At 42.6% G+C, this 144179-nt stretch overlaps 1 protein-coding gene across 2 annotated transcripts; it reads left to right on the top strand.

Annotated features, from left to right (window-relative positions):
• The first annotated feature begins 44946 nt into the window (after positions 1 to 44946).
• PIK3R1 (phosphoinositide-3-kinase regulatory subunit 1) lies at positions 44947 to 100501 on the top strand. Of its 2 annotated transcripts, XM_056847903.1 has the most exons (15): positions 44947 to 45332; positions 74191 to 74283; positions 77452 to 77526; positions 79462 to 79593; positions 80664 to 80865; positions 80964 to 81043; positions 93860 to 93962; positions 94480 to 94578; positions 94682 to 94862; positions 95439 to 95564; positions 96893 to 97035; positions 97162 to 97338; positions 97430 to 97498; positions 98985 to 99155; positions 100289 to 100501. In XM_056847903.1, exons 1-15 carry the CDS (start codon positions 44999 to 45001, stop codon positions 100476 to 100478), a joined length of 2175 nt encoding a protein of 724 aa, XP_056703881.1. In that variant the 5' UTR covers positions 44947 to 44998; the 3' UTR covers positions 100479 to 100501. The 2 variants fall into 2 exon arrangements, with proteins under 2 accessions (XP_056703881.1, XP_056703882.1); XM_056847904.1 differs by lacking the exons at positions 44947 to 45332; positions 74191 to 74283; positions 77452 to 77526; ... (1 more) ...; positions 80664 to 80865; positions 80964 to 81043 and adding an exon at positions 92375 to 92540.
• Positions 100502 to 144179: the final 43678 nt, after the last annotated feature.

The raw sequence follows: 144179 nt of genomic DNA, 5'->3' as shown, positions 1-144179 counted from the left end.
GTCCAATTGCCAAAGTGGCCATTTCCTCTAGGAACTGATCTCTATTGGCTGGAGATCAGTTGTAATAGCAGGAGATCTCCAGCCACCACCTGGAGCTTGGCAACCCTACAGATATACATGAGCAGAATCCACTGTGGAAAGTGCCAGGGTTGTTAGGTGGGTGGTTTTGGTGGACATTTGCCCGCCGATCCACCTGAACTGGCTATTCCATAGCAGATTTCACATGCACATGTGGCCGTGTGCACGCAATTACATCACTTCCGGGTTTACCCTCAGAAGCACCGCATCACTGCAGCTGCTTTAGCACTCGAACCCTGGGGGGTTTGAGTGCTAAAGTAGCCGCGATGATGTGGCGCTTCTAGGGATAAACCCAGAAGTGGCGTAATCTTGCGCGCGCAGCCCTGCACACAAGTGATCGCCCCAGGCCCGCCCCCTAAAACCTCCTGCCGATTGAGAGGGGGGACCTGGCAACCCCAATAAAGACCTAGTGCTCCAAGGAGATCACATCTATGCCTCCAATGTGCTAGCTGTGCAAAACCAGGGAGATATTTATATGACTGAGCTTTCAAACAAGAAGCCTCCAAAGTATATTGAAGATAGTACACACTGTGCCTGTCTCGGTGTTTGAATTAGCTTCTTCTCAGGCTTTCTATGTTGGCTGAATGCCTGAGGCCTCCATTTCTGGATCCAATTTAGAATCCTCTAGGGCTTAGTACTTGCCATGTCTTTAAGACACACCACCAGTTTCTATAATCCATGATAGTGAGGTTGCAGTTTGTCCAGATATCCCATGGCTTGTTATGTTTAATGTAAGTGCTAAGTGATTTGGGCTATTTTTTTTTTTTTTACAAAAAACAAACACACACACACACACACAAAACACCACAGTTGAATAAAAATAAGCATTTCATGTTTTGGCTTCATTAGGAAAATATACACACCAGTGGAATTCTGAATTCAGCCACATGACATTTTGATTAATGTTGGGTGTCTTAAATTTCCAAGACGGAACATTTCAGTTTATTGAATATATGATGAAAAGTACAAAATTAATCAGATGAACTCATAGGCAGAAAAATGACATTTAGATGTTTGACCAACAATAGCACAATTTTGGGAACAGTTGAGGGAAAGAGCCGTTTATAATTCGAGATTTTGTACAAGCAGAAGAGAAAACATTTCACCAGGAAACCTTTCCCTGAACAGCAGGTGTTACATCAATCAACATAGCCCTTTTTAAAGTGTTTCTCTGCAACCCATCCCTGGTTCCCAGGCCCAAGATCTGTTTGCCGGGCTGCAGCTTTCATCAGCTGATACCACAGTCTTATGCACACAGACCTGGGTGTAAGCCTCACTGAATATAGTGAGACTTATTTCTGAGTAGACATGTAAATAGAGTTGCCAACCTCCAGGTAGCAGCTGGAGATCGGCTGCTATTACAACTGATCTCCACCCAGTAGAGATCAGTTCACCTGGAGAAAATGGCTGCTTTGGCAATTGGACTCTATGGCATTGAAGTCCCTCCCCTCCCCAAACCCTGCCCTCCTCAGGCTCCTCCCCAAAACCTCCCGCTGGTGGTGAAGAGGGACCTGGCAAGAACCCTACATGTAGAAGAGTGGCAGTGTAACTTTACAGTCATGTATACTATATACAGAATTGAAACGAAAACTTTATCCGATTAAAATTTCTCCCTCCTGATTAATCAGTGAAGGGGAAATTTAGTTGGTGTAGCTGTGGGTTAAAGAAAAACATGGTTGTTTTTTAGGCCACTTTTGCGTCTGGTGGGCTATAAAATGTACAGGCAAATCTTCTAGCTACAGCTGGTAGCTTTATTCCATTGTAATTTATACTTCCTTCACTGCTCCCCCCAAGACACAGCTATTAAGTGTGTGATTATACAAAGTTTGCTTAAAGGTAATTCATAAGTTATTTCAAAGCTGGTGTAGAATGAAGTCAGAAGTTATTGTAGTGGTTCTTACCCTTAAGGGCCGAAGTGGCTTGGGGCAGGGCACCTGAAGGAAAGCTTTCGCTCCTGTTGTCCAGCCTGCAAATGAAGGTCTGCTCTGTGCGCTCCTGCCTTCAAATGTGAGGCTGGCGGCAATCAGACACAGGGCTTTTTCAGTGGTGGCATCTTGTCTTTGGAATGCCCTGCCCCTTGAGGCTCATCCCATGCCTTCCTCTTTACCACACTTCTTAATTGAAAGGGTATCCTGTCCTTTTTAATTGTTGTTTGCTTATCCTGTCTCCAGCTGAAACAGCTATTTTATGACTGCTAAATTGTTTTATTGCTGTGCTATACTGCTGGCTACTACTTTTATGCTCCTGGTGGATTGTTTGCCTAATTTTTTAATTTTTGAAAGGATTTTATTATTTATTTTCCCTTTATGAGTGGGTCCCTGGAGATCTGGCCTAATTTCCCCCCTAAATAATCAATAATGAAATCTTATATTCTAACAGGCAAATGTTCTCCAATCTGTGGATACCTAAATCCAGAGATTGGGGCCTTTTACACAGAAATAATTTTTTTCTACCAACTTGGAGGAACCCCAGGATTGCAGAAAAATCTAAAGACTTTAAAAAATGGAGATGTGTTTAAATCTCCCTCCCCAAAAAACGAGAGTGTTGTCTGTGCATGTGCAGAGAAAGCTCTAATACACTGGTGGGGGTCGTTGCTGTCATTGTTGAGCTGGGAGGGCAGCCAAGTCACTGTCATGTGCGAGGAGGAGGAGGAGGGCAGGAGAAGGAGCAGGAGCCATTGCTCTCTGCCTCCCCTCACCACTGAGGCCGGGGAGGGTGGCATGGGAATCATCATTGCTCCCTACCACCAAGCTGGTAAAGCTGAAGGTGGTGGGGGGAGGAAGTCATCACTGCCCCCCCAAGTTAGCAACATCGGGGTGGCGGGGGCGTGTGGGAGTCATTGCTACCCCCTGCCATTAGGATGAGGAGGATTTGAAGGGGGGCAAGCATTTTGGGACTAGCTGTGCAATAAAAGGTGGGGTTCTCCCTAAGATGGAAGGGTGTGGGGTGCCAGAGAAGGGGTGAGGGAAAGGGGAGGAAGTTAAGGAAGGGGAAATGAGATGCCCTTCCCCACAAGTTCCTCGTAGATCCCTGCTTGTGAATATATAAAGCACTGAAAGACCACCAATAGCCCTTCCTTCATATTCCCGGGGATTAATTGAACATTTTTATAAACTGATGGGGAGGGCAAATGAGGAAAACTCATGCTTGGTAACTCATTTAATCACATCACAAAAGAGCACTAATGGCTTACAAGAATTCTACTGTTTTATTATTTTCCCTTTCGTAGCTCTTTTTTTACATTATAGTCCATTTTAAATGCATTGCAGAAAGCTGATGCATAAATGAATACATAACAAATAAATGAAGATTTTAAGTCCAAACTTTCCAGATCCAAGGACTTTATCCCATTATTCTGACAGATTTAGGCACTAATTAGGCAATCTCTAAATCCAGAGCGTGACATTTCATATCATTTTCCATGTAAAGGGATCTGAGTCGAGGATAAGTGTTGAGGAACAGATGTCAGTCCTTTTTTGAATCTCACCAAGTGTGAACCTGCATTGAAGAACAGGTATATATAAAAAAGCAGGCAAGCATTCTGGATGATTTACAGGTCGCATGGTTGTCACCGCATACTCAGGAACCTGAAGTCCCACTTGAGGTCTCCTGCCATCTTTTATACTGCCAAGGGAGGAGATATTGCTGCAAACCAGCAGGTGCCTTTCATGCAGAGAGCAGTTATTCCACATGTGAATATAGGGTACAGGAAAAAGAAAGGGGAAAGGAGAAGGGGGAGAAAAAGGGGGGAATTCACCCTACCCAATGATACCCCGATAGAAAAAATAAATGTTACTACATTTTGAAATAGAGGATACTTTTTGAAAGGAAGTCACAAAAGGTTTCGATTTTTCAGAAGAATGTTTCATGAAATCAGTAGCTCTGTTGCTTCTTTTGTTCAAAGCCTGATATCCTTCAAAGGAAAGATTCTCCAAAGATTTATCATAAATGGAAGAAAAAGGGGGAAAAATACTAATGAGAATTGTGTATGATGAGAATTTTAACATGATTAGACTTGGGCAACCAAACAGATGAAAAGTCGGGCTTGTCCTTTCCAGAGAAGCATCAAGTTTCTTTGTTGTAACCACTATAAAGTTTACATCAGGGGTGTCAAACTCAATTACAACAAGGGCCAGATATGACATAAATCTCACTTGGTCGGGCCGGGCCATGCCTCACCAGCCCAGATCAAGACTGTGTGTGTGGGATGGGGGGTTGGCTGGCTCACAGGCCGGATAAGAACTCTCAAGGGGCCGGATCCAGCCTGCAGGCCTTATGTTTGACACCCCTGGTTTATGTGATAAATAAGGAGGGACAAACTTTGTCTATTGTGATCCAATGTTAGTTCTGATTTCCAGAATTATTTTAATACATTTGTTGGCTGTCTGTCTACTTTGACCATTTTGTTATTCTGGGGATCTTTGTTCATTTTGGTCTGCCCAGAAACCTGTAGTGCCTGGAGCATGCCATTTTGGTCTGAAACCTGGCTGGATGTGGTCACCCTGACACAGTACACACCATCTGGGTATAAAGTCCTTCACCAACCTCAAACAAGAAGATGGGGGTTGAGTCAGGTTGCATTTCTTTTCTATGAGCATTTCTCCATCACTAGGTTTGTGGTGCAGACAGAACCTGGCTTTGATTGTATGTACCTTGTGTTGGGCACCAGGGGCAGATTAAGGATTCTACTGGTGTACCATCTGCCTGGTTTACCAAAGGGATCTCTGGCTGAGCTGACAGAATGTGTCAGACTTGGTGCTGAGAACCCATAGGATTATTATCCTTGGGGATTTCAACATACATGTGGAGGCTGCCTTGTCAGGTCAGGCCCAGGACTTCATGGCCATCATGACAACCATGGACGAAAGTCTGGTGTTCTATCTCAGATTGTAATGGGACCAACACATGAAAAGGACATACACTGGATCTTCTTTTCTGCACTGAGCAATTTGCAAAGCATGGTTTGGGACCTCCTGCCCATGAATAACTCTGTCCTTTGGCAAAATGGGTGATCATAAAATCTGAATGCAGTTAGAACCTGTTGCAAAATGTGATAAGTTTCCTGAAAATTCCATGGTGGGATTTAACGTCTGTGCTTGCCCCCTCTCCTTTTGGAACTTGACAGCATTTGTATAAATATTATCCTATGGATACGTTTTATACAAACTAGAAGGACACTGAAATTAACCAGGCACTCTTGAGTGTTCACAGATCCCATAAATCAAGAAGTAAAATCTCTCATGAAAATCCTCTACATGAACATCTGAGTATAGCCTAACAGGACTTAATTGGCAGCAGAACATGTAGTTCATAACACAGGTACTCAGTAATTAGTTCTTCTTCATTTGTATGTAAATATAGAATTGATTTCCAGCTGCCTTTCTGCCCAAAGAAAAGATCTGTGAAATCTAAATGCTCTCACTCTCATCAGCTAGTATTAATCTAATAAAGGGTTTCACCTAACCTTTGTTGTGCTTTTCATATTTAATATGGTAATTGATATTGGCCACCTGCCTAGGCTTATCATACCACACACACCCCACATCTGTCGCGTTTGACCAATGCATGAGATGAGAATAGAGAAAAGATTTTGGCCATAAAATCCGAAACCCCATAAGAATAAAAGACCATTAGCAAAGGCTTAGGAAAGATGCAGCCACATTTCATGTATAATGAAGTTAGGCTCCATATTCTACACTGACTGTTTTTTTTTTTTTTTAAATATAACAGCAAAAGTTCGAGCTTTCTTATATTGCTAGGTTACCACTTAGGGGGTGACAGGTGGGGATGGTAAACCTGGCTTGTAGAGAGAAGGCTGACAAAGAGGGATGGAATCATGTGACTGCTGACTCTTCTTAACTCAATCATGAATATGAGTGCAGTGGCAAAACAGGGCCCTATCCTTGATGAACATATCTAGTTGCTGAGTCTGGCCAATATTTTACTGCCTTGGCCACAATTACTTCCTTCTCTCTATTTGCTAAATAAGATATATATCGTCGAAGGCTTTCACGGTCAGAGTTCATTGGTTCTTGTAGGTTATCCGGGTTGTGTAACCGTGGTCTTGGTATTTTCTTTCCTGACGTTTCGCCAGCAGCTGTGGCAGGCATCTTCAGAGGAGTAACACTCAGTGTTACCCCTCTGAAGATGCCTGCCACAGCTGCTGGCGAAACGACAGGAAAGAAAATACCAAGACCACGGTTACACAACCCGGATAACCTACAAGAACCAAAGATATATATCCTTTATAGGATGATTATGCAGTTTATTGTTTTTATTTTCATCCTGCTTTTCTCCCCAGTGGGGACCCAAAGTAGGATTGCAGGGTCCCCCTGGCCACTCGCGGGGGCAGGGGGTAGGGTTGCCAGATCCAGGTTGGGTAACTCCTGGAGATTTGGGGATGGACAGGGACCTCAGTGGGGTACAGTGCCATAGAGTCCACCCTTAGGGTTGCCAACCTCCAGGTACTAGCTGGAATTCTGCTATTACTACTGATCTCCAGCTGATAGAGATCAGTTCCCCTGGAGAAAATGCCCGCTTTGGCAATTTGACTCTATGGCATTGAAGTCCCTCCCCTCCCCAAACCCTCCCCTCCTCAGGCTCTGCCCCAAAAATCTCCAGGTATTTCCCAACCCGGAGCTGGCAACCATATTCACCCTCCAAAGCATCCATTTTCTCCGGGGCAATTGATCCCTGTAGTCTGGAGATAAACTGGAATTCTGGGGGACCCCAGAGCCCACCTGGAGGCTGGCATCCCTAACCCAAAGTCGCTTCTCACAGCATTCTCCCTTCCTCCTCTCTACCCCCACTGTAACATACCTGTGAGGTAGGTTAGGCTGAAAGTGTATGACAGGCCCACGGTCACCCATCACGTTTCTATGGCAGAGATCTGAACTTAGGGTTGCCATCCAGGTCCTGCCTTGCAACCGGTGGGAGATTTAGGGAGGCGGGTTTGGGGGTGGCACCAGCATCATCTATGTGATGACGTTACTTACAGTGACCCCTCCTGTTCCTATCTTAAGTTTCCCTAGCCGCTTTTCCCTGCTACTCACGAGAAACCGCGGGGAAAAGCCAAACAGCTGAGTGGTGGTAGAGCAGGGAGAGCAAAACCGGCTGGTTGGAAACCTACAGTGTAACTGGAACTGCCGGCGAGGCTTTCCCTGCCTCCTCCTATTCCTATTTTAAGTTTCCAACCAGCCGGTTTTTCTCCCCCCACCCTACCAGCAGTCAGCTGTTTGTCGGGGGTTCCGGCTTTCATTTTTGCTTTGCCTCCGCGGCTTCCCTGGCTCCCAGTGCGAGCTTTCTTTGCCTCACTCTGCCCTGTGTCCCAGGTTTCTCAGGCAGCTTTCCTCACCGCAGTTTCTCGCAAGTAGCACTACTCGCAAGAAACTGCAAGGAAAAGTAGCGGGGGAGGAAAGCTGCCTGAGAAACCTGGGACACCGGGGAGAGCACAGCAAAGAAAGCTCGAATACTGGGGCGCCAGGGAAGCCGCGGAGATGCTGCAGAGCAAAAAAGAAAGCCCGCACCCCCGCCAAACAGCTGAGTGGCGGTAGGGTGGAGGGAGCTAAAGGGGCTGGTTGGAAACTTAAGATAGGAACAGGAGGAGGCAGGGAAAGCCTCATGCCAGCAGTTCCAGTTACACTGTAAGTGACGTCATAGTGTAGATGACGCTGGTCACTCCCCCTCTCTTCCCCCACCTACTTCTGCCCGCCAACCAGCTGAGAGTCAGTGGGCAACAGCAGTAATGGGTGGTAGATTGCCCACCATAAGTGGGCAGTTGGCAACCCTATCAGAACTGGATTGTCCCATGTCCTAATTTGACACACTAGCTACTATGCATACTGGCTCTCTGTTTTTAAAAGTTACTTTTGGCAGTAGCATGCACACAAGCTCAGATGCTGTTTTAGCCAGAATCTGGAAAATGAGGGCAAAATGCTCAGGGAGAGGAAGGTGACCTCTGATGGGCGAAAAAGGCCCGCATAATAAAAAAGAAGCCCTGAAGCAGTCGGCGGGGGTGACTGCGGGGAAATGTCCCTGCATAAAAGGCCTTAAAATATGTATACTGAATAAAAGCCCCTCCTGTATGAGTAACAAGCATGATGCCAGTACCAAAGTCATTCATGTACTTTCAGTATAGCCTTAACAGTGGGCAACAAAGCCTTGATCCTTGCATGACATATTCCTGGAAGATGAAGTCTGGCTTATCTTTTATACAAAGGGATAAAATGAATTATCTTCGCTCCAGCGTTTTCACACAAAAAATGTAAAGTCAAAGGCTATTTTTCTGAAATGGCCTCTCTCTGCTATAGAAAACCACTTCCTGCAAAGAAACCTCAAATCTGAACTGGCAACTAGTTCCTTCCTCAGTTATTTCTGTCTAGGAGGGCCTTACACAATATGCATTTGTTGGCCACAGTAGCTGAGTCTTTCCTTAGAGATAAAACATACGTACAGCCAAGATGTTCTCATAAAAGATTAAAATTCCATTCTGTATCAATAATAACAAAATAGTCATTCCTTTTCACACTCCTGTATTTTGGAATCAGAACAACATGAATTATTAACTGTTTTCGAACTGTAACATACAAAACCAATTTAGGTAAATGCACAGATATGAGTCTCACTTAAGGCCAAAATGGAGGGAATACTTTACATTTTAATAAATCAGAGCCCAAAGGGAACTGCAATTATCAAAGTGTAGTATTACTCATGAAAAGTTAGGAATTTTAGTACTGTTAAAAGTTCCTTTCTCATTTGGCCTAATTTAGAAGACAAAGCTCTAATGTTGTTGCTTCACTGGTTAGGATGGAAAAACTTTTGAAACAACATAACCTACAAACAGTGTTTAAACCCACCAAGAAAATACAACAGATGCTACGATCAGCAAAAGACAAAAGAGACCCCCTCACCTCTGCAGGAGTATATCGTATACCTTGCAGCTGTGGAGAAGTTTACATCGGGACCACACAATGCAGCATACAAACAAGGATAAAAGAACATGAAAGATACTGCAGACTTGGCCAACCTGAGAAATCAGCAGTGGCTGAACATGGACTGACCCAAACAGGACACAGGGTCTTATTCCAAGACACTGAAAGACTGGACAATTCTACCAACTATTTTGTCAGATTGCACAGAGAAGCCATTGAAATTCATAAACATCAGCACAACTTTAACAGAAAAGAAGAGAGTTTAAGAATGAATAAGGCTTGGCTTCCTGTCCTGAAAACCTCCACACTAACAAAGACTACAGCCCACAATAGCAATGCGGATTAGCTTTGGATTTCACACATTCACACTTCAGGATACAATGGTTCCACATTAACATACCACACCCTCATTAGCACATTATCTTGATACTTACAGGACAATGATTTGCACATTACCTTTAATACTTTGCAGGACAATGACTCAGCTCAAACCCAACCCCCTTCTGACTATATATTACTCTTCCTACACACTTGACACTGAGAGACACTGTCCTTCAAGTGTTACTCCTCTGAAGATGCCTGCCACACCTGCTGGCGAAACGTCAGGAAAGAAAATACCAAGACCACGGTTACACAGCCCGGATAACCTACAAGAACCAATGAACTCTGACCGTGAAAGCCTTCGACAATATTTTCACTGGTTAGCCTCTCAGAAGTCATCTTTTCCCCAAATTATGCTCCTCAATCCTGCTAAGAAATACTGTATCAAAGTATGTCAGCTACATGCAAAAAGCCTTTATTTTGGTTCACGTTTCTTCCCCGTCTTCCGTTTCTTCTCCACCAGCTCTTCTCTATATAAGGTTGCCAGCTCTGGGTTGGGAAATACCTGGCGATTTGTGGGGGCGGGGACGACATGGGGAGGGCAGAGTTTGGGGAGGGGAGGGACCTCAACAGGATATAATGCCATAGAATTGACCCTCCAAAGCAGCCATTTTCTCCAGGGGAAGTGATCTTGGTCACCTGGAGATCAGTTCTAACAGTGGGAGTATCCAGGTGCCACCTGGAGGTGGGCAACCCTATCTCTATATGCCACTTGGGGCTAATAACTAGGATTCTTGGCCACTTCCAAGGCAAAACAAAAAGCAGGACCTCGCCAACTCAATCATACCAACTAGGGATGTTCAAACACTCACTGGTTTTGATTCCGGTTCTTTTCACTGGTCACAAGGCAGGAGCTTGATTTTTCAGCACACCATTCAGTTGCTTGGGAACAGTTCAAGCCTGTTCATTGGGTTCCTTTTCATGCATTTTAAACAATGCAGCACAGTGCAGTCGGCCGTATTTCTTTTTCTTTGGGTCTGGCTTCCTACTATAGCTTTATTTTTAATTTTAAACATATGCACTCTCTGCAGCCTGAAGGGAAATGAAACTATCCCACAACAGCTGGTAAGTAGTTGCAAAGGCTTGGTTTATGAGTGATCATGGCTGTTGAACACAGAGCGTTTTCCCCCTGAACCTGTTTGGTAGGAAGTTTGCAGCATCCCTACTGCTAACTGAAGTTGAACAGGCTGTCTTGGGGGACACCCCCCTGCACCCAGTCGCTGGCCACTAGAATGTCAATCAAGGACTCTCAGTCTGCTTTAGCCACATAAAGAACCTTTCAGATTAGCATTTGTCAGGGGAAGGTTCTCTTTCTTCAGGCTTAGAAAAGAGCAAGAGTCCATTAGCACCTTAAAGACGTACAAAATTTCTGGCAGGGTATACATGAGTCACAGCTCACTTCTTCAGATACAGCTACAATGTGAATCCATCTGACCTTAAGTAGACAAGATTCAATTCATACAACCAATGATAATTTTATTGATTTGTTTAATTATATTTCTAACCCGCCCACTCTGGCCAAAGCCATACTCAGGGTGGGGAACAACAAGAGTATTAAAAAGACACATACATTTAACATCTTAATTAAAATAACAGTTCCAGATTATCTAATCAAGTTGAATCTCAAGTTGACTCCTTGGGTGTTTTTTAATTAGCTTTCCATAGCATGTAAATGTTAATACCAGGTGAATGACATTAGTAGGCATGATTGGATCAGGCTTAGATTACTTGAAATTTCCTGGCAAAGTCACACATCACCGATCAGCCCAATATGATCCCCATGCATGGCTCCTCTGTACCTGGATACCTCCTTGCTTTTACCTAATTAGAAATGTTCACAGGATCTAGAAGTTCTGGTCCTCCTCTAACCGGTGAAGTGACACACCTGGATGCTCATCTTGATCTCTCCTTTTTTCAAACCTCAGAATAACCTTTCTTTGGGGGGCGGGGCTGGCAGCTTGCCCTATAACTGGCACAGAATCTGACCCCATAGCTCAATTTCTACTGGCTCCAAACTATAATGTTTGCACAGATGCTAAACTCCCTGTCTATCATTTTCAGGTGCATTTTCCCCTTTTCATTCTGAATTATTTTGGATCCCCCTGCTTTGGGAAGTAAGCCTTTGCTTGGACCTGCCTAGCTAGGTAAATGTAGTCAGTGCTCTCTCTCTCTCTCTCTCTCTCTCTCTCTCTCTCTCACATGTCTTGGCCTCTCAAACTTTTCTTCTTGGATGGAGGGACTTGCACAGTGTTTGCATGCTTAGAGTTACTGACTCTCTTTGGAGCTTTTGAGGAGTGGGTTTTACAGTGAATGCTTGGTATTATTTAATCAGCGGGAGCTTGGTAATTCTTCAGATACTAGTATTATTCCCCTAAATAAACTTCACTTCTGATTCTATTCCTCAATGTTTCTTCTAAGCTTGTAGATGTACCTGCATGGCCACATTGTTAAAAAGATTCCTTACAACTGTTGTGGGGATTGTTGTTAGGAATAGGATCGCCAGGTCCCTCTTAGCCACCAGCAGTAGGTTTTGGGGGCAGAGCCTGAGGAGGGAGGGGTTCGGGGAGGGACTTCAGTGCCATAGAGTCCAATTGCCAAAGCGGCCATTTTCTCCAGGTGAACTGATCTCTATTGGCTGGAGATCAATTGTAACACCAGGAGAGCTCCAGCCACCATCTAGAGGTTGGCAACCCTAATCATTGTGCAGATTGGGATTGTCCCTTTAGGATGGGTGCAGAGCCTAAGGCAGCAGTTCCTTTGATGCAGGAGTGAGAGACAACAGGAGGAGGATTTTATTTTGTATGTTTAGGCTATTTAGGGTGAATCTGGGATCATAATGGAAACAGCAACATTCACGCTAACACATGCCTAGGATAAACATACGTTTTGCCCACATGTGGTAACACTGTATATGGAATACGGTTATATGCACCAATCTATTCCTACCCTTAATTTGCTCATTAGGAAAGAGAAACCTTCAGTAAACATGTAGGGCAGCCACCAAAGTGGCTGCGTTATTCAGTTGCAGAACATCTGTGTGCTATCAGAAAAATGAAAAAGGCTTGCCTGGATTTCTTGCATTTGGAGTAATTGCTACTGGATGCAAAGCAAGGGGACAAAACCCTTCCTGTCCCTTGGTATTTTTCTTCTTTAAAATTGCTGTCGACCTTCAGATAATTAGAAGGCTTTCATGTTAGGTTTCACTCCAGGACCTACCAGAAACTCTTGGATTCTCCTAGTTCTGTGCCAGTTTTCAGATCGATCCTCAGGACTTCCTCAGGTACCAGGATGATTTTAAGACATGAAAACTTTTCTTTACGTTTGTAGTTCTCACAGCCATGGTGAATCCCATACTGTGTTTATTTCCCCACACAGTGTCTTGCTATATCATATCATGTAAACGGAACACTGGTTACAAAATAATTTTACGAGCTAAAGATTTTACAAGACACTGTTATAGCAAAGCTGCTTTTATGAGTCAAGAAACTTCCACAGAAATAACTGTTCGATGCTCCCAAACTCTCTGTGATAGAGCCAGCGTGGTGTAGTGGTTAAGAGTGGTGGTTTGGAGTGGTGGACTCTGATCTGGAGAACCGGGTTTGATTCCCCACTCCTCCACATGAGCGGCGGACGCTAATCTGGTGAACCGGCTGGTTCCCCACTCCTACGCATGAAGCCAGCTGGGTGACCTTGAGCTAGTCACAGCTCTCTTAGAGCTCTCTCAGCCCCACCTGCCTCACAGGGTGTCTGTTATGGGGAGGGGAAGGGAAGGTGATTGTAAGCTAGTTTGATTCTGCCTTAAGTGGTAGAGAAAGTCGGCATATAAAAGCCAACTCTTTTTCTCATAGAACAATTCATCCATTACACCAGTCTACACAGATTGAAACATTATCTTTTTTTTAAAAAATTTTTTTTCCCCAAATTAAACACCCAAACATAAACATATTATTGCATTATATTGGAACTTACTTTAGTTAGAGTTCAACTATTACCTTCTGTGGCATACACTTTTCTTTTTTTTCTTTTCTTTTTAATTTTATTAGAAAAAACCCAATGACAATAACAACTAAAAAAAAGCAGAATTTCTGACAGTCTTCGTAATTTAAAATACAATATATTTATATACATAATAAAAAAAGATCAAGTCTCCCATGCTACAGCTTATTTCTATGTCTTCATATTTATCATTATGTCCTGACTGAGCGCAATGCATTCCTATTTCCCGCCCTTATTTATTAAATTCTCTATTTTACTTATTGTAAGTGACCATACCGCATCCAATCTTATTGTATCTCTGTTTTTCTGATATGCTGTTAGCTTAATTAAAACATACATTTATTTAACTTTAACCAGCCATTCCTCTATCTTTGGAGTTGATTTTTGTTTCCAGTGACTGGCAAAGGTTGTTCTAGCCACAGTTATCATATGTAACACCATACAAAGTTGATCTTTAGCTAGATTAGGTACCAGATTTAACAAGAATATCTCGGGCTTACATGGAATATCAACCTCCATTCCAACCGTTAGACATTTCACTATTTCAGACCAAAATGACATAGCTCTCTCACATTTCCACCACATGTGTATAAAATCTGCTTGTTTTCTATCACAGTACCAACAGCTGTCGTTTTCTGATTTATGGATTTTACTTAGTCTAAGTGGGGTTATATACCACATATATACCATCTTTATTAGATTTTCTCTCATTTGCATACTGACTGTAAAATCTAATCCCTTTGTGAAAATGTGTTCCCATTCTTCGTCACTTAACACTTAATTTCTTTTTTATCCATAATTTTACATAAAGGTTCTAAATTATTATTTCTAATCCAATAATTACATTCATTCTGTTTACTCTATGTGGTAATTGGAATTCTGGGTTCTCAGCTAAGATACTTCATAAAAAGGAAGACATTGGGGGGTGACATACACTTTTCTATATTCTAATTATATTTTGACATCTAACAATACATTTCTCACTTAAATTATTTTATTCTATTTCTATTATTAATTTTCAGCTATAGTTAAAGAATTTTTCATAGAATTCAGAGATTGATCTATTATGTACTAAAGCAGGGGTCGGCAAACTCATTAGTCAAAAGAGCCAAATATCAACAGTACAACGATTGAGATTTCTTTTGAGAGCCAAATTTCTTAAACTTAAACTATATAGGTAGGTACACTGTTTATTAACTTAATAAACTTTAATTAAAGTTTTAAGTCTTAATTAAACTATAGGTACACTGAATAAAACTTGATATCATACTTAATAGTGATCTTATTTATTGATAAAAATTAAATTGTAAGTCCCTGCCAATTTCCCCTCCCCATCCAGAGTCCTCGTCTGGAGGCCTGGTCTACCGCCATAAAAGCCTATTGGTAGACCTGGCCTCCGGCTGAGCCCCATTGGGAGGCGAGGTCTACCCATTGGCTTTCTTGGCAGTAGACCTGGCCTCCAGAGGCCCATAGAAGCCAATTGGTAGACCTGGCCTCTGAAGGGGGACTTTTCCCCCTCCTTGGAGTCCAGGTCTACCGCCAAGAAAGCCAGTGGGTAGACATGGCCTCCTAATAGGACTCAGCCGGAGGCCAGGTCTACCAAAGGAAGCCCGCACCGCCCAACAGTTGAGCGGGCGCAAGAGCAGGGGCTCCGAACCAAGTTCGGAGAGCCGCACTCAACGGGCCAAAGAGCCGCATGCAGCTCTGGAGCCGCAGTTTTGAGACCCCTGTACTAAAGACATTAATTTTGCCATGGTTGCATATTCTGTTAATTTATTTATCCATTCAGTTATGTCTGGGTTCTCCTAAACTTTATCCTTAACATTTTAGTGAGAAAATCTTTCAGTGCTTCCCCACTCCAAAAAGAAAAGAAGAGGACAGAAAACAAAGAAAAACTATGATGGGTAGAAAGAGGATTCAGCTACTTACGCTATGAAAACTGAAGAGCAGAATGAGTCTTACGATGATTGAGTAACACCCGCTCAACCGTGTGAGAGATCAGGGGGTTGGCATTACTTTGTTAAAATGCATCAGCTGTCAAAGAGCATGTGTGTGGGGGGGAGGTTGAAGGCACAGGAAATGCAAAGGTTACTGCAGAATTTACAGTACGCTGAGATTGTGCAAGGGTCTTATTTTCAGTCTGCATTTAGAAGGAGGGGGGAGAGCGATGCTAAGTGTTGCATCCAGACAGAGGCGGATCTACTGTGAAACTAATGAAGCTTAAGCTTCAGGGCCCCCAATCCTGGAGGGGCCCCCAAAGCAACTTTTTTTTAATGAGTGAATTTCTCTACAAAATCGATGGAGTTTTTTAGTGATAGAATCATAAGCCAAGGGGTTGAAGTACTTAATGTTGACTTTAGAATATGCTCTTTTCACATGGCCTCAAAATGTCCCTGTAATTGGTCAAATTTCAAAATTTTCTTGGGGGCTTGCAGCACTCGAACCCTCAGCTGTAAGGGCTCACTGAGCTCACCAGAATCTATTCATAGCCTACATTTTGGCAACTGGATCCTCAAATCCTTCGTTGGTGCATGGCTTAACAGTTCTATAGCTCAGCCCTTAGGCTAGAGCCAATCAGAACCATAAAAAGACATCTGAATTCTCAATTCAGGCTGCATTCGTCTCACTTGTGCATTTTAACACCAAAAGATCAGATTTTCACCTCTTTATCCTAATGTGCCCCCTCTGATGATCCCCTTCCTATTATTATTATTATTTATTAGTTAAATTTGTAGCCCACCCTCATTCCCGGTCAAAGCCAGGCTCAGGGTGGGTGTCGTGTTCCTAAGCCTCAAGTGCAGCCTACAGGCCCTAGGGAGGCCTATATTAAAGTAGTGACCAGGCCTATATCTCCCGGGTACCTTCTGGGCCTTGTGACTGGTGGAAGAGGATTTGGAGGGAAGGCTAGGGCCAATCGGGGGTAAGGGAGTGGTGCCTGGGGAGAAGGAATAAAAGGCCTTGCCTGAAAAGGGAGGGGATTCACTCCTAGGGAGCAGGGCTGGGGAGAGGTTGCTGCAGACAGAGGAATCCCTCATCCAAGAAGGGGTGAGTTAGCCTGAGGCTAGTGCCAGGAGATGGCTAGGGACAGTAAAGATAGATGTGTTAGGGTTTTTATTTGTTTGATTGCCTGCCTTTACTGGTTTTGTCGTCCTGTTGTGGCTTGAGTTATCATTATTATTAGACCTTTTAAATAAACTGTTTGTTACTCTGCCTGGGTCCTCACGCCTCATTTGGTCACCTAGAAAGTATACCCTGTTGGGAGAAGAAGCAGCCAGGGGCAGGGAGGGTGCTCTGGGCCTTCTTGTCTTAGGCTCACACCAGAGTGGTGGCAGCTACTGAAGATCCCCATTCCTCTCTCTTACCTGACAGCAGGTAAAAACAATCACAATAAAATCATATATATCTAAAATTCATAAGTAATCAATAAAATTCATAAAACCATTCAATACAGTTAACAAGATGGTACTCATATAATTACAGGGCCATTGGAGGCCCAGCCAAGCAGCCAAATCCTCATATCAGAAGCCCCGAGGGAGAGGAGAGGGAGGCCAGTAACAATGACAACCTGTGGTTGCCCTCAGTTGTAGGCCTGGTGGAAAAGCTCTGTTTTACAGGCCCTGCAGAACTTCTGAAGGTCCCATAAGGCCCTGATGTTACTTGGAAGAACATTCCATCAGGCTGGGGCCCGGGCCTTGTTGGATGTTGTCCTATTGTTGCTGGTTGTGAAGGGGGGCCCATAACAGTTCAAGCTTCAGGGCTTCAAAAATGTAGGTCCGCCACTGCCTCCAGACTTTCCAATCATGCTTGCACATGGATTAATGATAATATATCATTAGACCATTGCATGTTATCTTTGGAGGCCCTGCTTCGGTTAGTCCTGCCATCTGAGGCTAGACAGGTGGTAACCTGAGAAAGGACTTTCTAGGTTGTGGCACCAAAACTTTGAAACTCCCTTTGCAAGGTAAGGTTGCCAACCTCCAGGTACTAGCTGGAGATCTCCCACTATTACAACTGATCTCCAGCAAATAGAGATCAGAAAATGGCCACTTTGGCAACTGGACTCTATGGCATTGAAGTCCCTCCCCTCCCCAAACCCTGCCCTCCTCAGGCTCCGCCCCCAAAACCTCCCACCGGGGACTTGGCAACCCTACCCCAAGGAGATTCATCTGTCTCCCTCTATCGGTGTCTTTTGCCAGTGGGTGAAGACTTTTTTGTTTTGTTTGGCATACCCCAGTAACAGTTACTGGCTGTCCTCCCTGGTTCTGGTAATGTTCATGTGTTTTTATTGAATTGTTTTATAATTTTAAATGTTTTTAATTGTTCAGATGTTTTAATGTTTTATGTGGACTGTCTTGATGACCCGGATCAGGTGTAAAGGTGGCATAAAAATGGAAATAAAAATAACAGTAACAATAATAATCATACCTGTTTCTATTAAATGTTATTGAAACTACTGAAATGGGTTGCTCTCACAAAGGTTGTTCTATGGTAATTGATTATACTTCTATTGTGTATATCTCTATTTATATTTTACTAACTTACAGAATTGCTCTTTGGCCTTGGAATTCAACATTATAATGTCTTTCAACCCTAGTTATTACTCATCTGCCTGATTATATCCCCGCTGCCATAACAGAATGTCTAACCAATCATAGCCAGAAAGATTATGAGGCTCTATCTACACATTATAAAGTTCTCATGTTTGTGGTGGAACAACATGAGGACTTTGCATCATGTGTGACAGGAATTTTGTGCCTTCCAAGCGTACAACAGCTGTTTTCAGTTTGTGACCAAAGCAGGCAGAGAGAAGACTCTTCAGCCTCCCATCTGTTTTCACCTCTGCAGAGCATTCCCTGGAACAGCTATTGGCTCCATTGTAAAAATAATGTTACTTATGTGGCTACTCATAAGTTTCACAACAGAGCCAATAGCTGTTCCACAGGACAATTTGCAGACACAAAAACATGAGGCCTTTGTAATGTGTTCACACGGTATATTTGTATTTTACTAAGTAAAAAAATGGCTTAGAATTCTAAAATCTTCCAAGTGCCTATCTCATTCGCCCGCTTACATCCCCTATGTAATACCAAAATGGCTAACCAATTGCAGCCTGAAAGATTATTAGGCTCTTGATAACATAGGTCCTTTGTGATGAACCATTTGCTATTGGTCAGTATAGGCTGTGAGCTGTGAACACTCTAGTCTTTCATGAGAGGCAAAATGTTTTTTCTAATTCCTCAAACTATTTTGTAGCTGTCTGATGTGGCGGGTATTTACTGTTTTTTCATCTCAGAATGATGAGATGTGCCTGTATGTCCACACCCTGACTTTTAACTCTAACAGCAGATGGTTCTCCACCACTGTTTGTGAGTGGAAGGATGCTAATCATTTCCACTGACAGAAGGGGGTAGTTTTTACCAAGCCCCCCCATACTGTTCCTGGGAGGTCCCTTGACCCAAAAATCCTGTCAGGAGCAATTTGCAGAAGAATCCAAGCACATCTATTTTAATTGATAGAGTTCTGTAACCTAAGGATTCCTGTAAGGACACAATTAATCACTGCATTGAAAACGTGTTCTCACAACTGAATTTGCCAGGGAAATACACAGGTGGAACATCTGTAGAAGAAAACTGGCAGGTAGAAGGAGCAACCTTCCTGTACCCTTCCCATAAACCTGGGGTGGGGAACATCAGGCCCGGGGGCCGTTTAAGGCCCGCAAAACCATTTGGTCTGGCCCTTCGTGGGTCCTGGCAGATCTCTAGCTCAGAAGGATCTAAGACTGGTGATCCACCCCTTCCAGCAGACAGGAATAGCCTCTGTTCAAGGCAGATGTAAATTTGTTTTGCCGAGAAAAGGAACCTTCCCCCCTTTGCAGAAGAGTCCTTAGCTATGGAGCTGCTAGGACCGCCCAAGAAACTGTGTTAACCCTTTCCCACCCGGGCCATGGAGAAATGTATTCCCTCTGTACTACAAGAGGGCTGGGGGCAGAAGTGGCGACAATGGAGGGGTTAAAGGAGGCAGGGCCAGTATGCAAGGGGGGGTTCTTAGCCAGTGTGTCCTCATTTCATCCCTGCAGGCAGAGGTAGCAGGAGCTGGCTGTAGAATCCGGCCCTGACCATGCAAAGCAGGAGCAACACCGGCGTGTGGCTGGACGGCTACACCCAGCTGGTGCAACAGACCATCCTGTGCCACCAGGTGGGCGAGTGTGCCACTGGTTGGATGCCTGCTTGCCCACGTGCAAGGAGGGCTGTCATCTGGGGCAGCTGCCTGCTTGGGGCTTGGTCAGCTAATTTTTAAGTTGAAAATTTTGTATGGCCCGCGAATGATGTTATAAATATCCAAATGGCCCTTGGCGGAAAAAAGGTTCCCCACCCCTGCCATAAACCTTCTCAATCTCCTGTTCCTTCCCTTGTTGTATTTACTTCCAGTCTCAGCCCAACTAAAAAGTAGATTTAAATGTCTGGAGATATTGCAAGGAAGAATCAGTGGGCAGAAGACTCCCTTATCCCCCTTCTACCCAACAATTCTTCCCTGCAATTGCCTTCCCAGCCCCCACATTAGCGATGCAAGACAAACACAGAATGGGGAACCCAGAGTTTGTTTCATACCAAGTATTTCTTTCCGTGTCAGTGGCTCTCAAACTTCATCATTCATATTTTTCAAGGTGGATTACACGCTGCATGTGTGAACTAACTCCACTGAATCTGTAATAAGAACATTCTCTCCAGTGTGTTTAATTATTCACACATACAAGTCAGAAGCCGCTACTGTGCAAGAACAGATTGTACGTGAGAAGATTCTGGCTGGCTGCCGCATAATTTTGGGAATGGTCTCTGCACACCACTGTCCTAGTTCTCTGGGAACCTTTGCTGTATAAAACAACTACTGTATATTTAACATCAGAGATTGACAATGTAGGCTACAGTTTACTTCATATGCCATATACTAAATTGTGCAGAAGTCCTTATAGTCCAGTGAATATTTTCTTACAAACCTATGGAACACAGTTAAATTGAATGAGACGTAATATCAAAGGTAAAGGACAGAGTTTCAGCCTTATCTTTGAACTTCCATGCTTTTCCTTATTACTTTATTACAGTTTTTGTGGTCTAACAGATAAAAAAAGCAATTGGTAGGAAGTTGCTTGACTTGTCACGTAAGTTCAAAACATTAAATTAATTGGTTGCTCTGGACGTTGCTGATATAATAAAAATGACAACTGAATGGTGAGGATAATTTGGCTCTTATTTTATCATTAAACAAAGATTGTGGAGTGCGCCTCTATATATTGTTTTCATAACAAGACGTATGGATAGAGATGTAACACTTTCTTATGCTTGTCTAGCTAAACACTTTGTATCTTCACATGTTCTGTTTTACAATTTAATGTGATACCCAAATATACTTGTAACAAGAAAACTCTCTGTTGTGATGAGGATAGGTGGGTAAGTAAGACTAGTTCACCAGGAAGACTCAAGGAAGGAGGCAACTGGTTGGAGAAGACATCTGTTTAGCAGCAGTGAGATATGGGGTGTAGAAAATCAAACTAAGTGTGAGATCAAGGCTGAGAGGTGTTCTTTACTCAGAGAAGATCATTAGTGGGTTTCATGACCTCAAGAGAACTTCAGATCCAGCACTGCCTAAGGGTACTCCTTTCTAGTAATGATCCCCCAAAACAATCCAGATCCTTCCTGTGAGCAGAGATACAGAAAAACCAGGTGGCTAAAGACTAGTGCTTCCCTATCTGTGGACAAGGAGTAAAGTAAGAATAAAAGGCCTGTACAAACATATTATTTATTTATTTTATTTAATCCCAGAGTTGGAAGAGACCACCAGGGTCATCTAGTCCGACCTCTGCCAGAGCAGGAGCTAAAACTATAATATCCCTGACACATAAGTATCCAATCGATATTGTCGAAGGCTTTCACGGTCAGAGTTCATTGGTTCTTGTAGGTTATCCGGGCTGTGTAACCGTGGTCTTGGAATTTTCTTTCCTGACGTTTCGCCAGCAACTGTGGCAGGCATCTTCAGAGTAGTAACACTGAAGGACAGTGTCTCTCAGTGTCAAGGATGTAGAAAGAGTAATATATAGTCAGAAAGGGGTTGGGTTTGAGCTGAGTATTGTCCTGCAAAAGTATTGTCCTGTAAGTATCAAGATAATGTGCTAATGAGGGTATGGTATGTTAATATGGAACCATTGTATCCTGAAGTGATCTGTTAATGTGTGTAATCCAAAACTAATCTGTATGGCTATTGTTGAATGTTGTCTTTGTCTGGAGGTTTTTCAGGGCAGGAAGCCAAGCCTTATTCATTCTTAAACTCTCCTCTTTTCTGTTAAAGTTGTGCTGATGTTTGTGAATTTCAATGGCTTCTCTGTGCAATCTGACAAAATAGTTGGTAGAATTGTCCAGTCTTTCAGTGTCTTGGAATAAGACTCTGTGTCCTGTTTGTGTCAGTCCATGTTCAGCCACTGCTGATTTCTCAGGTTGGCCAAGTCTGCAGTATCTTTCATGTTCTTTTATCCTTGTTTGTATGCTGCGTTTTGTGGTCCCGATGTAAACTTCTCCACAGCTGCAAGGTATACGATATACTCCTGCAGAGGTGAGGGGGTCTCTTTTGTCTTTTGCTGATCGTAGCATTTGTTGTATTTTCTTGGTGGGTTTAAACACTGTTTGTAGGTTATGTTTTTTCAAAAGTTTCTCCATCCTATCAGTGACTCCTTTAATAAATGGCAAGAATACCTTTCCTATGGGAGACTGTTTTTCTTGAGTTTTCTGATTTTTGTTTGGTTCAATGGCCCTTCTGATTTCATTCTTGGAGTAGCCGTTTGCTAGCAGTGCGTGATTTAGATGGTTAGTTTCTTCCTTGAGAAACTGTGGTTCACAGATCCGTCTTGCACGGTCCATTAATGTTTTGATTATTCCTCTTTTCTGTCGGGGGTGGTGGTTGGAATTTTTGTGTAAGTAGCGATCTGTGTGAGTTGGTTTCCGGTAGACCAAATTCCAGTGGAAGACATCATTGCAAATGTAGAATCTGCCATTCGTAATCTACCTGAAGAAGATGCTGAGGAAATGAGAGGAGAGACAGCAAGAATTCTACGAAAAGCAAAGCCCCCTGCTAGCAATATAACACGCAAGGAGAGAAACGCCATCAAGACCCTCAATGCAGATCCAGAAATCATTATTCTGCCAGCTGACAAAGGCAATGCCACAGTGATCATGAAAACAGAAGAATACAAAAAGAAGATTGAGGAACTTCTGGACCCTGCCACATACAAAAAACTAAAACGAGATCCAACTTGCAAAATTACCAGGAAAACTAGCATTCTGATCAAGAATTCCACTCTTCATCCCGACACACACAGAAAACTATGCAAGACAGAAGCACAACCACCACGATTATATGGACTACCTAAAATTCATAAGGATTCCATTCCACTCCGACCCATCGTGAGTGCCATTGGTTCCCCAACATATGAATTAGCTAAATATTTGACCACCCTCCTACAGGACCACATTGGAAAAACCACTTCTTACATCAAAGATTCAACTCACTTCATCAACAAAATCAGTCCGTTAAGACTCAATCCAAAGGATATATTAATCAGTTTTGATGTTGTATCCCTCTTTACCAAGGTTCCAGTTAAAGACACAATCTCATTGATTAACCAGATTTTTCCAGAAGATATAACAGCCTTATTTCATCATTGTTTGACAACAAGTTATTTCCTATGGGATCAAGAATTTTATGAACAGATTGATGGAGTAGCTATGGGAAGTCCACTCAGTCCAGTAATAGCAAACTTTTACATGGAATATTTTGAAAAGACAGCATTAGAATCAGCACCTTACAAACCTACAGTCTGGTTCAGGTTCGTAGATGATACATTTACCATTTGGAGCCATGGTGAAGAAAAATTAATGGACTTTCTAAACCATCTTAATAATATCCATCCAAACATTCAGTTTACCATGGAAAAGGAAATTGAGGGTAAACTCCCATTTCTTGATACCCTTGTCATCCGTAAATCAAACCTTCAGTTAGGTCACAAGGTCTACCGGAAACCAACTCACACAGATCGCTACTTACACAAAAATTCCAACCACCACCCCCGACAGAAAAGAGGAATAATCAAAACATTAATGGACCGTGCAAGACGGATCTGTGAACCACAGTTTCTCAAGGAAGAAACTAACCATCTAAATCACGCACTGCTAGCAAACGGCTACTCCAAGAATGAAATCAGAAGGGCCATTGAACCAAACAAAAATCAGAAAACTCAAGAAAAACAGTCTCCCATAGGAAAGGTATTCTTGCCATTTATTAAAGGAGTCACTGATAGGATGGAGAAACTTTTGAAAAAACATAACCTACAAACAGTGTTTAAACCCACCAAGAAAATACAACAAATGCTACGATCAGCAAAAGACAAAAGAGACCCCCTCACCTCTGCAGGAGTATATCGTATACCTTGCAGCTGTGGAGAAGTTTACATCGGGACCACAAAACGCAGCATACAAACAAGGATAAAAGAACATGAAAGATACTGCAGACTTGGCCAACCTGAGAAATCAGCAGTGGCTGAACATGGACTGACACAAACAGGACACAGAGTCTTATTCCAAGACACTGAAAGACTGGACAATTCTACCAACTATTTTGTCAGATTGCACAGAGAAGCCATTGAAATTCACAAACATCAGCACAACTTTAACAGAAAAGAGGAGAGTTTAAGAATGAATAAGGCTTGGCTTCCTGCCCTGAAAAACCTCCAGACAAAGACAACATTCAACAATAGCCATACAGATTAGTTTTGGATTACACACATTAACAGATCACTTCAGGATACAATGGTTCCATATTAACATACCATACCCTCATTAGCACATTATCTTGATACTTACAGGACAATACGTTTGCAGGACAATACTCAGCTCAAACCCAACCCCTTTCTGACTATATATTACTCTTTCTACATCCTTGACACTGAGAGACACTGTCCTTCAGTGTTACTACTCTGAAGATGCCTGCCACAGTTGCTGGCGAAACGTCAGGAAAGAAAATTCCAAGACCACGGTTACACAGCCCGGATAACCTACAAGAACCAATCCAATCGATACTTTAAAACCTCCAACATAGAATAATCCACCTCACAAGGGACTGTTCCAGTATCGAACACACCTCACCATCAGGATGTGCTTTTTCAACTGTACTGAAACTATTAGAACTGGATGGTTGTTGACCTGCTTCTCCAACCACACAAGAAACCAGCAGAATACTCATCATACTATAAGCAATATATTTTTTAAATTGACCCTTCAAAAGCCTTTTAAGCTTTAGCTCCAAACTCCTTGTTCAGTCTTTTTTGAGAGAGAGAATGATCTACGGTTTTCTCTTTAATGTGTAATTGTGTAAAATATTGTTTTACTTGTCTTGAACGTTAAAGATAAAGCAAGTTACACATTGAACTAGTTCTTAATGCGTTTTTTAAATGATGGATTTTCAAATGATATAATAATTCTGTTAATCTGACATCTACTTAATCACTAAATAAATATCCTCATCCTTCCTTTATTGCCAACCCATTTATCTGCCAGTTTCATGACAAATAGAAGCATTTTCATCAATCCTTGCTAATATTTCATAGCAATGTCTTCCCCCTTAAACATCTGCTGCTCGATGTCAGGCCTGTATCTCAGTTACTTTGTTTTGCTTTCGTTTCTATCGCTGACCTGACTACTGACTAAGCTCAAGGACAAGCCTGCATACTGAAGCCTGTTTGAAGTCCTGGGAACAGCAGCTATGTTTGTGTTCTGTAATCACTTGCAAATATCATAGCCTTTATACTGCTGAGTGTTAGACAGCGAGCTCATTGCTGTCAGCTTTTCTTCATGCTCTGTACTCCTATTTAGACCAAGTAAAAACCAGCTTCTTTTGGACCTGGCTGTCTCGATGTGGTTTGTTTTGGTTCTGATTTAGGCCAAGGGCTCACATTCTGACAGCAATCCTTCATCACCCTTTTTATCAGTCAGGCTGGAGCCCAGGAGGGTTCGCCTGCCACTCGGATGGGAGCTAAGACAGAGCTCTCCGAGTGAGTTTACCGTGGCTGGAGCCCCATGTGGTTCACCCCCGGTCCCGGTGGATCTGTTCCCCGGGTAGCGGGTTCCTCGCCGGAGCCCTGGAAGGGTCTCATCCCTGATACCTTCCTTTTAGGACACCCTAGACAACGTTCAACGGGCAGAAGTGGAACGTAGCCGCCTGACTGGACTTGTATGGGCGCAGCACGGAGGCCAGCGCCAGCCATGACCTCCTGGCGTCAAATTGTCCAGTGGAGGATGCTTGACTGGCCCGGGTGTGCGGAGCCGGGCCAAACACACTGGCGTAACGGATGGTTGCACTCTTCCACGGAATGACCTCGACCACCACTTCAATGGACGGGATTGATAAGCTGTCAACCCCCGCCTCTGGTGTCAGCGCAGCAACCTTAGCGGTTCGGATCCAGCCACGACTGGATCTTCCGGATCAAACCGGACCTATTCCGGCATGGGAGCAGGAGGCTCTGCCACTAGTTACCATGGCCCTGACCACCAAACTCGAAGCAGACCAGGTTTTGGCGGATCGTAAGGGGGTCAAAGAGGACTTGCACTATGAGGACACTCTCTGGGCTGCAAACCTCCGAATCAGCCAGCCCTGTCGCTTAGGTGATGCGGGCGAGGATATGTTTTTGCTCCAAAAGCATAAGCGGGTACACGTAGACCAAGTGTCCCGCTTGCAGGATCAGATGAACTTTTGGCTTCACGACAACGACTGCTTGCAGCAGATACAAGTTGAACCGGATGACTCGGCCCCAGCTCCACAACCAGGGTCTCCTGATCAGGCTCAACCGCAGCAACCTGCGGCACCTCAGGGCGGAGCGCCCATGTTGGCAGTAACTCCAGCAGTGCCTGTGGCGCCAGGAGACTCCGGAGCTCCCGTCCTGCCACCGCCAGGAAGGCCAGGGGCCCCGTTCCTTGGATCTACACCAGCACCCGTAATACTTCAACGCAGAGGCACCGCGGCCACCCGCAGTACAGCACCGGGACGGCCCACACCCTCTGCACTTCCTACTTCTGCAGACCCCTCCGGGTTCTGGATTACAAGTGCCCCAGTGAGGGACAATTCCCAGTGGGGGAACGCATCGCCCCGAGCTCGGGGACGACTTCAACGCAGAGGCACCGCGGCCACCCGCAGTACAGCACCGGGACGGCCCACACCCTCTGCACTTCCTACTTCTGCAGACCCCTCCGGGTTCTGGATTACAAGTGCCCCAGTGAGGGACAATTCCCAGTGGGGGAACGCATCGCCCCGAGCTCGGGGACGACTTCAACGCAGAGGCACCGCGGCCACCCGCAGTACAGCACCGGGACGGCCCACACCCTCTGCACTTCCTACTTCTGCAGACCCCTCCGGGTCCTGGATTACAAGTGCCCCAGTGGGGGACAATTCTTCACCTTCGCACAGGGATCTTCCTGGGGATACCCCAGCGTTAACCCTGGACTCACCTCTTGACCTGTCACAAAACCGAGGAATGCCTCAACGCGAGGGCACCGCGGCCGCCCGCAGTACAACGCCGGGTCGGTTCACAGCCCCTGCATTTTATTTCAGAGACTCTCCCGGTCTTCCTACTTCTACAGACCCCTCCGGGTCTCGGATTACAAGTGCCCCAGTGGGGGACAATTCTCCATCTTCGGACGGAGATCACCTCTGGGATACCCCAGCGCTAAACCTGGACTCGCCTCTTGACCTGTGAAATAACCGGTCACAGCCAGCGGTGAATGGAACGTCCCCGCAGACCCCCGCAGTTTCTCCTGTACAACCTACGAAACCGACGAAGGTGAAAGAAGTAGAAAATACGATGTATGTGGACGCAGTGTTACAACGCTATAAAGGGGGTCCCCAACTGCCTGTCAGGGCACTTATTGACTCCGGCTGCGGTCGCACTTTAATTAGTGAAACCACATTCGCAGCTCTCAAAGTCAAGTCCGAGGCGCTACCAGCTCCCGTCCAATTTGCCCAGATGGATGGAAGCCATTTCAAGGGGGGCCCAGTTGATCATCGCACTAAAGGGGTGGCGATGGGTATTGGCTCTCATTGGGAGCAAATAGACTTTACCATAGCCCCTATCCGATTCGAGGTGGTCCTAGGAATTAATTGGATTAAGGGTCATAATCCCTATATAGATTGGGAGACGGACACTATCTCCTTTACCAGTTCCAAATCGAACAGCACCGGCAGCACGTCGCGCTGCTGGCTCCACCCGCTCCGGCATTGACCTCTGATATCCCATCGCCACCGTCCCTGCCCGATGTATACCAAGACCTTGCCGATGTCTTTGACATTAAAGAATGCGATGCCTTACCACCCCACCGTGCCACAGACTGTGCAATTGAAGTAGTAAAGGACTGCATACTGACCAAAAGCAAGATTTACCCTATGAGCGCTTCCGAGCGCACTGTGCTTCGGGACTTTTTGGATAAAAATCTTGCTCGAGGGTTCATCCGACCATCGAACGCTCCTAACTCTGCTCCTGTGTTCTTTGTCCGAAAAAAGGAGGGCGACCTGCGTCTATGCATTGACTTTCGAAAGCTCAACGCAGTCACCCAAGCCAACGCCTACCCCATACCATTGATTTCGGATATTTTGGGACAGTTACAAGAGGGATGTATATTCTCCAAATTGGACCTAGTAGAAGCTTACTACCGCGTCCGTATCCGCGAGGGGGACGAACCCCTCACTGCCTTCTCCAGCTGTTTTGGAATGTTTGAATTCCTCGTGATGCCCTTCGGGCTAAAAGGGGCCTCGGGGGTCTTCATGCAGCTCATCAACGAAATACTACATGATTTGCTGTACCGCGGGGTGGTGGTTTATTTGGATGACATCCTTATTTATTCGAAAACCATGGAGAAACATGTTGCTCTGGTCAGAGAAGTTTTACAACGACTCCGTAACCACCAGCTCTATGCAAAACTGTCCAAGTGCGAATTTCACCGAAAGCAGATAACTTTCTTGGGATACATAATCTCTCATCGTGGCCTTAGCATGGACCCCGCTAAAGTCCAATCGGTACTTGACTGGACTCCGCCCTCCACCCGCAAGCAAGTGCAGCAATTTCTGGGCTTTGCTAATTTCTACCGCGGTTTCATTCCCAACTTCGCTCAAGTGGCGTTGCCAATCACTGACCTCCTGAAAACAAAGGGTAAAGGGGTTTCTGCAACGTTGCCCTCTGCCAAAATACTATGGACTGATCAATGCCAATCCGCCTTTGTAGCCCTCAAACGGCTTTTCACTTCTGAACCGGTCCTTCAGCACCCAAATCCGAACCAAATGTTTATTGTACAGGTCGATGCGTCTGACGTAGCCATGGGGGGGGGCCCTACTCCAGAGAGGACCGGACGGTCTCCTTCACCCCTGTGCCTACTTCTCGAAGAGGTTTACACCTTCCCAATTAAACTGGCCCATTTGGGGAAAGGAAGCTTCAGCCGTCCACCATGCCCTTATGCTGTGGAGGCAATTCCTGGAGGGGTCCGGGATCCCCTTTGAAGTTTGGACCGATCACAAAAATCTAGCTGCCCTCACGGGGACCCATAAATTGTCCGCAAAACAACAGCGTTGGGCGGACTTCTTTGCTCAATTCCGTTTTGTTCTCAAACATGTACCTGGGAAACAGAACGTGCTTGCAGATGCCCTATCCCGGTTGCCTCAATACCCAGTAAAACTGGATCGGCCGACAGACTCGTTGTTTACTCCGGCGCAAAGGGAAGCCTTACCCCTACTGGTCGTGCAAACCCGGGCCCAAACCCGGCTCCAGCAGGGGAACCATACCGTAGCTGACAAGGTATCCAGCCCTAACCAGCAGGCTCCCTCGCCTGTCCCCCTTGCGCCAACTGTATCCAGCGCTTGTGCTTTCTATCTATAAACCATATCAGTACCATGGGTGGCCTCTAGTCATTCACATTTTAATCCAACTTTTCTACTTTAAAATTACTAGAAATTAAAAGAACAAATTACATTATGATTTCTGAGTTTGTGAAGCAAAGCTGTGCTTCCAGCACAGTTCATATACACTTAGGAAATATAACTGATACATTAGTAATACTGAGTCACTGACAGCGCAGTCCTAAACTGTGCAACACCCTTCCAGGCCCACTGACTTAGATGAATTTAGAAGCATATAGCTATGCTTCAGATTGCACTATGAGTAATCTAAGAGTGATCAGATATCCGTACCAATTCCAAGTTCACTGAGGCAACTTAACCCTCAGTTCTCAGATCTCTAGCCCAACAGAGAGGCCACAGAAAAGTGACAGTGATACCCCAGCTGAATTCTCAAAAGGAAAAAAGGTAGCCAGTGCCAGAGGGAATAATAGAATCATAGAGTTGGAAGGGAACACCAGGGTCATCTAGTCCAACCCCCGCACAATGCAAGAAATTCACAACTACCTCCCCCCCACACCCCCAGTGACCCCTACTCCATGTCAAGAAGATAGCCAAGATGCCCTCCCTCTCATGATCTGCCCAAGGTCATAGAATCAGCATTGCTGACAGATGGCCCTCTAACCTCTGCTAGGGAAGGAGAGCTTACCACCTCCTGAGGAAGCCTGTTCCACTGAGGAACCACTCTGTTAGAATATTCTTCCTAATGTCTAGACAGAAAGTCTTTTAGTTTCAACCCATTGGTTCTGGTCTGGCCTTCTGGGGTAACAGAAAACAACTCTGCACCATCCTCTATATGACAGCCCTTCAAGTACTTGAAGATGGTTAGGTTATCATATAACCTCTCTGTCTTCTCTTCGGGCTAAACATACCCAGCTCCTTCAACTTTGCCTAATAGGACTTGGTCTCCAGGCCCCTCATCATCATTGTTGCCCTCCTCTGGACATGTTCCAGCTTGTCTATATCCTTCTTAAATTGCAGTGCCCAAAACTGAACACAATACTCTGGGTGAGGTCTAACCACAGCAAAGTGATACCATCACTTTGCGTGACCTGGACACTGTACTTCTGTTGATACAGCCCAAGATCGCATTTGCCTTTTTAGCTTGTCATTAGCTGGCTGAGTCACCCAGAGCAGTATTCAGTACCTCCTTAGCCTTTCCAGGGATACATGTCCCTCACATACTGAAGCCTCTGATCAATAACAAGCAGAATCACTCATGGGCACTATCCTGGATACTGTTGAACAAAAAGATTACAGAGCAGCAACATCTGTCACCAATTGTTTGGTCCCATTAAATGGTGAAACTTTCTTATGCTGAGTGTTCTGGGGTTGGGCTTTGTCACATATGCTGACAGTAGTTCTTGCCGGGCTGCTACATCCCATTTGGTAGAAAGGAGCAGATCAAACTTGTACAGGTATGGATAATTTTCACCCAGTCACATACAAACCTAACTTTTGCTTTGTTAAAAAAAAAAGCTATTTGATAGATCACCTGGGCCCTTCTACTGACTTTTTTGTTTTAATCTTATATTATGGTATCAGTCTTAACAGCCTCAACCTTTATCATGTATCCCTTGACACTCCTGGTTTCTGTTGGGTATTCGCTAATCATATCACACACATCAAGATGTCAATAAGGTATTGAATAGATGTAGGCAATATCTAGGAAAGATACTGATATGATCTCCCATCTGTCACCAAGCAATATGAAAATTGTGCAAGCACTAGATGATTCTACAGTCCTTTCTGACCATGTGATTTACCTCCTATAAACTGCATGTTCCCTTAGGTCAGGGGTTTATAATTTCCTTGACTGATTTGCTAGAAGCTTGTGAAAATACTGCTTATGTCACAGCTATTCTCTAAACAGTAGACTTTTGTCTCCATGGCTATACAGACACTATTTGTCTACTGGGTAGTGTGGCTCATGTTTTTATTGCGACTTTGTTGGCAGTAAAAGCCTTACTCATATCTTAGAAAAAGTTAGATATGTGTTGTCATAGTTTTACAGAGCTGAAGAATAAACACAGATGTCACAATAACAGATAATGTTTGTAATCATTTCACTACTTACTTTCACTGACTCAGCAAGTAAAATTTCAGTTATCTAATAACCAGTACAGAAAATTCTGGAGAATAGAAGCCCTTGTGACAGCAATGTCACTTTCCCCAGTCTCTACAACATGAAAATGTTAGATTCATGTACTTGCATGACCACTGTGATAGTACTTTAATGTTTTGATAACTCAGTTGATTCCCATTCTAGATTATAAAACCACATTTTTCCAGCTTGTACACATGACCAAACCTATTCTTACATCGGCCAACTATATATACAATTCACATCATCTATACTTCAACAAGACTGTCAAAATAACCCACTTTTTAACCAGGCCGAAGCTGCTCACTTCACAGTTGTTTCTGGTGCAGTTTGATTTCTTTGACAAGTCCAAACATGTTTCTCTCATTGAGAACTTGGCAATGTGCTGGTGCTTAGAACTCACTGTTAGGGCTGTCGATTCGGTTCGGCCAGAACTGAAAAACAGCCGAATTTCCCCTGATTCAGTGGTTTTTAGTTCGGGACGAACCGAACTCAAAAATGGCGGGAAACCAGGGGAGCCGAATTCAGCGAGTTCGGGAGTTCACAAATAAATTCGGCAAATTCGGGGCGTCAGTAAGCAGCATAACCGTCAGTAAGCAACATTCTCCTCCCCCGGCCAATCGGTGGCCAAGATGGGTGGTCTTCTGGCCAATCAGTCAGGATTGAGTACTGGAGGAATCAGCTGCTGCGCGGCCAGGCTGGGGAGAGAGAGAGAGTGAGAGAAATCCTCGTGGGGGGGGGTGCTTGTGCACATTCGCTCCTTTCCGTGGCTGCAGGGGGCGCATTTTTGGGGGTAGAGACCCCAAATTTTCAGAGGAGCTTCAGACAAGCCTTCTTAAGAGACCCCCCAAGTTTTGTAAACATTGGGTCAGGGCCCCCCGAGATATGGGCTCCACCCCTTTTCCCTCCCCCCTTTTCCATTTCCATGGCTGCAGGGGGCACTTTTTTGGGGGTGCAGCCCCCAAACTTTCAGCATAGCTTCAGACGAGCCTTCTTAAGAGACCCCCCAAGTTTTGTAAAGATGGGTTCAGTGGGGGCAGAAATATGGGCTCCCCCCTTTTCTCTTTCCGTGGCTGCAGGGGGTGCATTTTGGGGGGTGCAGCCCCCAAACATTCAGCATATCTTCAGACAAGCCTTCTTAAGAGACCCTCCAAGTTTTGTAAACATTGGGTCAGGGGGTCCCGAGATATGGGCTTTCCCCTTTTCCCTATTGGGATGAATGGATCACCCGATCTTGTATGCATCTCCAGAGCAGCAAATCCAAGGCAAACCTCCCGTGCTTAAATAGAATCATATTGGATTACCCAGTCCTCCCAGCCCCTCCGGATGGAACAGAAGACAGCCACAGTAAGACCCCTTTGGGGGCTTTAATCTATAATTTTTCTCCTGTGTGTGTGTGAGGGGAGGGAGCAGTTTCTGTGGGTGGGGGGGAAGCCAAAGGGGGCTGCATTTGCCTGGTCCCGAGTCCCATGCAAAAGGAGAAATTCCACCCCCTCCTGCTCATTATGCATAGCTAGCTGCCTCTGTCCCTTTCCATGGTTTGCAAACTCCCAGGTGTCAGGTGTTGCTTTGCATGTTTGCAAAGGTGTTGCTTTGCAGTTGTGTTGCTTTGCAGTGTTGCTTTGCAGTTGTGTTGCTTTGCAAACTTCTTAGCACCTGCCCCGCCCTTTGCATGTTTGCAAAGGTGTTGCTTTGCAGTTGTGTTGCTTTGCAGTGTTGCTTTGCAGTTGTGTTGCTTTGCAAACTTCTTCGCACCTGCCCCGCCCTTTGCATGTTTGCAAAGGTGTTGCTTTGCAGTTGTGTTGCTTTGCAGTGTTGCTTTGCAGTTGTGTTGCTTTGCAAACTTCTTCGCACCTGCCCCGCCCTTTGCATGTTTGCAAAGGTGTTGCTTTGCAGTTGTGTTGCTTTGCAGTGTTGCTTTGCAGTTGTGTTGCTTTGCAAACTTCTTCGCACCTGCCCCACCCTTGCTCTCATCAGCTGTTTGTCGGGGCTGGGAGCTTTGTGCCTGGGCAGCAAGCTCTGCTCAGAGATGCACATTAAGGGTGGGGGGACCCCTTTCGGGGCCCATATCTCAGCCCCCGCTGACCCAATCTTTACAAAACTTGGGGGGTCTGGCAAGAAGGGTCCTTTGAAGCTCCTCTGAAAGTTTGGGACTTCTACCTTCAAAAATGCCCCCCCTGGAGCCACGGAAAGGCACGGTTGTGTTTTTAATGGCTTTATTTGGCCATTAATTTTTTTCCCCGAACTTTGAACTTGCGCCAAATTGCACAGACCCGAAGCGGGGGAGTTCGGACTTCAGCATATCCCAAATCCAGACGGGCCAAATTCGGCCGAATCCGAACTATACCGAATTTTTTTTTTCAACAGCCCTACTAACTGTCATACATTTCAGATTTGCACGAAAGGCCTTTATGATTAGACAATTCCACCAGCAAATTTTATGAAACAACAGTGGGAGTCCAACCCATTATCGCTCTCTTACAACAAATCCAAATGGGAATCTTGTGGCTGATATGAAAGACACAGAATAATAAATAAAATTTTACTTGATTTTACATTACCTTTACATTTTGCTGAGCCTATGGCAATTTTATCAGACACAATAAATGCATAGTATCTTGCATGCACAGCACAGTTTATACATAAGTGAGGCACACTTATTCTGTTCCATAAGTACTGAATCCTAAAGAAAGTAGCCTTCTTTGAATGTTATACATTTTCCCTGATTTTACTGCCAGACCGTACTCCATGCCCTCTGAAAACAGTTAACTATGAATTGCAAAGTCTTTGCATTATCTGGTTGTATTTGGTCCACAATCAATTTGCTAAAGGAAAAGCCTAAAGAAGGAAAACTTCTTCAAGAAAAATAGATCACTGCAGGAGGTTCTGCTGCTTAGAGTCAAACTACACATTATATTTTATAACAAGTTGGGTCAAGATTGCCTAGACCTGATTTGCTTTCCCTGTAGCCACCCAGCAATGGAACAGCTTTTAAAGGTGGGGCGTATTTGTCTTGGGACCATGGTGTGGGGAGAGGAGGGGCTCCTGCCTCCCCCCTGCACTGTTTTCTGAAGCCGAAATGGTCCTGGGGGGAGTTATTTGCCCCATTTTGGAGTAGCACATGCACAGAACAATGCAGGTTATTCAGAATAGGCACATGGATGCTATATAGGTGCTATTAAGAAATATATAATTCAGGCTAATGGAGGTAATAAGTAAGTCCGTATAATTCTGTTAGGTGGTTTCTATGCAACCAAGTGCTTCCTTTTTTCACCAGAATAAGAAGTATCACCTCAAGCACGTTCTCTGGAGAGGTAGTGGCTTGTGGTAGCCACTTTTAGGCTTTTGACACGTTGCTTCCTTTCTGCCACTGAAGGAGAACTGATCACATGGGACTGATCACATTAGATTACAGTAATTGATTTATGGAAGTCACTTCCACAGGAAGTAATGGCCACTAAATGGCTTTAAAAAATTCATACAGGATACATGATGCATCAATGGCTGTTAGTCATGAATGGTGCTGGTGCAGTTGTTTGGGGGCTTCCTAGAAGCACCTGGTTGGCCACTGTGTGAACAGACCGCTGGCCTTGATGGGCCTTGGTCTGATGTAGCATGGCCTTTCTTATGGGTAGGAACTCCGTCAGGAAGAAAAATTTCTCCTTTATGGGGTGGAGAGGTGGACACCTTCTTAACAGTTCGATAGTTAACAGAACTTGCAAAATTAAGCAGCAATAATAAATATGTGCCAAGGAAGTTTCTGCCCCTGTTTTGTATCAAGCCCCAGCTACGGCTGGGTGAAAAAGGTAGGCTGACCATATTTCCTTGAGACAAAAATGGGACATTGGGATGGCAAAAATGGGACAGGGGTTGTGTAACATTAGTGTATCCCAATCGGAGCACTTTTTCTATGAGAATTTACCCTGCCATGCCTGCATGCAGTATAAGAAATGTCAGAACTGAAGGAAACAAAAGTTGGAAGTGTAATGAGGTGCAAAGCGGGTCAAAATTGACATTTTAATTAAAAAGATGGGACTGCTGGGAATAGGGTTGTCAGGTCCCTCTTTGCCACCAGAGGGAGGTCTTTGGGGTGGAGCCAGAGGAGGGTGGGGTTTGGGGGGAGGGACTTCAATGCCATAGAGTCCAATTGCCAAAGTGGCCATTTTCTCCAGGTGAACTGATCTCTATCAGCTGGAGATCAGTTGTAATAGCAGGGGATCTCCAGCTAGCACCTGGAGGTTGGCAACTCTAGCTGGGAAATATGAGGAAAACAGGACCATCCCGTTCAAAACGGTACACACGGGGCGAAAACGCATGAGAGGGTTTTGCCTTTGTCAGGCTTCAGCAAATGCACGGCGTTTCAGGCAATAGAACTCAAATCCAGACAGAGCAGCGATTCAAGGATTTATTCCGAAAGTCAGTGATTTCAGTAAAGAGATGAGCAAGGCTGGAATACATGACTGGGGGAGTATGGATACATATATAGAGCTGATACAATAGGGTTACAGGAACAAAGAGACAATGTAGTCATTTCCTGCCGGTAACGACTTAAGTAAAACAGAAACAGTTGTGAGCAATCAGTGCAGGAGATGGCCGAGCTCTCGGCTTTGTGCGCGGGACCCGATATCAGATCGGAGATTTACACGGGCGGGTCCCAATACAATTGTAAATCCCTAGCCGGAGCTCGTGTGCAAAACGGGGGGGGGGAAGGAGTGTACGGAGAACTCCATCTTGTTCGCGGGGAACCCATCTTGTTTGGGAACGGAGCTGTCAGAAACCCTATCTGACAGCCTTGGAGTTGCCGCTCTCAAAACGCACATTTCCCCCAGCCATTCTCCAAACGCAACAATAAGCCCCCACACAGAGTTTTGAGCATTCAGATGGGGAAAATGTGCATCTCTGTGTGTAAAGTGCCTTCAAGTCGCAGCTGACTTATGGCAACCCCTTTTGGGGTTTCCAAGGCAAGAGACTAAGAGTGGTGGTTTTGCCAGGGCCTTCCTCTGCACAGCAACCCCGGTATTCCTTGGTGGTCTCCCATCCACAGACTAACCAGGGCTGACCCTGCTTAGCTTCCGAGCTCTGACGAGATCAGGCTAGCCTGGGCCATCCACGTCAGGGAAATGTGCATCTAAAAGGTAAAGGTCTCCTGTGCAAGCACCAGGTCATTCCTGACCCATGGGGTGACGTCACATCCCAACGTTTCCAAGGCAGACTTTTGTTTACGGGGTGGTTTGCTGGTGTGTGTGTGTGTGTTAAGTGCCGTCAAGTCGCTTCCGACTCATGGCGACCCTATGAATGAAAGTCCTCCAAAATGTCCTATCTTTGACAGCCTTGCTCAGATCTTGCAAATTGAAGGCTGTGGCTTCCTTTATTGAGTCAGTCCATCTCTTGTTGGGTCTTCCTCTTTTCCTGCTGCCCTCAACTTTTCCTAGCATGTCTGTCTTTTCCAGTGACTCTTGTCGTCTCATGACGTGACCAAAATACGACAGCTTCAGTTTAGTCATTTTAGCTTCTAGGGTCAGTTCAGGCCTGATTTGATCTATAACCCACTGATTTTTTTTTTTTTTTTTTTGGCAGTCCACGGTATCCGTAACACTCTCCTCCGGGCGAGAGGGGAAGGGAGGCGGCAGCAACCGCCGTGCCCTGAGGGGGAAGCCAGGGGCTGCCACCAGCCGCTCCGCCAGCGTGACAGGCCAGGAGGGGCGGGGCAGGCGCGGAGTGGGCGGCGCCCCGGCTCCTCAGGCCCGGCGCCGGTTGGCCGGGCCGCGGCGGAGGGGGCGGGGTGAGAGGGGAGGAGAGCCGGCCCTCGTTGCCGGGCTCGGGCTGCCTGGCTGAGGCGAGGGGGGCGGGGCGAGAGGGGAAGGGAGGCGGCAGCAACCGCCGAGCCCTGAGGGGGAAGCCAGGGGCTGCCACCAGCCGCTGCGCCAGAGTGACAGGCCAGGAGGGGCGGGGCAGGCGCGGAGTGGGCGGCGCCCCGGCTCCTCAGGCCCGGCGCGGGTTGGCCGGGCCGCGGCGGAGGGGGCGGGGCGAGAGGGGAAGGGAGGCGGCTGCAACCGCCGAGCCCTGAGGGGGAAGCCGGCGGTTGCGGCTGCCACCAGCGTGACAGGCCAGGGGGGGCGGGGCAGGCGCGGAGTGGGCGGCGCCGGGGCTCCTCAGGCCCGGCGCGGGTTGGCCGGGCCGCGGCGGAGGGGGCGGGGCGAGAGGGGAGGAGAGCCGGCCCTCGTTGCCGGGCTCGGGCTGCCTGGCTGAGGCGAGCGGAGCTGCAGAGCGGCCGCCCCTGGGGGAAGGAGCGACCGTCGCTGGTGGAGGCGCCGCCGCCGCGGGTTTCTCCTTCCGCCTCTCCAGAGACGCGAGGCCGGGGCCCGGCCGGGTGCGTGACGGACGGAGGTGAGAGGCCGTGGGGCTCTTTCTCTGCGCAGGCCTAGCGGAGGGGGGGGGAGTGGCCGCCTGTTGGGCCGCCGAGCCGCTTGGCCGGGCGACATCCTGTTGGGCGGCGAGAGGCCTCCTGCAGCCCGGGGGGGGGAGAGGGGGGGCGTCCGAGGCGGAGGCGCTGAATCCCCCCTCTGCTCGGCTCCTTCGCCGCCGCCTTCGTTTTCCTGATGGGCTCAGCGCCTGCAAGCTCCGCTTCGTTCATCTGCGGCCGCCGCTTACGTTTTTGCCTCGGATCCGCCGCTCTCTAGGTGCGCGTTTCTCCCCCCCCCCACCTGCAGGCCATTTATTCATGGAAGGTTTTGCATTGGATTGGACGCTCTCTAGATGCACATTTTCCCCATCTGAATTCTCAAAACTCTGCACGGCGGCTTATTGTTGAGTTTTGAGAATAAGGATGGGGGGAAAGTGCATCCAAAGAGTGGCAATGCAAAACCTTCCATGGCAGACTCAGAACTCTGCACGGGGGCTCGTTTTTGGCCATTTATGCTTGGATTTGCTGCTCTCTAGATGCACATTTCCCCCCCCATCCAAATGCTGAAAACTCTGCATGGGGGCTTACTTTTGAGTTTTGAGAATTTGGATGGGAAAAAATGGGCATCTAGAGAGCAGCAAACCCCCCCCCCATGCATAAATGGCCTTTGAGTTCTGAGGATTTGGCTGGGGGCCATGTGCGTCTAGAGAGTGGCAGATCCGGGGCGAAACCCTCTCGTGCACCAATGGCCTAACGCCCCCCACCCCGCATACGGGATGGAGGAAGTTTCAGCGCCGCGCCTGCCTGCATGGCTGCAACCCGCGCCGATTGCAGCCTTGATGCGAATTGTGTTTTAGAGGGGACCCCCCCTTTTCCTTCCCCCCCCCCCAGATCATTAGGTCGTTTAGGCATGTGAGGATTTGCCGCTCTGTAGATGCACGTTTTTTTTCCCCACCTGAGTTCTCAAAACTCCAAAATAAGCCCCCCATGCAGAGTTTTGAGAATCTGGATGGGGAAAATGTGCATATACGGAACTGCAAATCCGAGGCAAAACCTCCCGTGCATAGAGTCTCTATGGAAATGTAGTTGGGGGCTGCAGCACTGCTAACGTGGGTTGTGTTGATTGAAACTCCGGTGCGCCCGAGCGGGAAAGTGGAGGTGGTCTGCCTCGCAGGGGGCTGGAGGAGAAAAGGTGCAGGGGGTGACTGACCGCAAGAAACGTTTTCTTCTTCTTCTCCCCCTCCCTTCTGGTGGGGAGCGGCTGTCGGTCAGAGCGAGCTCTCCAGTGAGTTTGCGCCAAGGGCAGGCGGGTTTTTAATCGCCTTCTAAAGTAAAGAACCGCAACCGACCATTACAAAATAATCCGTTTGCTGACTGTAGAGTTCATATTCAAAACACATTTTCCTTCCCTTTCTTCTCTCCCCCCCCCCGTGCTTTCCGTGTACTTCCGTCTCCTCCGCAAGAATGTGCCAAGCTTATCGGATTTTTTTTTCTTTTAAAGCAAGCCAAAGGAGTGAATGCCCGCTCTGTAGTCTAGACGGTGTGCCATGGCATGAGTATGGCAAGGTGCTAGACTACTGGATGCTAAATAAAGCTTAATAAATATTGACACTAAAGTCCCATTCTCAGGATAAGTGAGCCATTCCCCAAGCTTAATTTGGAAAATTGCTTCACCCCGTTTTCTTGATAGGAGTTTTAATTGTGAGTCCAATGGCTTTCTTTTCTACTGTGCTCCTATAATTGTTCCTACTACTTATGCTGGATTTGCATACATTGGTAAACTTACTTGCCCTTGGCTCTGTAGAGGTTGTCTTCACATTCCTTTAAAACTTAATTTGTGCCGCCTCTTTGTGGATAGACTCTTAACCACCCCATCCTAGATACTGGATGTGTCTGGTAACAGCTCCATCATGCGTTTAAGCTTGAGGTGCAGTATGTTGAATTCAATGGGGTTGCTATTTGGTGAAGTGTTAGTGAAGTATAATAATTTTTAAACAAACTTCTTGTGAGCCTCACTTGGTGTATGTTTGGGGCTTCTTGATGGTATGCAAGAATAGCTTTTATTAAGTGTTTTGACTTTTTGGGGAATCTAAAGTGTTTTGTTCTGGAGGAATAGATGAAATAATTGGCTGAAAGAAGTTCAGTTCATGAGTGTGAGAAGAGAAGAAAATCTTCTGCTTTCTATTGCCAAATGGTTGCTTCCCAGCTTTGGAGGAATTGCATGTTTGGATTATTCTGGTGACTGGGAGGAACAGAAGTAGGGTATAAACTCTGGCCTGCAGCCTTTGAAATGCAGCTTCTCTCTCAGTTATTCTGGCCATTAATTGACCTTTGCCTGCATGTGTCCCAGCAGCATTCTGAAAGGACTACTTTTGGTGTGGTACATTCTTATTATATGGTGCAAGCTAAATATGCAAAATTAAAATGGTGTATATGCTTTTATCCTCACCTCAAGTTGCCTGCTGGTCTAGATAGCTGTAATGTTTGAAGGGATTTCTGATTTATTTATTCACTCATTTAATTTATAGCCTGCCTTCTTGCTGTGCACCACTGATTCAGATAATCTTTTGAACTATAGCACCCCCACCCCCAAAGGCTTAAACCTACCTTACATAGTTGTTGTAAAGATAAAATGAAATAGGAGAAAAACACACTGAACTCCTTTGAAGAAAGACAGAATAAAATGTAAGTAGGTAGATAACAAAGTCTTTACCCCAAGGGTACATCTTTAAATGGGGTAAAGAAAAGTCTTGTGCCAAAATTAAATGTAACTAGTAAATACCCTGTTGGAGCACTGGCATCCCATTTTACTATAGAAATAGAAGTGGGATGTAAATCTTTTTTATCTGAAGGTGTGTCATACTGATTTTACTCCCAAGTAAGTTGTTTTAAGGTTGGAGTGTAAGTTGTTAAGAGCAGTTTATGTGAGCCCAACAGTGAGAGCCTATGCAGAGTAGTTGTAGTCTAAGCTCACTGAAAGCAATGGGTTTAGACAAGTAATTCTGTATAGGGTTGCACTGTAAATCTGTCAACTGCTGGAACTTTGTTTACTGTTAATTCACTGTTTACTACGTTACATATGCATTGTGTGTTCATTGCTGTGAGAAGAAAGTTATCATTCTAGGTTGAGCTGGTTCAGGAAGCTTTTGTAAGCAACATCAGATGAAAATGTAGCTACAGTGATGCGATGAAGGGTGTAAGACTTGGGTTTGAAAGACAAAGGAATGTCGCACTATCCAGATAATGTGCAAAAAAAATTGTAAGTAATGATACAACACATTTAAGTAAGGGGTTCTGTGGACACATCCTGTGTGATCACTGAGAAATAAATTAATTCAAACATATGGCTTGTCTGTAGAGGGATTCTTGTGTGGGGAGAACTACTGGGGGGGCTGGGAGAAGACACTAGTAAAATATCAGAGGTGGAGAAGGTTTGGTGGGTCAGTAGAAATAAAGGCACTGATTCTCAGTCTTTTTCTGGAGTTGTAGGATTCTGAAGTGGCTTAGGGCATGATAACAAACTTTTACATTTGAATTTGTGGTGCCCAATGTTTACAGCTCAGTGGCTGAGTGTATGCTTTGTATGGGTAGGATCTCAGTTCAGTCCCTATCATCTCAGGTAGGGTTAGGAAAGACTTCCGTCTGAGAACCTGGAAATCATAATAGGCGGTGCTGGGTTAAGTGGACAGATGGCTTGGCAGTATAAAATAGCTCCTTGTATCCTTATGCAAGTCATGTGCAGGAAGAGTTCCATCTGTGTGGAGGGATGCAAGCGGATGCGCTCACTTCTCTGGATCCAAACCTGTCCTGTAAACTGCAAATAGATTAAATTTGGGGCGTATAAACTACTCTGTGGCACATCCAGTTCTGTTTTATTTTAAAGATTGTAATGCTACTGGTGTATAACATTTGGAGCATATTATAACTTATTGACTTACAAATTTTATAATTGCAGGACAGTCATGCAACTGTAGCTAGAGCCAACTTTAATTTTGCATTAAAGTACTTGGATTGGGTAATATGGTGCAAACAGTAAAGGCAGTGAATGAATAGCTCTTGGTCTTGTCTAATTTGTAAGGTTAGGAGAATGTATTTTGACAGATCTAACACCTCAATATGTCTCCAAAGATAGAAAATTCTTACTAACATGTCTTGGTCAGTAATAGTTGTCATGGGAAATTCTACCCTCTCCTTCCCCCGCTCAGACTGTAGACATGACAATGCTCTGTAGCCTATCATTATATGATATTCTTGGCTGTGGTCAGTGTGATGTTTGGGTTGCCTATTGGGGCACTGTTGCTAATAATGAAATGATCCTGATTTCCAAGCAGCCTGTGCTGAAAGATTATCGAGAAACCAAAATGGAATTATTTTGTTCAAAGAGTACATCACTAATTGTAAGGAAGTTCAGCACTTAACAGAGTAATATACTAGGCCTCTTCCCATGTGATATGCCATTAATCCTCATGCTTATGGGAATTGTTGCTGTACTTTTTTTCCTTATGGAAAAGTCTACATTTGAAACGTTCATGAGTGAGGAGGAAAGTGCCAATGATATCTCTCAATGGTTGGTGGGTTGGGGAAATTGATTAAGCTTGATAAATTTTTCTGTGATTAGACAAGAACTTTGTTTGGCAGTTTGTCAAAATGCTTGTGAACAAAATGAGTAGTCATCCTTGCACACTTGTTTTTTAAAAAACATCTCCAGTTTAAGATACTAAATATTTCAAGGAATTTGGAACTTGGGGGGCGGGAGTTCTGGTACATTTTCTGGTACATGCCGTGTGCCTATAGTTAGCTGTTGGCAGTGTTCTGGAATCCAAATCAAGGCGTGTTTAAGTGCATATACTTGTTTGTTGGAGGATTAGGGAAGAAAATCATCCACATAGAAGAGAGTAGTCTAATGATATGTCACCATCTTGTTTGTCAGTTCCTGTTCTGTTTCTGTAAAGAGGTGTGAAATTTCTAAATCAAGTAGCAGCAAACTTCCAGGTTAATACCAAAGCCTTAATTTCCTTGCTAGTGTATGTTAAGGTGTGTGGCCTTTAAACTAAGAGCTGCCCTCTGTCCCTTTTCAGAAGCTTCAATCTAATATAAAAGTATGTGGCCACAGGCACTGGAAATGCAGTGCTAAATTTTGGGTACTATATCTACAGGAAACGTTTTCTGTCTCTATGAGGGGCTTTCCTGAACACCTCATAGCTGAGATGCAGATATCTTTTATGCTGATTATTATTTTCCCAGAACTATTGCTACTTTCATGTCTTTCATAGACCATGGCACTCCCATTGTTTAGAAGAATAATTTTTCCCCTTCTGACCAAATCTACAAAGAAAGTACTGTTGACCCCATCAACACTAGGAAGTGTCATATTTTGACATACAATTTGCATGCTTTTATTTTCTAACCAAAACAGAGACTTTGGAGCACTGGAAAGAAGAGCTTGGGTAAGGAGGCTGAGATTTATCCATACAGATGGTTGATACCTCTGTACAGAGGTTAACAGCTCTGGAATGTAACTTCTGCTTTGGTAGGGGCTAGTCATGAAAAAAAACCAAGTTATTTCCACGTATTCTAAGCTTTTCCTTCCCTTTAGTAGTTTCCCTTTTTATTCACATTGATGGTACACTATTGGTAATACATGAGCTGTTATTCTGCATTATTGTATATATGGGAATGTTATTCTAGATCTAGGAGTTTTGATGCTGTGTGAAGAATAATTATCTTGTAAATAGTTCCATATGTTGGATTATATGATAGTCCCATTAAGAGCTCCATTCTTCCTTTAGAAGGAGTTCACTAGTGCAACAATTAGATTATGACTTGAACTTTGATTTTTCTATTGAAACAAAATGAATAACAGGTGAAATAATAAAACTTTATAAGGTACTTACTGCTTGGATTTCTCTAAGCTGGTGTTTATTATATATTTAAACTATTTTTTTCAGCACTGTATTACTTGGCAATCAAGCCAGCAGGACTGAAATGTCCAAGCCTTGTTTCAGGTATAATTTAAGTATTTACCACTTCCCCCCAACCCATCCAAATCCTGCTTCTTAGGTGGTCTAGGTGTGTCAGCTGAAGCATAATTACACAAAACTCTGGGAAGTCTGCAACAATGAATGAAAAAATAAGTGGAAGGCTTCCTAGAAAAACGGTAACTATACCTGTCTTATTATCTCCACCCACATGCGCACACACACTGGAAGGTCATTGGGTTTGGAACATTAGGTACTTAGCATAATAGTGCTCTTTCATCTTTTTATCTTGTTACGAGCCCCGACACGCATCTAGAGATTCAGAAGTTTCAAGGAACACATCATAAATACTCATCTGTTATACAAAGATGGCTTGAGTGTTACTGATAATCCTACGCACATTAATTAGGATGGTTTTCCTGTTCTGCCTGTAAAACAGCTTTGGTTTGACCTTTATTTTGCATGCACCAAAGGGATTAGTGTGCTGTACGTGTGTAGTTTAAGAAAAGAGTCATGCAAAAGCATCCTCAGTATTCCCAACGGATCCTCTTCTGAGCTAGTGGTCCTTCTAGAGTTCTCTGTGCTGTCATTTGTGTCAGGGTTTTCATCATGAGTTTTGCTTTCTATCAACACACTCCAGTGTTGGGGGGGGGGCGGAAATCCACAGAAGTTAGCATCCTATAGACTAGAGCTTTAAATGGTTTTTGGAATAATTGCACTAATCTTATGTCTGAATGTTCTTTCTCCATAGGTGAAGAATGCGCACAGAATTCAACAACCAAAGTTTTAAGACAAGTGAACAATTTATGGCAAGTACATCAGAAGGAGGTACAGCAAGGGATAATATCCAACCCACCTTGGAAGACTATACCTACAAGTGCCAAGCAAATCTGACAAGGATCTAGTTGGGAGACAGTACACAGATAGAAGAGAGTATTCTTTTGTATTTTCACTGTTTAAATATAAAGACAAAACTACGACATCAGCCATTCAACAGCAGATCCTGGTGCTTTCTACCATCTTTGTATTACAGTCTGTATAACTGATACATTACTTAACCTTGCTTAGAAATTCTCAAATTATATATACAATTTACTGAATAGAACTGTTCTGTTATTGTTCACTAAAATAACTGAATGTTAAAACATTTGCCAAAATGAGTGCAGAAGGATACCAGTACAGAGCTTTATATGATTACAAAAAAGAACGAGAAGAAGACATTGACTTGCACTTGGGAGATATTTTAACTGTGAATAAAGGTACTTTAGTTGCCCTTGGATTCAGTGAAGGGGAAGAAGCAAAACCTGAAGAAATTGGTTGGTTGAATGGCTTTAATGAAACTACTGGAGAAAGAGGGGACTTCCCAGGAACTTATGTAGAATATATTGGAAGAAAAAAAATTTCTCCCCCAACTCCAAAGCCTCGCCCTGTTCGACCCCTTCCAGTTGCACCAAGTCCTGCAAAAGTAGGAACAGACAATGATCAACCAGGTTAGTTGTGTCTGTCTTTTTAATTTATTTTATTACTAGTGGTTTCTTCCTCTCCATTCCACGTTCACATAGTCAGTCCCAACATGAGAATGCAACTGAATCCATACTATATTTGTGTATTGTATTTCCGTTGAAAGATTTCCACAGGTTACTCAAAACACTTTTAATAGTTTGGGAAGTACTCTTAACACAGTTTTCAGTCTGTATTCTGGAGAACTTGGAATGATTCAATGAAACTGCCGGGGCAGACAAACTTCCATGGGAAAATAGATTGTCCATATCATTACTCGTCTTCTCCTGCAGTGTTCAACTGCAGCAGAGGCATGCTGTGTGTCCAGCTAATGCTCAGAGTACCTTGCCTCAGAATCCTCTGTTATGTATATAGATACCATGGCAGATGTGCCACCATTGCCTACCAGGCAACATTGAGAAGATTTCCTGAAGGAGAGTCTGGAGACTTCAGTGCCATAACATGTCAAAGAAGGAAATGCTGACACTATTACTACTTGTGACTAAATAGCCCCTCCCCCATGTACACACACTGCTATTGGTCTATGTTTCCTGTAGACCTTGGTCAGTAGCCTGCATTTAAAATATGAAGAATAAATCCATGACTTTTTAAAATGTAAAATGCCTTTGAATTAAATTTTGCTTTTTGTAGTCAGAATTCATTAGTGATATATGTGTTAATGATTAAACTAGTAATGGGCCAGATTATTTAACATTAAACATTTGAAGCAGAGAGTGCATGTGTAATCAACTGTTAAAATATTGTAACCCTCCCAGCCTGAAATGAGGCTGTTCATTGTCCATGCACTGACACATGGAATCAGCAGTATTGAGGCAGTGTAAATGGTCAGTAAGGAGCCCTGTGGCACAGAGTGGTAAGAGTGCAATACTGCAGTCCAAGCTCTGCTCACGACCTGAGTTCGATCCTGACGGCAGTTGGTTTCAGGTAGCTGGCTCAAGGTTGGTAAAATGAGTACCCAGCTTGCTGGGGGAAAGGGAAGATGACTGGGGAAGGCACTGGCAGACCACCTCATAAACAAAGTCTGCCTAGTAAACGTCGGGATGTGACGTCACCCCATGGGTCAGGAATGACCCGGTGCTTGCACAGAGGACCTTTACCTTAAATGGTCAGTAGCTTGCTAAACCCCCCAGCCCCTTTGTAGAGTAAAATGGGTAATGTTCAGAATAATTTATTGTTTAGCAGAATGTTATTTATCCTCCTGCAAATTCTGCCCTATTTTGATCTATGCTGGTACTAAAACGAGGCAGTTTTATAACTTTTTTGAGTAATGCATCAACATTCATATAAACTTTGTCTCATGATGACTTCCAGTGTTGTCAGTTCTCTTCATGCTTTCTGATTATACACATTTTAAACAAAAGACCCAGCACAACTGCTAAATCATCTTATTATTTAAATCACTTAGCATGAATTCCTATTGCTCAAGCAACTATTCAGTAATGATGTTTGTTTTCTCCAGCTGCCACTGATAATCACCCTGTTTCCTCTGGTTGAACATAATAGCTGAATGGTAAAATGTCAGAGCATGATGCAGGAAAGTGATGGTTGATGGAAAGGAGGAATCAGCTAAGTGATAGAGGAGAATGGAAGCCAGTTGCAAGAGGGAGCTGTGACTGTATGGATTTGTGGATATGTATACGTCCATTTTCTCCAATGTGAAAGATGCTTTCAGATCTAGGAGGAGGTTCACTGGGCAGTAGGCCCTCAAAGTGGAAGAAAAAAGGGATATGTAGCATGCCCTTGTCTGCAACTCAGTATAAGTGTGTATCTTAACCACTTCTACTATTTGAAAGCTTTCATAGAGCATCCTCCAGTGTAGTACTGAAACCATGTGGACATGCCCAATAACATGGATCTATAACACCCAGTTATTGCCTGGCTAAAGGATACAAATGATCAGAATGGTTGGTATCACCCAAACACATACTGTAATGACATGGGATGTTAACATGGTAGGCTGTATCCTACCATCTGTGTGTGTAAGGCATGTAAAAATTTCCTCCATTCCTTTCTTTTCCAAAACTCTTTCTGACCCCTGGAATAATCATCCTTGGGGCTGCAGGAGCCATACAGCAGGCCAGTGAGTTGGAGCGAAGAGGAGCAAGGTGATGATATCAGATCAGTCCCTTTCCCCAGTGGAGCTGCGGGTACAGAAGAGGAAGGAGGAGCAATTTCCACTCTTTGTCCTCCTCTTTCTAGCCCTTCACTCCTGGCTGTTCTTCTGTGTGGTTCTGCAGCCCTGGGGATGATTTTTTAGGGGTTGAAAGAGGCTGCAAAAATAGAAACATAGGAAAATGACATCGAGTTCACGTGTGGCAGGATACTGTCCTGTGTTAGCTTGTGTGTGACTGAAGACTGCCTTGGGGAAAAAAATGAAACTAGGAGGAAGGGCATGGAAACCGCTGTTGCTCACAAATATATCAGTGTTCCAGAAAGTAATTGCACAATAGCTATCCTTCGCTAATTGTTGACTTTCTAATACACCATTGTGTATTTGACATGTGGTTCACTCTGACATTCTGGCACAAAATTTTTAAAACTCTTTAGATCTTGTGATGTGAGGAAAATATCTGGTGCCAGCACCAGTCGCTATATGCTCTTATAGTGGGTCTAAATGATTAAAAGTGGAAAAATTGGATTTTCTGCTCCCAAGAGAATGAAATGGTTACTCTTTTATATAATCCAGACGCAAGTGGGCATCGAGCCAACAGGAATCTTCCCAGGACAATAAACTATTGCTCTGAGTGCATTTTGAATTTGGAGACCTTGCTGTAAGATTTGCTTGACTGTATTTGGTCATGTTTATATTTTCTGGGCTTAACAGTTTGAAACTGTTCTTTATCAATACAAGGGAGAGAGGCCAGGGAAGTGATGTTTCTCACTGTACAATTTGGAGTCAGATTGAAAATGAAAACATAGTTGTGTTTGACTTGTATGGCCTGCAGATTAAGTTGTGGTTTCTCACTGATACGTTAACTTAGAATACCTATAAACTATTTTAAACATGAATGCTCATGTAAACAAAACAAGATTTTCTGGGGTTTTAACTTGTATTTATCAAAACTAAAGTAGCCCTATACCCAGTGCAGTTCTTAATTTTTAAAAAGTGTGTGGTCTTTGTTAATTTTTACAGTAATATTGAAACAGATCTGATTATATATCATAACTGTGTTTGGGTTAATGAAGCATTAATTAACCTAATTTCCTATCCTAACTTGAACTTGCATTCACAAAGCTGATAAAGTAGCTAAATCAAAATTTCATACAGTGTCTGGTGCAGGGGTGGGGTAACCTTGTTAAATATTATGTCCTCCCTAAAGGTAAAGGTAGTCCCCTGTGCAAGCGCCAGGTCATTACTGGCCGATGGGGGTGACATCACATCCCAACGTTTACTAGGCAGACTGTGATTATGGGGTGGTTTGCCATTGCCTTCTCCAGTCATCTACATTTTACCCCCAGCAAGCCAGGTACTATATTTACCGACCTCGGAAGGATGGAAGGCTGAGTCAACCTTGAGCCGGCTACCTGAAATTTACCACTCTGGACCACTAGGCTCCTTATCTCCTCTCTAGCACCATAGAAATTTCAGCAAATGGTGGTAGAATACTAACTATAGTCATCCTCAGCCTCATCACAGAAATTTAAAATGTATCTTTCTAGCTGTAAACAGAAACATTGATTGGGCACTTCAGGTTCTGATGATACCTGGCTGTGAAACTTCTGTTCGCGTATGTAAGTAAATTTTAGCAGCAAGACCCAGTTTATATGTAACTGGAGGGATGAGAGCTTTTTCTTTTTAATTGCTCTGCTTTTTGTTCTAGTGATATTTGGAAAGGAGGACTGTGGAATATGGGCAAATCATGTGATCCTGCTAGTGATGCTGTTGTGGTGGGCAACCATGTTATTTCTCTTAAGCATTACTGGAGCAGTGAGGGATTCAGCCATTAGCAGGTGGCAACATGCCGCTCTGATAATGTGTTTAATCTGGCCTAAGTCTGATGTAAGATAGCAGGACACTATAAGGACTACAACCAGGAACATTCCTTGTCATGGGCAAATAGATGTACATTCTGCCAGTTCAGAATGTGTTGTTTGTGTTCTCTCAGACTAACAAAGCAGTCGTGTTTAGCTGTTCTCTCATTCTAATGTTAGAGGTGTGTTTTAAAGTTAATAAGTGAAGTGCACTTTAAAATTTTTAAAATGCACCACTTTCACATCTCTGGTGAAATCAGCTAGTTGGTTGCAGCAAGGTCTCATCTGTGTCCTTTCCAGTGTGACTTGTGCTGTTGACTAGAGGATTGTAGGAAGGAAGGGAATGCAATTGGAGAACAATTAGTAGGATTATGCAAATAATTCCTTAAGAGGCTTCTTACACAAATCTCAAGAATGGTTGCTGCCAGTGAAGCACGGAAAAGGTGTGGTTCATCTTAATGAAACTGCAGCATATTCTACAGCATATCTTTCTTTTTTTACAAAAAAGACTAACACTTGGTAAACAAGTGATTTTTGTGCAAGAAGATTTGGTTTTTATATGCCGACTTTCTCTATCACTTAAGGAAGAATCAAACCAGTTTACAATCCCCTCCCCTGTGAGGTAGGTGGGGCTGAGAGAGCTCTAAGAGCTGTGACTAGCCCAAGGTCACCCAGCTGGGTTCATGTGTAGGAGTGGGGAAACCAATCCAGTTCAGCAGATTAGCCTCCGCCACTCATGTGGAGGAGTGGGGAATCAAACCCAGTTCTCCAGATCGGAGTCCACCGCTCTTAACTAGTACACCACGCTGGCTCTCTATAGAGATATAGAATTAAAAAAAAACAAGCCCAGTATTTTGACAATCGGAAAAAAAATCTTTTGAAAAGATATAAGTACCCACAGTTCAACATGAGGAGCTCTGATGCTGGTCTCGAGCTAGAAAGAAAACTGTCTTCAAACAGTTATTTCCTACTTTCGGACTGAAACACTCTGTGAATTCTTTTGGATATTTATAGTAATGCTACTTTTGTTGCAAATTTTTTCTGTAATCCAAAATATCAGAGAATCATTAACACTTCCATATTTATTAGTATGTCTGAGTACAGAGAACCATGAATGCTGCTGTTGGTTTACCCCCCATTGACCCTTGTTGTTCTCAACTTTACCCTGGGCTTTTGCAGAAGGTGCAAGAAGCCCTTCCCTGTTGTCAGCATCTGCAAAAGCCCTGTTAGAAGGATTCTGTGCCATTTTCTCTGCAGAGCAAAGAAAATGGTGGGTTTCCTCCCTTTACCAGAGGGCTGTTGCAGAATAGGGCAGCAGGAGGGAAGTGCTGTTTACAGGATAAAGTAAGTGATTCCTTTTGCACATGTATACAAGAAGGGAAGGGAGAGGACCTCGGTTTTTTTGTGCAGTTGCTGCTGGTACTTTGCCCAGCACTTTCTGCATGCTTTGGGGGACATGAGGAAAGGGGTGTAGAAGAGTTCCTCTCTGTTCCTTCCTTGAAGGAAGTGTATGGGCCAGGATCTAGTGTATAGGAGAGAAACCACCCAATCTCTTCTTTTTTGAGCAGAAAGAGCCAGCAGTCCCTCTCTGCTGCTACCACCTTGTGCTAAAGCTTGTTATTATTATTATAATTATTTAATTTTGTACCACACCCTCAATCCCCGGCCCAAAAGGGAAAGGAACCACCCCTTTCATCCGTCTGCAGAGATCTTTGGGGGAGGAAAGGAGGGGGGGGGTTCTGTCCCAGAGTAGGCTTTTTCAGGAAGTGCTCACATTCTGTTACAAACAGTAACATTTTGCCCTTATTTACATTTTAATGTTTCTATTGACCTCTGAACAAATAATTAAAATCTAGTAGCGATAAACTGAGAGATTGGTAGTCAACATCACTAGTTTATACCTCATAGAGCAATGGGGTATAATCCAAACAAGGATTATTCATGTACTTTTGGCCATTTATGCAGGGTCAATTTTGATGCTCGCTCAAAGCTCTTTTTTAAAATGCAACCTTTAAAATGCCTACTCAAGGTCCCGACACAAAAGGAGAAATTCCATCTCCCCCACTTGCCTGCTCCTTCGTTCCTTCCATTAGCAACCACCGTTTGTATAGCTAACATGCGGCTGTGATTTTGCATGCTTCCTTGAGGGGATTCTTCGAGGCGGGGGCGGAGCAAACACAAAAGGTTGCATTAAAGGGGCTCTTAAGAAATGCGAAGCAGGTATGCGCTGGCTTCGCAGTCACTTCCTAAATGACGATTCAGCATGGAAAAACTAAAAAAAAAATGCGGGGCACTTCAGCCTGGAACCACGCTGCTAATTACCAAGCATAAATGGCCTTTGTATATTTTTAGGTCACTATGTGCATGTTGTGAAATGATGCAGTTGTTGTGATTTTGTTCATATGTACAATTATCCCTGGTTGAAAGGGAAGTAAAAAAAAACCTGCTGAGCTAGAAACTGTTTCTTTTGTTCGTTCTCAACTCTTGTCCTGTGTTTGTGTAAACAATTTCACATGCTTCCAACACAAAAGAGAGATTTGAGTGGGTAAGCTACCCTTGGAGGATATCACATTTGTGTAATCAATCAACATCCTCTCTATTTTTGTTCCTGCAAATACTTATTTGTGCTAGATAGTGCCTGAAAACTTCTGAGGAACAATTAGTTTAAGATTCTTAACGAGTTTGTTGCAGAGGTGTCTGCAATCCATATGAGATGCAGCGGGATTCTGGAGGGGAGTTGTGGGACTGCCCCATGGGACTTTGGATTGTATTGCAAAGATTGTATGGTAGCTGAGGCATTCTGGAACAGAGGAGATGATCCATGGCATTGAAAGCTACTGAAACGGGGGGGGGGGGGCTGCAGCTTCACTGGGAAAACGACGTTTGGATGAAACATCTCTTGTCCTTTTTTCTGTTGTCGTTCCTCATAATGGTGCTGAACTTGAGTATTTACATAATCTCCTTTGTACTGTTGAGAAATGTGTCTATTTTCATGTACAATTTGGTAATGTAATTAAAGCCACAAGTTTAAAATGTCTGCCTGTGAAGTGTTTACCAGTTTTTGTTAAAAAAAATAGCTTAATGGCTGTGTTTGGGGCTGACACAGCTGTAAACAACGTGTCTACTTGTATGATTTAATAACACCTTTTATAACCTCATTGTCTTCATATTGGTACTTATGGTAATAATTTAGTGAGGTTTCTCTTAAAATTATGCTGAAGTTGAGAATTTCCAGCCTTTGTTTCATAAGTGTTACAAAATTGTTAATCGGATTTCTGTTTAAAAATGCATGGTACCTATTTTTCATCAATAGAACGACTTTCTGTTGCTTGACTCCACCTGCTGGTAAAAAACATCATAGTACAGGAAAGATTTGAGAAACAAAACTGCTGGATTGGAATGAAATAGAATGGCATCGACTCATGTTTTAATAGTGTGCATTGTGTTAGAGGAATGATTTAGTACCTAAACTTTAATGTTAACTCCTGCTGCAGTTTTGAAACAAAAGACCTCCATTTCTGTCTTGAAGTGACCAGTTGCATGCTGGAGCAGTTAACTATTTTTTTCCCCCAGTGAGCCCCAGTCACAACTGGCACACATTTTAATCCTGTGCTAGTATCTATTACCTGGCACTGTCTAGAATAGTTTAGTTGGCTTTTGGTGAGGGAGGGGGTATAATGGAGAGTGTATTCAACATATGGTTGTTTGCAACGGCTAAATTCTTGCTAGTGATAATTCTGTGGTACTAGTAAATTGCTATGCCCTCTTAAATCTTTAATGCCATTTATGTACACACAGTTCTTGTGAAAGAACACAGATGTCTGCAGTGCAGCTGGCCATAAAACGTTTCGCATGTGTATCTAACTTACAATCTGGTTCCATGATGGACTACCATGAAATCAATCTGAAGGCTGAAATCTGAGGAATTACCTTAATTTAATAGTTTGGAATGAAAAGGGCATTTGTGTTATAATTTTAAGTATTTAAGGATGGTTGTATGGGGAAGGCTTAAACATCCAGAGGCATTATTTTCACATTCTGAATGTGAAGAAGCAATTACATCATAATTAACAGTGAAAGAAATACACAGATCTATTCAGTTTAATTTTTTTATTTGAAAATGGAATGATGAATGACATTTTATACATCTTGTTTAAATGGTTGGCCCACACTGTCCCAGAGATTCTAGTAGCAATGAGTGCTAATACTGTATCTATAAAACCAAATTTTAAAAGCACATTAAAATCCACTCTGTGTTGGTGAAAAGCTGACCCCCACAAGCAACTCCAAACAAAGGTCTTACAGTGCTTCTAAGATGTGCTTAGCCTTTGGCAAGCCTCCAAGGGAAGGGGAGCTCCACAGCTGTGAGACAGCCACCAAGAACGCCTCTTTATGTGCCTTTTGTTGTCTGAATTTGGCACATAGATGGCTTTGTTAAGAGATTACTCATAATTGATCTTAGAATGTGAGGGAACATAAGGGAGAAGCCAGTTTCTTGGTGGTATCTAAGCTGTTTAGAGACTCGTCATAATAATGATAATAAACCATAGAACAGAAAATTCAGTGGTAATAGCATTTAGTTTGGGAATATTTCACATCCTGTTAATTCGTGCTTTATATTAACTGTTTCACATCAACATGTTCACCTGTACAATATCATTATAAACTTAATACTTCTGAAATCCGATTGTCAATTTGACAGGTAAACTTGGGCTTTTGATTTGCTGAGGCTGAGCAGTTAGCTATGTTGCCCAAGGGGAAAACTAAACATTGTGTTCCCCAATCCTGGCTCTCCTCCCCCCCCCCCATTCTAAGGGGCTGGGAGACCGTTTGCAGGGGAGAGTCAGGTCTAAACGAGATGTGACCAGTGGATGCTGACACACCTTTCAAGCAATTTAAAAATGCAGTGGGGTCCCAATCCTGACGGGGTCCACAGTGTGGGGGGTTGAGGTGCCCTTGTCGTCGTCCCCATCATGTTTTTTTCAAGTGCCAAAACAGCCACGGGGAGGGGGCGCAGCTGTTGCAGTACTTGAAAGAGCATGGTGTGGAACAAGAGTGCCTCAGCCTACCACGCTGTGAACCCAGTTGGGATCAAGGTGTTGAGGCACTTTTAAATCACAGGTCTCTAGTTGGACCCATGGATGCCGTCCTCTCTAGATTGCCCCCCCAACCAGTGAGACAGAACAAAGTGCTTGAAACCCGGTGCCAAACTACAGACTAGCAGTTCCTGTGTAGGAAGAAGCTAAGGCCGGATTTAGAGTAAGCACTTCCTCTGTCGGTGCTGTGCAATGTAGATTTGTTTGCAGCTTGATTAATAAGGCTGTGTGTATTAACTTTCCCTTGCATCCACCTCAAATAGTGTGTGTGGTCTACATTTAAACATAACAAACCATGGCTTGTTATTACAGAAACAATCTTTAGTCATCTTTGGGCTCACATGCTCCCTTCTATGCATGCAGCTCGGGAACTGACGTTTTCCACAATGCATTTATTGTTATGGCCATTGGCCAGCACAAAACAACACAGCAGAAGTTTTCCACATTCTATCCAAGCCATATTTTGTTGCTGTATTCAAACTGGACAAAATTGAAACAACCCATGGTTTGTATTCCTGGCTTCAGAACTGAATACTGTTTACATCTTGGAATTTACTCCAAATCTATGCTCACAAAGTGACTGGAGAATGAAAGATCAATATTTTAAGCCTATCAATTTGGCTTCAAATAATCCTATGAATCTGTGTAGGACAGAGTACTATTCTCATTTTATTTCTTCAAATCCAATCAGCAGTTCAAAATCTAGAATAACATAACTAGTAATTAGCCCGCTTAAGCATTTTTGTGAAAAGAACTGAGGGACTTTCCTGGCACAATCTGTTACTAAGGTTTAATTTCTCTCGGCTTCAGAATCTTGCCTGTTAGTAGGAAAAAAGTGTTAGAAATTCATATTCTACAGCACAGTGGCAAATAAAAACCAAGCTCTTGTTATCAGATATCTAGATTTAAAAGGCCTCTGTTCCTCCAGGAAGAGGCTGCCTCACGTTTTCTGGAGCTATGTATTGGTTTTCCCCGCTCCCCCAATTGTATTGTTAACTTCTGCCAGTTGTATATTTTTCTGATTTCCTCCTTGGGACAGAGTTTTGTGTTTTCAATAACTTGTTTTAGTATTTAACTAGACTAATTTGCAGCCCCAAATAAGTGCTAGGTGCTCATAACAATGCATGCTGGTGGGACATGCTTACCTTGGAATGTGCAGCCAGTGATTCATTAATATCTAGAGTATAGATATCATTGTTTGTTTATGCTTCTGTATATGTTTGGCTGTTAGCCGTATTTTTAATAAAGAGTGCACACTTTAGTACTTGGAATCCCATTCATTATCTATGGAAATTGTCTTTACTGTGAGATTTTTGCTCCAAGCTCAGAGAACATGCACCATCAACCTCAGTTCATGTCCTGTCAACTGATGTGCTGTCAGTGAAGACAGGGGTCCCCTAACCTTTTGGGCATGTTGGCACATTTGAAATTTTGAGAGGGGGTGGTGAGTGCCACTCCAAAGCGGCTGCCACAGAAGGTGGCAGCAAACCCCATACAGCTGCCACAAGAAGCAGAGCCCAGTGAAGTAACCCTATCCTCGCTTTGCAAAAGAGTTGCACGGCGACCATGCTGAACACATGAAGCTGCCTTCTCCAGAGTCTGGCCATTGCTGTATCAAGGTTAGTATTAGCTGTGCTTTGGTTGGCAACAGGGTCCAGCCATTGGGAGGACAGCAAGCCTGGAGAAGGAGTGGGTGGACTTTTACTCTTGGAACGCTTACCTCCCTGGACTCTTAAGACTAGAACAAAGCTTCCTTCTCGGCTTTGCAAAAGAAGCTCATGGCAACAGTTGGTCGAGCCTGCAGGGAGAATGGAATCAATCACCCGCTGACTAAGGAAAGTCTGGGTGCTTGCCCGTCCTGCTCCCCCAGTTAGCTGTGGGTGCTATTACTTCTTTTGAATGAAGGCAGTCGGCAAGAAGTCCCGCTTTACGCTGGTCACATCCACTTTCTGAAAAGCTCAGCAGATGCCAGGGAAAGTAGTTGCGCACACCGAGGTGGGGCACCCTGCTATTATAGCCTTTCATTTGTCAAACTGATTGGAAAAAATATATCTGGAGTTAACAGTACAATAGGGTAGTAAGCACTGTTGCTAACGCAAGATGATCAAGAAAAAGGAGAAAGCACCTCACTATAGTAACCAAAAGGAGACATCGGCACCATAGAAGTAGGTGATTGTAGACTGGCTAGCAGCCCCCACCTTGCATGGCACTGCGGGAGACACCTTCTTCTTCTCTGCTATCCCTTGATTACACTGTTGGTTCTTGGGAGTGAATGCCATCACTGGCTATTGTTGCAGCAGGCTTGTGATTAGCAACTCAATGATTTACTACAGCAGTTAAGAACTGCTTGGTGACCAGGCAGAGAAGAGGGTTTTTTTTGTTTTGGCAATTGGAATTTCTGTGTGTGTGTCATTCAAGCCAATGATGTGCATCATACATAGCTAATGTAGACATGTCATAAGCAAAGGCCAGTGATACCTGAATTCATGTGCTATAAATAAAGGCACTTTTGCATAGAAGTTTATAAAAGGTGAAAGTCCTCCGTTGTTTTGCAGCTTATCAAATCAGGCATTACTATGATCATCATTTCTAGGATAACATTTCTGTGAAGTTTCCGGTCTGGTTGCCAGGGAACAATTATTGCTTCAGGTGAAAAATATTTGACTTGAGATTTCAACTTTAAATGAAATTTACTTTTGTTTCTGTGAGACCAAGGATTACTTTTGTGTTTTTAGTAGTCTCTGCAAGAAGGCAGGCTGCTTAACCAAACAGGCTGAATTCTCTGATTTTTTTTTTTTATATCTTTGGATAGCATACCGCCAAGAACAGAAATAAAAACCAGGTCGCTTACATCTTGGGAATTTCTATACAAACAGACCCAAATTGATTGTGCAAATATCAGCAAAGCTTGAACACAAGCATCAAGCGAAGTTGGTCCAAATCACCCTACTAACATGCTCTGTGAAAAGAGGAAGACAGTTATATGCTGGTCTGGTTTTTTCTCCAGATGTTTCCTTCAAAACACACATGTAGAGATATTATGTTTAGGTAACAGAAGGAACCAAATTGATTACTTTTTTTTACTGTTCATCTGAAGTACAGAATATGAAACTGAGTATTTATACCAAGACAGCATTAAAAAGGACATGTTGCCATTTTTTTATTTGCCTCATCCAAAATAATATTTCCCCAAGGGTAAGTTTGTTGCTTTTTGTTCTTCAGTATCCCTTATTTGCTCAGTGTACTGCAGGAAAGAGCAAACTGTTGGCTTCATCTTTTGACCATTTGATGCCGTTCTATACCTTAATGATAAACACGCAAAAATATATTGGAGAGCTCTTGTTTAGATGTACCCTACTATTTCATCTGACTTTTCTTGAGTCTAAGGGCCAATTTTCATGTTATTCTTACTCAAGTACACAAGTAGGGGTTGGAGCACCTTTCCTTTGAGGAATGGCTGAAGAGTCTGGGACTGTACAGTTCAGAAAAGATATGACTAAGGGAAGACATGATAAAGGGTTGTAAAATTATGCATGGGGCAGATTTCGGGGGCATCCAGTGAAGATGATGGGCTGAAGTCAGAAGCAATTCAGGATGGACAAAAAAGAAATACATATTTACTCAATAGTGATTAAAATGTGGAATTCGCTGCCAGAGGATTTAGTCATGGCCACAGGCTTTAAAAGGGGATTAGGCAGATTCATGGGGGATAGGTCTATCAGTGGCTATTAGCCAAAGTGACTAAAGGGAACCTTCACATTCAGAGGTAGTAACCATCAAAAGAGACATCAGGGGAAGACCTTGGCTGCTGTTGCCCTTTTGTGGGCCCTCCAGAGTAAGTGGCTGGCTGCTGAGTGAAACAGGATGCTGGACTAGATGGACCACTAGTCTGATCCAGCAGGGCTTTTCTTATGTTCTTATTTGAGCATAGGGAAATAATAAGCATGTGAACATTGACTTCTAGAGTTAAGTTGGTAGCATATTGTTGCCATTTCCCACTAGCTTCTGTCTTATTTGCTTAGAGTCACTGAAGTGAGTCTCATGCAACCACGGACCCAGATGGGGAATACCATTATCAGCTTCATAGTCATTGGCTTCCACTCTCTCTCATAAAGAGTACCATGGCAAGGAGAAGAGCAGGCGGCCCCAAATATCAGCCAGGGAACTAACTGCAGAGTAAGCTCGCCTCTTATCACCAGCTCTGCCAGAAAGAACTCTGCTCCAACTGCCAGTCGCCCTCGGTCTGCAGATGTGAGAAGAAGGATGTTTATTCTACTGGATGGTATTTTATCGAAAGATGAAGTGTATTTCTTCAAAATAAAAAAAAAGTTTGTACAGAATTGTTTCTGACTTCTGCTGCTGTTGTTGATATGCTAGATTCAAGAGACCAACAAGATTTTCAGGGTATCTGATAAAGGGAGCTTAGACTCTCAACAGCTTATATCCCAAACTTCTTGTTGGTCTCTTAAGACCAGCACAGCTACCCTCTGAACCTACTGTTGATATGTATGCTCAAAAATAAACCTTAGCTACCCAAGCAATAGTGCAGTTGACTACAGACTGTAGCATAAGGATGCAAGGAGCCTAAATGTCTGTAAGGTGTAGTTTGAGGAGGGATTTCCTGCACTGAAATACTGTTAGTTCACATCATCCAGGTAACAGTGTTTGTCAATTGGAAAGGAAAATTGACTAAGGCATGCTAGGCACACTTAGCAAGGAAAAAAATGTAATGGTGAAAAATAAAATGTCCGCATATGTTATCAAGAAAGGCATAACAATTCTAAACTCCCCAGTCTGTGGCATGGTCCTGAACATGGAACAAACTCTGCCCCCAAACCTCTTATCTCTTTCATTTCAGAATGCTGCTAGAGCAACGTATTCCATAGTAGTGCTAAGTAGTCCCACTAAGAACTAGTGGCTGATGATTTGTTTCTGTGATGTGTATACATGTCCATGTGCAATCCACTGTGTAATGTCTGAGGCAGCCATCAGTGTAATGTTCCTTCTGTCTAGTACTGCCACCACTACAAATAGCCACAGGTTCATTATTGCAGCATTCCTGCTGACAAAGAACTAAGCCTCATTCTTAAAAAAAGAGGCTTGTTTCTTCGACTGTGGAAATGCTGCAGCAAATGAAACACAGGCTGCGCATGGGGTCTTTTCCTGCATTACCCTCCCCTCCCTCCACTTTTTGAAACCTGGTCTGTGTAAAGATTCTGAGTAGCTGCTGAACTTTAATGAGAGAGGGGAAAGGGGTGAGTGACAGAGGAGATAATGGATAAAGTGTAGTGATGCATTTTTTCTATGCCTAAGGTATATGAACACCCATTTACATAACAACTATTGCAGGAGCAATTTGCATTGGGCAGCGCAAGCTTCTGACATGTTACGGGCGAGTATATGCGTGAGTGTGTTTCATTATTAGATCGCCTTAGGAGACTGTTGTTTAAGTTGGCACGCTGACTTCGTAAAAGGAAAGCTTGTCTGCCGGCAAGATTACGGTATGCCAGGGAGGGGGAAAGCCCCATTGTTGAGGTACAGTGTGCTTATGGCGAAGGGAAATTTTTGTTAGTCGGGAAACGTAGGATTAAATGTGATCCCAATTTATTGTACTGGGCTCAAGATGATAGTGCTTAAAGGATGATTTTTAAAAAAGAACCAAAGTGATAGGATAACAAAGTCTTTCTGATTTTCTAGCACAACTCCTAGAAACACTGGAAGTTTACTTGTGAGAGAGCCAGCGTGGTGTAGTGGTTAAGAGAAGTGGTTTGGAGCAGTGGATTCTTATCTAGTGAACCGTGTTTGATTCCTCACTCCTCCTCATGAGTGGCGGAGGCTAATCTGGTGAACTGGATTTGTTTCCCCACTCCTACACATGAAGCCAGCTGGATGACCTTGGGCTAGTCACACTCTCTCAGCCTCACCTACCTCTCAGGGTGCCTGTTGTGGGGAGAGGAAGGGTAGGTGATTGGAAGCTGGTTTGATTCTTCATTAAGTGATAGAGAAAGTCGGCATATAAAAACCAACTCTTCTTCTTGTTAGCCTGGGATTTTAACATAACAAAGCAGAATGATAGGTGTTTGGTCTTTCAGAGTATATTGATGATAATCTGTCAGTGGGTTCTGTGAGCAGTTTAGAGTTTCACATAGTGTTTTTCCTGAGGATATGGGGGAAATGTGAGTTGTGTGACTTGTTTGGAAAATGATAAGTGGGTTTTCTCCCTCTCTTTTGTACTGGCTAACTGGAAAGAAATCACAAACCAGATACTCTGTACTGGCATAATAACAGTCTCAGTCCAGATTTTGCTGTTGACTGATGTTTCATTAGGCCAGGCTGCATTCTGAAACAGTTGATAATAAGCCTTAGTGACTGTTGCTTGGTAGGAAACCATGAAGTATAAATTGCACAAGGAACTTCTTAGTTTCTTTATGGCTTCAGTTCAGGAATTCCACAACTACTCGAGCAAATTCAGTGTCAGATTCATTATGTTTAATTTATATGTGCCTATGATGGACCAGCTGCTTACACGAGACAAAAACTGCAAATCATTTCCCACAGATGGCAATGCGTAAGACCATTGTGTGCCTTTTATACCAGAGAAAGATTAAATTTTACCAAGGTGCTTAGTAAAAGAAGAGATTGTCCAGCAGTTTGTTTTTTTTAAACTGCTTGTGGAGAAGAAAACCGTAGTGAAGAGAATAAGTAAATGGCCTTAGATTCCCCAGAGGATAATAACTTTTTTTGTAGAAAAGCAGTGATGAGGTAGAAGAGATAGGTAATTGCCACATCAGTTCAGCTGTAACTAACTTTAATTGGTGCATATTTTTGTACATTGCTGTAAGATTCAGGGGAAAGGCTAATTAGAGTACAGCTTGTTCTAACTTCATACACAAATTCAATATATGATAAAATCATGTACAAAGTATGCGTTCAGGTCCTGTGGGTGGTGGTGCCTTCATTGCCCTTAGGAATATAAGAGCACTGGCCTATTAGAAGAAAAGGTCACCCAGAACAAGATCTGCTAGCTCTTCTTTTTGTTTTTAAACCATTTTCTGTTGAAGAGCTTTAATTTCTCCCTAAAAGGAGGGCTGTTTAAGACAGCTTTTCATTTCACAATCAGGCATCCTGACCCTAAACATTTTCTGGCTGCAGTGCAATTTTATTGCTGTTCCTGCTGTCTCTAAACATTGGAACAAATTCTCTCTTGGCGCAGAAATCTTTCTTCCCTGTTGATTATCCTTCCCTGCAGTGGTTGTCAGTGCAATCCTAAACAGAATCACACCTTTTCAAGTTATTTTAAGTAAGTAGATTTAGAAGGCATAAATTGGGTTGGGATTTGGGAGTTAACAAGTTTTTGAGAGGCAAGATTGATTTGAGATTGCAACTTGTTCAGTTCCATCTTTGCTTACCAAGACAGACTCAAACGTTTCTGTCACTTGTAGTTTTGGAATAACATAAGGGGTTTCTCTAAGGAAAAAATGTTTTTCTTCCTATATGGAATAACCTGGGTAGGCAGTTTTGTGCTGCTGATGCTGTTGTCACTGTGTTTATAGAGTTGTTATGATTCCAGCAGGGCTATATATAATCCTCCTGGGATTTGAGAGAGTTGAGTGGAAAGATTTTTGACCACCTTCCTCTTCCAACTGCATCCTCCTGCATCCAAAGCCACTCCCAAAGGAAGAGGGCATTTGGAAACTATGGGATTTGGTGCTGGAGCAAGGGAAACCAGCAGAAATCATCCCCATCCCACTGGTGTGTGAACTCTTCCTCTCTTTGTAGAGCTTCTTCCAGTTGCGTAAGGCAGAGAGAAGAAGAAGAGTTGGTTTTTATACGCCAACTTTCTCTACCACTTAAGGGAGACTCAAACCGGCTACAATCACCTTCCCTTCCCCTCCCCACAACAGACACCCTGTGAGGTGGGTAGGGCTGAGAAAGTGTGACTAGCCCAAGGTCACCCAGCTGGCTTCGTGTCTAGGAGTGGGGAAACAAATCCAGTTCACCAGATTAGCCTCCACCACTCGTGGAGGAGTGGGGAATCAAAGCCGGTTCTCCAGATCAGAATCTACTGCTCCAAACCAGCGCTCTTAACTACTACACTACCCCCTCCTTTGATTTTAGGCCTGGCACCTTGTCCTGCAGTGTTCTTGAAAGATCCCTGATGTTCGGGGGCGGGGGGAAGGTAACTTCTTCATGCTGTTAATGGAAGGATTGCACCCGTTATTTATATCCTGCCTTTCTTTGTTTCATGAACATCAAGGTAGCATAGATTGGCTCTCCTGGAAAGTTGCACCCCAGCCACTAAATAGACCCCAAACCTGCTTAGCTGCTGTAAGGTGCTATATCACATGCTGTCAAGGAAGTATTTCTAAAGAAGGCAGAGTGAAAATAATGTCATTAATTCTTTAACACCCGAGCTATAAAAATGGCCCATAGGGGGGAGTAGAATATAACAGACACTTTAACTGCAAGCATGTTTTTTTAAAAGAAAGGTTCCAGTTAGAGCCAGCAAAAAACATCTGTTGTCTTATTTATAGCTCCCATTTCTAAGAACTATATTCTATAGCAGATGAAAAAGTGGATGACAGCTCATAATTCATAAAGTTACCAAAGCCTAATCTGATAGAACATCATGTACGAAACTCCGCCCCACCTCACAGACAATATTGCTTCCTTTTAACACAAGAAAGCATTGCTTTGCAACATACTGAACTGACTTCCAATTTACAGCATTTGTAAAAAATCAGTGTAGAAGTGGGGTGTCTCATTTTTGCAGAATGCTGGCTCAAAACCTCTGCTGTGAAGATATATTTGGTTAGCAAGTTTCCAATTCCGACCATTGTCATCTTGATGGGTTTTTTTTTCTTTTTATAATTTGAGACCTTTTCTAGCATGTCATGCCTGTTATAAGATTGTTTTTACATCAGAAAAAAATTGGTGAGGAATATTTTCCATACAGTATACCAGAATTTGCCCTGACCTGGATAGCCCAGGCTACCCTAGTCTCATCAGATCTCAGAAGCTAAGCAGGGTTGGCCATGGTCAGTATTTAGATGGGGGTCCACCCAGGAATACCAGGGTCTCTACAAAGAGGTAGGAAATGGCAAACCACCTGTGAACAACTCTTGCCTTGAAAACCTTATGGGGTTGCCATAAGTCGGCTGCGACTTGATGGCAAAAAACAAACAAACCCGAAACAAAACTTGCCAGAGTTTTCATAGTATTTCATAATATTCTGTGTTTTAAAATATGGCTTCCTAGTCTAAATCAGGAGACCCCAACCATTTTGAGGCTATGGGCATATTTGGAATTCTGACACAGTGTGGTGGAGGCAGCAATAAAATGGCCACCACAAAATGATTGCTACAGCTTAACCAGTAATACAGTGTAGATCCTTGAGTTGTGGTAGTAGCTGCTGCCAAAGCAACATTTTTAAAAAAATCTGTACAGCCAAGCAAATTTCCAATAGTCAATCAGAAGCCCTGCTGGGCAAATGCCCTACCTGTCCCCACCCATTTCCTAAAAAACACTTGGTGGGCACCAGAAAATGTGTTGACGGGCGCTATGGTGCCCACAGGCGCTATGTTGGGGGGCCCTGGTCTAAATAAATGAATATATTAATCTTTAAGTTTCTGTCAGCAGAATTCCAGAATGCACGCTTGTAGCATCATTACACTATCACAGTATGTAATTGTGCTTTTTGTTCTCCAAACTGTGGCTGGATTAATCACACAAGAAATAACCTAGTACTTTACATGCACTAGTGATGACTTCTGGAAAGAGAAAAATCACTGTTGGGCTACATGATATACAGTATTTTAAAAAAACAACTGTAGAATGAATACAGGCACTATTACATCTCTGTTAAGACCCTGTAATGATGAATTATGCTCATGAATGATGTCTTTAAAAATGCACCTGTTAATAAATCAGACCAGTTCATCAAAATATAGATGGGCCAGTCCTATTTTTAAAAAGTGTGATGGAAACTTTTCATTGAGCCAAAGCTTTCTAGTCAAGACATTGGGCTTCTTTACTCATTTTTCACAGAAACTTTTAACTGGAAGTTAACTGCATAACTAGAGATTCTAATATAACAAAATAAATGACCCTCAAGGATACAAACTGGTTGAGGGGAGTTGCTTGCCTGTTTAAGCTCAGGGTAGGTTTATAAAACAGCTTAAACTATTGTCACATTGTATTAAGTATAAATTATATAACCTTTATGAATGTATAATGTAAGCTTTAAAATATACTACTAAAACGAACTAGTACAAATGTCTACATTCTGTTTAGATGAAGCACTGTGTATAGGAAATTCTCCAGTACGAGAATCATCCAAGTGAATGGGAATTGCACAAAAGCATACATAAGCAGATGACAACCATCTCTGACTCTCTTTTCCATCAAGATGCAGGGAAGCTGTGGAGTAGCTTAGCCAGTGTCTACTCTAGAGGCAGTGAGAGACTGGATGAGGGTGAACTAACTAAAATTAGGCACACAGTGGTGCTGTGGGTTGGGGGTAAAGCTGATCCTGTAATAGGTGTTCAGCCTGCCCAGGATGGGGTGGCACCTTAAAGGAACAAGCTCACAGTTTGGGTGTACTCCTAGATGCCTAACTGACTCGGACGCCCAGGTGAATGGAGGTAGCCCAGGGTGTGTTCTTCCAACATAAGGTGATACGCCAGCTGCTGCTTATTCTGGATACAAGGCAGACCTCCAGGGCCGTGGTCACACAAACCTTGGTAACATCCAGGTGTGTGGGCTGCCTTTTCAGATGATTTGGAAAGTTTCAACTGGTTCAGAAGGTGGTGGCCAGGATGCTTATGAGACATCGCTTCAAGCATCACTTCTGTCTTCTGATCAGCGGGAATCCACACGATGGCTTTCTTGGCAGCTGCTTCTGCACTGTGGATGGCTCCTTCCTTAGAGTCAATTTGGCCCCAGCTGAAAACATTTTATTCCAGAAGAGCCCCATGGCGCAGAGTGGTAAGCTGCAATAGTGCAGTCAAAAGCTCTGCTGACGACCTGAGTTCGATCTCGACGGAAGTTGGTTTCAGATAGCCGGCTCAAGGTTGACTCAGCCTTCCATCCTTCCAAGGTCGGTAAAAGGAGTACCCAGCTTGCTGGGGGTAAAGGGAAGATGACTGGGGAAGGCACTGGCAAACCATCCCGTAAACAAAGTCTGCCTAGTAAACGTCGGGATGTGACATTACCCCATGGGTCAGGAATGACCTGATGCTTGCACAGGGGACCTTTACCTTTTTTAAAAAAAGTTAAATTTTCTCTGGTATTTGATTTAAATGGCTATTGATTGAATTTTTCAATATTGATTTTGTGTGGCTTAAAAAAATATTTTGCAAGTTGCCTCAAGAGCATTTATTTAAATAGAAAAGTGGGGTATAAATATTATGCCTTTTTTGTACATGCTTCACTTTTCAGAGTACTGTGTGCCTTCAGTGGTGCCGAAGGCTTGTGTTCAGAATATTTAAGTTAGGCATATTTTCTTCATGGAAAACTGAAAAGTATCTAATTCCCAGATGGTTAGGGGCTTAACATCCCTTAGTTGTTTTCAGAATTAACAACTATGAAGAAATAACTTTTATCTCAAAAGCTCAAAATCACATGAACACATAAAGCTGCCTTATACTGAATCAGACCTTTGGTCCTTCAAAGTCAGTATTGTCTACTCAGACTGGCAGCAGTTCTCCAGGGCCTCAGGCGAAGGTCTTTCACCTCACCTCCTTCTTGATCCTTTTAGCTGGAGATGCCAGGGATTGAACCTGGGACATTCCGCATGCCAAGCAGGTCACATTGAGTCACAACCCCTCCTTTAAAGTAAATCCAATCACTTTCACATGAAGCTGCCTTATACTGAATCAGCCCATCAAGGTCAGTATTGCTTACTCAGACTGGCAGCGGCACTCCAGGGTCTCAGGCAGAGGTCTTTTAGATCACCTACTTGCCTAGTCCCTTTGACTGGAAATGCCAAGGATTGAACCTAGAACCTTCTGCATGCTGAGCAGAGGGTCTCCCACTGAGCCATGGCCCCTCCTGTAGCTTTTCTCAAAGTCATTATTTCATGTGTCTTTCTTTTGTCTTCTTCCCTTGCCCTATCGCATGAGAAAACTGTTTTGAAACTGTTGAGCCAAAGAAAGTAGCTTGAAATGAGAAACATGGTAGATGGCAAGTGGCCTTTGTGCCCTGCTAGGCACAAAGAACATTGATTCATAGGGTCGCCATGAGTCGGAAGCGACTTGTCGGCACTTCACACACACACACACACACACAGGCACAAAGAAAGCACAGCTAATGGAATACAATTGATTTTCAGTGGATTTGAAGAATACATTCACATATACCTAAGTGAGTTTCTCTGTGTTTATGAAACCAATTCTGAATGCTTACATTGGTATACCTTACTTAGAGGATATTTAATAATTTCATATCATGCTTGCTGTGCGTGAGAGTCACTGAAAATCTAGGAGAAATGGAACGATAGATTTAAACTGGAAATGTTAGCCCATAATCTCCCTGTACACCTTCTAGTAAACGAGCCTTTTTTCCACAGTATATTTTATTACATTTCAAAGGGCAGGTTAGGTTCTAATTTTTGTTCTGTTCACTTTCATGCTTCCTCCAGCAGTAATGAAAGATTTGGCTCAGACACTGGCAGAGGCAACCTTCCAGCTTTAACTTTCCATAGGTCTTTGCCAGGTAATAACTGTGAAATATCTCTTTTTACTGAGAACTCCTCCAAAAGGTGCAGCTGCGTGCTGGTTTCATCTTGCAGCTTGTAGCTATGTTGGCAGAGCTTAGACCCAAGGTATGTTTGTCGGCTCCCACACATTGCTGTTGCTAAATGCTGCTCAAGCCTGTCTCTACTAGTGAGAGAGAAGAGCATGTGGATTGGAGGGAATTACAACGTCTGAGTCATCTGATTGGTTATCACTGTGGCGAGGTAAAAATAGAACCTGTGGAAAATCCTGCATTTCTGACATGTCATCAGAAGCCTCCCTTAACCTGGGATAAGTGCTTAATGGCTACTGGAGAAGGCATTGCTAGCTTTCCAAGACATCTCTAGCAGCGTGTACAGTTTGGAGACAGTGGGGTTTAAAAGAAATAAACTATAAGTAACCTTTGTTTTATGGGAAGTGCAATATGATTACTTTAAGTGAAAAACTGATATTGGATTGCAGCAAAGGAATCTGCAAAGTGGCCCAAATTCTGAAGAATGGACTTGGGTCGCCAACCCTCTGTGCTGTGTTACAGCACACTTCAAAGCAAAAGATAATTTTGAAGTCAGGTATTGGTAGCAAACGTCTTGTCAAGTTTTGTTATATGCATGCGCTCACTGAAAATGGCATTTTGAAAGTAGGGCTCAGTTCTGACTGTAATTCTTTGATGTGTGTGTAGTCCTCTGCTCTGTTACATCTAATCCAGAATTCAGAACTTGTTTTGGCTTTGCAAGTTGGAATTCTTACTTCCCTCCCTCCCCCAAATCTTTTGCTTTAGAATGTCAGCATTTTGAAAATTAAAAGTGCCCAGAACAAACCTGGCCTTCTTCTGGTTAAATGTTGGCAGGCTTAACACTTCTTGGATTTTTTTTTTTTTGCTTTGTTTTACTTTAAGTGACTGTAATTTTCAGTTTCCTGCCGAAGGTGTAAAGTTTTCTGTCGAAAATACCAAATTAGTGTAAGGGTGTGGGATTGTGACACATGAGACTTGCACAACAGTACAGCTAGCTGCTAGGGGCAGTCATTTTTTTTAACAATTCAAAAATATTGTAATATAGCATCCTGTACCATTATTTTAGTGTTGGTGGTCATTTGCATTTCTCATTTATCACTACATCATATTCCATTTTTAATTGTTTAATTTTAATATAAACCTTAAGAATTGGCCTCAGATATGTTACCTCTTCATTAATTAGTTTTAATGAAATTAATTAAGTTTTAATTAGAATTAGCTTTAATTAAGTGGGATGCTTGTTAGATTCAAAAAGTTAGATGAAGCAAAATAAACTGTATGCAACAAAAAGCAAACTGATTGTAAGTATATTCTCAATGCTGTATTGCATTATTTTGCTAAATACAATAGTTAGAACAAGGTAAGAAACAATGTTTTAATACTTAGAGATGCTATAAAATTAACAGTGCATTTTTATATATATATATATAGAAATATTCTGGTTTCATGGAAGCTCATACTGATACAGTGCTAATGCCCCTCCCCAAGCAGACATTAAATAGTTAAAATTGACCAATAAAATCCAAGGCTGCCATTCTGAGATATAGGTGGCCTGTCCCCTAGGAGGAATGGTCAGATACCTTTGTCTTTTTTTTAAATGTGTGGCAAGGGGGTGTAGTTTTAAGGTACCAGGGCACTGAATGCTGTGAACATTTCACTTGCCTGTTTTGGTTTTTCACATGACATACAACTTTTGTTTTACCTGGTTATAGTAAAATGTATACAGGGACGTTAAAACTCTGCTGGCTTTTGTTTGAAAGTAGACAGTAAAAGAGACATAGCACATATTGTGCATATGGAATCCCTAGCCATGATTTGACATTTCTGGATTATGTCTGATGAAAAATTCTAGATCTGGGCTCAGAAGAATGAGGACATTTATAATTTTGCTTTTGCTGTAGGAACCACTAGAGGGAGTAAGAGGCAATGTAATTCCTCTTGATCTTTGCCTTCATAAATACAACTTCATGCACAAGTATTTACTGCTCTTGTAGGAAAACCTTACATGCATGGTCACATGTGCCATGTATTGGGAAGATGTAGTTGTCAGTACATTAATTGATTCGCTGCTGATTAACGTACTTGGAATGCATTTTCTTTTATTTATGAAACAAGATGTTTCTGGCAGTGGTTAGATGAGGATATGTTTTGAAACAGTTCAGTTCTCAAGGAACAAATACAGCTTCTTTAAAATGTTTATACAATTATTTTGTCCTGACAAATAATATATTTGGACTGATGACTGGCTGCACCATGCTTTGAATCCTTTCAAAGAGGTTCCTCCTTCAACTCAGCACACCCAAAAAGTCCTTGCAGCCTCCTTTTAGATTTAGAGTCTGTGACTCCATCACTGATTGTGGCAGGATGCTTTTAATGTGATTTTGTAAACAGCAAAAGAAGGTGCCTATGTCCTTTAAACAGATAAAAGGAAGGGAGGAGGGGAGGCCTGCTTTTGGTGGGAGAGTTTGGGGGATGAGGAGGATGGATGGATGGATGAAAGAAAAAAAGACGCAACAGGTGAATCCATTAAAGGAGAAGCTCATAGTGGGAAACCTTTGAGGCAGAGAATGAGATTGAACCAGTGGACAGGGGACAGACCTTAGCTAATGGTCTTTAGTGGGAAGGTATCAGTTGCCTATGTCCTTTAGACAGATAAAAGTTTTTGTTTGTTTGTTGTTTGTTGTCTATATTAAGTCTGCAGTTAAGATATGAACCTGCTCCTGGCAAGGCAGGCTCACAACTTCAGAAAGCGAGAGATGTATGAGTGTGTGAAGGTAGCACTTGTGGAAGGCACTGATTTGCAGAATCACTTGTGGGGAAGCCAAGTGGGAAGAAAGCGGGCAATGGAAAAGGCTTTCACTGTGCCCTTTTGCCCCTATTCTGCCAGCAAAGAAAGATGAAATCAGAATTTTCCTTACTTCGTTGAGAGAAAAGCCGGGTATGGCAGTGTTCTAAATAAATAAATAAAAATACATAAGCCAATAAATAAGCCAGTAAATAAAAATTGGGAGGTATAATCAGCCAACACCTTGTAGCATAGCCGTGGCTCTCTGTGTCAGTCACCAGCCCAGTGCAGTTGGCTGGCCTTGGCAGAATGCAGAGCATTGCTCCCTTTGCCCATAGGAAACTAACTGCACATGTAATTTGAGGGAGTTTCCAGTTAGTAAAGGTTTGTAAAGTTAGTTCCAGTTAGTAAAGGTAATCCAATAGAGACTTTACACAAGCACCAAAAGGCAGAGAAGCGGAGAAGGTTGAACAGCAGTTATGCTGTATGTTAATGGGAAGTGAAAGATGCATTAAGCCGGGGTGTCTAACATAAGGCCTGGGGGCCGGATCCAGCCCCTTGAGGGCTTTTATATCTGCAAGGCAGCCACCTCCCTCCCCCCAGGCCAGATCTGGGTTGGCAAATCTGCTGTGGGCTCACCAGCCAAGGCAACCAGCTCCCCCAGTCTCGAGGTGTCAATTATCAAAGACTGTTAAATAAAAGAAAATACTGTAAGAATATCATTGTTTTAAGCATGTTTCTATTTTAAGTAAAAAGTAATATCAATTGGCTTTGCCTGTGTCTTCTATAAAATTTATATCTACGGTACCTCACATTAAATTTTATAAGACACATGGTCTGGCCTGGCAAAGTGACATTTATGTCATATCCAGCCCTCCTAACAATTGAGTTCAACACCCCTGCATTAAGCATCCTATAGAGATGGGCATCAGGACCTGGGAGCAGCAAAGAATGAGATGGGGCATGCGATTGCGGATTTGTGCCCCATCTCTCTAGACTTCCCAGTTCAAATGGGTCTTTCATAGAAGAATGATGCAGCGTCTCACCTTCTATAGGTGGTCAGCATCCTATTGCTGAGCTGTGTACCATGCCCAGCAGTCATCCCTTATCAGTCACATTGAGTGTGGGGGAAAGGGGGCGGGTCAGTGTTAAAAGGTTGCTGGAAAAGGTGTGACTGGATTACACGGTTACGCAACCTCAGGAGATGCTCCATTTGCCTAGCACCATATCCATGAGAGGGTTTAGATCAATGAAGCCAAATCATTTGGTTAACTCCCCAAGAGAATATTTCTGATGATTTGTGGATTGAAAGAGTTTTATAAAAAGGAAAAGTAACATTGCCAGGAAAGGTAACAATATCTAGGGCAGATTTTCAGTTTGGTTTTTTTTTAATTGTTTAAACATAAAACTTGAATTCTTGTAGGTTATCCGGGCTGTGTAACCGTGGTCTTGGTATTTTGTTTCCTGATGTTTCGCCCGCAGCTGTGGCAGGCATCTTCAGAGGAGTAACACTGAAGGACAGTGTCTCTCAGTGTCAGTTGTGTAGGAAGAGTTATATAGTCAGAAGGGGGTTGGGTTTGAGCTGTGTCATTGTCCTGCAAGGTATTAAAGGTAATGTGCAAATCATTGTCCTGTAAGTATCAAGATAATGTGCTAATGAGGGTGTGGTATGTTAATGTGGAACCATTGTATCCTGAAGTGATCTGTTAACATGTGGAATTCAAGGCTAATCCGCATGGCTATTGTGGACTGTAGTCTTTGTTAGTCTGGAGGTTTTCAGGACAGGAAGCCAAGCCTTATTCATTCTTAAACTCTGTTCTTTTCTGTTAAAGTTGTGCTGATGTTTATGAATTTCAATAGCTTCTCTGTGCAATCTGGCAAAATAGTTGGTAGAATTGTCCAGTCTTTCAGTGTCTTGGAATAAGACCCTGTGTCCTGTTTGGGTCAGTCCATGTTCAGCCACTGCTGATTTCTCAGGTTGGCCAAGTCTGCAGTATCTTTCATGTTCTTTTATCCTTGTTTGTATGCTGCGTTGTGTGGTCCCGATGTAAACTTGTCCAAAACTGCAAGGTATACGATATACTCCTGCAGAGGTGAGGGGGTCTCTTTTGTCTTTTGCTGATCGTAGCATCTGTTGTATTTTCTTGGTGGGTTTAAACACTGTTTGTAGGCTGTTTTTTCAAAAGTTTTTCCATCCTATCAGTGACTCCTTTAATAAATGGCAAGAATACCTTTCCTATGGGAGACTGTTTTTCCTGAGTTTTCTGATTTTTGTTTGGTTTAATGGCCCTTCTGATTTCATTTCTGGAATAGCCGTTTGTTAGCAGTGCATGATTTAGATGATTAATTTCTTCCTTGAGAAACTGTGGTTCACAGATCCGTCTTGCACGGTCCATTAATGTTTTGATTATTCCTCTTTTCTGTCGGGGGTGGTGGTTGGAGTTTTCGTGTAAGTAGCGATCTGTGTGAGTTGGTTTCCGGTAGACCTTGTGACCTAACTGAAAGTTTGTTTTACTGATGACAAGGGTATCAAGAAATGGGAGTTTACCCTCAATTTCTTTTTCATGGTAAACTGAATGTTTGGATGGATATTGTTGAGATGGTTTAGAAAGTCCATTAATTTTTCTTCACCGTGGCTCCAAATAGTAAATGTATCATTCACGAACCTGAACCAGACTGTAGGTTTGTAAGGTGCCGATTCTAATGCTGTCTTTTCAAAATATTCCATGTAAACGTTTGCTATTACTGGACTGAGAGGACTTCCCATAGCTACTCCATCAATCTGTTCATAAAATTCTTTATCCCATAGTAAATAACTTGTTGTCAAACAATGGTGAAATAAGGCTGTTATATCTTCCAGAAAAATCTGGTTAATCAGTGAGATTGTGTCTTTTACTGGATTGAGACTCAATCCACAGGATATATTAGTCAGTTTTGATGTTGTATCCCTCTTTACCAAGGTTCCAGTAAAAGACACAATCTCATTGATTAACCAGATCTGTGAACCACAGTTTCTCAAGAAAGAAATTAATCATCTAAATCACGCACTGCTAACTAACGGCTATTCCAGAAATGAAATCAGAAGGGCCATTAAACCAAACAAAAATCAGAAAACTCAGGAAAAACAGTCTCCCATAGGAAAGGTATTCTTGCCATTTATTAAAGGAGTCACTGATAGGATGGAAAAACTTTTGGAAAAAAAACATAACATACAAACAGTGTTTAAACCCACCAAGAAAATACAACAGATGCTATGATCAGCAAAAGACGAAAGAGACCCCCTCACCTCTGCAGGAGTATATCGTATACCTTGCAGTTTTGGACAAGTTTACATCGGGACCACACAATGCAGCATACAAACAAGGATAAAAGAACATGAAAGATACTGCAGACTTGGCCAACCTGAGAAATCAGCAGTGGCTGAACATGGACTGACCCAAACAGGACACAGGGTCTTATTCCAAGACACTGAAAGACTGGACAATTCTACCAACTATTTTGCCAGATTGCACAGAGAAGCTATTGAAATTCATAAACATCAGCACAACTTTAACAGAAAAGAACAGAGTTTAAGAATGAATAAGGCTTGGCTTCCTGTCCTGAAAACCTCCAGACTAACAAAGACTACAGTCCACAATAGCCATGCGGATTAGCCTTGAATTCCACATGTTAACAGATCACTTCAGGATACAATGGTTCCACATTAACATACCACACCCTCATTAGCACATTATCTTGATACTTACAGGACAATGATTTGCACATTACCTTTAATACCTTGCAGGACAATGACTCAGCTCAAACCCAACCCCCTTATGACTATATATTACTCTTCCTACACAACTGACACTGAGAGACACTGTCCTTCAGTGTTACTCCTCTGAAGATGCCTGCCACAGCTGCTGGGGAAACGTCAGGAAACAAAATACCAAGACCACGGTTACACAGCCCGGATAACCTACAAGAACCAATGAACTCTGACCGTGAAAGCCTTCGAGAATAAAATTTGAGATTTGGGAGTGAAATCTGTTTTGTTTTTTTCCTAAACCAACTTATTACATAGGATTCTAATACAAAAGTAAGAACCAATGAGCAAACTGTTTACATAGACTTTGTCAGTGGATAAAGGGAATTTGTTCAGTGTTTAAAATTTAACCAGCCACATTACATCTCATGACTTCCATAGCTTAACTGTTTCGTTTAATCTATTTCTGTTGTATTTTACAGCTTTTACACTTCCAGATCTTTCTGAACAGTTTTCACCACCTGATAATGCCCCGCCGCTCCTTGTCAAGTTAGTGGAAGCCATCGAAAGAAAAGGTAGGCAGTGGATGACCAGGGCCGGCCTATTAATTTGCTATGTGCTCAATTATTCAAAATAGCATCTTTGGAGATTTATGTTTTATAAAGCAAGTGGCAGCTATAAATGTTAGGAACTCATCAGTTACTGTTTAATCTTTTGTAATCCTTACATGCTTGTGTAGTAATGTCAGAATAGAATCCAGAGTTTCCTATAATTTTCCCAATGAATAATCAAACAAATCTAATTCAGTCTTACCCCATGGGTATGCATCTGCTGCTTGATTAATATCTGTTTGGGTTTGTGAAAAATTTAGTCAAGTGTGTATAGTTTACCAGTTGATTGTAGAGCCATACTGGACTTGATATTACCCTAAGTTGGCATATACTACTGTGGATGGAACACATTTACAGAAGGTAAACTAAAGCCTTCTAATCCCCCTGAATAACTGGTCTTCAAGGCTGGGGAAAGGCCTTCAGAAAAGGAGAGGGCCTGCAGCCATAAAGGGGAGATTGCAGAAGCTGTCTGTTTCCCCCACCTAATGCGTAAGTCATGGAAATTCTCTTGTCAGGGTTTTTTTTGGCTGCAGGTCCCCAATTCATATCAGATTCTGTTGCTATACCTGAGGGTCTCTCCCTGACACCAAGAAGTGGCAGGGGAGGGGGAGCTGTGAGAGGTTCAGTGGGGAGAGGAATGACAGCAAAACTCACTCCTCACAGTAGTTTAGGATTTAACTGTATAAATCTGGTAAACACTAGTACAAATAAAATGTTTTAATTTCAGATAGCAATGTTTCTGCCCCTGAAAGCAATAGCGGTAAACCTTTGTTCCAAGAGAGGAGGAAAACTGCTTGATATTATACATTACCCCTTCCTCAAGCAGTGAGAAGTCCTGAGCAGTACATCAGGGCCTGGTTTCATTTGGATAAGAGACAGCTCTGGTAACTTACGATGCCTTTTAATATCTCTTTATTAATGTACAAGCAGAACACTGGGAGAAAACAGAATCCTCTGTTTTAGTGAATCCACTTTAAAAAGCCCTCAGCTGTCCATCTCTCTGTGTCCAAATTTGCCTTGAACTGTTTCTCTGCCCTTCATGCTAATTGAAGGATATCCCCTTCTAACAGCTGGAGAAGAAATGTATGCTTTTTAAGGTCCTTTAAAATCCATTAGTTCAGAGGTAGGAGACCCATTCTGTGAAATTGTCAAGCAGATGTATGGAAGTATACTCATTTTCCCCTTAAAGTTTTCTTCTATCGCATTAACCTGTCTAGAAGTATTTCTTTTAGAATTTTCCCCATAGCACTAGTATTACGTATTTTTCAACCGAAGGTGAATATTGTGCATCTTTCCTTGCATTACGCCAGCACCTTCTGTATTTCATATTCATTACCTCCTCCCAAAGGGAAAGGCTTGTGCTGTTGCGGTACCTTTGAAGTTTAGACAGGAGTGGGCATTAGGGTTGCCAACAGCTTGGAGGGAAAAAAATGTCCTATGTGTGGAAATGCGCAGATGATGCCATAGAGTTAAATAACATCACCTAGTAAGTAACAGCCCATTAAGCCTCTATTAAAGGGGCAGGATATTTTTTCTCTAGGTTGTTGGCAACCCTAGTGGGTATTGTTGGCAGCTCTGGGAGACAGAGTTCTGTTTTCAGTAGCGTTTTTTCCTACAATCTCTCACTGTTATCCTGGCAGGTAAGGCTGCCTAACCTTTGAGGATAGCAAATACAGCATTTTAATGGGCCATTTGGACCTGCTGTTTCTTTTAAGCGGAGCCAGTGTTTAATGTCAGCAACATCAAACACATCCTTTGAACAGAAAGTGGCAGGTCAGGTAGCCCCTGTACCTAAAGCTGCTGTTTCAAAACACGCAGTTGCTCCATCAGAAGTTCTCTACCAATGCAACTGCTTTGTATCACTGGCTACAAAATTCAGGCCCTGTACCTACTTCCTGCTTTCAAATGAGGAAGGTTTTAACTAACCTGCCACTCTTTTTTCTCTACCTTCAGGTACATTAAACAGTGTGGGGGGCTACATAAAAACTAACATGTCAGGGCATAGCCTACAGTTGCCCTGGAAAGCTATTCCGAAAGTGTATTTTGCTGTGATGCACGTGAGGATAGAATCACCCAACACTTCTAATTCTGAACCTGGCCCCCAGAATGCAGATTTTAAAAAAAATCCCATACAAGCAGGGAAAGAGGGAGGGCAAGCAGTGGCAGCCAGGAGGTGGAAGGTATAGAGCAAAGGTAGCTGCTCCTGGGACAGAGAAGATGCTGGGAGGGCAACAAGGTGGCAGGAAGAGGCATTGGCATGCTTTCTCCTTCCTTCTCCTGTCTCCCCCCCACACACACACCTGTGGAAAAGAAAATTGGGCAGTATCAGTGCCTGGATGGAGGCTGCTTTCTCCTTTTTTCCCTTTCCGCATCTGCAGATCATCCACCTGTCCAGGAGAGATTTCAGGCAAGTGACAGTGACTGGGAGGTGGTGGCTCCCTTCTCTCCCCCCCCCCAACAAATTCCTCACAGGTCCCCACTTGTTAGTTCCTATTAGTGGTAAAGTTTATTGTCTGTGGCCGAAGGCCATCACAATCCACCATACAAAACATTAAAATAACATAAAAATATCATAAAATAATTTTAAAACAGTCTGACCCACAAGCAACTAGTATTTAAATATATTAAGTTCCTTGATTAAAAACAGCTTGAGCTCGGATTTTCTTAGCTGCTAAAGCAAAGAGTGACACTTTGTAGGAAACACCAGGATTGGTGTCTGATAGAAGAAAGAGCAGCTTCTCTGGATCTGGAGAAAGATTTAGGCCCTTTAGAATCGCTCCAAGGAATTTAAGTCTCCTCTGGAGCAGCCCCACAAATACATAGGCGAGAGGCCTATGGTGTTCGGGAGTAACGTCCAGCTATCCAAGCCGTTGGCATGGTTTGAAACTGGAGGGAGGTAAAAGCTATTCTGAGGTTATGGAAGGGGATACTGACCAGGTATGAAGCTCTGACATGATCCCTTTTAAACTGTTTAAACCATGGTGAGAATTTGGACTGGGAGATCGATTGCCTGTCCAAAGCAGCAATCAGTCCTCTTATACGCTATTAGAGAAAGATATTTAAGTGAGGTTAAAATACAGATAGGGTCAGAAGATGCTTTCCTTCATAAGACCAATCTCTTCTGTTTTTAAGGGCTAGAATGTTCAACGTTGTACAGAACACCAGAGTCGAGCAGTGTTGCGGAATTGAGACAAATTACTGAGTGTGGTAAGTGTGTTCTCCCCCCCCCCCCGACTAAAGTATGTTTATAAATGGCCAGGTTTCAGTGTGACTTGCTTTCAGATGCACATACTTAGGCTCACAGTGTTAATATTTTTACTGTGCTCTTTAATCCAACAAGCCCTTTTACATGTGAACCATAAAACATTTAGATAAAATACTTTTAAAAGTATACTAATGCAGTTACAGTATTGGCTCTAATTGAACGCACAGTCCAATAAATTAACTATAAATTTTGCAACAGTGGTCATAAGAGATATGCCGGCTTTCCCATAAATCCCTTGTACAAAGTTAGCTATGAAGAAACTTGATTGGCTGGATACAAAGTATAATTCATGGAAGCATCCTGCCCGAAGATTGAGAGTATGTTTGTCTGGTATGTCCTGTTTTTAATGGCTGAGATCTGAAGAGCTCCTTTAGTGAGCTGTGTAGGGTTTAATTGTAGTTTATGGTAATGTCTGAATGCAGCCATTGACTACAACACCTTTTTACCAGAACAAGAACTTATAGCAAGAAGGGTGCTGAAACCGGTGTAGTGAATTTTTATTTAAACACAGTCTTTATGACTGCATGATACATTTTTTTTATTTCACAGTGTCACAGCATTTTGCAGTATTTATGGTCTGAGATATCCCCATGCCTTAGGTTCACTCCACAACCCAGTGTTTCATTTATAACCCAGTTTAGTCAATGGGACAAGAGTAGTTTGAATCTTAATAGTCCTGTTGAATTAATTTGCTGACTCAGCTGAAAGCTTTCCTTCAGCTGTTTTTCTTCAGTGAACAAATCTAAAATATTAGGATTTTTCCCCCTAGTCTCCCAGATGTTACAGGGCTAATAATAGTGAATTATGAACTGTACAAAATTTGAGAGCCAAAAACTCTAGTGAACATAACATAAACTAATTGTACTTATACACTGCTAGGAATTACATAACTATTTGGAACTTAAAATTATATCTGTTTTAAGAAATTTATTCCATATGCTTAGGCTTTTTAGCTATAAGTTTTATAAGATATTTCAAAATTCTGAGATTCTATTTTTTTTTTTTTTACCATGAGTTGATATTCTGGAAGTTTGAATTATTGTATTGATTCTATTTTTATTGGTCTCGGACTGTATTAAATAAATAAATTTAATATTCCATATGCTCAGTTTACACAGGTGTGTGAGTGTATGCATGTATACAGTTGTGTATAATCCTACTGATTTAAGTGCCACTACTTCATTTTTTCACCCTGGCCTTAGCATTAGTTGTTCTGCTGCCCTACTGTTTACACAAAATATTAGTATGTAAAATGCAGCCCTGTTAAAAATACCTTGAACTTTCAAGGCCCATACTGGTCTACTTATATTGCCACGTGAATCAGAGGTAAGCATTCCAAGAGTCCAGGGTGCACCAAAGGACGTTTAAAACATTTGTGAGATCTGGTCACTTCAGAAACATAATGGTCTAGTAATATACTCCTATGCTGGACCATCTATATGTACTGCAGTCCATCATCAGTATGTAGACTTGTCATGTCCTGCCTGTCCTATCAACTGGCATCATCACTAGAAAAGCATTTATCCAGCTTAAGCAGCCGTGATCTGATGGGAAGTGGCTCTTCCACTAGAGGAAGAACCACTTCCATTGAAATAAGGTTCCTTAGACTGGAGAAAGGCTTTGCTGAGCAAAGTTGTAGGACATAAGCCAGTGTTTTTAGATTGATTGCACTATAAAGCTGAAGCCCATATAATGTCTTTTATGACAGTCTTCTAAACATTTTAAATAATCTGCAAAGTACATATTAGAGTGCCTTGCTACAGATATCACATTGAAATAAAATTGAAGTATAAGCTTTGTGCCTGTCAATAAAAATACAGAAGAAAAATTTCAAAGGTCTGAAAAGCAAAGTATAGTGTTTTTTCTTTTCTCTCCAGATGTTTCGACAGTGGATTTTGATGCCATTGATCTGCAGATTTTATCAGATGCTTTGAAGAGGTACTTTCTGGACCTGCCAAATCCTGTCATTCCAGCATCTGTTTACAATGAAATGATTTCCACAGCACAAGGTAAGAATAAAATATTGCTCAGCACAGAATTGTCTAACGAAAAATTGTCAGAATCAATAGCACAGGGATTAAATGTATTTCAAGTATGGCTACAATTTTTTTAAAAAATTGGTTTACTATATTTATAGTCCACCTTTCTCACCAAGACTCAAAAGTGTAAGTGGCTTGCACAGTGTAAGTCAATACAATCAATATGATGAGACATTTAATAAATAATAGACTAGGACTACGATTATAGAAATCTGAATATGCATAGTATATTAGCCATGATACAGAGTCCCAGTTTAATATGCCTGAAAGATGAGTCTTGTGTAAAACTCAGATATATTATTAGAGCTCTCAGGACCTTTATACTCATGGGTGAAATGTGTATGCGCATAAGGAGTACACCTTAACATTTTTTTAGATGTATACCTTAAAAGTATAATGTGCAAATGGTTGTTAAAGTTAAGAACTTGGTGTACTTTACTAAGTACAGTATCTGCACAAACACTGTTTAACCAATCAAGGATTCATCTCTGTGCAAAAAGAGCTAATTGTTAACCTTTTATCAGCATTTGCAAAGTAAATGTATTAGGCATAGGAATCTGAAGTCCACTGGCCATTATCAAATACAATGCAATAAATACATACAGATAAACCTCATTGCTTGTAATTATTTCAGGCAGTGGGACTGTAGACCTTTTCAGTGACCAGTTTTATATTCAGTTGCAAGTTCTAGGGAGAGGATATTATCGCTGGTGGTAACCTTCAAGCTAGAACAGCACCTCTCAGGCTTATCTGCTGCATCTCAGAATTGCCCAATCATGTGATACTAAACAGAAGACAGACGTCTAACAACACACACTGAACATTTTGTGGTTTTTACGAAGTATTTCTTCTCTTTCAATTTGACTTTTGTAGAGTTGATCTTTTTTTTTTTGCTCGCTAAAGTTTTTGCTCTTTAAAAAAAGCAGCAGCTTGTGCCTTTCTTGAAGGAGTGAATGTTTTTCCTCAAAAACTGATGTGTTCTGAGTTTTAAAGCAGTTGTATGATTGCAAGCTTATCAGGATACACGTCTTTCTTTGCAGAAGGGCAGAACTCAGAGGAATCTGCTCAGGTGCTGAAGAGACTCATCAGATCATCTAATATACCTCAACAGTATTGGCTTACCCTCCAATATCTGCTCAAACATTTTGCCAGACTTTGTCAGATTTCTACCAAAAATCTTTTGAACGCGAGATCATTGGCTGAAATTTTTAGCACTCTGCTGTTCAGGTCCCAGGTAGCAAGGTGAGACATGTGTACATATTTCTATTTATTATCTAGAATATTTAATTCACATTCAGCATACCTTTTATTATTGTAACATATGGCAATTATTTTTATAGCTCTGACGGTACTGAATACCACATTAAGATCTTGGAACTATTAATTGCAAGTGAATGGAATGAGAGACAACCTGCACCAGGTAAGAAAATCTGTATTTTGGAAATCGTATTAATCTACTTCAAATGCATTTGTTTTTTGGAATGATTTTTTTTCTAAAGAACTTTTGTTAGTGGCATGTTTTTCTTTGTCATTACAATTTTTACTCGTTTGAACTGAGGTTTTGCCTTTTGCATTCGATTTTTCTGTGCCTCTGAAATCAAGTAGTCTGTTGAAACATATAAGTATGGCCAATGCAGGGTTTTTAAAGGGGTATCTTGGCATATCATTTCTACAAGACATACTGATGCCCAAACCTGACAATACAGCTGTCATGGGGAATCTCTGGCGTTGCAGAATAGCAAAGGTTTTGAAAATATTGTAGCTAGTTCTGTAATAAAGCACTGAATCAGGAGTGAAGAACTTTTCTATGCTGCCTACCCAAAATTAAAATATGTGATCTAGGAAAAAAAGCAAAATGCTAATTATTTCTCAGAAATACTTTAATTATACATGTATCATTTCATTCTGTTTGTGATCTGCAAGAAACGTGTGTCTAAATTTAAATCACAGGAATTTGTGCAGGACAGATTTTAGTAGCATACATCGAGCATTGCTTACTACAACAATCAGGCTTTCCCTTCTTGCAAAGCTATACTGGAAGTTCCCTTCCCGTTGTCTCTGCATGTATGTAGGCACTCCTTTATTATTTATTTATTTACATTATTTATAGTCCACCTTTCTCACAGGAACTCAAGGTAGTACAGACAACAAAATTGGACATTCAGTAACCAATGCATTAGGATTGTAGAAGTCTAGAACCAACCAGAAAGAGCTGAAGCATAGCATAAGTATTAACATGACACATTAAGCAGAACAAAAATTACATAATAGGACTGTAATAGGGCTGTAACCTATACACAGCAGTACAGACCGCAGTTTGAGAACCGTTTTGTACCGTGCAACCCTATTATCTGCACATTATCATTTACAGTGCTGTAGGACTGAGCTCTGGTCTTGAAAAACAGATCTAGGGCTGGTTTTGGTGAATCCTGGCTGAAATAAAGCACTACACCTACAAGCAGTAGCAGATGATGAAGCTGTTTAGTATAAAGAACAACAAGAACATAATTGAAAGCAGCCATGGAGGAATTCTGGTTGCATATTTAACTGTATTCATGCACAGCTTGTCTTCAGCCTTCCCTTGACATAGGCTCTGATGTTGTATGAAGATAAGTCCCCTACTTTCTACTGAACTTGTGAACTCTGAGCAGAGTTCATTACATGATAATAAATTGGGTGACAGTTCTCACGCAGCAGTAGGTGGAGCCTGGGCTTCTGAACATGGGATGATTGTATGGGCAGTGCAGTGGCTAAAGGCAAGGCCTGTGCAAATGCATTCTTTGTAATTAAATATGTTAATGCAGCCCTTGATAAGAAGAGTAGAAGGGGTGAGTGGAGATAGGATGGGGTCTTAAACACATGTATGTACATTTGATGTAAATTAGAATTTAGGTAGATTTAGGTCTTCTGTATGCGCTTCCCTTATTTTCTTATATACATGTTAAAATATTGGTTTAATGGATTAGCTTTGGTGGAATCATCGCTAAATATGTGAAATAAATAGATGTATTCCAAAACAAATACAGTAAAATGAAGGAAATATACTATGTATAGAGGTGGATGACATGCTCCGAAAAATGAACAGGGGGAGTGTGACCCTGTTAATTCTCCTGGACCTCTTGGCAGTTTTCAGTACCATCGATCATGATATCCTTCTGGATCACCTTTCAGGACTGGACTGAGAGGCACTGTTCTGCAGTGGTTTCAGTCCTACCTTAAGGGTAGGTTTCAGAATGTGGTGCTGGGAGACTGCTGTACTGTCCTTTGGCCTTTGGCCTGTGTGGTTCTGCAAGATTCCATCTTGTCCCCCATGCTTTTCAGTATCAACGTAAAGCCGCTGGGAGAGGTCATCCGGAGATTTAGCCTGAGCTGCCACCAATATGCAGACTCAGCTCTATCTCGCACTACCAGAAGATCTCAGGGAGGCTGTGGAAACCGTGAACAGGGGCCTGAAGGCAGTTATGGAATGGATGAGGGCTATCAAGGTGAACCTTAATCCTGATGAAAGTTTCTACTGGTAGGGGGAAGGTCTGACCCAGGAAATGGGTTATTCCTTGTTCTGGATGAGGATACATTCCCCTAAAGGAGCAGGTTTGTAGTTTGGGGTTGGCCCTGGACCAAAGCCTTGTACTGGATAAACAGCTGACAGCGGTGGCCAGGGGTGTCTTTTAGCAGCTTTGGCTGATGAGCCAGCTGTGGCCTTTCCTGGCCAGGAAAGGTCTTGCCCTAGTGGTGCATGCCCTGATAACATCTAGATTAGAATACTGCAATGTGCTGTTATGTGGTGTTGCCCTTGAAGACTGGAAGCTACAGTTGGTTCAGAATGCTGTGGCCAAAGTGATGAATGTGGTGGGTCGGAGCGACCATATCATGCCAGTCTTGTTCCACCTATACAGGCTTCCAGTTTGCTTCTGGGCTCACTTCAAGGCGCTTGTATGGACTTTTAAAACTGTGTATAGCCTGGGATCAGCATACTTTAAGAACCACCTTCTACCATATGAACCTACCCACTCACTCCAGTCATCCTTAAAGGCTCTGCTTTGGTTGCCCCCGCCATCTGAGGCTAGAGGGGTGGCAACCGAAGAAAGGGCCTTCTCTGTTGTGGCACCAAAACTCTCTCCCCAGGGAGATTCATCTGTCTTCCTCTATCAGTGTCTTTCACCAGCAGCTGAAGATTTTTTTTGTTTTGTCTGGAATACCCCCAATAATGGTTATTGGCCCTCCTTCTAGTGTTGTTTGTTTATGTCTTCGTAACTGAATTTTATCATTTTAACTGTATTTTTAGGGTTTTAAGAATGTTTTTATGTTTGCCACCTTGTAGACCTTGATTAGGTGGGAAAGCAGTACAAAACATTTTAAAGAAACAAACAAAGACACTCAATTTAAAATAAATGGTGTCCAAACAATATAAAACGTTTTACTGTACAATTTTTTTTCTGGAGACATTTTTTGGGGAGCAGCAGACATGTATGTAGTATAACAAACTTTTATTTTCCACCAGTAGCAAATTTTCTTCTTAGTTATTTGTTTGAACCGTGTCTGAAAAAAATCTTTAGCTACTAATACGTAGTGTACAACATCCTCCACCGAGGGTTGACCACATAAATACTACCAGTTATTAACGGCAGTTTTCCATGCTTTTCATTCAAATAGGGATAGACCATGATTTGAAAACCGATGGCAATACTGGCTTTAACCAGGAGCAGAATTTAAATCAGACATACAGAGAGATCGTTTTAGAAAACAATGTGTGTGTGTGTGTGTGGTGCAGTCTAGTTGCAGCTGGCTCATGACGACCCCTTATGGGGTTTTTCATGGCAAGAGACTAACAGAGGTGGTTTGCCAGGGCCTTCCTCTGCACAGCAACCCTGGACTTCCTTGGTGGTCTCCCATCCAAATACTAATCAGGGCTGATCCTGCTTAGCTTCTGAGATCTGACGAGATCAGGCTAGCCTGGGCCATCCAGGTCAGGCTAGAAAACAATACCATTGTTAAAATGTCTTGTCTGGGTGTCAGTATCAGGGACCATAGTGTTTATGTTACATTACAGGGTTGTTGTGGGGAATGGCTGACATAATATACGTGAGGTAATGAACAGCTAGTTGATTAGTTAGTAAGATCAATCAGTCAATATTTTAGGAGCAACTGAAAAAGTTTACCCGGCTTAATTGGGCAGCCCTTTTTAAAGTTTTTAAAATATACTTATAAAAATTGCAGATACTAAGTGCTATGATATAAGATGTATATATGTATGTTACTGATAGTCCACTATCAATGCCTCTGTGACTGACATAATGCCTTTTTTACTAAGCGATAGGGACCCCAGGGCTACATTGTCAGTGGCAAGATTTGTTTCAATCCTTATATCCCTCCAACACTAGATATATGCTGCTCAAGATCAATTGATCAAGGAGCTTCTAAGGGATAAAAGGAAAGGATAAAAGGAAAGGATAGTCCACCATTCTCACTGTGGAGGGCTACATTGTATAAATCAATATAATCAGCATGATGAGACCGCCAATAAGCAGTGTTATAGGATAAGGATTGCAGAAATCTGAAACTAAGCAGAAAGATGAAACCAAGTATAAATATTATAAACTCCTGGTTTCCTTACACACAAGGGAGGATGATTTCTGTTGCATACGGAGTAATCTTAAGTAAGTTTTATATGTCAAATAATTACACTTAGCAGAAGATCCTTAAAATTTTACTGGCTGAGGTTGACCAAAGAATCACTGTACAAGTAGCTAGGTTTTTGTCCTGTGCTTTGATAATATGGACTGAGATAATGTCCTGTGTATAATTTTCTTTGATAACCCCAAAGCCTTTTCATTGTATTATGTGCTAGGACTGAATGATATGTGTTGAGGTATGATTTTAGGTTAATTAATGTTGTTTGCTCTGCTGATGTGTGGCTTGTGGGCCATAATAAAGGTAGACTGACTATACTGTTTATGTAAATTTAATCAGTTAATTAATTGATTACAAAAATAATCTTAGTTGATTAGTCAAGTGACAGCCTTCATGTGAAGGGTTCTGAATGGCTGAAGCACTTTATAAATGGCAAACGTTCAACATTACAAACATGCTGAACCAAAATGAAGAAAATGAACAATGTTTTGCAATTCTGGTACATAGTTAGAACTCTTTACCGTTACCTTCTATACGTAGCAGAATGTTTCATGTATAGGTTCTTGAGGCCCTGTTGTATATTAAGGTGACACACAAGTTATTTGTAATGTTACAGAACTTTTTTATGGGGTTTCTTTTCTTCAAATTAGAGCTACATGTTTGAAGTCTGTAGCAGAGTTATGCATGGTTGAGGTTACAATTGCCAGAGAAAAGCAAGCAGGCATCAGGGTTCATTTTAAGGGTGCTTGAACACTCTCTAGTTTAGCTGATGGTCCTGTTTACCGGTCATGAACAGGGAGACGTTTTTTTCAGTGATCAGTGACAACCCACTCTTGGCTGTTCAGCAGGTTGCTTAACTGTATTCCTCCTGACCATGCAGTATAGAACAATCGGGGTTGTTTTTTTACACATACATGTTCTCATACAGTCCAATGTAGTTCCACTCCATGCCCCATCCTTTCTCCATGACTGTTCCGCTCAGCAGCCAGTTCTTTAAATTGACAGTTAAATTAGGCACAGCATCTAAAACCATCATGGATAAATGCTGTGTTTTAATTAAATCCTTCTCTTGGAGGGGGGCATATGTAAGTAATCCCTGGCAATGGTAATAGCTGCCTGTTGGCTTGAATCAGCATGATTTTTGAGCTTATGCAATTTCACACACACAAAAAGTTGCACACCTGTTTGGTGGGCATTCCTGGCTATTCAACACGAACTGAACATACTGGGTAAAACGTCTGATCGACACCTTCGACCACCGACAGACAAATCTGTGGTGAAATTCTCAGCATTCATAGTTCTGCCAAGATTCGGAAAATTCTCCCATCTTTGAATCCTCACACTAGTTACAAAATGTTGAAATACAAATACTTTTGAGCTTCTCATTGTTAAAATATCAGTATTGGTCTACCAGTTTTTCATATTTTAAAGGATTTCAAATTAATTTAGTTGAGCAGTAAAAGACCTGTAATAATGAATACAGTGATTGGATAAGAATATGACATACTTTATTACAGAATCTTTTAAGTACATTATCAGTTGATAATATGCCTTGAGATTGTGGTATAAATCTTGACCATACTACATATACTTCAAGAAATAACTGCGGAGTGATTTGGCATAGGAAACAATGTAAAAACTAGTTTGGCTTGTTTTATTTGCTCTCCACTTTAAACCAGTGTTCAGTCTAATGTTTGTCCACCAGAGGGCTCTCTTTTTAAGCTAATAGGATACATGCAATTTTTAACATATAAAATACCTTACTGAATATTGGATCCCAGGTTTAATCAATAACTTTTTACTCAGGTGTAGAAAATAGAGACCTCGGTTCTCTTTGATATGTTCATGGAGGCAATTGCTGCAATTATCTGTACACCAGTCAGCTGTCTGCATTTAGAGGGTTTGGTAGCTGGATTTCTCAAGCACCATCTACTGCATATCAAAACTAATTATGCAAGTCATGAGGGAAATCTGATTTTATAAAAAACCAAGAGAGAATGAAACAACCTGCTGACATAGGACGCAATTCAGCCCTTCTCTGAATCCAGTCCAGATGTGGGAATCCTGTTACAGCTCCCCTTCCCACACATGCACAGCTATAGGTGCACATTGCTGTATTTAGGTTAGGGGCTTGATTGGGTCCCTGCTGCTGCTTGCTCTTTTGCTACTAAAAATATGTGCAAATGTATTGATTCCTGGCAAAATCCCTGCATGTCATGGGGAATATTGAACAGACAATCGCATTTTCAAGTATCATTAAAGCATAAGGAAAAACGGAGTCTTATAAGTATCTGCAATTAAGGGCAGTTTCTGGAATAAAATATGAAAATGCAAGTTATCATTGTGGTTACTTGAATTGTTTTCATGTAGGAGATACAAATGAGTCCCCCTATTCTTTTTATGTTTCCTGGTGTGTGTGTTTTTTAAGAAAACAGTAGTTGATTTGTGCTGTGGTCAACAACTACTTCTTCTGTAGCCAAAGGCAGTGGGTGTGAAAAACATGATGAACCGGCATCTCCCAAAGGCCTGAATCTGCCCTGTTTCAGGGCTTTGTGGCTTATTTGTATCCCTTAATGCCATTTGTATATGGCCTGATCCTGGGCCAGCACACGTGTGCTTAGGAAAGAGGATACCACCTGTTGCACAAGCAGAGTATCACGAGAGATGTCAAAGCAAGTTCCTCGAGGCATGTGGATAGTTTAAGGTAAAATTTAAAACAAACACAAAAAAACAAAACAGCTGCTAGGGTGCCCATTAAGCTACCAAACCTTTACACTTTCTTTATGAAAGCCTTAGAATAAATGGGATAAACCGAAGAAACTCTGCTGTTCTTTCCTGGCAATCTTTCTTCTGTACGAACATGTACAAAAGTTCAGTTTGTGCCCAGAGTTGGAACAGGGAGGAAGGAAAAGAGCAAACACCCTGGCCGGGGTGAAAACAGGACACAGCCTTATTGAACCAGCAGCTATGCAAGCAGTTTGGCGGCTGGAGGGCTGGGCCTCGTGACATAGCTATAGCACCCAGTCTAGCCGCAGGCAAAAAATACGGGGAGGAGAAGGACGCAAGACAGTGTCTGTGTAGGTTGATAACTGCTGCCCTGAAGTATCAGCTCCCTTCACCAGGTTAATACCCACGCCTTCCTTGGTAATGGGTTGGCCTCACACAGTCCCCTTTAGGAGGCTCCCTTCGCCCATTCCTCAGTCCCTGACCAGCTACAAAATGAAAGCTACATATCCATAAAAGATTATCTCCCAGCATGGTGTAGTGGTTAAGAGCAGTGGTTTGGAGCGGTGGAGTCTGATCTGGAGAACCGGCTTTGATTCCCCACTCCTCCACGTGAGCGGCGGAGGCTAATCTGGTGAACTGGATTTGTTTCCCCACTCCTCCACACGAAGCCAGCTGGGTGACCTTGGGCGAGTCACACTCTCTCAGCCCCACCTACCTCACAAGGGGTCTGTTGTGGGGAGGGGAAGGGAAGGTGATTGTAAGCCGGTTTGATTCTCCCATAAGTGGCAGAGAAAGTCGGCATATAAAACCAACTCTTCTTCTTCCTTTGGCAATAAGAACGAGGAAGGCAAGAAGGATAGGACCTTGAATCAAAGTGTAGCTAGGTCTCAGCTCCTTCCCTGTAAACGGTCTGGAATCAGACAAGCATAAGCTGGACTCCGGTTCACTTCTGCCCACTCATCTCACCCCCATCTTCCCTCCCCTCCCTCCAGTCGGTGCCGTTGAATATTACCAGCGAGAGACCAGCTACTCCTGGCGCTTCCTGCATCGCCTATGCCAAGCACAACAGTGCTTTAACTCAAAGCCAAGACCAGCACGGTCCAAAGATGGCAGTAGACAAACCAAAACAACACATTTTTACATGTTTAATTGCTTTGTGTGTGCATTATCTGGCTCATGAAAGCTGTTCAGTGGTGGTTTTTCATTGTGAGAACTGAAAAGGAGTTGGAATGTTTGCTGCTTTGTTTGCTGAAGGCTTTATTTATTAATTGGCTGCATTGCACCATATTTATATTCTGTGTTTCTTCCATCATGGAATTCAAGGCAACTGATAATGGGGGGTTCTCAGGAGGTCTTTGATGCAGGCAGTTAACCAGCAAACTTGCTTTATGATGTGCTCTCCAACCAAACTATGGGCTTGCTTCTTACTATTCACTTATGTAGGGCTTTGAGTGTAACAAATTTAATAGGGATATGGCCTCAAATTTATTTATGTATTGCTCTTTTGTCCTTCACCCCATGTACCTACCTGCCCCATTAAATGCAGAAAAATTGATTTGACCTAAGACTTAGGTCAGAACTTGACCTTGCGCAATGCCCAATGACGCCACACAAACGCTGAATGTATTGGAAGTTCAGTAGCAGTCAGCTTATCAAACTGAAGCTAGCAGGCGTTTCAGGAGAGGGGTGTGCATTGGTTTTAATTTGACTCAGCAGCACAGGTCTTCGTTTTATGGGTCGCCAGCAACACCTGTCGCTGTGGTCCGGTGAAAGTGTGTGGCGGGCGACGCAGTGAATGCTAACAAGTTTCTTCAGCATTTGTGGGCTCTGGGAGGCGCAGAGGTTTACAAGGAAGGCTTTCATTCTATTTTTTTCCCCCTCCGAACTAGCTCAGCCACTTCCTGTATTTGGCTGCTCATAATGCTTTTTCTTGACAGTCGTCTCCTTCAATGCTGCATGTAGCAGCCAGTTACAGCGGCTATTTTAAGGCCACTTACAATGGCCTTCTCATTTACTTGGCTAAAATGAGACCGGTTAGTCTTGCATTGGCCACTTGTTAGCCGATGACAACTCTTGACTTTGACTCTGGTTCCCTTCCCCCAGCTGAAATGCCTTGCTCAGCAAATATTTGAACCTGCCCGAGTTAATCATGAAACAGATCTTTATCTCGAAGAGACGTGCAAGCTACTGAGCATGTTTAAAAAAAAACCATTGCTAAAATCAGTGATGAAATAGAAATGAGCTGATAGCCTCAGAGAGCACAGAAGCTGATTCTTTCCAAAGCAAAAGGACTGGGGCTTTTTCCCCCCTGATTGTGCATGTTGCCGCTTTTCTTCCGGATTCAAGGAAGCAGAGGAATAGGTTACAGTTCCAGAGCTACTTTTCCCTTCCGATCCAAGGATAGTTTATGTTCTTGCTTTTTTCATTTTTATTTGTGGTGCTGAACAGCGACCATCGGGAATTTTAGATTGTTGGATACAAGTACTTAAAGGGTTATTGTGTGCCATGCACAGTTTACAAAGTAAGTAACTTTTAGTTTGACTGTATTTTTTTTTCTAGTCTAAAGAGTGGGAGACTGGGTGAGGTGGGGGATTGTGATCTGCAGGTAACAGTGTCATAGTTTAAAATGTGGAAGAGTAAAAACTGATACCTGTCTAGAGTATTCTGCAACAGTGGAAAATCACCTGTCTGTCAGTATCTTGCCTGTTCTGGTTTGCCACATGGTATTTCAGCAAGCTAGACTAGTTTGGGTTGTGCAGTAACCTGATCAGACAAGAGTGACTGTCCAGAATTTAGCCAGTAGTAAAACCTTAATATGAGAGCTCTTTTTTCTTTTTCTTTTGCTGTTGAATACATGCAAAAAGAAACTGTCAAAACTGCAGTCCTTGTTGGACTGTGGTAGCTAACTTTGTATGCTTTGTGTCTTTCCTAGCCTAATTTAAGCGGTGTACCTTGGCAACACAGCTATTTGGGTAGCAGGTGGGCTAAACCCTCAAGTTCAATGTTTGGACTTGTGTCTGGGACTGTCTGAGGTGTCCTGTTACACGAGGCAAATGGAAGGAATCTCTGGAACATGTCCACCTAAATGGATAGGGAAGATGAGCTACTTTAGGATGAGTTTAAGCAGGACAACGGGTTTGTGTGTGTGTGTGTGTTGCTGCCCTTACACGCTAGTGCTTGTCTCAAAGGATAAAAATGCCCAAGACACCGTTGGTTTGTGTAGTGTTTAGGACAGGTGAATAATTTTGTTTGAGCTCTTCTGCACTACATGTTCTGCTTGTAGTGCCTGTCCGGTAAATCCATATGGCATGAGTGGTTCTACGAAGTTTCATAGTGCTGATGTTTTTAAAGTATGATCTTCTGCAGTTGCCAATTTCAGTTCTACTGGGAAATTTGCTGCATGGTAAGGTCTGTGGTGGACAGAATTCTTCTGGGGAGGTTGAGAATGAGATCTCATTTGAGCAGGGAAATTCTAAGAAAGAGAAGGCTGACAAAAGAATCTTTGCTCTTTAGGAACTGCCCAAATGACAGATGCCCTGGTGAAAGCAGGTTGATAAGAACCTACGAGATCAGGCAAACTGAAATATTTTTCAGCATTTTACCAGGCATTTAATAAATGGGGGAGTGATTGAACTATCGGGATATTACTCAGTTTTTACTCATTGTAATGTAACGTTGTTCATGATAAAGTTTGATTGGCACTTAATACAGCCAAGCTTAGTTTCAAACTTAAACGACTTCACATATGATCAAAATATTGTACGTCAGCCACAATTAAAAAGAAGCAGCAGCAGCAGCAGCAGCATCTTTTTGGGGCATATCTCTAACAACGGTGTGAGGCATTGTGACTTTAAAAGTATTCGGGACACAAAAGTGCATAAAAAGGTGCCTCCTGCCCACATTGCCCTTTATAGAGCACACACGCAGGGGCCTCAAAACATGCATAAAAGGATTCCCAGTCAGTACCCCCTACGAGGTTATAAGTCTTAGAATGCTTGGGGCTGTGAAGTGATCCGGCTCTGTAAACCAAGAAATCTACAGTACAGAAAGAAAACGCTTCCTGCTGCAGCATTATCAGCCTTTTGTCAACCTGCCAGCAGTGGAATGTACCAAGCAGCAGACAGAAAAGATTAAGGGGGGGATGGTGGGGGGGGGAAGGAGAGAGAAATCAGTGTGAAACGAGAACACATTCCGTCTTCTGAATAAGATCAAGCACCGACCACAATTCTGTTAACTTTTTCCCCCTCAAACGACAATTGTTGTAACATTTAACAATGAAGAATGAAAATGATGAAACAGGAGTGGTCCAGGGACATTATTTTTGACATGATTGGCTGGGGATTATGATGTAATAGGTTACAGTGCAGCCCCTTATAGGTTTTAAAATGAATTCCAAGACACCATTACAAAGAGATCCTGACTGTTTCCTTATAACTGAGCTTACTCGCTGATAATGTACAACACTGTCTGGAACATGGAAGAACTGGACATAGACTATCCCAGGACAGATATAAATTGTGGCACGGATTTGATGTTTTACATAGAAATGGACCCACCAGGTAATACTGCAGTGCTATTTTTGAAGGCTAGCCTATTCTGGATGTAGCAATAACTGCTGCTGTAGAAAAATCAGATTTTAGGCTTACTTTTTAACCTTGTCATTTAATTGAATTGTGTTTTACTAAATGGAAGAAGCATTCAGTAAAGGCTATTGGGTGAAATTTATTTTGGCTTGCTTAATTAAACTATAGTCTTGTGATTTATCTCACCTGTAGGTACGTTTGTTATAGAGTAAAAAACAGCAGTCTTTTCTGCATTATGCCAGATACAAGATTCTGTAAAAAAAAAAAAAGTACTTATTTAAAAACAGTGCTGTCATTTTAAGTTACTGGGCACTCTTCGTTACAATGGTTAGGTTTGACTGTTTTTACTTGCAATCATTTAGCACAAGAAAGAAAAATCATTAGACTACATTGAACCTATGAAATTACAACATTCATTTTGACAGGTCTAGTTTATGCATGCATCAAAGTATATAAACAGGATTAAATTAAGTATACAAGCTTGTTGAATTTAAACGTGTGTGTGTATAGACACATACATAATTATACTGATTTCAGTTCTGTTTTCCTTTGCTAGTAAACTAGGAATGCTGCAGTATATTCTGCATTCAGTGGTCTGCAGCTCTGACATTGAGCCAAAGGGATGTGGTTTTTATAATCAGTCTTACCATTTGGAACAGTTTTTATCCTACAGAATGCTTAGATTAACACAAGGGATATTTGGGTCACAGATGGATTCCTTAAAGGGAGGGGGGCAGATCATTGTACAAAATTCAGAGGATCATAGAAATCCAGTTCCTTTCCTAAAATATACAACAGTGTTGTGGATTTGCTGATCCAGCACAGCAGTGCTGGAGCTAGAAAGCAAAATAATTCTTCCCAGATGATCAAATGGGGATGGGGGGGGGGCGCAGATGCAGCATATTTTGTTTCATAAAATGATATAAAGATGTTAATACAAATGATAGAAAACAAGGAGACAAGAAACTTCAGTTTGTATCTTTTAAGAACAAATTGCAGTTTGTGAAATATAGATGGAGAGGGGAGGAGCAGTTCTTGGCCGGAAATGCAAGACTTTTAGGTAACTAAAATACATGTGTTCGTTTATGACCTGCTTATTGTGGAATGATTTTTGTTTCCTGATTCTCTGCAAAACAAGAAGGGAAGAGAGATTTGGGAAATGCAGCAGATTTTACAAAACAAATCAAAGCTGCAGTGATTCTAACAGGAATAGATTTAAGTTAATAATAGTGTCATTTAACCTATACTGTATGGTCTACAGATAGGCTACAAATGTGCTTTCTTTTCATTTGCAGCACTGCCTCCTAAACCTCCAAAGCCTAATACTGTAACAAATAACGGTATGAATAACAACATGTCTCTGCAAGATGCTGAATGGTACTGGGGAGATATCTCGAGGTAAGGATAATTTTTAAAAATCCATTTATCTGGCACTAATTTATATATTTACTTCGTATGCACTCCATTTAAACAGAATAAAAATGTATTCCAACCAGTAGAAATATAAAATATAACAAAGTTAAGTGATGATATTTCTCTGTACGTTTACTACAGGTGACAGATTGTTTGCCAACATATCATGAGTACTAGCATATCTCAGACTAAAACTGGTAGGTGGGGGGGTTAATATAATAGGCTAAGAAATGCAGTATGTTTCCAGCTTTTGCAACTTTTTTTGTGTGTAGGTGAAGGAAGTACGCTACTACTGATTTCTGCCTTTGAACACACTTCTTGGACAGGCAGGCTGTTTTAATTCAGAAAGCAAAGTACGAGAGTTCATGTGAAGCCTTCCCAGTACTCCTGCTGTGCAGAATTTTTTAATGCTAATTTGAAGATGTTATGTTTTGAGTTGAAGTCTACTATTTTTTTAGAAGTCAGTTCCTAAACCAAGAGTTGTTTTTTGGTTCCATCGTAGAGAGGAAGTAAATGAGAAGCTTCGCGACACTGCTGATGGCACCTTCTTGGTACGAGATGCCTCCACCAAAATGCATGGGGACTATACACTGACTTTACGGTAAGGAGAGTTGGATCTGGTTATTATTTAAGTGTTGCATTTAAGAACATAACTGGACATAAGTATGGCTGACTCTTTCCCCCTCATCTTTTTTTTTAAACAGGAAGGGAGGAAATAATAAATTAATTAAAATATTTCACCGAGATGGAAAATATGGGTTTTCTGATCCATTGACGTTCAATTCTGTGGTTGAGCTAATAAACCACTACCGGAACGAGTCTTTAGCCCAGTATAATCCAAAATTGGATGTTAAATTGCTTTATCCAGTATCCAAATATCAACAGGTAAAGAATATGTTCTTTTCTCCCTCTTCTTCTTGAGTACAGTAGCATTGTAATATTACCTTCTGGCAAGTCGACTTTAATATCTGAGGAATTTGGATTTAAATGCCTTTAAAAATGATCTTGCGATGCTTAAGTGCTGTATATGATTCTCACTAGAGAATTACTCATGTAAATCAATGAACAGTTCTCAGTGAGAAGTTTGTTTGTATAATAATGCATTTCAGGAAAGTAGCTGTATTAATTTGTTTTAGCAAACACACAAAAGTGTCCTGTAGAAACTTAAAAGCATAATAAAAGTTTCCAGTGAACTTTTAAGGTAAGAGGCACCATTGCATCTTATGAAGTAGCCCCTTGCCTACAAAAGCTCATTCCTCAGTAAGTGTATTATCTGCTTGTGAAGCTTGCATCTTCATCATCATCATTGTCTTCTTCAGCATATTGTTCTGTACAGAATCCAATCCTCCTGCTGTGAATTTTCATTCCTTTGCAAATGATAACCTCATTAGTACAGTCTACTAGAACTCTCTAAGAAGCCACATCTTCATTGGATGTATTACTATTTGTTTATCATCCCAGGATCAAGTGGTTAAGGAGGATAGTATTGAAGCTGTGGGAAAGAAATTACACGAATATAACATCCAGTTCCAAGAAAAGAACAGAGAGTATGACAGGCTGTATGAAGACTACACAAGAACATCTCAGGTGAGCAGTGATGAATGTCTGTCTAAGAGCTCTTCACTGGAGCAGGGCCTGGTCTGCTCAGCAAGGTTGATATTGACAGTATTTTGAGGTTAAAGGTCTTGGCATTTCAAAGATTTTGACTCAAATTGCTAAGATGAGCTTTGATCTAAGTGCTGTAAAGCTGACAGGTTAAAATTGCTCTGTTGTCTAAACTATCAATAGATTCTAGTGACATAGAGTCAACTCTTGTAGGTGCTCCATATTATGAGTACTCATTGGCTTAACAAGCACTGTATCCTCTGATAACTTCTAGCACAATGGCATATTTTTGATAACTATAAAAATAATAGATTGCTTGATCAGGATAGCTGGCTACAGTAGGAAAATTAAGAGGAAATGTTTATGTCTAAAAAACTTCAAGAATTTACCTATAAAATATAGAATTTTGAGCATAATATGGTAAGATAGACAAGGGATATATATATATATATACACACACACATAAATATATATATTTAACTGTACTTGTTTTTGGCTTGTTTGATGAGGATGCTGTAGTCAACTCTTGACAAAAATACACAATATGAAAGCTGTCTGAAATGTTAGTACTCTTGGTTTCTGCTGCTGAATCCTTCAAAAGAAAGTGTGAGAACTTAATAACATATATGGTCCATCTAGTCCAGCACCCTGTTTCACACTGTGACCAATTACTTGCCCTCGATGTCCAGTAAACAAGGGGACAGAGACCAAGGCCTTCCTCTTGGTTTTGGGGAATGACCGTGGGGTAGCAGGTAGAATGTTACAGTAGAATATGAGAGGTCCAGCTTCACCACTCAGTGATGAAGCAGGACCAGTCACAATCTCAATCTCCCTTATAAGATAGCTGTGTTGATACAATGAAGGAGCGAAGAGTCATGAGTTCTCTGGAGGAAGTACTGGATAAAAACTTTGACAGATAAGATTAAGCCTAGATTTAGTGCCCGGGATGTCAGAAATAAATAAGGACTGGAATCATACATGTTTTGGATGTGTCCCACTGGATTTTGGAGTTTTCCTTCAGTACAGACTCTTGCTGTAGCACAGATTGCTTTGGAGTAGAGCGAGAGAAGTGATAAAAACATCCCTGTTCTGGAAACAAAAATCATTTGGGCTAGTTGAGTGGTTATTTGAATGGCTTCTTATATACAGCTAAAAATTGTCTTTTATTCACTGGAAGGATAGATAGGCAACTAACTGCTTGTGCTGCTTCTCTGTTTGTTTAAAATAAAAAACCCTGCCACAACCAAGATTGGATAGCCTGTTACTTCTGAATTTTGCTGTAACTGAAGGTCAACTTTTCTCCCTTTCAGGAAATTCAAATGAAAAGAACTGCCATCGAGGCATTTAATGAAACCATTAAAATATTTGAAGAGCAGTGCCAAACACAGGAAAGATACAGCAAAGAATACATAGAAAAATTTAAACGGGAGGGGAATGAAAAGGAAATACAAAGGTTAGTAGCAATGTTTAAGATTCTAGATTGAAAATATCAGACAATCTGAAACAATCTAAATTTCCTCATAAATTATGAATCCCAACTGTCTGATCAGACTGTAATGCTCCAAAACCTATTCTCCAGAATTATGCACAACTATGAAAAGCTGAAATCCCGAATCAGTGAAATTGTGGATAGCCGGCGTAGACTGGAAGAGGATTTAAAGAAGCAAGCTGCAGAATACAGAGAGATTGATAAACGCATGAACAGCATTAAACCAGATCTTATACAGCTCAGAAAGACAAGAGATCAGTATTTGATGTAAGTAGCTATGAATTGGAAGACATTTTAAAATAATATTTTTTTTATGAATACTACCCAGACTAACTATGCCTTCATAACTGTCTTTCAGGTGGTTGACTCAGAAGGGTGTTCGGCAAAAGAAACTGAATGAATGGCTTGGCAATGAAAATACAGAAGAGTAAGTATCCCGAACCTTTTGAACGACTGTGGTGTCTCAGCGCGTTTTCAATGAAAAATAAATCTGTTCCAACAAGTGCTGCACTACTGTTACCTTGTATCACTGAAAAAGCTACCTTTGTTAAATTTTGTGCCAGAAGAGTTGAGTCTTTGTTGATGAGAGGAAACCCTAAAAACTACAATTCTGGCACTGTCCTTAACTTGACACCGCAGCCTGAGTATATCCTATACTTTTTGACCACTCTTAAGATATGTCCTTGGTTGCATCAAATTTTCTGTGAATTCAGGTGCAAGGGGCTATAATTGTTATTTTAATTCTGGCCATCCATAGATGCCTCACGTCAAAAGACATTGTGTGCCACTTCCTATTCTCTTCAATAAAAGGAAGTGGTCAGAGCAGGCACAGGATTCTTTATTGAGCACCCTCACATGTGTGTCATAGCCATAGTCTTTTTGTTTCCCTACTCCTACACATGAAGCCATCTGGGTGACCTTGGGCTAGTCACACTCTCTCAGCCCCACCTACGTCACAGGGTGTCTGTTGTGGGGAGGGGAAGGGAAGGTGATTGTAAGCCGGTTTGAGTCTTCCTTAAGGGGCAGCGAAAGTCGGCATATAAAAACCAACTCTTCTTCTTCTCCTTTTATACACAAATTTGTAATTTGCGGGAGTCAGTTTTATCTTAAGCATCTGAAGAAAGAGGATGAAAGTGCAACGAATTTTCATTGATTTTCAAATACTGGACACTGCCCTCTTTTAGGGGCATTCACTATGCAGTTGCTGAATCTTCTGACATGTATGATGCAGTCCTTGGTGTCAGTTAACAGAGCAAAGTAAATTGTGAAATTCACAGTTAATTTTTTTAAGTAACATTTGAAAAATAAAAGAGTGATTCATTTGGTGCTGTTTGCGCTCTGTTGATATGAACAAAAGGTTTTGCTTTGAGGCCTTCTCTATTTGTTTGCAAGGCTGTTTGGTTATCATGCTTCAGATCTTATGCATCTGTCCAGGAAGAATTCTTGTGTGATTTCTCTGTATGCTTATCTACAGTAGCATTTTAGTGAACCAAAAAAGCACCCCCTTTTAATGTTTAACTCTAGCATCTGTGAAGACTCACTAGTGTTGGCAGGACTGGATGTATGGGGTCAACACTCCATGGTTATTTTACATTTTTAAAACAAGGTTGTTGTGAAGCTTTCTAGAATGCTGTTGTTGTTTTTAGCAAAATTCTGAACAAAAGCAGCAGGTGTCTTATGCTGTGTAGACTTGGGAACCTCAATGGTCTGCACCATAGGGTGTTTATTCCCAGTTTTAGAAGATCATCTTCATCATGAATGATTAAAAAGTTACTTGCTTCTCATCAGAATTTAAAAGCTGCAGTATTTGACCTCACTAAAGTTACTTGAGATTGTGGAGAGAGCAGTCTTTTCTAATCTTGAATAACAATGTCTGGCTATTAAATGGGTTTTTGTTGCTGTTTTTTAAACAGTCAGTACTCTATGGTGGAAGATGATGAGGATTTGCCCCATCAAGATGAGCGAACGTGGAATGTGGGAAATATCAACAGAAGCCAAGCTGAAAATCTACTACGTGGCAAACGGGATGGAACGTTCCTTGTTCGGGAGAGCAGCAAACAGGGCTGCTATGCCTGCTCTGTAGTGTATGTATCCCCATTTTTTTGTCCTGTGATATGACGAAAACCTGCATTTACGAAATCCTCTGTTCCTGTTAAGAGTTTTCTGACTCGGTTGTGCAGTGGAACAAAACATCTGCAGAGGATACTGTAGAGTTTAAAGTGACCTCTTAATGATGTCGTCTCTTCATCATTAACGAGGGGTTCCCAGTGGCTCTCCACCCCAATCCCTGTCTACAGTTATTGAATAATTTCCCTCTGGAGATAAGTCAGAGTTCAAACCTGAGTACCTATCTGTTTGGCTTGTTTCATAAGGAATTTATAACACAAGGAGAACAGGATTTTTTAATAGTTTCAAATTAGACACACATGGCCCTTGAGGACAGAACACAGTGGGGCTGCTTGCCCTCCACTGCCTTTAGGACTCTCCCCACACCCGGGGTTCTCAGCCTAGTGAGACACTCACAATGTTTATCCTAGCTATTCTAGGATCCTGAAACACAATTTTGGAAGCCTTTTTCTAGCTGAAAAGGTAAAATTGTAGGGGTGCCCATCCCAATTTCACAGAGTAAGTCTGCTTGGGAGAAGAGGCACTGCCCTAAGTATGAATTCACAGGAGACCCATTTTAAACAGATGACTCCGAGGTACACAGCGCTTTTTTTAAAAAAATAATTTTTATTAAAAAAAATTCAATAAAAAACACACTTAACATACTCATTCCTATCAATCTTCCAGGAGACTCATTTTGAACTAATCTTACATTTCCTACTGGAAATTTGTTTAATTGATGATCGCTAAATCCTCTCTATTCCCACTGCCCTTCACACTGTTTATCAATACAGTTCTTAATACAGTCCTTATCTCACATTTGTACTGTTTCTTTTAGTCTATGCTCTACACAGTGCCTTTTAAGTGGAAAAAGAGTAAGAAGACATCTGTTGGTAGTGTAAGTGCCACCAAGAGAGAGTTTTCTCAATGAAAGGACTGAAAAGTCACAAAAGATTATTGGTTGGAGCTAGCTTTAGGCTATACAGTCCCAAAGGACATTGTAGTTTACTTATTCATATGAACAATTAATAAGAAAAGGAACAATCAGTCAATAAAATGTGTCTTTTTTTGACAACACACCAAGCCTCTTTTTTTCTTCCCCTACTTCTAGTGTGGATGGTGAAGTAAAGCACTGTGTCATCAACAAAACACCAACTGGGTATGGATTTGCAGAGCCATATAATTTGTACAACTCCCTGAGAGAACTGGTGCTACATTATCAACACACATCTCTCGTTCAGCACAATGACTCTCTCAACGTCACACTAGCCTACCCAGTATATGCACAGCAGAGGCGATGAAGAAGCGAATACTCTGGGGTTTGTCTCTTTTTTTATAAATTAAACACCCACAAAGATAACTCAGCAATCTTGAGGCCTCTGGGTAGAGAATGCTCATGTGTGTGAGATGCAGCGTCAAAGCCATCTGTCTTCAGATGGGACTGAAGCTTTCTTCACAACCACAGCGGGAGAGATTGCGGTTGAGAGCTGCGAACGTACATTTCTAATCTAAAGTGCTTTTAAAAATAATAATAATGAAGCGAAGAAAAACGCAGCGAGAGAGAGAGGGAAGTGCTACGCCAGTCTCCCTGCAGGGACATAGAGGCCTTTAACCATGGTGCTTGTTGACCATCACTTTTAAGAAGCTTTACGAGCTCAAAAACATTGGAACTCTGAAGACCCTCCCCAAGTTCAGCTGGGCCCGCATAAACGGCAGCGGGATTTCTCCTTAGTGACTTGGACGATACAGCTGTGCACGGTGGATGCAGATGCCCAGCGCTGTGGATTGCTGGTGGATGATATGTAGCAGGAATGGCACTTTCATTTTTTAAGGGACACTTTAAAAAAAAGACTTTTGACGACAGTGTGTTTATCGGAGAAAACAAACATGGTAACGGAAGTGCCAGGAAGTGTTTTTGTTTAGATGTTTAAAATCTGTTTTAAGAAGATATTTAAGACTGAAGAAACCTGGACTTTTTACGGCATACAGTATATAAAATGTACATAGTACTGGATGACTAACTATCATAGGCGGATACTGTCAATATCAAACTCATTCTGCTTTCATTCATTGTTTCGCCAAAAGCTGAATCCTTACACTGCTATGCAATACGTCATTTTCTATAGCCTGTATCTCAGTTTCAAGTGTAACTAGAGGATAAGCTTTTTTCCCCCCCTAGGGTTGGGGTTTTTTGTCTCAAAGCATCCCCTAAACCTACTAGTCTTTGATTTTTGTGTGTTTTCATTTTCTTCATTCTTTTTTTTTTTTAAATAAGTGTACAGGATGCCAATAGAAGTTGGCTCCAAAATTAAACACACGAACTATTTTACAGGGGTCTTTTCTTTTGTATATAGTACTGGGCTGCTAGCTCAAGGTTAAAATTCATGATTTCCCTTTTTTGACTAAATATTTTGTTGGGCAGTGCCTAATAAGCTTCAAAGCTGCTTTATTCAATAAAAAAATATGAATATTGCAAAGTATCGAGTCCAAAAATATTGTTTCAAAACTTATCTTCGGAGTATGGAATCCCACTGTGTTTTATTCAGAGGGCGTTTTACATTTTTGTCTTGCTTCTGGTTGCATTTGGAAGAAAAGAGATATACATTTTATAACGAATGCTGCAGATAAACAGATGGAGCACACTGGCTACTAGAGTAGTCAGTCTTGACCAACAATTCTAGACACTGCATCAAGATATTTTTCATGTCAGATGGAAGAACTGTTTTTTTCCTGAAATTATGTGTGCATAATATATAGAATAAGGATAATTTTAGGAAGCACTCTTTCTGTGACGTCTTTCAGTAAGAACTAAAAAGAGGACTTATCATCTGAAAGGGCAATTTTAAATCAGGTACCAATGATTAAATGTAATGAAAGAAACATAAGACCTCAGTGTTATATTTACTTAGCCAAATTCTGCATTTCTTGAACAACTCAATAAACATCATGGATGTCCATTATATCTTACAGATTAGCATTAAGGAACTTTGGAAGACTGTTTAATGCAAAAAGAAAATAGATCTTACAGAGGGGTTTTTAATAGGACTTTGACTCCTTCGGCAATTTATGCTTCTTAAAATGAAGCAGTAAGGACTTCTTGTTAGATATAACTTAATTCATTTTGTAACACTATGAATAAATTGGTTTGTTCCTCTTGTGATCAGTGATGCTGAGAGGAATTTGTTTATAGTCAGTCGACTGCTTTCTTGAGGAATGGGGTTTATCTCATCATGTGGGTTTAATTCAAACCCCTTAAAAACCCAGTGGGGATTTTGCAGTCCTTAATAATGGCTTCAGTGGGGAGTTGAGGCTGCACTAGATTGCCTCAGAAGGAAGTGGGTTAGGAGTCATTTCAGGGAGTAAAGATCAGCCCAAATGTTCTTTAGACCTCTTCTTCCTCTCTAGACCTCACAGTAATATAAAAACATGGTGTTGCATTATGATTTTTGCTCTATTTTATTATTTTGGTGGCCAAATTATTATTGGTCTTTGGACAGTAAACAATTTACAATTGTAATATAACCCCAAAAGCACTTTGATGGGGGGAAATTTAAAAAGGCCCTGCTGCAGAGAAATAAAGGTGTATATCAGTAAGCTGCCTACACATAACTAGTTGCCACTGTCTGCTCTGATCATCTCTTTGTAGGGGCAGGAAGTCTGCATCTAGGCCTATTTGGATGAGCAAAGGTAAGATGCAGTTCTTCCTCCCCCAAAAAGAAACATGTGATCAGCGCTGTTAAATCTGACAGCATTGACTATCTATTTGGTGCTTTGTATGTGGTTGCTAATTCCAAACGAGGAATCCCACTTGCAGTTAAGTCAAGATACCGAGCTAGAACCTGGCGAACTGTGTGCATAGACTCTTTTTCGCAGTGCCATCCTGAGCACAGTGATACCCTTCTAAGCCCATTGATGTCAATGGGCGTAGAAGGATGTAACTCTACTCAGGATGGCACTGTTAATATGCAGTACTAGAACCCCTAGCGGATGCACGCATGGTAGAATGTTTCTGTACATGCATCTTCCTCTGATAAGGGCACCAAGAGACAAAATTTAAAAAAACTCACGAGCTACAAAAGAAACTTTAACAGGGCTGCTGAAATATAAATGGCCATTTTTTATATCATGATGCACCTAAAATAAGTACAGCTACTACAGACAAAACAAGTTATGGATTTCTTAACTTGAGGCTTGGGTTCATGGTGTCCAGTATACTTTTGTATATATGTGTGTTCGTGTGTGCAAAAAGGAGAGAAAGAGAGAATGCATTACTGTCCTAAGTGTAGCTTTGTGCAAATTTAAATATACAGTGAAACTTCTCTTCAGATTTCACATCCAGATGGCTAGGAGGAGAGGCAATGATCTTGATTGGATTTTATTGTCATATTGTATGTCATTAGCAGGCCCTGGGCTCTTTGTACCATGTGGCAGGAAAAAATATTGTAACCATAAAAATGAATTTTAAACTTCCAATCATTGAATGCTTGGATAAGTAGGAGTGTTCTTTACCATGGGCATAAATTCAGTTCCAATAGCTGGGGTATTCTTATAAATTAATTTTGAATAAAAAAGTTTGGTGTATGTGCAGTGGTCGTACAAAAAGGCATATTTTAACATTTCTAAATATTTTTTTTAAACGCACACATACTCTGATGTTCTTTGCAAATGAGATGCTCACTATTGAAGAGTGACTGGCCAGGATGCATCTGACTGTTTGAAAGGCATAGGGAACTTGGAAAGGTCACGTTTGTAGAACTTCCTTTTAATGTGTAAAGCCAAATCTGTTTTTCACTGTCAGCTGTTGTGTAGAAAAAGTGGCTTTGTCTTGTAATTAACTATGAGCTTTGATGCTTGGGAAAAAATTTGTTCTGATGTTTTTTTTTGTTTTTGATGGGGAAGACATCGGTTAGTTTTTAACACAGTGCTTTTGCAATGCATGATATTTGTTTGGGAAAGCAATTCTTAAGATGGTTTCTGTTCAGGGTTGCTTTTCAGAATGGGCAGTGCCAAGCACAATGCCTCCTACGGGACATGCTTCAAGATGCAATATTCTGCTCTTTTTAACGAATCATGGTAGGCTTGATATAAAACTAAGAAAAGTGACGTTGCATGTGTCCCTATGAGACTGCATTAGCTGCCCAAGATGCTGCTATTTTAATTTTCCCCCTCAGAAAATTAAGCTCTATTCTGTTAAATGTCTTTAAAACATTAACATTTCTTTGTTTATAATGGATTTTTTGTTTTGTTTTTTTAGGAAGGGAGTCAGTGGCTAAATGGGTCAGTTATAAATTGCCTTTAAAAGGCAATATTTTTAAAATGTGCCTCCTTAAAACTGTTGGCTTTCTGGAATTGATGGAGCTATGTCCTGTTTTGTTTTTTTTAAGTTGCTTTAAAGAAATTGTATTAGGTCTTCAAGCAGAATAAAGATTGTTTTGAAACTGCACTTTACATGTTGAATCCTCAATAATGGCATCAGTAACTTGTGGATTTGTGCTTATTTTCCATTGAGTGTAACTTGGAAGGAAATAAAAGAAGATGGTATGTTTTTTAAAATCCTAATTTTTCCTCTTCATAAGCTATTTGACTCTCTAGCAGACTTTCATGTGAGCTTGTTGTCTCATCTATCCTCTCTGGTATTATAGTACAACTACATTCTCCCAAACAGTTCTGTGATAAAAAAAATAATAAGATGAGATTATTCATGGCTCAAGTCTTTTGCAGATTCCTTCAAGAACAAAATTGGTCCAGAATTCTGACTGGGGTCCAAAGAAATGTTCCGCTAGTTCTGGATTTCCAAAGAATAGTTGGGTCATGTTCCTGAACTGTTTTCCATATAGCAGGTCTCTTTTAAAACCAATGAGCTGTTCAAAAACACATTGGGATAACTTTTTAAAAAACATTATATAAAGCTGTCCACGCCTGAGTTGTACCATTGGTTAACCTAACTTAAATGGAAGTGCTAGGGATTGAATTGAGGAATTCCCACATGAAAAGCACTACGCCACAAGCACTTCCCAGGAATATTCCACTGCACATGCTGAAGCCAGTCATGCTGGCTCATTAGAGGAAGAGGTATAGAACACCAGCCCTGCAGGCCAAATCAGAGCTTTCCATTTTTGCCAGGCCCCTGCAAAGTTTCTTTTGAAATACACCATCCTGTTTTTTGTGTGAATTAAAAAAAAAAAAAAACTGATCAGCCTCCTTTTCCTCTGAGGATTTGAAGTGAAGTGAGGGATTCAGGTGAAGGACTGTAGTAAGTAAACACAGGATGGGAGATGCAGATTTCCAGCAGACATGAACATCTAGCTCAGCATGTGGTAATAAAGAAACCCTGGAGCCTACTAGATTATTATGTGCCAGAATATAAAGGTTGCATATGACTGGGTTCAAGCCTAGCCTGTCTTGAGTGCAACCTGACAAGTTCATCCACCCCATTGGTTCTTGTAGGTTATCCGGGCTGTGTAACCGTGGTCTTTCGCCAGCAGCTGTGGCAGGCATCTTCAGAGGAGTAACACTGAAGGACCCAACCCCTTTCTGACTATATATTACTCTTCCTACACACTTGACACTGAGAGACACTGTCCTTCAGTGTTACTCCTCTGAAGATGCCTGCCACAGCTGCGGGCGAAACGTCAGGAAACAAAATACCAAGACCACGGTTACACAGCCCGGATAACCTACAAGAACCAATGAACTCTGACCGTGAAAGCCTTCGCCAATATTTTCATCCACCCCAGTTTAAAAGAAATATCCATCACTCCCTTTCTCCTCAACCTTTCACACCAAGAAGTTCTGGGTATTGTACAGGAGAATGATGTAATCCTCACAACAGCCCTGTGAGGTAGGGTAGGGTGATGGAGAGTGGCTAAGCAAAACCCCTCTATTCCTACCCCTGCTGAACTGAATGGTTGGGGGTGGGGGAGATCCTTATGCCTCACCTCATCAAACTGGACACTCAAAACAGCGGCACAAGACAAAACTCGTAAAATCCCTCCATTTTATTCATCAACTGGTTAGATTTGTAAAGACTACAGAAAACCAGCTTTAGAAAACGTTGTGGAATGAGAAAAAGTATTGCCGTTTCTAATAAACATTTGTGATGAGTAAGGAATTAAATTACCATTGCTATCTTTCATTACCCTGGAACTCCCTCCCCAGGGAGATTCATCTGCTCCCTATATTGGTGTCTTTCACCAGTAGACAAAGTTTTTTTGTTTCATCGGGCATACCCCACTACTGGTTACTGGCCCGCCTTCTGGTGTTGTTTGTTTATGCGTTTTCAATTGAATTGTTTTATAATTGTAAGTGCATTTTTCATTGCTTAAATGTTCTGTTTTTACATGTTGACCGCCTTGTGGACTCTGATCAGGTGGAAAGGTAGCATAAAAATGTTTTGTAAAGGTAAAGGTCCCCTGTGCAAGCACCGGGTCATTCCTGACCCATGGGGTGACATCACATCCCGACATTTCCTAGGCAGACTTTGTTTGCGGGGTGGTTTGCCAGTGCCTTCCCCAGTCATCTTCCCTTTACCCCCAGCAAGCTGGGTACTCATTTTACCGACCTCAGAAGGATGGAAGGCTGAGTCAACCTTGAGCCGGCTACCTGAAACCAACTTCCGTTGGGATTGAACTCAGGTCGTGAGCAGAGCTTGGACTGCAGTACTGCAGCTTACCACTCTGCGCCACGGGGCTCCTTCAAAAAATGTTTTATATAGTCATAATAATAACAAATGTCGCAAGGTGAATGCATCATTTCAAACACCTGCCGTTCAAGTAATAAATTGGATAAAATATAAATGGCGGAATTTGGGGTTCTGCATTCTTCATGGCATGTTCAACACGGATACAACAAATATGCCTCCAGGCCTGGGCTGGGGAGGCTGAGAAGATCAGAATGCAAAAGCAAAACGGACTTGCAAACAGAAGAGATGGAGAGTAATAAGGTGAAAGTTGGTTGTCCCATCTGAAAAAACCCAGAATTGGTGTCTAATTTCATGGTTTTGTCATTTCTAATTCTGATTCTCAAGTTCTGTTGAACAGCCTGACATCTACTATGCTTCGGTCAAAGCCACAGTCCGGCTTCTAGCACTCTCGTGCAAACTGGCTTGTGGGTAATTGGCCCTCCCCAATGGAATGCTGCATACACCGTTAGCAAAGAACGAAAGGGGTACAGGAGTGTGTGCACCTTCACAACCGCAGGCCAAACCATGTATTGGACCTTTCAACATATGCGTACACAAGCATATTTGGAAGTGATATCTGGGGAAGGATGAGGAGGCACATCTAAGTTCAAAGGTCCGATTATGTTGGCGACAGAAGAGGAAAAAGAGGAAATGTACATTGTGGAAGTTACAGAACCCAAGCTAAGGACCAGTCCACCAAACACTTGCCATGCAGAGGGGGACAGAAGGTAACCAGTGTTTGGTTATGTAATATCCCCAAGGGTGGAGGTGGTCAAGAAACTGGGCGAGCAGGAAGGGAGGAGGGGAGGCCTGCTTGTGGCGGGAGAGTTTGGGGGATGAGGAGGAGGATGGGTGAATGAAAGAAAAAGAAAAAACGCAACGGGAATCAAAGGAGAAGCTCATAGTGGGAAACCGTTGAGGCAGAGAATGAGAGTGAACCACTGGACAGGGGACAGACCTTAGCTAATGGTCTTTAGTGGGAAAGTATCAGGGACAAAGAAGAGAATGAGTCGGAGGGAGAAGGAGCGGCAAGCCAGCAACAAAGGGGCTGCTGGGAGGGAGACTTAGGAGATAAGGAGGGGGGTATTTATTCATTTTTATTTACTCATTTATGTCTCGCCTTTTTCAGCCAGAAATAATCTCAGCCAGAGCTGAAAGTGGGAGATGTTTGGGGAAGTCGGGGACGTATGTGGGGAGGGGCGGTCAGTGAAAGGAGAAAGGAGGCCGAGGTCATTAGAGGAGAAGTTTTGGGTGGAAGAATGGGAAAGGTCCAGGGGAGAAGGCAGCGGCTAAGGCCTAGATTTCTTGGTGGGAGTTGCTTGGAGAAGAGGGATGGGGGTGGGGGTAGAAGGAAGGAGGGGCAAGGAGACTGGTCATCGAGCTTGGGAAGATTATTTACCGTACTTATTTCACACCTTAACCACTACACCCCGCTGGCTCTACACTGTGCTTATTGGATGTCTCTTTGTATGGACTGTTCTCAGTTTATACTGTGTAATCCGCTTTGAGTATCAGTGGGATAGGTAGACCATACATATGGTCAATAAATAACATCCAGTGACCAGTAATTCTCCCTGTTTTACTGCTCCCATCCCCACTCTGCCTTGAAGTTCACTGAGTGGCCTTTTGAAGGGGCAAAACGTGTCCCTCGCTCGCTGGAGGAATATCCACGGTATCCTGGAAATTGTAGTTCTGCTTGGACACAAAAGAGTAATATGAGTTTGGTTTTGGTTTTCAATTCCATCCCATATTCCAATTGAGATCAGAGAGAGGATAATCTGAGGAAAGCCACCGGGTGGAAATGCTTGAGTCCCTGGTGCCATCCTTATCTGTTTTCTGTTCTTCTTAAGACTTCAAAAAACAAATTAATTCTGCAGCAACCAGAACAGTGCCAAAATTAGCAATACTGCTGACAGTTGAAGTCACAATAAGAGTCCATGGCATTATCTTGGTTTAAACTTTAAAGGAGACAAGTGTGGAATTGAGTGTTTTTTATTTTATTTTGTCCCTTCCCACCTTTCTGCCCAGAAATAATCCCTTTACTTGGGTTAATAAATAAATCCTGCTTCTTTCCGCTATAAAGGTTATGCTTTAAATACTTATTATGCATTTTAATCTTCTATTGGATATTTTATGGATTTTATTTGATATTGTAATTGGTCTTGTTTTTTAATTGTTTTGCTATGGCTTTGAGCTAATGCAATAAAACAAACGAATCAATTGATCTCCAGGTGACAGAGATCAGTTCACCTGGAGGAAATGGCTTCTCTGGAAGGTGGACTCACTGGCATTATACCCCATTGAAGTACCTCACCTCCCCAAATCCCACCCTCTTCAGGCCCCTCCCCCCAAATCTCCAGGTATTTTTCAACTGAGAGATGGCAATCCTAGTACGTCAAACCTGAATACAAAACTACTCACAATCTATCCTTCTTGTTTAATGATTCTAGTACCACTGAAAGTTGGCTTGAAGAATGGAAGACTTGTCACTTTCTCTCCAGACCAGGCTTCTGTGTGCCCTCTCCTACCCTGGGTGGGGGGAGTCTAACTTTGCTCATCTCACCAAGCACAGGCACTTGCCTGCCTTCAGCTTTCCCCTGGCTGGGGCGGGAGAGAGTAGAAATTCCCAACAAGGAGAGCCAGCAGCTATTGAGCTCTTTTTGCAGCTGAGCTTGCAAATTAGGTCTGTGCTAGAAGTTTGGCAGGGCATTCCTTTAAGGGCTGACTCCCCCTTTCCCTTGTACTTCTTTTAAACTCTGTAACAGAGTTTACATGCTGCGGGCCATGGGAGCTCTAGCAGCCACCACCAAACTTCAGATGGTAATGGCACCCCTTTGTTTCCAGTTGCCATATGAAGTCAGTCACAGGCTGCACCTAGAGCAACACTGGTTTCATTTTGGTCAACACCATCCATTTCCTTTTCTTACATGCTTCCTCCTTCCAGTATCAGTGTCCTTGACTTTTTCCAGTGTTGTTCTACATAACAATTGCGCCCATGCACACAGGGCCAGATTAAAAGATTGTGGAGGCCCTAATTTATGTCAGGTTTAAGAAGCCCCCAAAGCATTACTGAAAAATGATCATTTAGTAATTTGTGTGTGTGTGTGTGGGGGGGGGGGTATTTAGAGGCTCTAAACTGTACCTTAATTAGCTTGCAAATAAATCCAGCTCTGCATGCACACTGCTTTAAGTAAGCTCAGTTTATATTTGCTTACTGGTAGGGTACATTTTGCACACACAAGGTCCCAGGTTCAGCTGTTATCGGCAGTTCAAAGGAACTCAGGTAATGTTGCTGAGACGGCCTGAGAAGACCTTAGAAAGCCGTTAACAACCCAGATAGATATAACAGGAACAGATGCACCCATTGTCTGGTTCCTTCTACAGCAATTTTCATTTAACAAGTTGTCTAGGTTAATGAGAACAGAACATTGATCATAAAAAAAAGGCTAGAAGAAGAAAGGGAGGAAGATGTTCCAGTCATGGAGTAATGGTTCAGTGGCCAGGAAGGACAGGGTAAGACTTCCATCCAGACTAATTGCAAAAAGTGTCAACTTGTTAAATGAGGTTTTAATTTTTCTATAAAGAAATCTGGAAAAGGGGTAACAAGCAGATTCACTCTGGATGGTCTTTGGCAATTCAGCACAACTGCACTTCTTTTGCTGTATGGTAGCAGATGGTGCAACCCATTCCATCTAGATGCTGCGTACATATACTCTGAAAACAGAGACCATTATTTACCATTTATCATTATTATTTTTAATTAACTTTTTATTTTTATATTATAGAGTACAGAAAGAAAAAGGAAGGGGAAAATAAAAAGGAAAAACAAGATGTGACCAAAATGTGTCTATATCCGAGCTTTTATATAATTTATATTCTCATCGCTTCGTCAATAAGTCTAAGCAATAAAAGCATCAGAACGAATCATAAACTTTCCTAGCTAGTTTCTATTTTGACAATCTTATTGGTTATTCTCTAAATGATATTTCAAACACGTGAGTAAGCCATTTACCATTATTTACGATTATGTACTCATCCAGAATGAGTTTATTTGGCAAACATCTAAACCCAAATTTCAGGTTTGCAAATCACTGATTCAACTCAATCTACTGCTCTCAGACAGATTCTTTCTGTGTGTGGTATTCTGTATATTAGGGGCTTAAACTTGTAATTGCAGAGATATCTTCAGAGGGCATTAGGAAGGCTATGGAGACACAACTGGGACAAAGCTTTTAAGAATGGAAACAGCTGTTGATATCCTCAGAAAGGATAATGCATGCAGGAAAAATTTGAACTTTCCAAAGCTCTTGCAAGTCTAATAACATTTGAATCCTGGGATTACTTGACTCATCCAGGCCAGATCCTCAGAATGTGTTAATTGTTTGTCCTTGTTATGTGCTAGGCAACCTATAGAGTTGGAAATCGAAATGGATCCTAAGGGCCTCAGGGACCAAGGTGTTGCCAAGACATGTCTGATTGTGGTTCTGAACAAACTCAAAGCAAACAAACCAAAAGACCCAAATGGATCTGGATGGGAGATGTGCAGGAGGAAACCCTCATCTGGGTGCAAGGAAAAGTTTAGTCAGAAGGTTTTCCTGTAGTTTGCATTCTGATAGCATCTACAACCATCTTGAGATGGGAAACAATCCTGTTTCGTAGGAAATTAAAATTCTCACTTGCAGAGTGGGCACACAGAGCTGTTTGGCCAACCAAAAAGGAAATGGTATATAATAGGGGGACTGTAGTGTTCATTTTCACTCAGTCATATCTAAAGAGGGAGATGGAAATATGGTGGTCTAAATAAAAATTAAGAAGGAGAAGAGTTGGTTTTTATACCCCACTTTTCTCTACCTTTAAGGAGTAGCAAAGTGGCTTATGATCACCTTCCCTTTCCCTCCCCATTAACAGACATTTTGTGAGGTAGGTGGGGCTGAGAGAGTTCTGCGAGAACTCCGACTTGCCCAAGGTGGAAGGGTGGGGAAACAAACCCGGTTCTCCAGGTTAGAGTCCACCACTCTTAACCACCACACCACGCTGGCAGATAGGGGAGCTGCCCCGTGCCCACTTCAGCAAGGCCTGACTGTAGAAGCATTTCCCCCCCAACTAGAAATGGCCCAGGCTGGGCGGAAAAAATGCTGTAAGAAACAGAGCACCACAGAAAAGGCCAGATTTTGTTCCCCTTATCCACTCCTTTGCTCCCCGTTTGTCTCAAAACAGAACCTCCCATCCTGTTTTATTTACCTAGAATGGGAAGCTTGTTTGTTTGTTTGTTTTATACCACCTTTTCTTGCTGCTCAGTATAGTTTACAAATCATAATCTATAATGTCATAATTTAAAAGTAACAAATAAACCCCAAATAGCCCTCCTGCCCCTAAAGATATCTGCACTTTATACTCCCATTAAAAACCTAAGCAAATACAATGGCCTTGCACTGCCTCCTGAAAATGTGTAAAGATGGCACCCCCCACACCAACTTCCGCAGAGAGCAGGAGCAACAATGGAGGAAGCATGGCCTCTGGTTGATGCCAGGTGGGCTACCTTAAGTGGGGGAACTGCAAGTAGGTGTTGGCCTGTGGAGCACAGTTGGCGCTAGGCTTGCCAACCTCCAGGTATTAGCTGGAGATCTGCTGTTACAACTGATCGCCAGCCGATAGAGATCAGTTCACCAGGAGAAAATGGCCGCTTTGGCAATTGGGCTCTATGGCATTGAAGTCCCTCCCCTCCCCAAACCCCGCCCTTCTCAGGCTCCACTTCAAAAACCTCTCAGCGGTGGTGAAGAGGGACCTGGCAACCCTATTGGGCACCCACCAACACCTTCTCTTGCTTGTATGATGTCACGAGGGTTGCCAACCTCCAGGTACTAGCTGGAGATCTCCTGCTATTACAACTGATCTCCAGCCGATAGAGATCAGTTCACCTGGAGAAAATGGCCGCTTTGGCAACTGGGCTCTATGGCATTGAAATCCCTCCACTCCCCAAACATTGCCCTTCTCTGGCTCCACCCCAAAAACCTCCTGCCGGTGGCGAAGAGGGACCTGGCAACCCTAGTTTGGCGCACAGGGAGATATGGGAAGGGTTGGTTCTTTAGACATATGGGGTCTAGATTGCCTTTTTCTGTCAGAGAGGCTAATAATGGCTTGGATAGGAATTTCTGTATGAGACAGTGCAGGGTGGAGGGTTAATCCTCCAAGATGTCCCCCTGCAGCTGTGTTTTAACATTGAACACTGAAGGTGTCCAAATGTCTCAGATCTATCCTCTGCATGAAGCCCTCAACAGGTTGTTGCCTTCCTATCTCTCTGTGTTGTTGATCACACTGCATGCACATTAAGACGACACTGTTGTTACTGCCTATTACCAGGGTGGTAAAATACAGAATTTGTCTCCATTCGCACACCAGGACGAGTGATGCCTGCCGGTATTCCAGAGTGTGCAAGCAAAATATTTGTCCCTGTTGCAGATACACAGAGACTGCAGCATTTGCCTCCATCCCCACTCCAATCTGCAGCACTGTCTGCCTGTATGTCAGCATAACATTTGTTTCTGTGCTCAACAGGAGCAGCACCAGATAAAGCAGAATGGCAGACGAACAGGAGTCACTGCGCTTACAGAGAATGAAGCCGAGATAAACAGGGATGCTCACACTCCCAGCAGTTCAGCTGGTCCCTCCCACTTCTTCCTGACCTTCTTGAACTCTAACCCAGACAACCAGATGCCAGAATGACAGCCAGATACAAACGTTTATGGATATTATTAACTGTTTCTAATTTAGATTAGTTATAATAACGAGACTAAAGAATGGGGTGTGTTTGGTTCCGTTTTCGATCAGCTAATGTCCAAATGCAAATTCCAAATAAATATATAGGCCAGGCTGTGTGAGGGGAAAAAACAGCAACCTGATTTGTTTGTCTTTCTTTTTTTTAAAAAAAAGCAAGTTTCTAGCCCGAGATGGCGCGACAATATTTTTGAAAGAACATGGGAAATGCCTGCAGAAATCTCCGAAGTCAAAGGAGCAGTTTAGTACGGTTTCCAGGGATGGAAGAGCAGGATCAGTGTCCTGAGCCTAACCATTTGCCTCTGACTGTCAACACCAGAGTCAAGTATATGGAATATGAGGAATCATACAAATTTGCTCAGTTTGCTCTATATACACAAATAGGCATAAAGACAGTGCAGAGTACACTAACCATAATGTTTAATATTTTTTCTCTTATTTCATTTCCCCCAGTTTTGTGCACGTTGCATCCCCTTTCCCTAATAATCCTAGATCGATAAGAATTGCTACATATCGGAAGGACCTTGCTTCCTGGTTGCCAAAGCCAACAGTTAAATGAAGGTGCTGACGTTGATTGTGATGCCCTTTGCCCATGTCAGGGAGGTGAAATGGCTGAGTGTCATCTAGCATAATCAGATTTACACAGTGTTTCCCCAGAGTAAAGAGAAAAATTTAGACACAAAGGCTGTGTGGACTTCATTCCGTTCAACTCAGTGTTTGGTGTCTCCAAGGCAATCCTTCCGGTTTGGGTTAGGTGTATTGGATAGGTGCTAAATGTCTTTACGACATTGTTGTATGAACACTATGGCCTAGTCTACAGATGCAGCAGAAAGAGGTGGTAATGAGGGTTGGAGTTAGGGCTGCCAACCTCTTGGTGGTGGTTGAAGGTCTCCCACTATTACAACTGATCTCCACGCGACAGAGATCAGTTCTCCTGGAGAAAATTGCCGCTTTGGCAATTGGACTCTATGGCATTGAAGTCCCCTCCCCTCTCCAAACCCCACCCTCCTCAGACTCCACCCCCAAAATCTCCAGGTATTTTCCAACCCAGAGCTGGCAACCTTAGTCAGAGTGCTGAGGTGGTAGTACAGACTATAACACTTCAGACCGCAGAGGAAGAATTAGATCCTCAATGTTTCTGTACATTAATATTTGGTAAGTAGAAAATTAGCATAGCCTATGAGGGGCCAGAGCCCTGACCTGGGTGGCCCAGGCTAGCCTGATCTCGTCAGGTCTCGGAAGCTAAGCAGGGTCAGCCCTGGTTAGTCTTTGGATGGGAGACCACCAAGGAACACCAGGGTTGCTGTGCAGAGGAAAACCACCTCTGTTAGTCTTTTGCCATGAAAACCCCCCAAAAAGGGGTCGCCATAAGTCGGCTGCTACTTGACAGCACTTCACACACACCCATGGCCAGAACCTTTCTACCTGTCATTTTTATTGTATTTTAGTTTAGTTTAGTTTCAGGGAGTTCTTACATGGAGGAGTACTAAAAATGTGACCTTTCCCTATGTGCAGTGTGAAGTGGCACAATCCATGCTACCTCTTCATTCGGCTTCATGTGCAATGTGAAGTGGCACAATCCATGCTACCTCTTCATTCGACCGTTAGGAATCAGAAGGTGTTGAATGCATACAGTGATAGAATATGTTCTTTGTTGCAGTGGGAAAGATAGCATACGCTCGCCAATGCAAACAGACAAAGACATGCTGTGCTGGAGACCTTGTGCTGGAAAGGTAAACGCAAGCTTAATTTCTTGCAGTTCTCAGCCTTTACGGATAGATTCTAAGAGGCTCGCTTTTGAACAAGATTAAACATGTTCACAGCTGAAATCTAAATGGGTTCTGCGTCAGTGTTGAAATGGTGTGCTTAGACGATGATCCCTGATACAGCCTACGCACGACCCACAGCAAATGTTCTTCCCAGCTGCTCTTATTCCCATTAACAGAACCAGGGAGAAGAGTTAAGGAATCGCTCCTGCTGAACAATCTGAAACCAAGACTTCAGTAGCTGTCAGCTTGTAGGCGGAAGGCTATAATAGATTGAATAACAGCAGGAATGCTAACCTCAGGTCAGCTCCAAAAACGATCATAATATTTGGGTGCTCTTTTTTTGCATGCTGTCTCATATTTAGAGTCTCACTGCAGTCCTGGTTATCATCAGCAACCATGAGGGCTAGCAACTTTTTAACAAAGGTCTAATTGCATCATTTTGTAACACTTTCCTTTTGAGTGTTGTTTCTTTGAGCAGAGAAGCCTATCTTACCCGACGCAGATTGTTGATGCAAAACAATGCTCAGCACATAGTTTCCTGCCTTTTCCTTAAACGTAGATTAAAAATGGCTCGTGCTCATGGGCTGTCAGTGTGGATTCATTGCATAGCTGATATTCCACTCTTTCTACAGCTGGCCTTGAACAAGGCTGAGGCGTTGGACAGCGCAACAGATGCCCAGATTTAATGGAAACTAGATAAAGGATATTGTAAGAAATAGACCCACCTTGTGCTGAAGGCCATCAGATGGGGTTGAAAAATAAAAGTAACTGCCATTTTGAATCTTTCCACCAACCAGCATCAGAGGTATGCACAACTTTCACAAGATATGTCCCTGCCTGGTTTTTGTTTTAAAAAATCTGTTTACTACATTTCAATACTGTCTAATGTTTACAAGTTACAGTGAAAGAGGTTATTTCAGAGACCATTTTTAAGGGCTTGCTGTCGATTCCACCTTTGTGCAAGGACTGTTGTTTCCAATATAAGGTTCAGAACTGGCAAATATTATAAGTAAAAAAGACAACTGTACTACTACTTAGCCCTGACTTGACTGGCCCAGGCTAGCCTGATCTCGTCAGATCTTAGAAGCTAAGCAGGCTCAGCCCTGGTTAGTACTTGGATGGGAGACCACCCAGGAATGGCAGGGTTGTTGTGCAGAGGCAGGCAATGGCAAACCACCTCTGTTAGTCTCTTGCCTTGAAAACCCCATAAGGGGTCGCCATGAGCCAGCTGCAACTAGACTGCACCACACACACACACATTACTACTTATGTCAAAAATTCTGCGAGGTGGGTTTTTTTTTTGGGGGGGGGAGGGTTGCCCTCAAGTTACTGCTGACTTACAGGGTTTTCAAGGCAAGAGACTGACAGAGGTGGTGTGCCATTGCCTGACTCTGGATAGCAACCATAGACCAACTTTGTGGTCTCCCATTCAAGCACTAATCAGGGATGAACCTGCTTAGTTTCCAAGGTCTGATGAAATGAAGCTAGTCTGGGCTATCCAGGTCAGGGCATGGTATTACTAAAGGTTCAGTAATTTCAAATAACTTATTGGACAACATGCATCCTGCTGAAAGTAACTACTGCTTTGTCTTGGTTTAATAAGGTTTATAAGATAGCTTATAGGGTTGCCCACTCCAGCCTGGGAGATTTGGGGGCAATGCCCATGGACGGAAGAATTCGAGGAGGGATTTAACCTAGAATCTATGGTATACCAAAGTTTTTGCCCTCTGAAGCTTCCATTTTCTCCAGGGGGAACTAGTTTCTTGAGTCTGAAAATCAGTTGTAATTCCGCAGGAACTCAGGCCCCACATGGAGGTGGGCACCCCTAGACAGCTAGGCATTTTGGGAGCATGATGTAGGAGGGATCCTGAGGAGATTTAGGAATGTGTGCCCTATCTGCTGAAGGAAGGAGCTAAAGAAATGCTGGAGAGGTCTGTTTTTTGTCCCTTGGTGTTCCAAGGAACACCAGATGTTCTCTCAAGGGGAAACATGGTAAGCCAGCCTGAATTTTGCCCTGTTGGCTTCTGTAGCATGGCACAAACCAGATGGATGCTAGGAGACCCTTTTTGTCTCTGGCTATACAGCAGTGTTCCATCCTTGCACACTAGCTTCAGTCCTGAACACCTTGCCTGGTGTGCCTGGGTAGCCTAGGGCTGTTGGTATGCCATAACATGTGTGTTTGTGTGTATATAATCCAATCTAAAAACACCTTCAGCCACCCCTGAAGGATTCCTCCATTTGACCAGGCTCTGGCTGCCTAAAAAGCCCTCTGGAATGATTCTGTCTTACAGCCTCCCTGGAAAGTCAGGTGAGCGGAAGTCTTCCTCCTCCCCTCACCCTGCATCTCCTCCAGGAGGCTGTTTTACAAGCAGGGGACAGCCACTGAAAAGGCTTGAACCTGGTCCACTACAGAACATTCCTTACACAAAGGGGGTACTGACAACAAAGGTTTCAAAAATGTTCTTTGGATTAATACCATGTTGTTATGTGTTCAGGTTCATCATTGTACTGGAGTAACATCCTCTCAGACCAACTGTAGACAGAGGAGAAAGAAATCCTCATTGACAGCTATTAACACTTGTTCCTGTGGAGGGGATACAGAGTTATGACGAGTCGCTTTCTCCTTCTGTCCTTTCTCCTTGCTGGGATTCTGATGAGGAGAGGGGGTCAGTAGCTAATTTATAAAGCATGGGGTACAAAATCCAGTATGTACACACACACGCACAACCTGTGCTTGGTTCATTAATCTGAAACACATATCCATGAAAAATCCATCACTATATATCTATTTCAGCATCTAGTCTAGTAACTTAACTTACTTTGTGATATAGCAACAAAAAGAGCCACTTGACAGATTTCACAGCTAACTGTTGTACTGAGTGTGCTCATTTTCAATAGAGCATGCTCAGTAGCAGAGACTGAAGCCCTTTGCCCTAACAACTATGCTATCATAGGCGGTTTTTTTGTTGCCTGATTAACAGCAAATGGTACCAGTCACTAAAACTGACAAGTCTCTCTTTTTTGGTTCTTGTAGGTTATCCGGGCTGTGTAACCGTGGTCTTGGAATTTTCTTTCCTGACGTTTCGCCAGCAACTGTGGCAGGCATCTTCAGAGTAGTAACACTGAAGGACAGTGTCTCTCAGTGTCAAGGGTGTAGGAAGAGTAATATATAGTCAGAGAGGGGTTGGGTTTGAGCTGAGTATTGTCCTGCAAAAGTATTGTCCTGTAAGTATCAAGATAATGTGGTAATGAGGGTATGGTATGTTAATATGGAACCATTGTATCCTGAAGTGATCTGTTAATGTGTGTAATCCAAAACTAATCTGTATGGCTATTGTTGAATGTTGTCTTTGTCTGGAGGTTTTTCAGGGCAGGAAGCCAAGCCTTATTCATTCTTAAACTCTCCTCTTTTCTGTTAAAGTTGTGCTGATGTTTATGAATTTCAATGGCTTCTCTGTGCAATCTGACAAAATAGTTGGTAGAATTGTCCAGTCTTTCAGTGTCTTGGAATAAGACCCTGTGTCCTGTTTGTGTCAGTCCATGTTCAGCCACTGCTGATTTCTCAGGTTGGCCAAGTCTGCAGTATCTTTCATGTTCTTTTATCCTTGTTTGTATGCTGCGTTTTGTGGTCCCGATGTAAACTTCTCCACAGCTGCAAGGTTTACACAGCTGGAGAAGTTTACATCGGGACCACAAAACGCAGCATACAAACAAGGATAAAAGAACATGAAAGATACTGCAGACTTGGCCAACCTGAGAAATCAGCAGTGGCTGAACATGGACTGACACAAACAGGACACAGGGTCTTATTCCAAGACACTGAAAGACTGGACAATTCTACCAACTATTTTGTCAGATTGCACAGAGAAGCCATTGAAATTCATAAACATCAGCACAACTTTAACAGAAAAGAGGAGAGTTTAAGAATGAATAAGGCTTGGCTTCCTGCCCTGAAAAACCTCCAGACAAAGACAACATTCAACAATAGCCATACAGATTAGTTTTGGATTACACACATTAACAGATCACTTCAGGATACAATGGTTCCATATTAACATACCATACCCTCATTACCACATTATCTTGATACTTACAGGACAATACTTTTGCAGGACAATACTCAGCTCAAACCCAACCCCTCTCTGACTATATATTACTCTTCCTACACCCTTGACACTGAGAGACACTGTCCTTCAGTGTTACTACTCTGAAGATGCCTGCCACAGTTGCTGGCGAAACGTCAGGAAAGAAAATTCCAAGACCACGGTTACACAGCCCGGATAACCTACAAGAACCAATGAACTCTGACCGTGAAAGCCTTCGACAATATCTCTCTTTTTTATTGCACCAGCAGGCTTGCTTGGAGAGAATTAAAGGTTTAACAGAGCAACACACACCACGAGAGGGTGCATAACTGTGTCCCGTCCCACCACATCAGAACTTCTTGAGACAAGGAGGTCTGATCGTTCTCTCATCTTGCGCAGCTTCTTTGTGTATGTCTGCTTTTAAAAAAAACTTTTTGGAGCAAAGAACAAGGATGAGGAGTACTAAACCTTCCCATAGTGCGGTTTCTACCTTTAGTCCCTTTTTCCTAGCTTCGCTCTCTTCAGGTATTGGAGCCTGGATGAGGGGAAACAGTGCATGGGTATGCACAAAGTAGAAAAGTAAGTCACAGTTGGGTAGAGTTGCCAACCTCCAGGTATTGGCTGGAGATCTCCTGCTATTACAACTGATCTTCAGCCAATAGAGATCAGTTCACCTGGAGAAAATAGCCGCTTTGGCAATTGGAATCTATGGCATTGAAGACCCTCCCCTCCCCAAATCCTGCCCTCCTCGGACTCTGCCCCAATAATCTCCAGGTATTTTCAAACCTGGAGCTGGCAACCCTCCAGCTGGGCCCTGACCCACATACAACATAAACCTATGAATCTGTCAGGCCGCTGGTCTATCAAGGTCAGTGTTGTCTACTGAGACTGGCAGTGGCTCTCCAGGGTCTCAGGCAGCATTCTTTCCCATCACCTACTGCCTGGTCCTTGAACCTGGAGATGCCAAGGATTGAGCCTGGGACCTTCTAGCACACAAAGCAGATGCTCTGTTACTGAGACACAACCCGTTTGTACTCCATCTCCACCTCTCTCCTGCTTTAAAAGAGTCATGTTTTCTGCTGTTATGTCTGGTTTGACCCAGGAGTAAGAAAAAGTTCAGAAGATAATGATGTGAGTTACCAAATGAACAGTCATGAGTCAAGAGAAAGACTAAAGTCTGAACATTGTCCGTACTGCAAACTATCCGTGCATCATCCAGCCCACAATGGGTCTCCTCATCTCCTCATCCACCAAATAACCATTTCCTGTATGGATTGTAAAGCAATCCCAGAGAGGATGAATTAGCACTTATCTGTCTGACCAGATAAGATAAAGCTCCTAGTGTGTAAATGGGTGAAGCGGAATTGTTCAGAAGGGCCTTTTTATAAAGGAAACAGGACTATAGCCATAGTCTGTGAATTTTTTAGGTAGGTTTCCTTGAATTGTTCATTGTATACCATTATATTGCCTTTTTGTCGCATTGTTCTCCAGTTTTGCAATCCTGTTTTATTGGATTTTTTCCCCTTGTGCATTCTCTAATTTTGTAGTCTGTTTTTTATTGCACTGTTTGTTGAATGTTAATACATTGTTAATACATATCGTCCCTGTTGCAATGTTTTAAATGGTATAATCATCCTGGAGTCTTAGCAAGAAAGACAGACTATCAATAAAGTAAACAAACAAACAAATAAATTATAATACTCCCGCTACAGTACTGCTACCGTTCCCGCACACCCACTCACAGCCCAAGCCTCCCCAACAGCTGCTAAGGGATCAAATCATTCTTGTGGCCATTCCACATGAACCAAATTTGTGTGTTGTTGAAGGGTGTCCATGAGATTTTTGTTTCAGGCCGTTGAAATGTGCCTGTAGTGTTCTAGGCAAAAGTTCATTTCCTTTGCTATGTCTGCGTTCCAACTTCATGCCTAAGTTTGTGTCCAGTTGAAGACTCTTTTTTGAGGCACTCTGTTTTACTTTTGGTCTCACTGTCCCATGATTTATACATTTCCCACTCATATTTACTACTGCTCTGGGCATTATAAATGCTCAGGCCCCTAGACTGGGTGCTCTGTGCTTTACTAGGGATGCCACAAATTTCACAGGGAACAACTAAATTTATCTGATGGCTGCTAAAATATGAGCTAATCCCCAGATTTGTTTGGTTAGGTGGCAAATGGCTCAAATGTAGGGGGCAGGGGGAATTTTAAAAACACATCAGCATTGCGAGCATGTGATGTCACTTCCGGGGGAAACCTGGAAGTGACAGGTGTTTGCAGCTGCACAGCACAGTTCTTGCTAGCTTTTAATGGCTTGAGCATGTGAAGGCAGTCAATCAAAGTAGTGCTGAAGCTGGAGGGCGAGAGATTAAAAACTGATAAAAGGAAGTATTTCTTCACACAACGCATAGTTAAATTGTGGAACTCCCTGCCCCAGGATGGGTGATGGCTGCCAACTTGGAAGGCTTTACGAGGGGAGTGGACATGGTCATGGAGGATAGGGTTGTCCATGGATGCTGGTAAAAATGGATACTAATCACGATGCATACCTATTCAGGATCAGAGAAGCATGCCTATTATATTAGGTGCTTCGGAACACAGGAAGGACAATGCTGCCTGCTGCAGTCATCTTCTTTGTGGGCTTCCTAGAGGCACCTGGCTGGCCACTGTGTGAACAGACTGCTGGACTTGATGGACCTTGGTCTGCTCCAGCATGGCTTTTCTTATGTTCGTATGTTCTTAGTCCTTGCTCATGACACAATTGTTTGCCTACTAGAATGTGCAAGGAAGGGAACATTGGTAGGTTGCCTACAATAGAGATCCTCACATAAGACACTTCCAGTCAAATGTTTTTACTGCCTGCTGCCATTGGTGTGGAGTCGCTACATCCAAACTTCAAATATAGAAGTGAAAAGTAAACAAATGGTTGCAAAACTGTGGGATGCCTGTGCACGTCATCACTTTTTTTGCTTAATTTTCCATAAGAGAACAATACCAGTGCCTGCTCTAATAGATGTTAACCTGGGTCAGCTTGCTGACACTTCCTCAGGCAAAGAGGAACTAGAGGGAGAGGGCAGGGTGAGAACAGAGGAGCAGCCCCAGCAGACAGAAGACAATGAAAGGAGTGAAGGACAGGAAGTCTCACTGGGTCTGCAGCCTGGCAGCTCAGGAGAACCGTCTGTGTCTGGGGTTCAGCCACATGAGGCCTCACCTGGAGGGTCACTGGCACCACTTGAGCAGAGAAGGCGGAAGATCAGGGCCACGATAGAAAGCCGTTGGAAAAGTGCAAGGCTACAGGCTTTGCATGGAGCACTAAGCAACGATGAAACCGGGAATGCCTGGACGCATAATGAGTGACATCGGGTCTGTATTAAGATAAGGTGTATTTAGGCAGGCAACAGGTTCATCATTATGTGGAAGCAACTTGGAGCCATTGCCTTTCTCTGTTATTCTCTGGACTCCTGGACCTCTGTTACCCTGACCTTGGAACTGAACTTGACCTTGAATTCCTCCTAGAGGGTAGATATTTTAAAAATCCCCATATCAGAGAGATTATGCCAGTGTGGTATAAGGGATGTAGAAACCATGGAGCATATTCTCATTCACTGCCCTTACTATGAAGAGATTAGTGGCAAATGTATTCGGCCTTGGACTAACAGGCTCCCAGATGATTCAGAGTCGGAGAGGGCAAGGAAGCTGCTCCCAGATGAAAACCCAAGAGTATCTGTTGACATTGCTTTTTTATATATATAAATTTTTATTATTTTTTATAACATAAAACAAAACAAAACATATAAATAAAAAGAAAAAGAATATACAAAAGAGCACTTACATAACAATTAAAGCTACTTATTATAACAAAGGTTACAAAATTCATAGTGCCCTGAAAAAACCACCACCCACCTTAATACAGTGTCCCATCACCAAATTGAACTTCCGGAGAAGTGTTCTGACAGTTTTAAGTTTTAATTTTGTGCCGCCATGTCCAAAATTAGGCGCAAATTGTTGGGATGACCTGTCTTATTATCTATGTACATAGTAGTGGCCTCTTAAGATTTTATGTAGTTCCCAGTGTATTTTATGCTTGGAATTTCGGGTTTTAATGTTGATGGGATTTTAGATAACTGCTGATTATTATTTTTTATGCATATGTCTGGCTATGTGCCGTACCAATAAATGACTGACTAACCTTGAATTCAGATTGCCCCTCTGCTTAGAAGTTGGACTTGAACAGTACGGTACCTGACCTTGGACTGTTTTCCTGATTACGCTACCTGTCTCTGGCCCTTGCCTCTGCCAGATTCCGGACATAACCAAAAAATGAGACCCACTGAATTCAATAGGAGTTTTCCCCAGGTAAGTTTGAGTATGATTGTATCCTAAGGTAAATACTGCCTTAGACAATAATTCCATTCAAATGAAAACATTCACAATCTCATTCACTGTTCTAATAAAGACATCTGCTTGACTATGCTCCCTGATTGATGTCTATGGCAAGTCAGGGAATGTGAAACAAAACGAATGGATAACAAAGACAGGGTTACATCTGCTACACTCAACTACACTGAGCTGGTTACAAGTTCTTGCTCTACGCTTAGAACTGTTCCCCAGACTAGAATGATTCTTTCCAGGTAATCCTTCTTTAAAGGTGATCCCATCCCACAACCATAACCTCAACCACATAAGAAGTAAGCGCATTTCATTTACAGGCAGTTCGGTCACCTCCTTTCCCGGACAGCTCTAGTATTTTACAGTAACTGTTTTTAAACAGTAAAAATCCTACATAAAGGTTGCATTTACAGCTTATCTCACCACCAATCACCGTACTGTTCCCCATTAACCACTTTATTATCCAACAACGGCTCTTTAGTACTGAATGCAAATTACTTAACTCAGAATGGTGGGCCTAGTATATAAAAATTATTAGACGTTCCTGAGGCTATGATTCCTGCTTTCTTGACCTGGGATTGTGGGGGGGGGGTGATCTACTTCTGCTAACAATAAAAGGCAAAATACTGGGTAAGCAGACAATAATTCCCTGGAGAATAGAGAAGGGGCATGTATATTCTGGAAACTATTGGGTTTGTGTTATCTGGGTGGTTATTTATTTATTTATTTGTAATACCTGAAAACAAAACAAAAAAGTTCTCAAAGCAATTTGCTTGCATAATAAAATTCTATAATTTCCTCAATTCTACAGTTCTTTCTTTTTTCCTTCCTTCACTATAGGTTTTCTGGCTCTCTTTCTTATGGGTTTTTTTTGGCTCTTGTTAGTTCCTTTAGGCCTTTCTTTGCAGATGGTGTCTTAGAAGTGTTGGTTGCAGTGGCTGTTATCGATGCTGAACGCACAGTAATATAAAATGTCCTTTCCCTCAACCCACTTTCAGGATTCAAGCATCACTCTTCATGTGACCCGAATGGGGATAAAATGTATTTTTCTTTCTGAAATAAATGGGGCATATCATGCCTTACAGCCCCTTTGGTACAATGTACCCATTCTTCCTTCCCCCATGTTTGGGCCTTGACTCTTGCTCATGTTACTGCTTCACCAAGACTGCAATTAACATGGAGACAATAGATCATTTGCAGTCCTCGGGGCAAGGGAGGGGCTGTGGCTCAGTGGTAGAGCATCTGCTTGGCATGCAGAAGATCCCAGGCTCAATCCCCGGCATCCCCAGTTAAAGGGACCAGGCAAGTAGGTGATGTGAAAGACCTCTGCCTGAGACCCTGGAGAGCCGCTGCTGGTCTGAGTAGACAATACTGACTTTGATGGACCAAGGGTCTGATTCAGTAGAAGGCAGCTTCATGTGTTCAAGGGGGAGAACCAAGGACCAAGTGTCCAAAAGAGGACAGGGGTCTTCCTCTCACCCAGGCACATGGTATGTGAGAATATTTATGTGGAAAAGAAAAGCACGCGGCCGAGGGAACTTACCGAGGCCGCCCATTGCTCCACTCCAGAAAGGGAGCTGTGCTGAATGAGCGGCTCCTGCTGCTTCCACTTGCTGGCTGCATTGCTGGGTGGTTCCTGCCCACCCCCTCGGTATGCAGCCTATTGCTCCACGAGGGGTGGGCTGCTGCTCGGGCTACGGCAACAGAAGGGGATGATGCAGGCATGTCGGCATCGCCCCACCTCCTTTGCCTATTTAAGACCTCCTTGCCCAGCTGCCCAGCCTTGTACGCTGGCAACGACAGACCCGCTCTCCCTCTCTGTGTTCAATGGTTTGCTTTGTTCTGCTCTTTCTGTCACAGCTTAGATGGTTTTTGGAATTGGGGCAGATCCAGTTTGGGGATGATGTGCCTGCCTTCACCCTTTTGGAGATCCCCGTGGTCTTGAGGTCAAGTACCCCCACGGATGCCTAGCTGTTGTGTGTCTACACTCCTAAGTGGGGGAGGGACCACTTAGAAGATTGTGTCCAAATGGAACTACTGGCTTGCCACTCCGGTTTGCCCCCCAGCACTCGGGTTGGGGATGGTTCATCAGCCAACAGGGTGGTCTTCTGAAGCCTGGATCCATTCCCTATGCCTCGCCAATGCTCCAATAAAGTGGTGGCCTTTGGTGTTTGTGTATTTTATTTCTCCTCCCCTCCCAGTTCTGCTGCGGTGCCGCTACTGCCCTTAGGGCCACAATATAATAATATATAAGATGTTGGTTCTTAGAACTTGTATCTCTATTTTATCTATTTTATTAGCATTCACTGTGTACCACACACAGACACTCCTCCAGCACAACTGAGGGATAGAACTTGCCCTTCCTTCTGCACAAGCGGCCTTCTTATGTGTAAAATGGGGGTGACAGTGATTTACCTGTTGTGAGGGTGAAGAAAGACAAATGCTGTGATCTCCAGTTTCTTTGCCTGTCAAGGCTGTACATCCATTTCTCATTTTCTTCCTTTTACATTTGCTACAGCAACGCTTACTTCCAAACGTTCAAACTGTGCTAACTTTCACACTGCGCTACACCAGTGTGGTATAGTGGTTAAGAGCAGCAGACTCTAATCTAGAGAACCGTGTTTGTTTCCTCACTCCTACACATGAAGTCCGCTGGGTGACTTTGGACTAGTCACAGTTCTCTCAGAACTCTCTCAGCCCCACCTACCTCACAAGGTGTCTGCTGTGGGGAGGGGAAGGGAAGGCGATTGTAAGCCAGTAAAGGTAGAGAAAATCAGGGTATAAAAACCAACTCTTCTAAAACATGGTGGGATTTAAAACATGATGTGCATTTTGATTCTGGGAGTTGCAATACCAGAACTTCTTGTTATCCATCTCTGCATGCATACAACTGTTTCTTGTACATGTGCTGCAGCATTGTGGCCAATGATTTTCTAAATAAAAGTGTTAATTTAATGGCAGATTTCAGAGGGATAGCTCATGGTAGATTATTATGCTTGAACTGAGGGTTAATGATGGTCACAGGCATCTGGGAGTAATATTTAGTCCAGATTAGAACACTATCTGTATAATTCTGTTTCTTTCATGGTTTTTTTGAGTTTAGGACAGAACTGTAATTCATCCTTTATCCAAATTATTAGCAAAGTTTGATAAGAAATATTGCCATTAAAATTGATCTCTTTGTGTCAATTGAATCTGTGTGTGTGTTTTAAGTGCCGTCAAGTCGCTTCCGACTCATGGCGACCCTATGAATGAAAGTCCTCCAAAATGTCCTATCTTTGACAGCCTTGCTCAGATCTTGCAAATTGAGGGCTGTGGCTTCCTTTATTGAGTCAGTCCATCTCTTGTTGGGTCTTCCTCTTTTCCTGCTGCCCTCAGCTTTTCCTAGCATGACGGTCTTTTCCAGTGACTCTTGTCTCATGATGTGACCAAAATACGATAGCCTCAGTTGAGTCATTTTAGCTTCTAGGGTCCGTTCAGGCTTGATTTGATCTATAACCCACGGCAGTCCACGGTATCCGTAACTCTCTCCTCCAACACCACATTTCAAAGGAATCTATTTTCTTCCTATTAGCTTTCTTCGCTGTCCAGCTTTCACACCCATACATAGTAATAGGAAATACGATGGCATGAATTAATCTAGTCTTGGTGGCCAGTGACACATCCTTACACTTCAAAATCTTTTCTAGCTCCTTCATGGCTGCCCTTCCTAGTCTCAATCTCCTTCTGATTTCTTGGCTGCAGTCTCCCTTTTGTTTGATGGTGGAGCCAAGGAATAGAAAATCTTGAACAATTTCAATGTCCTCATTGTCAACCTTAAAGTTGTGTAATTCTCCTGTAGTCATTACTTTTGTTTTCTTGAGGTTCAGCTGTAGTCCTGCTTTGGCACTTTCTCTTTTAACTTTCAGCAGTAGTCATTTCAAATCTTCACTATTTTCTGCCAATACTGTAGTGTCATCAGCATATCTCAAATTATTAATGTTCCTCCCTCCAATTTTCACTCCACCTTCATCTAAATCTAATCCAGCTTTCCTAATTATATGTTTTGCATATAGGATGAAGAGATAGGGAGATAAAATACATCCTTGTCTGACATCTTTGCCGATTGGAAACCATTCTGTTTCTCCATATTCAGATCCATGAATCTGAGCAGCATACGAATGGTACAAAATTGCATAAAAACGGCATTTAACATTACATAGGCATAAAATTGCCCTCCCAAAATGGTAGGTTTTCCAAAGAAAACAGGCCGGACAAGAATGGTCCTCCTGAACATTCATGAAAATTAAAAGAAATGTCACACTACATATTTCTTCATCCTCAGTGATAAGACACATTTAATCAGATAGTAGCGCATTTTTAATTTTTGCCCAGAGAGCAAAATATCTTGCACCCTCTCTGATTCCAGCACAACTATTTTAAGTCTAACACTTAAGGCTAATGTGTGCAATAAGACAGGAAATTCTTTCAGTAATGCCTTGTTCAAAAAGACATTTTTTAAAATCACTATGACCATCATCTCTCAATGGTTGATAAAAAAAATAGAGCTGCAATTTATGCTCCCAAATACTACCTTTATCTTAAGGCTCTTAAGGAGCATTTTCAGTAATAATGGCTGATATAGATAGATTCCCACGGTGCTGGATCATTGCTGAGGACATTAATGGTTTAAGGCTCCCTGAATGTTGATTGATTGCCGTAATCTGCTGAAACTATTTCAGGACATAGATTTATTATTATTAAGCCTATAAAATGGTGTCAGGGTCAAAGCAAGCTGATGATTTGTTTTGTGATGCAGACATTACACAGGAGAAGATGAAATCTTTTAATAAATGTGAAATGCGGGAGAGAACAATGTTTCATCTTCTTCACAGGAAAAATCTGCAGCCAGCTAATACGGATTACAGGTGTGTGGGGAGGGAGTATTTAGACTAACGCTGCCCGTGGATATAACCTTCAGACACCGAGCAAACTCTGAAACAGTCTTCACATTGCTCCAGAAAAAAAACCTGTCATCCAGTCTTCCTGCCCTGCTAACCAGGTGACCAGTCCTCCTGCAAACAATGGAAGCAAATCTAATTTGTAGCAATCCAAATGCAAACCCCATTGATTTTATACTCAGATGTTAGGACTTAAACTGACCTGACTTTCAAAAATCATTTGTGTGCACCCTCCCCTTCTCTCACTCTCTTGTCTTTGCAGAGACAAGAAGTCCGCTTTATTTCCTGACTCAGGATTAAAATAAGGGCCAGGGTTACAAGTCAATGTGACAGCCGAAGAAATTGTCACTCCCGGGGGGTGGGGGTGGAATAAAAAACGTAAAATGCCAGAACTGAAACTTGAACAAGCATTTTAAAACTGCACACAAGCATAAAGTGTGCAGCTGGTGTCTTAAATGCAGGGGGAAAATGTGTTAAGGCCAAATGCATTTTGAAGTGAATGCAAAATTTCGAAGGATCGAGGGATGGTTAACACTTTATATGGCAGTTATTTTTATTGTGGTGAACACTGTACAGTGTAAAGGAAAAACACAGCATGGATCTGACACTGCATTATTAGGGTTGCCAAGTCCTTCTTCGCTACCGGCGGGAGGTTTTTGGGTTGGAGCTTGAGGAGGGCAGGGGTTTGGGGAGGGGCGGGACTTCATTGCTATAGAGTCCAATTGCCAAAGCAGACATTTTCTCCAGGTGAACTGATCCCTATTGGCTGAAGATCAGTTGTAATAGCAGGAGATCTCCAGCTAGTACCTGAAGGTTGGTAACCCTATGCCTTATACATTAGTATTCTCAAGTGGCAGAGGGAGAAACCCTATGCAGCACATGCCATGCTACTAAAGGGGACATTGGTGTCTAACAGATCATAGAATAATAGAGTTGGAAGGGACCACCAGGGTCATCTTGTCCAACCTGCACAATGCAGGAAATTCACAGCTACCCCTACTCTATGCCCAGAAGATGGCCAGAATGCCCTCCCTCTCATGGTCTGGGAGTCTTAACAGGGAAAAATTTCATTGGTGCATAGAAAATACTTGAAAAGGACCCTACTAATGCTTTCACCTGTGGACACAAACATTTTTGAGAGTGATATCTTGATCGGACTTCAGGATTGGCAAAGAAAGTTTACACCATCTAAACGTTATTGTTTTGGGCATTCCAGAATTCCAACATGGTACTTTATGAATGAATTGATATAACTACAAACCTTCAATTAATTATAGTTCATCTTAAATGTACTGTGGAAATATTCTAAATCAATGTGGTTCATGGTAACAAATCTTTTGTGTATTATAAGCAAAGTAGGGGAAAGGAAGCCTTGAAGCATTTATATATTTCTGGGCTCTTCAGTTTAGCGAAATCCTTTTCATTTCTCAGTGTGCGCCATTTTCCTACATCATTCCGAAGGATACAAGAATAATGACATAATTAAAAGAGAGTTCCAGGCAGGTAGCCTGCAGTAGAAGAGCAAGATTCAAGTCCAGCAGCACCTTATAGGCCAACAAGATTTCCAGGGTATAAGCATTCGACAGTCAAAGCCCCCTTCGTCAGATATCCGACCAAGGTAGTGTGTCTCTCAAATGCTTATGCCCTGGAAATCTTGTTGGTTCTAAGGTGCTACTGGAGTCGAATCTTGCATAATAAAAAGAGAATCAGTAAACATGGTATGCCATTTCCAAATGGGTTTAACATTATTATTATTAAAACATCAACATTTACCTGTATAAAGCATGCAACACAACTCAGAATACCACATCCGTGTCCATATGTGTCAATATGAAGACTCAATAACAAGTAAAATTAATGCAGGTGCAACGTAACCAAATGTAGGGTACTTTCACATGTGACTTTCTTTTATGGGAATGAAGTACCGTATTTTTCGCTCCATAAGATGCACCTGACCATAAGATCTCCCCCCAACTGGCCGTCGGATTGTGGAACGCCGGCTCACGCCGGCCCGACGCGCCCAGTGGGCTCTGTGAGGGCCCGCCCGCCTCCCAGCTGGCAGTTGGGGCGGGGAACGCCGGCTCGCGCCCTCCCGACGCGCCTAGCTCTGTGCGCCCCGCCCGCCTCCCAGCGCGCCGTCCCGACGCACCAAGCTCTGTGCACCCCGCCTGCCTCCCAGCTGGCCGTTGGGGCGGGGAACACCGGCTCGCGTCGTTCCAGCGCGCCCAGCCGGCTCTGTGTGCCCCGCCCGCCTCCCAGCTGGCCGTCGGGGCGGGGAAAGCCAGCTCGCGTCATTCTGGCGCGCTCAGCCAGCTGGCGGGAGGGGAGGGGGTCCCTCCGCCTGGCTCTGGGAGTCCCGGATGGACTGGGCTAGGGTCCATAAGACACACATTCACTCCATAAGATGCACAGACATTTCCCCTCACTTTTGAGGAGGAAAAAAGTGCGTCTTATGGTGCGAAAAGTACGGTAAGTACATGCTTAACTCTTCCACTGAAATGAATGGGATGTGAACATGCTTAACTTTCTCTGGATTCTCCCTTACCGACGTATTTATCTGAAACATGTCCATTCAATATAGTTATCCACACATTGTTCTTCTCCGTAGAAGGTTTATTCAGCAATGTGACTAATTATCATTTGGTTTCTAATCAATCTTTTGAGGGTCTCTATTTTTACTTTAATCGGAAACATTATATGAAATGTGAAAGAGGGCAGATTTTCCAAGGTCCTGGCTAGATCCTGTATTCATAGAAAACTGTTCATGCAGTATTCATATACATCAAGAAACCTTTCAGTAGCTAGAGCTACATATAAAGAACCAAAGGTGTACATGCAATAAAAACAATGGTGACGAACAATGGAAACACCGGTCAGTGCCATCTTCTGAATTGCTCTCATATTCCACTAGGATGATGTGCCTTTGGATTAATTTCTAAGTATTTTAATGTGTGAGGCATCCCTTTGGTGCTAAATGATGTAAAAGGAGATAAGGAATGGGAAGAAAATATGGCCATTGACTTGGAAAACAACAGTGAAGATTCAGGAGTACAAAATGGCAAGACACTCAATATTAGCCTTGGGTAAGAATTAAGACGGTCATCCTGGCGAGTGAATAGCTGATGTCTACAGCATGATTTTTGAAGAAAGACAACATTTCCCAACAGTAGATAACTGTGCCCTATTTTGCTAAACTGTTGGGGGGAAAGAAATGAAAAGTGCAAAGCTGCCAGTTTTACAAGAGGCTTCCTTCCCTCACGAAATCCATTTATTATTTCTTCTCTCAGAGATCTGATTAACAATGAGAAGGCAGTGGGGTGTTAAAGGGTAGTTATTCACTGAAAGCACCATCCTTTGCCAACAAAGGCTTAGAGCAGGGGTCCCCAGATCGGTGCCTATGGATGCCATGGCGCCCACTGAGGTCTTTCCTGGCACCCACCAAGTATTTTTAGAAAGTGAGTAGAGCTTTTGCTCAGCAGGGTTTCTGACTGGCCAATGGAGATTTGATCGGCTGTGCAGATTTTTTAAAATGTTGCTTTGGCAGCAACTGCCACCACAGGACAAAGTGGTGGTCACTCTAGTAATTGTCGTAGAGTTTCTAGTGATTCCTCGAGCTACCACTGTCACTTCTGGGTTTTCCCTGGAAGTGATATCATGTTTGCAACAGCAGTGAGTTTTTAAATTCCCCAGGACCACTATTTGGAGCAGCATTGGCAACGGGAGCTCGGAGTGGGGGATCCTCAACCCCAACCAGGGGCTTGCCAGCCCTGTTCTAGCAGATGGAACCATTTGTCTTTTCCATTGCTTAGCAATCTGTCTGAGAGACGTTGGAATGTAGAGACAGGTTTTCTTACAGGTTTTCAGGCAATAAAAGACACATATGTGCATGTGTACAGGAATAGTTCTGGAGCTTCAAACCATGGTTTGTTAAATTGTTCAGGCTGAGCAAGAGTGGCTGGCCCAAGATCACCCAATGAGTTTCATGGTGAGGGTTTGAATCCCTGCTCTGGATGGCCCAGGCTAGCCTGGTCTTGTCAGATCTCAGAAGCTAAGCAGGGTTGGTCCTGGCTAGGGTTGCCAACCTCCAGGTACTAGCTGGAGATCTCCTTCTATTACAAGTGATCTCCAGCCGATAGAGATCAGTTCACCTGGAGGAAATGGCCACTTTAGCCATTGGACTTTATGGCATTGAAGTCCCTCCCCTCCCCAAACCATGCCCTCCTCAGGCTCCGCCCCAAAAACCTCCTGCTGGTTGCAAAGAGGGACCTGGCAACCCTACCTGTGACACTGTCAATATGCATGATGGCATGTTGTGTGAAAAGGGGTGACACATATATTTGCCTTGCACACACAGCACTGAAGTCCCTCCCCTCTCCAAACCCCACCCTCCTCAGGCTCCACCCCAAAAATCTCCAGCTATTTCCCAACCTGGAGCTGGCAACCCTAGTCCTGGCTAGTACTCGGATGGGAGACCACCAAGGAACACCAGGGCAGATATGCAGAGGAAGGCAATGGCAAACCACCTCTGTTAGTCTCTTGCCATGAAAACCCTACTGGGTCGCCGTAAGTTGGCTGCAAGTTCATGGCCCTTCACACACACGAGGGCTTGAAGCTGGGTCTTCTGGGCGCAAGTCCTTCACTCTAACCACACAAGCTGACATCATCCTTCTTATTATAATTACAGTAACCGGAGCTATCCTCTTCTTCCTGCTCTCCAGGTTCTTCTTCAGTGCTGCCTTTGCTAAGAAAACCTTCTGGATTAACCTTACTCAGGCTAAAGGGAAAGGCACCCCTTTTCATAACATATGTAAACAATTCACAAGAATTCTATCAAAGGCTGAGCTCTCAATGTTGCTGTCGTTACAGAGCTATCTTGGAATTATGTCTTTGTGTATTATGTCTTTATCTCCATAAAGCGCCCTTGGGCATGAAGCCACGGTAAGCAAACCGACCAGTTCACCACATTCACTTATCTATCAATCCTGCCTAAGTAACATAATATCCTGCATGTACCTGAAAGGGATGTAGGGTTTGTTTAAAAAAAGGGGGGGGAGAGAACGAATGAATCGACCCTGGATTTGCGAAGCTTAATGGATACTTTACCAATTCCTGCTCTGAAAAGATTCAGAATTATTTTCGATCAGTTAATCTCCCCCACACACACACACACATTTTAATAGTTTCTGAAGTTAATTTGGGATTGTAGCTTCTTCTTTCTCCATCTCCTTCCCATTTACTCTACTTCTTTGGAGATTAGTCAACATTTTTCTTGCAGCTTCCTTTATCCTTCCGGTGTTGTCAGCCATGGTGACTTCAACTGGTGCACACAGATCTGCAGCTTTTCTGTCTGGGCCTCAATTTAATTTTTAATTTTGGCTTTAACAGAGAATTGGTATAAAATGTTTTTATATCACACCTGAAGACATAGCCAGAGCTAATAAAAGCTGTCAGAACACAGATGCAACATTTTATCATATGTGGTGGGCATGTAAAAAAGCAAGAAAATATCAGATAACAATACATGATGAAATGCAAAAGTTATTAAAACTCAGGTTTGCGTTGGATCTGAAAAGTATGCTATTAAATATCATGCAAAGCAATATCCCAAAAAATATATAGTAAACTATTGTCAAAGGCTTTCACGGTCACAGTTCATTGGTTCTTGTAGGTTATCCGGGCTGTGTAACCGTGGTCTTGGTATTTTCTTTCCTGACGTTTCGCCAGCAGCTGTGGCAGGCATCTTCAGAGAAGTAACACTGAAGGACAGTGTCTCTCAGTGTCAAGTGTGTAGGAAGAGTAACATGCAACCATGGCTAAACTAACATCTTTGATACATATTTGACCGATGTCAGAATTTCAGGGAAAAAATGAATCTTTTATTTAATTATATAGCTAAAAACTAAGAATAGAATCAAAACAAAACAAAATAAAAAATGATTTAGGTAATGTATGGTTTTACAATAATACAGTAATGTATGGTCTTACAATAAATATATTATCAGATATGAAGACTTATGAGAATTTAGAATATTGTAATTTAAAGAAGTTAATTATTAAGGTGTAATTTTTCAAAAAGGAAGCTCCATATAAACTGTAATATGATGATTATTTATGCTTTAATGTTTTTGTGTTTGTTTGTAAAAAGAAATTTTAAAAAATTAAAAGGAAAAAAACCCAAAAGCTTCAGCTTCCTCAGGGACAAAAAAGCACATGCCAATGAAACAATATTTTGCCGTATGAGTATATTTAACATCTGTTGGTTTCTGAGTCACAGAAGATTCACCCACAGCATCCTTCTCTAAACTAGACCATTTGTTCAGTTTCTAAGAAACAATTTAAGCATACATTTCCAAAACTGGTTTTCCTTTTCTTTCCTATTTAGATGCTATTACTGATCATTTATTATTTTACTTCAGCCTGCATGACAGCTCATGGGGGAGAGGGGTGTGGAACCTGGTAGCCAGCTGCCACTGAGTGCCAAACTACACATTACAGCAGACACTGCCCCCCCACCACTTGCAGTGATGTTTTAAATGACCAAATTTTCCTGTAAAATGGCGTTGGCAGCCACAGGTTGGATCTGTGACTACCATTATCTATAACTGTTAAAGATTGGGCTGCTCCGGCTACCTGGGGTGCCATAACGTGCATATAAGACCAAAGGCTAACACAAAAGCAGGGTAAACTAATATTCCAGGGACCTGGAATCCATCTTGGCATATGTACTATACTTTGGAGTTGGAAGTGAGTCGGTCACTTTACATTTTCTCCTGGCCCTGGGTATGAAAGGCTGACAGACAATGGGAATGACTAAGCTTCCCCTCGCATATAAGATTAAGTGATCTTGGCAGATGCCTGGAAAGCATTGAGAACTTCTGAATCTCTTCAACAGGTAATCAGGGCTATTCAGAAAAAGCCTAGCCATTCTTCTACATATCTGATGCCCCTCAAGCCTCATCAAGCATTCAGATGAGATTGAGTAAAGCATCTCCGGTTTGACTCACACGTCTCCTTGGAAAATCCCTCTGACATTTATCCACATTCTAATATCAATACAGGGCAATTACCAGGAATTAATCAATGTGATTAATTTAGGAGCCCCGTGGCACACAGTGTTAAGCTGCAGTACTGCAATCAAAAGCTCTGCTCACGACCTGAGTTCGATCCCTACGGAAGTTGGTTTCAGGTAGCCGGCTCAAGGTTGACTCAGCCTTCCATCCTTCCGAGGTCAGTAAAATGAGTACCCAGCTTGCTGGGGTAAAGGGGAGATGACTGGGGAAGGCACTGGCAAACCACCCCGTCAACAAAAGTCTGCCTAGGAAACGTCGGGATGTGACGTCACCCCATGGGTCAGCAATGACCCAGTGCTTGCACAGGGGACCTTTACCTAATCAATGTGATCACTCAGACCTTCTCGTGAATGACACACATCAATCTTCTATCTCTTTCTTTTCAAACTACCAGAGGAGCAACTAAGTTCTTTGTCCCTGGTAAAGCTTCTTTTTCCAGTTACCTCATACTGCTCCTGGACTCATTTAGGGGTATTAATATTAGCCCTTGTGGCATTCATACTATGTGTCTTTGAATCTAAACACTCACCCCATACTTGCATGTAAGGTCCCTTCGCTTTGTTTTCCAGAGACACTGGTTTGTTTTCCCCTCTACAGTGCTCCTTTCATCAGACGTTGTTCTTTCAAGATTGGTAATTACCACCCGAACCCTAACTCTGGAATCCCACTCCTCCACCCTTTCACTTCTGAGCTCTTGTATGAATTGTGTGTTTGTGCTATTTTTGTGTGCTTGCAATCATTTCTAATAAAACTCCATTTCATTTGGAACAAAACAGCTTCTTTATTGGGAATTTTCCATAAGGGCTTATCCCTATATACAAAGGCCGTAAAGATCCTGGTTTCCCAACCTCTCGCAAAGCTCAGTCTCTGCACCAATTCCCTCAACTAAAGCAGAGACACTCTAATTTGAGTAATATAGTTTGGCCTTGATTTAAGGTTGACAATGAGGAAACTGAAATTGTTTCTATTCCTTGGCTCCACCATCAAACAAAAGGGAGACTGCAGCCAAGAAATCAGAAGGAGATTGAGACTAGGAAGAGCAGCCATGAAGGAGCTAGAAAAGATTTTGAAGTGTAAGGATGTGTCACTGGCCACCAAGACTAGATTAATTCATGCCATCGTATTTCCTATTACTATGTATGGGTGTGAAAGCTGGACAGTGAAGAAAGCTGATAGGAAGAAAATAGATTCTTTTGAAATGTGGCGTTGGAGGAGAGTGTTATGGATACTGTGGACGGCCAAAAAAAAACAAATCAATAGGTTATAGATCAAATCAAGCCTGAACTGACCCTAGAAGCTAAAATGACTAAACTGAGGCTATCATATTTTGGTCACATCATGAGAAGACAAGAGTCACTGGAAAAGACAGTCATGCTAGGAAAAGTTTAGGGCAGCAGGAAAAGAGGAAGTCCCAAAAAGAGATGGACTGACTCAATAAAGGAAGCCACAGCCCTCAATTTGCAAGATCTGAGCAAAGCTGTCAAAGATAGGACATTTTGGAGGACTTTCATTCATAGGGTCGCCATGAGTCGGAAGCGACTTGATGGCACTTAACACACACACACAGTTTGGCCATGAGCAATGGATACAGAAGAAAGAGGATGTGTCTTGGTTATTGCTGGGAGCCTTGGGTTGCCTGGAGGTGGCAGGGCTGCACCTTACAGGTACCAGGGTGTTAGCTCATACTGGTGCAGGCCATCCAACTGCTGTGCATTTGTACAGTCCAGCCTGACCACCTGCTGCCCCCACTGCCATCCATAAACCAGGACTACCCCACTCCTTGGTTATGCTTTGCTTGTAGTGGTAGAGGCGCAGATCTGTTTAAAGGGCCCCCGCCCGGCTTCAGGGAAGCCCCTTGAAGCCGGGCGAGGGGCTCTTTAAACAGATCTGTGCCTCCCGGCTGGGAGGCTCAGATCTGTTTAAAGGGCCCCCCGCCCGGCTTCAGGGAAGCCCCCTGAAGGCACTTGGGGGGGAGCCGAACCCCAAATTTATTTCCCGAACACCCCGAAGTCGGGGAATTCGGCTCCCCCCGTTTCCCACCTATTTTGAATTGGGTTCTTCCCGAACCGGAAACCGCCAAATTGGGGGAAATTCGGCGGTTTTTCGGTTCGGGACAAACCGAATCGACAGCCCTAGGTCAAAGGCAAGCTAGGGTGTGTTTGCAACATCCACTCATGGTTCATCACCTGTCTTTATGTATCTCTGTGTTTCTGTGTTCACTCACACTTACATTTCCTCCACTAGCTCTGTTCACAAGTTACAGTGAATGTATGAACAAACTGTACACTACACACTCAGTTGTTGAACAATTCCCCGGTTACATTCAACACATGTGCAGCTGAACATGTGATTGAAACCCCACATTTATCCAGGTACTGGTCACAGGTATCATTTGTAAAGTGAACACATGTTGGCTCTTCCTTAAAACTCGGGGTATGCAACAATCAGGTTGCACAAGTGTTCACTATAACATGTGAACAGGATTGTGGATTCCCACTCAAGGAACAGATACTTTGCAGACAGCCCTGGATCCTAATTAGTGTTGGATCCCCAACCACTGCTAAGTTTGGGGGGTTTGCTGGGGTTGTCAAGTTCTTTCTGGCAATTTGTGGGGGGGGGGGGCTTACCTGTGCTGGGAAAGTACTGAGGAAGCCCAGCACAGTGACATGGGGACACCGTCAACCTCATGGCAATATCACTTTTGATGCACACTAGAAGTGGCATCAGCACACTGCCAGCTATGCTGGGGATGATCCGGTGTTTGGGCAAAACTCTATGGTAAACTCCTTTTATACCATATCATTTTGCAAAATACCAGAGCATCCCCAGCAGCACCAGTGATGCATTGATGTCACTTCCCGTGTGTACCAGAAGTGATATCGGTATGTCAGGATGCCACTGTTGTCCATCTCCATTTGTCCAGCCACCCCACCCCCACCAGCCAGCTGCTCAATAGCAAAAGGTGGCAGCTGAGGGTGGGGATTCCTCTCCCCCAGCAGGGGGTTGGCAGCCCTAACCTTTGTCTTTATGTTTTACTTTTCAATGCTAGGGCAAAATTGCCATTTCACAAAAGTACCCAGATATTTAAACAGTTGTGGGGAGAGAGATAGCCCTTTATCCCCCTCCCCAAAAATCCCTTCCTAAAAAGATGGAATCATAATAACAAATGGGAAAGGATAAGTGGAAGTACAAACCTCATGGGACCACCCATGATACTGTGGTTGCCATGGGATTCTCGCCAGGAAAGATTGCATACCTTTTTGAACTAGAAATGTACACATTTGTTGGCTTTCATTGTTGGTAAATGTTTATGTTTCTTTCCCTCTGCACTTACATCCCAGTGTTTTTGTTCATTTGGCTTTTCGCTGACTTCCAATAACATTTTATATACTAGCTATACATATTTGTGACAAACGATTATAGCAATCAGTAAGAAATAATCAGCCCTGACCTGGATAGCCCAGGCTAGCTCGATTTGGTTGGATCTCTGAAGCTAAGCAGAGTCAGCCCTAGTTAGTATTTGGATGGGAGACCACCAAAGAATACCAGCGTTGTGATGCAGAGGCAGGCAATGGCAAGCTACCGCTGAATTCCTCCTGCCTTGAAAACCCTACAGGGTCATGATAAGTCTGTGACTTGATGTCAAAAAGTAATATAAAAAAGTATTCTTCTGATGAAAAATATGCAAAATAAGTGGGGGGCAAGAATGGTTTCATTAGCCATTTATGCAGGGCTGTTTCCCCACGGTCCCCCCCCCCTCACCGACTGCTTTTGATTATTCATGCCTTTCCCAACCGTCAGAGGTCGCCTCACGCTCTGTGCAAGTTTCCATACATTTTGCCTTTGTTTTCCGGATTCTGGCTGAAACACCATCTGGAAAACACGGGCAAAACATGTGGAAATGCGCAAGGCAAACTCTGACGGTCGGGAAAGACATGCACAATCAAAAGGAAGCCCCGAAGCAGTTGGCGGGGTGACCGCGAGGGAAACAGCCCTGCATAATTGGCCATTATGTTCATCCTGCTTTTATGAACTGTAGGATCGAAAAGAGAAACTTCCAAATTCAACAGGATATTAAAGTCATGGGTGGGAATCTCTGCTGCTCCATATTTAGCAACTATCACCTTTTCCAAGTATCGATGGGCCTTTTGTAGAACCCGATTTAATGCTTTCCCTTTGGCCCAGCTCAGTGGGAGATTTCAATGCTGGCCCATGGAGGCACATTTATGCCCCTGCGACGCTAACGTGATTGAGTCGACCGCACATATATTATTGAATTGTGAATTTTACAGGGATATTAGGAATAACCTAATTCTACCTTTTCTGGCCAGGGTACTCTAGTTCTTTTAGATATGCTAGCATGTCAACAGCAAGTTTTCTGCTTAAAGATAAGAACACCACTATCTCATACAGACTGTCTCATACAGTTCTGTTACATTGCCATCAGAATACAGAGATCGTTGTTGGCATGAGAGACAGCCCGATAAATGTTGGGGTAATTGTATGGTATTACTGCAATTATTATGCTGGTCATTGATTGTATTCAATAAATGATGATGATGATGACGACAACGATGATGATGACGATGATGACAATGACGACGAAAAGAGAAACTGTCCAATCAGAAACTGACAATCACTGAGAAATTGACATTAGGAAGAATTGACATTAGGAAGAAATTGACATTAGGAAGAATTTTGTGTTCCTCAGTGGAACAGGCTTCCTCGGGAAGTGGTGAGCTCTCCTTCCCTGGAGGTTTTTAAGCAGAGGCTACATGGCCATCTGTCAGCAATGCTGATTCTATGACCTTGGGCAGTTCTTGGGGGGGAGGGCATCTTGGCCATCTTCTAGGGGTCACTGGGTGTATGTGGGGGAGGTAGTTGTGAGTTTACTGCATTGTGCAGAGGGTTGGACTAGATGACCCTAGTGATCCCTTCCAACTCTATGACTCTATGAAATTAAAAAGCATCCCACTTTGAATATAGTTTGTGTGGAACTACACATCAGATAGAAGAAGAAGAAGAAGAGTTGGTTTTATACCAGATTTTCTCTACCTTTAAGGAGACTCTAATGGGCTTACAATCACCTTCCCTTCTCCTCCCCACAACAGACACCTTGTGAGGAAGGTGGGGCTGAGAGAGTTCTGAGAGAACTGTGACTAGCCCAAGATCGCCCAGCAGGCTTCATGTGGAGGAATGAGGAATCAAACCCGGTTCTCCAGATTAGAGTCCACCACTTTTAACCACCACACCATGTTGGCTCTCCTAATACCATGCATGTATCATGGTACCAAACAGCAGATCACAAAGAAAAAAGTAATGCAAGCATACTCTTAAACACCTCAAAATAACAATGCTACATCATTTCCCGCTCTTATTTTCTTGTCATATGCTTTCATTGGTAAATCATTACAATTATAAGGATCGTGTTGTATAACTACATGGGCTTGACTGTTCACATGTTCACAAAAACAAACATCCACCAAACAATGGGGTATTATGCTCTGACTTTTGTTCTGAGGACAAGGCCTCGGTGAATGTCGCTGGAATTTATTAACAGCTTGTCACTCCCACTGGGCACTGCACAATAGAAGATTGCATCAGTTATGATTTATTTATTCAGGCAAGATAGTGTGATCCCGAGATCGCGCATGCTCACTGGAGCTTCTCACTCCCTGCCCCAACCGCCACCAAGCCCCCTGCACCATATCAGAAACAACACTGGAGAGTCCAGTGAACATCAGAACTGGTTTTTTAAACAAGTGGCTCAATGGGGGTTGGGGTGGTGATTACAGAAACCCAAGGTATGCATAAGCTGACACATGGCCTTCTGGATCACAGCCCAGGTCAACAAATTTAATTATAAGACAGACGCAAGTGACACAGAAAGGGTTGGGTTGGAATTATAACTCACAAGGCCACAAGGAACTACACAGATGGTGTTGTGGGGGACACAAGAGTTTAGAAATATCCACTCTCAAAACTGACTCCTCTCAGGGGGCATGAGCATGCTGGTTTCTCTTCCCCCTCCTTCCTTCTGTTAACTGACATGCTTCTATTGTCAATAGGGTTGCCAACCTCCAGGGGATTCAAAACCAAAAACTCGTGCCAGCAATAGGAAGTTATGAGGAAAAAGGCACTAATGGCATATACAAATATCAAATAGTACAATTAGTACAAAATAGAATGTTGCTAAATACTTTATATGAACAATGCAAGAACATAAGACTTATATAAATTACAAGCAAAGCACAATCAATCCAATTCGGACAATAATAGTGTCACAAGGTACAAGCAAAATAGAGGACACTAAGAGTGGGGAAATAGTCTTATCATAATGGTAGATAAGTGTTCATAGTTCAAAAGCCAAGAGAAAGAAAAATGGGATTCCGGTATTATTCCCCATTTCGCATCATGCTTCTTCAATTTCAAGTCAGCTTCTTCAATTTCAGGTCAGTTCTGAAGAATACCTGAATAGTCAGATGGCGTAGTTGGCCATCCATCAGTAAAGATCTTGTTACACAGGATATATTCCTTTTCCTGGAACTTATGTTCTAAGGAATGTTAATCTCACCACAAAAGATTTGCTACAAGAGCTGCTAGACTGGGAACCCTAGATCTAAGCCTGTTATGGCCCCCAAATGATGTTACAAATATGCAAACGGCCCTTGGCAGGAAAAAGGTTCCCCACCCCTGCCGTAGGGTTTTCAGGGCAAGAGATGTCCAGAGGTGGTTTGCCATTGCCTGCTTCTGCACAGCAATCCTAGACTTCCTCCTCAGCAGTCTCCCATCCAAGTACTAACTGGGTTTTTGACCCTGCTTCGTTTCCAAGATCTGATGAGATCGGGCTAGCCTGGACTATCCAGGTCAGGGCCCCAAGTAAATAAAGCCCTCTGTTTTGTCTTGCAGTGGATCTGACGGGCAGCTTTCATTAACTGCACAGGGCTGACCAGTTTACTGTTAGTGGAGTAATATTTTCACGAAGTCCAGAATTTATAGATAATTCATTCTGTCATCCAGAAATAAATGTCACACTTGAAGTAGGTAAGGGGAAGGTTTCATATGTGCACGTATGTGTGCGTGAAGCCTTTTACAATGTTACAAGGGAAAACATACCAGGAGCCTAGCAACTATGTGTAGGGGAACATATGCTACCTGTGACTAGGGTTGCCAACCTCCCTGTACTAGCTAGAGATCTCCTGCTATTACAGCTGATCTCCAGCCGATAGAAACCAGTTCCCCTGGAGAAAATGGCCGCTTTGGCCATTGGATTTTATGGCATTTAAGTCCCTCCCCAAACCCCACCCTCCTCAGACTCCACCCCAAAAACCTCCCACCAATGGTGAAGAGGGACTTGGCAACCCTACACTATGCTTTAAGATCTGCCAACGAAGTCCTGCTATGAGTGCCATCTTCACAGACCCAATGCAAGAGGAGAAAGTCAAACAAATTCCACACACACCCACTCGCCTGCTCCTTTGTTCCTTCATTTGCATAGCCATTAGCAATAGTCATTTGCATAGCTAAGCCGAGGCTGGGATTCTGCATGCTTCCTTCAGTGAATGCTTCAATGCGGGGGCAGAGCAAATACAAAAGGTCGACTTAAAGGGGCTCTTAAGAAATGTGAAGCAGGTCTGCGCCGGCTTCGCAGTGATGTCTAAAATGATGGTTCAGCATGAAGAAATCAAAAAAATATGTGGGGCACTTCAGCCTGAAACGCGCTGCTAATTACTAAGAATAAATGGCCAGAGTCTAACTAATCACACATTCTGAGCTAACGAAAATAAACTACTATTTAGTCCTATTGACTTAGTCCTACTGACTTTCAGCACAACCTTGATTCTGTGAATGGGACATGAAAGTACTTCACCTTGGCTGGATCGGGTCTGTTATTTGGAAACAAGAAAGAGGATCCACTTATTTATTTATTTAGAAAGGTTTTATGCTGCCTCTCCAGAGATCCACTCAAAGAGGTTTTGTTTGTTTTTTAATGTCAAGTCAAGCTGACTTATGGCGACCCTGTAGGGTTTTCAAGGCAAGAGGCATTTGGAGGTGCCTCCGTGTCACAACCCTGGTATTCCTTGAAGGTCTCCAATCCAAATACTTGCCAGGGTCAGTGCTGAGAGTGTTTGACTGGCCCAAGGTCACCCAGCAAGTTTCCATTGCACAGTTTGGGATCCTAGTCCGACACCTTAACCACTACACCACGCTGGCTCTCAGGCAGTCTTACAACTAATAAAATGAAGCCAGTTAAAAGTGTCTCCGCTTAAAGATGTTTCCCGTCATACGGTAACTATA

Source organism: Euleptes europaea, chromosome 4 (genome assembly GCF_029931775.1).
Source record: "Euleptes europaea isolate rEulEur1 chromosome 4, rEulEur1.hap1, whole genome shotgun sequence".
Lineage (NCBI taxonomy): Eukaryota > Metazoa > Chordata > Lepidosauria > Squamata > Sphaerodactylidae > Euleptes > Euleptes europaea.
The sequence above is the reverse complement of the archived record's forward strand: the minus strand, read 5'-3'. Positions and strand labels throughout refer to the sequence as shown.

Coding starts and splice junctions, on each gene's coding strand:
- PIK3R1 (XM_056847903.1), top strand. CDS start 44,999: ATGAGTGCAGAAGGATACCAGTACAGAGCTTTATATGATTACAAAAAA. Junction 79,594..80,663: donor AATGATTTCCACAGCACAAG/GTAAGAATAAAA, acceptor CTTTCTTTGCAG/AAGGGCAGAACTCAGAGGAA. Junction 99,156..100,288: donor TGCTATGCCTGCTCTGTAGT/GTATGTATCCCC, acceptor CCCTACTTCTAG/TGTGGATGGTGAAGTAAAGC.